Source organism: Pseudorca crassidens, chromosome 18 (assembly GCF_039906515.1).
Source record: "Pseudorca crassidens isolate mPseCra1 chromosome 18, mPseCra1.hap1, whole genome shotgun sequence".
Classification (NCBI taxonomy): domain Eukaryota; kingdom Metazoa; phylum Chordata; class Mammalia; order Artiodactyla; family Delphinidae; genus Pseudorca; species Pseudorca crassidens.
Genome location: NC_090313.1, coordinates 21,966,972 through 22,111,150, shown reverse-complemented (window position 1 = coordinate 22,111,150; position 144,179 = coordinate 21,966,972). Strand labels below are relative to the sequence as shown.

Sequence of the window (144,179 nt, the reverse complement as noted above, 5' to 3'; positions counted from 1 at the left end):
TCTGTGCACCTCCTTTCATAACACATGGGCTATATTCTGCTCTGCTTATTGTAAAATAAATCTAGATTTCTTAGGATACAGTGACAATAGCTAATAGTTAACTGAAAAATTACCTTTATATTGGGAAAAACACTTTATAAACATTGCCCAGTTGAAACTTTGGGGAAGAAATGTATGAAAGAGGTAAATATCATATTATTAATGAGAAATTGGAGATAAGAAAATTTAAATATGTGGGCAAATAGGAAAAATGATACAATGTAGGCCATGGCTGTAACCCAGTGCTACTGAATCCAAATTATCTGAACAACTATGTTGCAAATTTTATATATATATATATATATATATACATATATATATATATATATACTTAGTGTTAAACCCTACCTTCATGTTATCTATATGGTTTCCAATTAATTGTCATATATTAAGAATTTATAATGGTCACACATGTTGTTGAGAATAGTTATTGGTACCTACTATATATTAAGCATTTTCGTAACTTTGTAACATCAAAGGAGAACAAAGCAGACAAAAAGTTAATCTCAGTGAGCATATGGTTTAGCAAGGAGTAAAATCACAATGTTAATTTGTCAAGAGTCAGATACGTAGTGTAAAATATAATGAGTGTCTATATTACAGGTTTGGTATAGTCAATAAAGGGATACCCGAAGTAGTAAAATTTCAAGTGAAATTAAATAAGGAGTATAAGTAGATTGGTGAAAAAGAAAACGAAAAGCATTTTAAAGAGTGGGAAAATGTGCAATTATCAGGGCTGGAGAGAGCTTAACTTATAAGGAATCAGAGGTCCAGCTGAGAAATTGTACTGCTAGATTATACTGAGTGCACATTTTATTAAAAGGAACTGATTTAGGGTTTAGTACATAATACATTGAAAAATATTTGATTAAGAAACAATAAAAATTTTTTAAAGATATTATTTTGAAGGCAAAACATTTTAGATTTAAGTAATAGTATACTTTTTAAACTGGATCTCCTAGAAAGAGATTCATAGTGAAGCAGCAAAGATTTTGCCTAGGTGAAATTTTTAAAAATAACTAAGATGTGTGTGTGTTTTCAATAAATTTGTATCATCAGAGAAGAAAACAATGAGTAACTAGAAATTGCCATATGTATGTGCAAAGTCAGTACAGATAAACATAATTTTGTCATGAAAAATACCATCCTGTTCTGAAGGGTTCTGTGAGGTATAGAGTGATTCAAATGATTTTGCCTGGGGAGGAAAGGATTAAATTTTAATTTCACGCTTGTAGTTTCCTTCCTTGAATGATTTTGGCACGTCACTATAAATATATTTTGTCTCTGAATAACAAAATTCCTTTACAGAACACTGCAGATCTTCATCTCCATGAAATTGTGAAACACTAACCAAAAGTATAAAAAAGGAAAATGGAGAATTCTTTGTAACTACCAGGCTTGTGTTTAAACTGGGCAAACATGATTTTACAAAACATTTTAAGAAAGTTGGTTTTAAACAATTTACTTAATATATATAAGCATTAGATACTTCATCTGTAAAACCAGGTGCTAACAATACCCTCTCCATATGTATTCTACAAGAATAAAAGATGCTATATTCAAAAGCACACAGGCAGGCCTAATTCATACTGCCAGATAGGCAAATCCAAATCTGAATTAAAACTTTTTGTTAGAAAATGTTAATAAATAATATCAGAAAAATATATTTGAGAAATGAGTAAACCACCTTCAGAATTATTTTAAAAAATTCTTTAGTGTGTCAGCAACAAAAAAATAATCGAGTCGACTTAAGAAAGAAATGGAAAATTTTATTCAAGCCAACCTGTGATTTATAATCCAGAGACAGTCTTACAGAAGGTTCTGAAGACTGTCCCACCCATTAGAGGTAAAAGCACAGTTATATATGTTTCTGAAAGAAAGGGTTATACATCAGATGACGTATTGCCAGTTTATACAATCTAGATTTGCATGTACAAAGCAAGTAGTGGGTCATCCTGACCCTTTACAAGATTGAGAAGGAATGCTATCTCCTAAGAAGATCTGGTTAATGCAGGTGCAAAATACAAACTGAAGGGTAAGAAGGAGCCCCAAATGGGCAGATAAAAATGTATGTTTAAATTTTTCTTATTTTGCTATAGATTATGAATTTTATTTCATCAGTGAAATAACCATATGTATATGGCTATTTATATAACCATATGGCTATTTATATAGCCAAAAAATATATATACTATATACACAGTATATAGCGTATATATAGTATATATATAGTGTATATAGTATATATATATTTTTCTCTTTCATGCAGTGAAATAATGAGTGACAGCCAAAGAGAGACTGGAAAGGAGAACCATCTTTGATGAAGTGAACGTGATTATAGTCATTTCCCTTTTCCAAGGAGCTGACAGTAGAATTCATGAGACTGATTCCAGAGTAATGTCAGCATTTCTGATCCAATACTGGTACAGGACTCCTCTGTACCATCTTATTTTTCAAACCCTTACCATCTTCGCACGTGCAATTTGTCTCATCTGCTGTGTGGAGAATTAGGCCATGTTCTTTTTAAAACACATGGTATGACTGAAGAGGTATTGCCCATATTCTGGAGAAGAATGTTTTCCCAACTGTGATACCACCTATCCCCCCTGAAAAAGAGAAAAATCAAGGTGAGTTTGCATTACATAATTTGCTTTTCACAAAAGACTCTTGTTTTTATAAAAGGCCTCCCTTTCTGGAGGGCAGTGTAATACCTGAATTTAAAGCTCAGCTCCTCCATGATGCCATTCTATTCATTCTGCCACACAAATAGAAGGCCTTTGTCAAGTTATCCCTGTGTTCGTACATATCACTAATACATGAAGAGTAGAGCTAATAACATTTATGCTTGCTTGTAAGTGGCAGGAGTACCTATTAGCCTGTATGTAATGTGATGGATATCCTCTCTTCCCATAAACAGATGTATTTGCAATAACTACAAATGATTCTTCTTATACAATTAATTCTTAAAATTTATAAGTAGATGTATAAGCATATTTTTTTACAAATTTTATTTACATAAACTTCTATTTCTGTGACTCAACTTTTCTTATATTCTTTTAGAAAATCCTCAGAAATTTTCTCTTTTCTAAAAGCAAGAGCAAGTGGTTGAAGTTTATTACAAAATGTTGACCTGCCTTAGGTTAGAAAACACACACAAACTTAAAATTGTCCTCTATATTTTTTATTATAGTGGGAGTTTGAAGGCCGTCATGCGAAAACCACTTTAACTATATTGAGCAATATTTATTGGATTGTGAATACTTGATTTTTTCCTCCTAAACATCATTTAACTGTTTCCCACTTAATCCTAAATCTAGACAGAGACAGGTTATGCACATACCTTAGAAGTAAGGAGTTTGTAGTTTATTAGCCACAAAACAGTTTAGCTCAATGGAAGCCACATCATCTGCCACGGCATTAAAGTTAAATTGGCTGAGTGTCCCAGGCAGTAGCACACCACACATTGCCTATATTCAAGGTTTATTTCAAAATATATATTCCCAATTACAGATTTGGAAACCATAGTCACTATAATTATAGCAATAAAGTTATAAATCAGATTCCCAGAGATTCATTAACTTGCTCATGTATTTATTCTTTCATTCTTCAAATATTTGTGCATGATGCAAAGAAAAACAGGTTACAATGCATAGTAACAAATAAGGTGTGGTATAAGAATGGCAATAGTTAGACCATTTATAATAAAATGAGTGATTTGGGGGTTAATCATTTAAATTATTTATCATATCTTTACTTCTGAGATAAGAAAAAGACCATACACACACACACGAACACACACACACACACGAAAATTGCATTCTAAGCTCTAAATCTATGAGCAGATGGTATTTAATTTAATTAGTTTATAATTATTTTATCTACCAACATAAGGAGTAAATATAGATGTTGACAGTTTTAGGGAGAGGAGATGGCTAGTATTTAGGGCCTAGTATATTGGAATGTATTATAATTGAAAAGTTATATAGTCATTATACAGTCTATGGTATTATGCCTTTGTCACTTTACGGACATTAACCCGTCTCTGATAACAATCATATAATATTTTTAATGTATAATCTTACTTTTGGTTTGTTTCAAGCAATTTTTCCCATGGGCACCAATTCAACTGGGAAGGAGTTCGGTGTGTTGACCTTGTGTGAATTAAAAAGAAAAGGCCAAACACACTGGAAACTTACTTTAGCCATTGCCAAAGACTTTATGAGAACTGCCTCTCTCCTAACCTCACTGAAACATTCTTCTGCTCACTTTCTCTTTACTTCTTTCTTTAAATTTTTTATTGGAGTACTTTCTAAAAAATTTTTATTGAGTATTTTCTCAAAATTTGGTGTTGCCTGTGTGTGAAAACAGATAAATGGGCTCATACCTCAAATTATTTATTGAATAATGGCAGTCACGTATCTCTAGGAAAGGTTTCCTATCTCCTCTTCCTCAATTCTCATGACCTCAATGCACTGTGTACTAGTATCCATGCCCAACACTGTTGTGAAGGGACTCTTGCTAACATCACTAATTACTGCATACTGTTGAGTCTAATCATACTTCCCTCCTTGGTCCTCAATTACTTGAAATCCCATTACCTTCAAAAAGAATTGAGAACATCCACATCTGCAGAAAATCTCTTTCACTGACCTCAATGACAATCTCCTTTTTACTCCCTTTCAATTTTCTTTTTAAATCTCATTTGTGAGCACAGTTGACCCTTGAACAGCACAGGTTTGAACTGTGTGGGTCTGCTTACGTGAGGGTTTTTTTCAGTAAATATAAATGACAGTACTATATGAACCGTGTTGGTTGAATCTGTGGTTGCTGAACCACAGGTATGGAAGGCCAACTATGGTTATACTTGAGTTTTCCACTGCCTGGATGGTTGGCACTACTACCCACCCTGAGTTGTTCAAGAATCAACTGTACTTATATGTCACATGAAGTTTAACTTTGAAATTACTAGTGTCTCTCACTTGAGTGTTTCTCTTTAACGATAACTCTTTGGGGAAATAGTTTCTGTATGCTATATGCTTAAATAAAATAAAAATTTAGAAATAAAAATATAGAAAGAAACTGAAGATTCTTATGAAGTATGAAAGTGAATTATATGCTTTTGAGATTATACATTTTAAATGGACATACCACATTGAAATTGTGCAATTTTTAGTACATGCATATTTTACCATATTCATATATTTAAATTAAAATACAATGATAAAGCATGCTCTCAAGACATCCTAGTACTTTTCCATTCATCTCTCTAATATATCCATTATTCTATAGGTGCAATCATAAATATATGTATTTGTATTTTTTAAATGGTCAGTCATAAAAATGTATGATATTATGTATTTCATGTGGTTCAAATATTCCATAACTATCAAACTCTATAGATCATGAGGCAAATTGCTTCCTCCACTGAAAATATTAGTAAACTTTATTCATACTTAGACTTACATGATTTGTACATTAACTTCAATTGTTGTTTAATACTGCATTGTATTTGTAATCTACAACTTATCTACCCTCCTGCTGAGGAAATATTAAGTTGTTTCTGCCTTGGGGGGACAGATGTAGTGCTGTAATCTATACTTCTACAGATATATTCTAGTGCAAGGATTCCTCCAAGAACTGGGATTGTTGGAACCCAGGGTGTTTGCTCTCTCACTTTTTCCAGGTATTACCAAATTCCATTTTAAAGTAGAATTTACACTGCTCCCCCCCCACACAAAAAAAATAGTGAATCCATATAGTGTTAAATTTCATCTCCAGGAAGTTTTAATTTCTTGCTTAATAGTGAGATTGAACACTCGTTAATATATTTATTTTACAGACAAGTTTCCATATCTGTGAATTATACTTTATTTTAAAAGTACACTTTTAATTACACAGTTTTATACAATTAATTACGTAAGGTCCAAACTCTCCACCTAATGGCAAACCTCCTGACAAAAGCAAACTGTCTTGTTGGGGAATCCAGGGTCTAGCAACTAAGAGTCAATCTCTCTCTTCCTCTCTTTCTCTTCCTCTCACTCTCTCTCTGTCTCCCCTTGTATATGTTTATACACATATATTTATTACACAGATGTAAAATTAACAACTATGAACAAGTTAGATTAAAAATAAAGAGAAAATATACAGAGGTTTTGTACGATTTTAAAGATATATAAAAAATCAGAGATCATATATGTTTAATTAAATTGTTAGAAGTGAGCACTGAAAATACCCACCCTTAAATTGAGTCGAGTTCAGTCAATCAGTTGCTCAATTATATAACATGGTGTCATGCACACCAACAAGTAGTTTTTTGTTATACTGTGAGATTGAAAGATTTTATTGTGAAATTCTAAACCCAGAGATTTGACAGATATGTTAGTGTTACGGGATACAAATTTAATTTGAATCAATAAATGTTTAGTTAAATACATGGCTGGCTAGAAAGACATAAAATTCAATCAATAAAAAATATATAATACCAGCTGCAACAATAAAGTTACTACTGTCACTTTATTAATGTAGGAGCATATTTTTAACACAACTGAAAAAAGTACTTAGTATAATATTTGCATAAACATAATATAAATGACATTTTATATGGGAATATAATTTGTAAACCAAATACATAATAACAAAGTGAATATTATTAATAGTGATGAATGTATCATTGTAAGTTTGTGTTTGTGAAAATGTAGTTACTTTGGGCACATGATTTAAACTCTCTAAGAAACAAATTTCTCATATTTCAAAGGATTTACAAGGAGTAACAGGATTTGTGACAAGTTTAGAAATGGATATAGTGGAGAGAGGAACATTCTTGGGGATGACAATAAGAAAGCTATATAAGTGTTATTTTATTCAGCATCTATTTAATGGAGTTCAGACCATTAAGAAGAAATATTTATAAATTAAATCAGTTATCTCTGATTACCTAGCCTTCCTTTGATCCAACTATTTGTCTGCTTCATAGTTAATAAAATTCTGATTATTCAATAAAATACCTACAGTTTAAAATCCATTTTAGTGTAGCTCTATTGGAATAAAAAATAATATCTTCTGATATGAGTACTTTTTACTTCATTCACCCTTATCTGATCATATTGGCTAACAATATTTAAGCAAACTCTGACTACTAGCGTGAAGTGATAAAATAAGTAATGCCAGTTGCACTCTTGTTTCATTGTCCCATATCCTAAACCCTACAAGCAACTTACAATTATGGTTACTTCTTTATCAGTGAGACAGATATGTTTGCATTGCTCTCTACCACACAGAGTGTGAGGCATAACTAGGCTGAAGTGAAGAGTCAAGTATTCATTTGTTCTTCAAATGAGAAGGAAAATGTGTTTATTTAAACCTTAATTAACCTTTCCTTATTCATAACATCTTCATTTTCTATATATCAATTAACATTTTAACTATTAATTTTCATGATTTTGCATTTATCTGTATCCACCAAGAGACCATGAGCTTCATGAGAGAGCATGTATGATTTGTCCAAGACCACTCAGAAAATTACTCTGTATTTCTACAGTAGAATAAAATTAAGTGTTTATGTTGGATTTTCATAAACTTAAGGCTTAGAAATTTTAAAAAATAAACTAGAGTGTAGTAGGACCAGATGACTATTTCATCAGAAAATGTTTAAACATAGATTGTACTGAGATATCATGTTTTATATTATATTTTATATAATTATGTTTTAGCTTTATGAAGGCAAGAACTATCTAATATATCTTATTTTAAAAGTTAATTTTTATTTTATATTGGGTTACAGTTGATTTGCAATGTTGTGTTAGTTTCAGGTGTACAGCAAAGTGATCCAGTTATACATATATTTAATATATCTTAGATTTCGTTATTGTGTCAGGCAAGTAGATCTAGAGCACTTGCTTAAAATTATTTAGAATACTTATGTATTTCTGATATTTGCTATTTGCCTAGTATATAATTAGACCAATAGTAAACTTTCAGCTCTCATCCATATGCAACTGAAGTATGAAATATTCACAAAGTATGAAATTATTTAAATTTAATTAAGCTATTACCTATTTTATTTGTAATACTATTATTATATTGTTTTTCTTGATTTAAAAATGAGATAATTTTCAAGTTTTGTTGTATTTTATGTTCATTTGAAAATTGCCTCATTCTTAAATAGTAATTTTCTCAAGTGCAAACATGAAATTTATTACTTGATTTTATTAATGAGTAGAAGAAATTCTGATTTTTTTCACAAGAAGTTACTATTTCACTAGGTAGATAAAATCAGTTGTTTATTATTCAACAGCTGTTAATTATTGAATATAATTGTTTTTGTTGTTGTTGTTTTTGTTTTTTTTGCTGTACACGGGCCTCTCACTGTTGTGGCCTCTCCCGTTGCGGAGCACAGGCTCTGGATGCGCAGGCTCAGCGGCCATGGCTCACAGGCCCAGCTGCTCCGTGGCATGTGGGAGCTTCCTGGACTGGGGCACGAACCCGTGTCCCCTGCATTGGCAGGCAGACTCTCAACCACTGCGCCACCAGGGAAGCCCCAAAATATCGGATTTTTAAAGAAAATCACTTATCTGACTAAATCTCCTTGATTGTTTTAAGGCATTTGGATTGAAATAGTAACCTTTTAATCTCTTGCTTTTTATCTTTTTCTTTTAAATCTAACGAAACCTAAAATGATTGAAATAAGCACCTCACTCTCTCTCTTAATCTAAGTTGCAACAATATCTCACTAATTCCTTAAGGCTTAAACATTTTAGAGAAAATGTAGCCAGAGTGAAACAAATGCATAACGTGCAGTAAATAATGAATTTAGGGAATATGTATTTTTATGTATGGCAAAAAACCTTTTAATTCAGTGACTAATCTGGTGTAAACCTGTCATTTATAAAACTTGCAACATCAAATAAAATACAGTGCTTATTTATAGGTTTTAACAACGCCTATAGAATTTTACCCAGAGTATTAAATACATTAATGTGTGGTTGATATACTCAAAGTATAATATATATTTTATAGGAATTAATTAATGTATTTAGCAAACAATTTTCTGAATCCCAAATAGTGTCTATTATGCAACAAATTGTTGAGAAATATCTTTCAACTTCTTCAGCACTATCTCTTGCATTTAAGGCAGAAGGGCCAGATTAAGTTCTCTCATTTTCCCTATCTATATAATGAAATTGATAATGGTGCTTATCTGTGGGATCCGTTCTCCTGTTTCCACCATGTCTGGTTAACAGTGTTATTGGTTGTGATCCATAATTCTTAATTTTGAATATTCCAAAAACATTGTTAACACATTTATTTGAACACATATAAATTTATATAAATATACTTTGCATATTTTCAACATGTATCTATAATTGTTTAATGACATATAATATGTAAGAGGTAATACTACTCTTTTTCTCTACATTTTTCTCTCCTTTGATAAACTGAAAAAGAGGCTATGTGCTAGCATGCAAATCATACATCTAATTAGGACTTTTACTCAGAATATAGAAGGAACACTTTTAACTCAAAAAATAAAACAATTAAAATATGGAAATACTATGAATAGATAATTCTCCAAATAATTTATATAAATGGCCAAAAAGCACATAAAAATATACTCAATGTCTTTAGCCCATCAATGAAATTCAACTCAAAATTATAATAGAAGGTCTTCCCTGGTGGCGCAGTGGTTGGGAGTCCGCCTGCCGATGCAGGGGACACGGGTTCGTGCCCGGGTCCGGGAAGATCCCACGTGCTGCGGAGCGGCTGGGCCCGTGAGCCATGGCCACTGAGCCTGCACGTCTGGAGCCTGTGCTCCGCAACGGGAGAGGCCACAACAGTGAGAGGCCCACGTACCGCAAAAAACAAAAACAAAAACAACAACAAAAAAATCATCATCATAATGACAACAATAATATAAATGTGTTGGTGAGAATGTGGAGAAATCAGAATCCTCATACACTGCTGGCAAAAATGTAAACTGATGCAACCACTTTGTTAAATATTCTGGCTATTTCTCATAATTTTAAACATAGAGTTACCATGCAACCCAGCAATTTGACTTCCAGGTTATTTATCCAAGATAAATTTATCCAAGATAAATGAAAACTATATTTACACAAAAATCTGTTCATGAATGTTCAAAGCTGCATTATCCATAGCAGCCAAAATATGGAAACAACCCAAATGCTCATCAACTGATGAATGGATAAATCAAATGTGGCATATGCATATGATGAAATATTATTCAGCAATAAAAATAAATCAAATGGAGATATAGGCACCTACATGAATGAACCTTGAAAATATTATGCTGTGAAAAACATCATTCAAAAAAGGCTGCATATTATATAATTCCATTTCCATGAAATGTCAGGATAAGCAAATCTATGGAGACAGAGATTACTGTTTCCTAGGACTGGGGGTATAGTGGAAATGGGCATGGATTGCTAATGGGTATAGTGTTTCTGTTTGGGGAGATTGAAATGTTCTAATATTGATTGTATCCATGGTTGCATAACTCCGTAAATATACTGAAACCCATTGTCTTGTACACTTTAAATGGATGAATTGTATAGAATCTGACTTACATTTCAATAGACAATATCAATTTTTGAGCCATTTAATATACAGTTGTCAGATTCCATGCCTGAATTCAAAGTGGTAGAACATTAAATGAAAGAAAGTGAAAATGTCATATTAGGTAAGATTTTAACCCATAAATAATTAAATTTATTCACTTGCAAATACAAGATCATTCAGAATACAATAACTATTTGTTTAAAATAAATTCACATGTGTATATACACAGAGAACGCCTGTATACCTATGTTTGCCTTGGGGAAAATTGTTTGCAGTGACCCATAGAGAAAGTGAATAAACCGGTGTTAAAGCATCCATTTTATCCATTTCTAAATGCACACTTTTATATTTAACCAATTAACTGTTTAAAAATGTGTACATAAGCTAATGTAATTGTGATAATTAATTACTCAATTTTTTCAAGTGAAATCTGTGACTCGTATTTAGGTAGTATCTCAGAAGGTACAAAGCTAGTCAGAGGAAAGCTATGGTTAAACTTAGTTAAGTCTTATTCCTAATCCTATGAACTTTCTGGTTCTCTTAATTGCACAGATAAATTAATTCAGAAAAAAAAGATTTTTTTCATATATTAAGACTCAAGAAGAAACTCATTTAGATTATTAACATGACCTTCCTTCCATAAAAAATGGAAGAGTGAGATAAATGTTAGAATTTGCATAATGCTTCTTTCATTGAACATTTATAAATTTTGCATAAATCATATGCTCCTGCTTCACATTATTTATGTCATGTCATCTCAAAATCAAATAAATAAAGGCACTTATTTGCTCTCAATTTAATGTTCCCTCACTAAAATAAAAATTTTAAATACCTTAAATTTGTTATTTTAAAATCCTTCTCAATGATTAAAAGCAAACAAACAAACGTACAAAAATAAACTGTAAGCACTGTAATTTCTGAAGGATCAAATGTTCAAAATAGAAGTCATGATCGACTCAGTTTATCATTAGCTCCAAAGTTGCTCTTCTGAATTCCTCTTCAAAATCTTCAAGTTCTTGAATCTCAAAAGGGACTGTATTATTTTGATAATGTTTAACTTTATTTTGCAGAAGCAACAAACATTATTAATTTTTGAATATTCTGTAAAACTTGATTTATAAAGAAACAGAAAATATAAATTCCTCCCTACCTAATACATATTAACATTTCAGATTTTAAACTGTTTATTCCTCAAGTGATGACTTTAAATAACCAAATATAGCATGAAGAGACCTTCTAGCTGGACTTAAAATAATATTAATACTAAATTTATAGGTATGTCATTTCTTCAGGTTGAGCTAACCTGGGGTTAAATACACTGTCCAACCATTGTAAAATAATTTTTCAAAAATTGACATTTTAATTTTCATGAGTTCATTTTAATTTTCAAAATATTTTTCTGTGTGTCTAAGGTTTCAGTATCATGCACTTGATATTTGAATCAGCCTTAGTTTTGGCAGTATTTTGGTAATAATGACAGATAAATTCTATTTAATTTTTAATTAATTTAGTTTTAAATTTAATTATCTGTTTAATTTTTAGAGATACAGCAGTGTACAACGCAAAAGGTCTTATGTTCAGGAAGCTTATATTCCAACTGGGCAAGTCAACCTACAAAAAAGTAGATAATCCATGGACCATATTTCAACTAAGAAGAAAGTGACTGGCATTCAGGCCATTTCAGATAGTTTGAAAGAGGCATCTTCTCTAAGGATGTGACACAGGTCAGAGCCTTCAATAATATTTATTGAAAATGTATTACAAAAAAAGGGGAAATAGATATCATCAAAAAATTAGCATTATTACAGTTCCTGAAAGATTGCCAGAAAGCCTGTAATACTGGGACCAAAGCAAAAATGGTGAGAGGTAAAGGAGAAATTCACTGAGACTGGGTCATATGAGATCTTAAAGGTCATGGCTACAGGTAACTCTATGATCAATGGAAGCTGTGGCAAAGTTTTAAGGAGAGTAATGCCATGTATGGTCTGAAGTACATTTACTAATTGAACTTAGAGTGAAGTATGGTTGAAGGGGAAATTTGGAAGCATGAAAATCAGTGATTATATAAAATTCTAGGAGAGTCTTGTGGTCATTCAGAGCAGATTGATAAAGTGGCCTTGATAAAAATTGCTTCATATGTGCTGGCAGAATTAAGGAGAATAGCTGATGATAAAATACACAAGGGAAACAAAATGTAAGGTGAACTATGTTATTTAACGTGAATGAAATATATTTTCATTTACTAATATTGAGAATGCGAAAAATGGACAGTGAGTCTAAAATCCTTATTAGGTGTGTACGGAAAATTATAGTGATGTGGTATTGGAATATTATATGGTTGTCATTTAAATAAAAGTGTGAAATACAGGGAATTAAAGGCATACATAGTTTCATAAGATTAACAACACAAAAACCTCTTTTTGAAAATACTTAAGAAAAGTACTCCAGCAAGAATCAAGGAGAAAGTTGTATGATTTATAGGAAATAAGTCTAAAAATGACTCAGTAATGTTTACATTCTAAAAAAGTCTAAAATCAGAAAATTGCATAAAATATGTGCTGGACACACACATAACTAAATGTATGTACATATCTTTGTATATACAAGACACCAAAATAGACGAGGTTTTGGGTGTCTGTTTGAAATCATTTGTGGACATACAGGAGAAAATAAATACTTCAAAATAGTTGTTAATGTTAATCTTCAATTAAAAGAATAAAAATACAATGTTCCCAACCAAAATAAATCTCATAAATAATAAAAGAAAAATCATGGTAAATAAAAAACACAATAATAAGATGCCAGATTAAATCCTAAAATTTTGTGAGTGAATGATTGTATGAGTCAGTTTAATCTACTAGAGCAGGAAGAACACACTACATATTCAAATTCATCATAATCACATGATATATTTAGCAAAAGCAAGTAATTTGATGTGATTAGAAATAATCAGGTAGACAGAAGTATGGCTAATTAGTATAAAGTAGGTGCATTCTTAAGGATAAGCAAAAGTATTTTAAAGAGCAAACATTGGGAAAAAAAGGTGTTCACTTTTTCTTTCCATAGATATCAATATCTCTTTGGGGAAAATATGAACATTTCAATGAGGATATTGCAATTGTCCATGAATAAGATAATGTGCAAAGCATTTGAGATAGAGGCAAAATATTATATACTGAGGATAATTGAAGGAGGAATCAACACTGTGTGGAGACTGATTAAATGTTGGCAGTACAATGGCAGGAGATGATAAATTATTCGTGTTTCTTCTTTGGACTATATGATATGACCTTAAATAGATTAGGGGTTCCAGAAAACAACGCTAAAAATGGATGAGAGAGGCAGCAATGAGAAATTAGAATTCAGTTTGGGGCATGTTGTGAAGCAAACAAATATAGATATCCAATATAAATGTAATATTTATGTCTTGATCTCAGAAGAGAGATCACAGCTTGTGATTCAGATTTGAGAATTGTGGAAGTTAACATTTGTTTGCCCAGATGTTTTTTGTTCCTGTATCTTTGATAATACATCTTTATGGTGGGAAGTTTTCTCCGCTGAATGCACAGATCCACACCTTCACTCCACATATGTATATGACACATTCCACACCAATTTAATTATTTCTGCTAGAAACTAGGGCACAAGTGTGGTAAATCACTCCTTTAACCTCTTAGGAAGATAAATTAAAGTTTCTGTTGCTGAAATCTAAGAACTGCCATTCCCACAAATCTTATAAATGTCTTGTGGTTAAGGTCTTCCTTTAATTCTACAAACCATTTCCATTTCTTTTCGTTAGTTACCTTGGTTTCTGAAGCTGGCAAACAGAAAGCTCAATAAATTATTGAAATTGGTTCCAGAGAGCGAGCTATAGGTATTATTCCCTCTGGAATGATGTGTTTGGAATTAAATAATGAGCTGCATTTCAGTGAATGGTAATGAGCATCTGATTCATATTTCAAAATGGTAAAAAAAAAAAAAAAAAACCCAGCTTATTTCAGGAAGTTGAGAAACTGTTACTCAAACAATGGCTGTGGTCGTATAGGACCATGAGTTTATTGAAGGAGATGCTCTGAGCCACCAGATAGTTCCTGCTATAGAATAACTTAAAAGTTAGTCTAAGTATTGAAGCCATGCTTTAAGGAAGCTGATTTGACATTACTGAAAAACACAGTGAGAAATACACACACTCATATATCAAGTGGAAAGTCTGGCTCCAGGTTAAAAATCTATTTGGGATTTTTCAGGTCTGACAATAGGCAATGATAAGTGCTTTACCTGGCAGGCATTATGGGGGAAAGCTGCCCGCCTCACACCACATTTGGTGCACAGCCAGTGCATTACAGTGTATAAGGGGAATTGCTTTCAAGAACACAAGGTCCCTAGTCAGTCATTGTCTCAGCTTGTTTGCATTCCTAACCCAGCCACCTTCATTCCTAGGTCTCTTTTTGTGAGGTCTTAGGGGGCATCTTCTTCAAGCACCTCTTCTGAGGCCTTCTTATAAGGGAGGAGAGGGAGAAACCTTGAAGACCCATTTCCTCACTCTAAGTACACCTGGTTCTTTTCCACTCCTGGCTCTTCCTCTCACTCCAGAGTGCATTAACTTTCTGGAACCGTCAGTTCAGGGCTTCCTCAAGAGTGAGACAATCCCCACTTCTGTATCCTCAGTAATCTGTCTGACCCTCAACCAGTGCACTCTTCCATGGGGGAAAATGGAACAGGGATAGTTGGCTTTTTCTCCAGTTTTAGACTCTTGATCATACCATTTCAGTTAGTGATTAAATGCTTAAGTCTTTCATTTTTGGCTGCTTGCTTTAGTCATCTATTCCCACATCTGGCAGCTCAGCTCTTTCCCTCCAGCTCAGCTGAACTGCTGACATCAGGATACTCACCACAAGACACAGAATATAACCTAGTGTTTTTCACTATTCACACTGAAAGATTCTATTATTGATAGTGACTCTAAAAATGAGATCATTTATTGGCAACCTGGATGGCTGATTCTGTAGGTTGCTGCATTATAATGTTAGTTGAATTTACAACCTGCTGTGTCACTCTGCATGAACATGAAGGCACTGATCGATACTGAATGGGGTAAGAAGCATTACAAGATGGCTATCGTGATGGATATGAAAGGCTTGGGGAAATGTCCTCACTGTGGAAACCTGGTCTGACAAAGCCATGCTGACTTGCAAAAGAAAGCTAATAATGTTCAAAATCCCTTTCTAGTAATAATTTCATAAAGTTTACCTAGAAACCAGGATAAAAACTCTATAGTCCTTAGGGGCTTGGAGGTTAATAAATAAGAATAGCAAGGAGAGGATTTTACTTACAGAAAGTTTATAAATTCAGCATTTTAAAAGAGATTTTGTGAAGTTATGCATCTGCTTTGAAAAAGTAGATAAAATTATTTCTATGAGTTTGTTCATTAGGAGATTTACATATACAGTTCTAAGTTGCAGGATACATGCCCCTTAAAATAGTTTTGCTTGTTTTGGGATTTATATACTGGGTTCTAAAAAAGATTTAGAATAGGAAGAACCCTGGGTATAACATTCCAAAACTACATTCAATGGTTGTAGGATTATAGACATTTAGATTGGATCTGTGGATCATAGGAATGTGGTCAACGCTCTTCTTAATTTGTCTCTGTCAGATTCTGGTCAACTACTTTTTACTTCTTCATAATGTTGAAGAAAGTCAGAATTTTTAAAACATGACTTAGACTCAGAAAGCTAGGAATACTAGTATGACAGCTTGCAGTAAAAATTGAAAACTCAAATGTAGTGAAGATCAGAATAACACTGGATAACCATGTTCCAGTGGGTAAACATGATACACAGAATCATATGATAGGAAACATTTAATCAGACATCAAGAAGCAAACAAACAGGTCAATTATACGGCTTATAACCTACTATCTATGTCTACTTATTTGACTTATATCAAATATAAAAGTCAACAAATAAATTAAAACAACTCCCATCTTACCAACACTAGTGAAAATAAGCCATGTTGAGCCATCACATTAAAAATTCACAGCCTTGGGCTTCCCTGGTGGCACAGTGGTTGAGAGTCCGCCTGCCGATTCAGGGGACACGGGTTCGTGCCCTGGTCCGGAAAGATCCCACATGCCGCGGAGCGGCTGGGCCCGTGAGCCATGGCCACTGAGCCTGCGTGTCCGGAGCCTGTGCTCCACAACGGGAGAGGCCACAACAGTGAAAGGCCCGCGCACCGCCAAAAAAAAAAAAGTTCACAGCCTTTCACTGAATTAGAGATTTGTAGTCTTTCACCAGATCACATAGAGCCGGTGGTAGTAGTAGTACTAACAGTTATAGTAGTAGCAGCAGAAAGAACAGTAGTAGAAGTTAAAATATTATAGTACCCTCGAAGAAGCATGTTATGACATGCTGCATAATATTGCATTTCAAAGGAAGTTGCAGAGATTACCATCACCAGCAAACACATCAAGGATACAGGTTACTCCTAGCACATTACAATTTAACTTGCCATGTTGAAAAATAATAAAATGTGTTGATAAAAAATTTATTGTGTATTTATCCCAATTATATTTGCTTTTCCAGATGTGTTCTCCTTATTTGAGAAAATAAATATAATTCTTTACATTTGGAAAAGGCTACTGATTTTTCAAATGGATTTTCTCAATTCTATGAAAAGGAAAAGATGAAAAATAAAAAATTTTAAGATATAAAAATATCTACCATGACTTTTCTATGCATTTCTAAAAGAAAGAGGAGGCAAGACCAGGTTGTTTATTACAAGTAAACACACACTTAAAAATATAGTACCTCTTATAGCCATGCATATAATGTCCAAAGAATACTTACTGTCTTACAAACAACAGCAGGAAAATAATCTCTCTTCTGGGACCCATCTACTATATACACTGGTCTGCTGCATGGTTTCCCACCCTTTCAGGAATGAGACCCTTGTTTCCACAGGTTCTGGAACTGTAGAGAATGTTGACTCACAGCTGAGTCTGGGAGTCAAAGAGAGAGAGCTGCCTCATCTGATGTCATCCCTTTCCAGAATTGCCAACATCTAATGATTGGTCAGTAGGCAGTTAAATAGGCCCAACCTGATTGCCTCAAGGCAGGAGAATTCTGAAGGTTGTTCAGAGTTTACTGTGAGATTGTCTGAGGTCTCTGTTGCAACAGCATTGTAGTTTTCTCACTCTACCCAGTTCTACTTCCATCACTGCCAATTATTTCTAGATAGCCATGGACAACCCAAAAAACTTCCTAGATGCAAATCTTCATCCCAGAGTCTTCTTCACAGTGACACTAACCCAAGATTTTGGGGTGAGAATTAATCTGAGGAATCACTCTAAAGAATGGGATTTGGGAACTGAATCACTGACTGGCTAGCATGGAGAGCAGATGAAGTATGAAAAGTCCCCAGCATGTTGTAATGGCACAGTTTTTTTATTGGAACACGAAAGGAAGGGAATGTACTGACAGGTGCAGTATTCTAAGCATTTGAGAAGATTCGGGGAAAGTAAAAAGCATGAAATTGTATGATTGCCCCTGGGGAAAACTCACATACCGGAGAAAAACAATGAGATTCAATTCATCAACGATTGAAAGTGAAGAAAAAGAGTCAGACACCTTCCTTGACTCTTATCTTCTGTGATCAGAGAACAGAGCATCAGGTCCAGGACACATTTTAAAGAGTAGCAGAGCTTCAAAATAGGCTGAATTCTCAACCTTGAAAGCTTTGCTATGCCAAAGTCAGAGATTTGACTGGGGATAGATGGGTTCCTGAGACATGGGATACATAAGCAGACAAAGAGTGCAGTCCTCTCATTTACAAAATCATAACTTTTACTTATTTCTTACTTTGATGTAGTAGACATTTAAGTCTGCTTTTAATAGAATATGGTTAGTACAGCTTCAACATTTTCAAATATGAGAATAACCTGTATTTGCCTTCAGGCCATACACTCTACAAACTGCAGTGATTGTTACAGGAGAATTTATATTTTGTTAGAACAGTATTCAAATACCAGATTCATTAATTCCAAACTAAGATGCTTTGGGCAAAGTTTCATAAACTTTTCAACCACTGATATCATCCTTTCTTTTTTTAGTTTCACAGTTGAAATAGGAATAAAGTGATACTTATCTCCCTGGGCTACTTGTAGGATTAACAATGAAAAATGCAAATTATTAGTTACAGCGCCAGATACATAGTGAACATTGAACAGTATTGGATCCTAGTATTTTATACAACTATTTGCATAGATAAAATTAGTAGGCCATAATTGTTTTCTCTCAAATTTGCTGACGTTGCTCCATTGCTTTCTGTACAGTGTTTGATGACAATTCAACTTTTTTCTGTCTTATATTTTTCTTTCCGAATCTGAATAAGTATACAATTTTTAAATTTCTTTTTTCTGTGTTAAATGTAAGCATATTTCTCTTTTCACCATTTTCATGATGATTAATTAGTACTTTAAATATATGCCTCATTATATATTATGATACGTGTGTAAAAGAAAGGGAATTTGATATACCTAATTTGTAGCACAAGTTCTAGTATCTAGAATGTAATCAATAATATGCTGCCAATCTGCATTTGAAAAAGCAGTGTATGTAGAGTTTCCATCAGACACAGATTCTGTGACCCACACACTCCCCCTCCCCCAAATCTTTATATGCTAATTTATTTATTGGATTCATATTACATAGGATGCAATGTCCAATTCAATCTTCTTTCCATTTTATTTGTAGTCATTTATCTGCCCTTCCATTAATTCAATAAACAAGCATATTTGGGAATGCTTACTATATGCCAATCCTTATACTGTATGCAATCATTTTCTGGTAGTTGTAGGAACAGAATCAATAAAGCATAGAGGATGCTAAGATGAGGAAACAGTCTGAAATAACCCCAGCACCAGCGCAACAGAAAAACATCTTTCTAATTTTCCATTTATTGCAAATGTTAAGTTTCTGTTCTAGACAAGTACATTCAGTTCTATAATTGTGGTGGTTACAAATTAAAGCTAATGAGAACAATTCATTCATTTGCATATATCAAAGTATTTTTGAGGGGAGCCAATGGTCACAAAGAGGTCTATGTACCCTACAGACTATTTGCTTCCAGGGATTGTGACTTGTAAGTTAAAATATAAAGCAAAGATAGAATATAAATTACATTATTTAAACTCCTATTGTAATTTTATTCATCTAATGCACACATGACTGAAAACAAGGCAATTGTGTTGAAGTCTTCCTTTCCTTCTTTCTTTCTTCCTTCCTTTCTTTCTTTCTTCCTTTCTTCCTTTCTTTCTTCCTTTCTTTCTTTCTTCCTTTCTTTCTTTCTTTCTTTCTTTCTTTCTTTCTTTCTTTCTTTCTTTCTTTCTTTTTCTATTTTTCTACATTGTCTGAGATGGTCAAGCTCTAGAGTAACTAAAAATTGTTTTTTATTTATTCAGTTAAGTAAAAAATATATATTGATGATATGAATTACCAATCCATTGACTTCAGCCTTTTGACTCTAGTCTGTAAAACACAATCATAACAGCAAATTACTCCATATCTGATCTATGTTAACTAGGTTTCTTTTGGCACTAGCATTATATGATGCTCCTAAATCTTTTGATAAGTATTGACATGTCTCTGAGTTGTGTGTCAACTTCTATGAGCGTCCAGGGCTGTGCATCTCATTTTAATGATTGTTTAGCATTAATCTTTATGAGTGATAAAAAATGTGTGCCATTGGAAAGTAAATTGATTTGAGTGCATGCCAGTTATTAGGTACTACACAAAACACTTAAAATCCTCTTGCTGTGCCTTGAGATTTGGTATTATTATTTTCAGCATATATACTTTGCTGTTTTAAGACATTTTTAGTATTAATTAAACTAATATTAAATGACTTTATATTAACTTCTTAAGTGCAGGAGTGATACACTTTTTACAGGAAATAACACATTGCTATGTATGAATAAGTATTTGAGTAAACTTTGGAATTTTATTTTTGGCAGATTTTGAATTGAAGCCTACTCACTTTCACTTTTCATAATCGGAAAGACTCTAAGGAGAAAATGATAGGATTCATGATTATAATTAATTGGCCTTATATCCAAGTAAACATTGAAGATGAAATAAAATCATAATTGATAGAAATAAAAGTTTCTTAGCTTTTTTGTCTTCTAAAAATTAACTGAAAGATAATGGTGTATGAGATGTAAATTTTGTATGGGTGGAAACCAAAATTAAGGGTTAAAAAGGACAGACTTTATAAAAAATGATTTCCCATTAAGAAGAAAGTCATAGGAGTGAAATCTAGGGAAATTATTGCACTTTTTGATGATATTAAAGGCTCAGGATCCACCTATCTTTCTTCCCAGTCATCCTTTGTGTAGCTTATGGCCTCTCATAAGATTGCTACTGATTTGCAAGCATCAGGCTCCTGTTCCAAGCAAAAATAAGAGGAATATTAAAGGGCAAACAACACCAGGGATCCCACTAGCACTGTAAGAGTTTTACTAGAAACATCACCAAGCAAGGTGTAACTATCATTATCAGCAACTCAGGGAACTTGTGGAATGTAGAATTCCATATGGGAAATTTGTCAGTATACATAAACTGTAGATTTTGTAAATAAGGCAGAGACAGGTAACAGATACTAGGTAAGCAATACACAGTGCATGTCTTAAAATGTGAGAGATATGACATGGTACATCAAGTTTCATCAGAAACACCAAGGAGTCTGAAATGTTGCAATAAGCTTAATGGGAAGGGGACACAGTCAGGTAGCTTAAGTTCTACAGCTTCAAAATGTGTTCAAATTGAGGAACGTGGAATTATTTAAATGTATATTTGTGAAGTTGCATTACAGATATCTCTTCTTATTGTTCAAATGTCTTGAATTATTACATCTTTAGTTACAGTTATTTAACATAAAGAAATTATTGCTATTAGTTCTAATGTTGTTAAGCCTGTCTGTCTATGTATGCGTATATGTGTATATATACATATATGTATACACATATATACATATATGTCCCAAAGATTTTTTACAGACATATGATCTCATGGATTTGCTTAAAAATTTTAATAACCTAAAGCTAATTTTTTAAGTTAATAATACAGACCAAATATAGGAATTAGTAAAAATACAAGTATAGTAGAAAAGTATCTACTCAGAAATGTAATGATGCCTGTCTAGTAATTTTAATATTTTTTTCCTCATATCCTCTCTTGCCCTGTAAAATTTCATCTGCTTTCAGGATAGGGATCTGTCAGCAATGTTCCTTTGATTCCACTGGGTTTTCACTATTTGCAATCAGCAAATAACCCCAATTGACTCATGGCTTTGGTAGAATTATTTTTATCAATAGTATTTTGTATTAAATGGTACCTCTGATAAAGAAAGTAAAGAAGAAAGGAAGGCAGAAAAGAAGTGGGAGAGGAAGGAATATATATTCATTAATTCTTCTTTTTGTAAAATATATTTGAGCTCCCAGTACTGGCCAGGCACATATCTATGCAGCCTTGTTCTGGCTGTGAGAAAAACTTTAAAAAGAAAAATCCTTTGGATTAATGGAGTTAACATTCAAATGAAAGGTGAAAATAAATAAGCAAATAAATGTGTGAGATGTCAGAAGCTGACAAGTACTATAAGGAAAACTAATTCAGGGTGAGGGGATTGTGATAAGAAACTTGCTATTTTGTACAGAGGGAGCTGACAATTAGTATGTCTTGAAAGTTGACAATTAGTGGGAAGCAGAAAAAAGTGCTGGAGTAAAACAGTAGATATTTGGTGGAAGAGGAAGAGAAAGAAGAGCCCATGCAAAGTCTCTGGGGTGAGGGAATATTCATGTGCAACAAAGCTAGCAGGTTTGTGGAGGGGAAGGAAGCAAGAGAGAAGAGTTGGGAGGTTTAGTAGGGCAAGAGGCCAGAGGAAGGAGTTCACATGGCCATAGTAACATCTCTGGATTTTTTTTTTCCCAAAGGTCAAGTCTTGTATTTATTTATTTATTTTTGGCTGCGTTGGGTCTTCGTTGCTGTGTGCGGGGGCTACTCTTCGTTTCAGTGCGCGGGCCTCCCATTGTGGTGGCTTCTCTTTCTGTGGAGCACGGGCTCCAGGCACATGGACCCCAGCAGCTGTGGCTCGCCGGCTCTAGAGCGCAGGCTCAGTAGTTGTGACGCACGGGCCTAATTGTTCCGCGGCATGTGGGATCTTCCTGGACCAGGGCTCGAACCCGTGTGCCCTGCATTGGCAGGTGGATTCTTAACCACTGTGCCACCAGGGAAGTCCCACATCTCTGGATTTTAATCTGAGTAAATATGAAGTAAATCATGACATTTGAGCTGACGTAATCTGGCTCTTTTTCAGGTTGATTTATGGAGAAGAGAGTGAAGGGAATGATTCTGTTTTTATATTTGTTTCTGTCATTTTCCTGTGTGCTGTTTTTCACCCCAATTGACTTATTTCTTCCTTTGTACTCCTTCAGAGCCTGAAAATTAATTAGCAATATCCTGACTATATCCCAGAGTTTATAGCTTTGGTTGGCTGGAATCCTTAAAATTTGATTATGTATATTACAATACTTGTATACATCTTATTTGACTTTACCTTGAATTTTTTGTTTATATCTACTAAGAGGTAATAAACATTAAAATATAATTTCTTTTCACACATATGCACATATACACATTGATACTAACAATAAACACTATTCATAATCTTTATCCCCAATTATGACCCTTAAATTTTTATTCCCTTTTATTTTTTCATTACCTGATAATTCAAATAATCCAAACTCAGATAGTTAATTTAAGAGTTTGAAACAGCTGTGCTAAACTTCAGAGATACATTTAAAAAATTATTTAGTATCTCTACAGATTTTGTTGTTTTTGTTTCAAACTTCCTTTTATTCCATAGTATATCTTTTACTCTTTTGAAGTGTACATGAGCAGTGTGGTTTGTATCTTTGCTTACTTCTAAAATGCATTGTTAGTTATCTGTCTGTGAATGAACTACTAAATATATCTAATTTTGCTTAAATTACAGTTACAAATATTTTAACCTCAAATGGTGTTTTTTTTTTTTTTTTAATCAATGGAGACCAAGGACAAATATGTCTTGGATACTATGAATGTGAAATGTTTGTGAGACCACTTACAAAAAAATTACTGGATAAGTTATATAAATAATTGTTTGGCTCATTTCAATATAACTAAATTAGGCCTTCTGTAAACTTGTAATTTCAAAAAGATTCTTATATCTATCCAAATTATTTTTCAGCAATAACACTTACCAATATAAAATTTTTACTGACAACTACATACTTTTTATTTGATCTCTAATTTCTTAGGGTTGAAAAACACCTTTACCATGTCATTCAAAACAATTGCATACACCACAGACAGTAAACTCTAAATGAAATGGCATGACCTACTAGCCTTATCAAAAATCTGATATCTTAGACCAACATTAGTGGCAGTCACAATTTAACTAGGTCAGTTTCTAAGAGGAAAATAAAGTGGAAACAAAAGTTGTTCAATTGTTTTATGTCAATTGAAATGTTGAGTGTGATTGGCAGAAGCAGCAGATTCAGAGTAGTGATTCAATAAATAGAATTGTTTAACTTAACCCTGAGCACTCACTCTAGGTTATCTGAAAAATGAGTTACCTGGTACTGGAGGAAGAGCCCCACTCCCCGCCTTCCTCCAGAGGGGACTGCACTTAAGATAATATCTTCATTGGATTTTTGGTTAACCCCACACTGGAACTCTAACATCCCATGTTGCCTTAAATCCTCAAGGACAGAGCAGCTGGTATTGCCAGACAACTCTTAAACAATTGACTCCCCATAGTTAGACTGCTTGGTGTCACACAGTTCAATTTTTACTCCACTTAGCAAATTTGCTTTCACTCCTATGCCATAATGGGGGGGGGGTGCACTATGGCAACAGTAGTAGTTCCTTCACTGGGATATAGACCAAGTATACCTTCACTCTGGCTCCAAGATGTGGGGTAATAGGAAAATAGAGAAACCTGTGCCCTAACTCCTCTCCTTTCTGATCTTAAATTTATGAGTGTTCTTTTCCCAATAAAGCCTCTTCCTTAACCCATGCCATGTTGCAACTGAAGTCCATCCAAAACCTTAGTTCATAACAAATGAAGGCTCACACAGAGGATAACAGCACTCAGCACACAGATAACATACCATTAACAATATATAGTGCCATGATCCTTGACCTCTTTGATTGGGTTCAAAAATGACAATAAAGAATAATTTATTCATAAATATTGAACAGCAAAGAGTTTTCTACACACACACATATTAGATAATCACGTTTTGATGACTACACAAGGTAATTTGAGATATTTTCTTGAACTCAAAATAGTATAGAGCCATGATAAAAATAAACAAGTCATGAGGTTAGACTGTAGACATACAACTAAAAACAAAATAGATTTTCCCCACAGTTACTTCAGACAGTTCTCTAATTTGCTCTGGCTTCTTTCTTTCTCCTTTTCTTCCTTCCTTCCTTCCTTCCTTCCTTCCTTCCTTCCTTCCTTCCTTCCTTTCTTCCTCTCTTTCTTTCTTTCCTTCTTTCTTTCTATTTTCCTGTTTGCTGTGGCATAGGCAGAGGAGAAAATAAACACAAATATAGGTACCAATAAGTGATGAAAAATCAATAGCTTCATGGAAATACATAGATGGAAAAATAGAAGTTTGTTATTTTGAACTTTCCAAATATCTTTGAATCAGAATTTAAAGAAGATTAAAATGAGGATATGCATGTCTCTCTCTCTCCATCTATTATATACAAATAAACATTTATACATATATATTATTTATCATATATAACCTTTGAAAATATTACATTTATATTTTGTATATTTAAATATTTTTGATATGTATATACATTTATATGAAATATTTCTCATACTTCCATAAAACATTAATAAACAGAAACCTCAAATTAGAGTTGGGAGACCAGAAGGGGGAGCTCTCCTGCCCTATGAAGATAGCAGAGTTCAATAGGAAGAAGAAAGACTCCTCTTTTTTCCTGGTCAGGACTCAGCCAATGAAAGGGCATGGACTCTTTATTTACTATAGATCTCCCCTTCCCCCTCTATAAAAAAAGTTCTTCCCTTGTCCTGCAGGAACTTGCATGTGGCTCACTATGGTTGAAAACCCTGAATTGCAATTCTCTGCTGATCCTGAATAAACCCATATTTTCTGGAAAAATAACTGGCAGTCTATTTATTTTAGGTCAACACTTCCATATTATATTGAGTTTAATGTTGTAGTTCCTTTTGATTTATTATTTTCCACTGCTTATAATGTATAGCAATTTTAACAGAGTTGTATTATAGTAATATTAGACTTAAGCTTAATTTAGATTTGTCTTTGTATATTTTTTTCCTAACAGAATCTTTCACTGCAAAAATGTAGATACTCCTCATAGGACTTCTAAAGTAATTTTAACACTGATTTTTATATAGTTAACAAATAATAGATAAAAGAAATTTTTAAAAATCTTACAAAGTAACAGTAGTAGTAGTATTAATGTCAATAACTTAATAGCTATCTTTGTTGTATCTGAGCTTAAAATGATGACTTAAAGGCATTCAAAGTATAGATTTCAAATAAAATCTGAGATTTACATGTTATAGAAAACCAAACAAGGCACTGAAACAGGAGTTAACCTCTACTTCTGACAATATCAGAAATCTAGAAGTATTTCCTCAATTTACCTTTGATTGAAACATGCTGTAAAACTTTAGATATATTGAATTCAAGATTCCCAACAACCTATTATTTCTCAGAAACATGCATAGCATAATAACACTTGGTGAGACTAATGTTATTATCTGGCTGCTTCATCAGTCTCCAAACTTTTTAATAAAGGTTTCCTAGTTCATTTGGTTAAGAATTAACATTACATGTTTAATCTGAACTTCATGCCTCCAGCAAATGCTCTTAGATAAAACAAGTTTGAAATTGCAAAGTGTTGCTTGAATAACTTACAGTCAATTAGAGTAAATACTATTACTTTTTAAAATTAATAGAATCTAGTAGTACAAGTATCAATTGTATTGTGCTATTTTAAATATAAATTGGCATGATGTCAGACACAGGACTTAAACCCAGAGCTTTCACTTCCCTGAATTTTTAGTTCTAAAATAATAAAGTGATATGTCAAAATATCAGTGCCTTCAGTAATTAAATAAACATAACTACTTGTATAGGCTGTCTTATGTTTGATGGTTCATGAAAAGTTAAGAAATTGTAAGTGATCTGAATTTTTATTCATAGAGTGAGAGAAAAGTTCTTTCCTCCTTTCTACCTCCTAGACAAAGTTGAAGGTTCTCTAAGTTCTTATCAGACAAAAAAGGAAAAAAAAGGACATATTCCTAGGTAAAATGTCAAGTAATTTACATTATTTCAGTACAGAAAAGCAAATTGATGATAATATACTATATTCCTACTTACCAGACAGATGAGGAATTGTCCAATTTGAGGATATTTTGCAAGTCTAATATGAAGAAGCAAAGCTCAAAGCTTCCATATCAAATTTGGTGTGTGGGCCTAGTTATTTTAGAAATTTTGTGTTTTAGTTTTTAAGAATACTAGACCAGGTTGGTGATGTCAATCAAAATGCTAGAGTAAGGAATTCTGAAATTCTCTCTTAAATAAAATCAATGTGAAAACTGGCAAAATAATCAGAATCAATGCTTGCAAAACTTTGGAAATTAACCAAAGACTCAGGAATCTGGTGGCATTTATTCAAGAAAAAAAGTGCTGAACCTGGTAAGAACTGTGAGCTTTGTGGTATTTTAACTTGCCCCATTTTCATTCCTTTTTCTCTAGCTCTTATGGTAGCCTTTAAAAACAACAGTCTGCAAACATAACGAAAATCAGTAGCCTGGCAACCACAGAAGTATGATAAACAAAGTTGGATCTTCAAAGATATATTTTCAGAGAGAATTATATTTTACATGTTTGGTGATTCCCTGGAAAATCCCAATTTCAAGCTTGCCTTTATTTGCTCTGATTCAGAAGTTACCCAAGACAAAAGGCTTTTTATCCAGAGGCATTTATCAAAAATTGTTAGAGGCAGTGGTTTAATGTTCCAGCTTCCTGAAGATTTAGATAACAATTGGGGCAAATAGTAGGCTAACTAAAAAGATTAAAAGCAAAATCTGTAAGGTGAGATGTCTATATGGACTTTGAAAAATTCTGATATATTCCTGGGAATCTAGAAGGCCATATGCACGTACAGAATTTTGTGCAAGCCCAAGGCCCTGGACATGCTTAGGAAACACCTGAAAAAAAGCCCTAAACTCTCACATCTGGTTGACCTTGAGCCTCCATGCAAGCAGGAAGTGAAGGCTAAGGCAGAATTGTCAATCATCTGGTTGAGTGTTAAAGACATGCCATAAAACACACACAAAGCACCTTGGCAAAGACTGGAGATCTATTGGTTTCACATGTTCAACAAACTTTCTGTCCAATAGTTAAACTGCCATTAAGCTACTTAGCACAGATTTCAGTAATGACAAAGACTGTAGACTTTGCAGAATTAGTTCAGAAAAGTCACTAAACAAATAAATAATCGACATTTTTATGGAAATTAAGGAAGACCTAAAAAATGGAAAGACCTTCCATGTTGATGGATTGGAAGATTTAATATTGTTAAATTTCCCTTACTTACCTATAGGTTCATTGCAATCCATATCAAAATCCTAGGAGTCTTTTTTAAGAAATTGACAAACTGATTCTAAAGTTTATACAGGAAGGCAAAGGACACAAACAGTGAAATCAATTTTTTTTTTTTTTTTTTTTTTTGCGGTACGCGGGCTTCTCACTGTTGTGGCCTCTCCTGTTGCGGAGCACAGGCTCCGGACGCGTAGGCTCAGCGGCCATGGCTCACGGGCCCAGCCGCTCCGCGGCATGTGGGATCTTCCCAGACCGGGGCACAAACCTGCGTCCCCTGCATCGGCAGGCAGACTCTCAACCACTGCGCCACCAGGGAAGCCCAGTGAAATCAATTTTAAAAAAAGAACAAAGTTGGAGAACTCATACTTCCTGATTTCAAAAGTTACTACAGACTTAACAGTAATCAACATAGCGTACTTCTGGCATAAGGATAGACATATAGATCAATGGAAGAGAAATTAAAATCCAGAATAAATTCTGGATATTTATGAGAAATTGATTTTAGACAAGGGTGCCAAAACAGTTCAATAGGGAAAGTAGTCTTTTCAACAAATGGTTTGGGACAATTGGATGTCCCTTTACAAAAGAATGAAGTGGGACTTCTCACACTTTATATAAAAATTAACTCAAAATGCATCAAAGGCCTAAATATAACTCTTAAAACCAGAGAAATTGTAAAAGAAAACATAAAAGTCCATCTATATGATTTTGAATATACAATAGATACTTAAATATGACACATAAAGCAGGAGAAACAAAAGTAAATAAATAGGTAAAACAGACTTCATCAACATAAAAACCTTGTGCTTTAAAGGACACTATCAAGAACATGAAAATACAATCTACATAATGGGTGAAAACATTTTCAAATCTTATATTTGATGTAAGTCCGGTACCAGAATATTACAATCTTAGAATGATGAGTAACCCAGTGGAAATTTGAGCAAAGGGTTTGAATAAGCATTTCTTCAAAGAAACATGCAAATGGCCAATAAACACAAGAGAAAATGCTAACTATAATTAGCCACTAGGGAAAAGCAAATCAAAACCACAATGAGGTACCACTTTACACCCACTGGGATGGCTACAACAATAAACATATGAAACACAAGTGCTGAGGAGGATGTAGAGAAATTAAAACCCTCCATATATTATTGGTTACAATATAATTGGTACAGTTATTTGGAAAACAGTTTGGCAGTTCTACAAAGTTAAATAGTTACTACATGATCCAGCAATTCTACTACTAGCTACACTCCTCCCAAAATTGAAAATGCATGCTCAGGTGAAAATTTGTACATGAATATTTGTAGCAACATTATTCATTATAGCCAAAAGTTGAAGCAACTTAAATCCCATCAATGATAAATAAATAAACAAATTGTGGTATTTTCATGCTATGGGATATTATTTATCCATAAAAAAGGAATTAAATACTAATACATGCTGTGACACGAATGAACCTTAAAAATATTATGCAAAGAAGCCAGACACAAAAGGCCACATATTGTATGACTGCGTTTATATTAAATGTCCAGAATCCACCTAGAAAGTAGATTCATTTTGCCAGGGTCTGGGAGGAATGGTGAGTGGGGAGTGATTGAGAATGGGTGTTCTGTTTCTTTTGGGAGTGGTAGAGATGTTCTGAAATTAGAGAAAGGTGATGGTTGACCAGCTGTGAATATGCTAAAAAAACACTGAATTTTATACTTTAATTAGTATATTTTATGAAAATTGAATTATGCTTAATTTAACAAAAATACTGGTGCCAGAAAGCCTGGCTCTGCCATTTAAGATTCTGTGATATTGGCAACTATTCATCCTTTCTATCCCTAAAATTCTGCATCTGCAACATACCAGAACATTCCTTATAATATTGTCATTAGGAATATATGAGATAATGCACATACTTTTCACCATATAATAATTATGAAATACAATAGAATACAATAATTATGAACATTTATTGTCATTTTAACGTGTTCCATCCTTTCCACAACTGCATTACATGCATTAAGTAACGTTATACATGTAGTAACCTACTGAGAAAAGTGCTGTTATTAACCTCATTTAATGGATAGTAAAATGAGGGGCAGAGATTTTAAGAAAAGAGCCCAAGGTGACTCATGTGGGTGGAAGAACTAGGCTGTAAACTCAAGAAACCAAACCCCAGAGTAAGAGCCCTCATTGCCACAATACTCATTCCATACACAATGGGCGTTGCTTCCATGGAGAGGGTGAGGGGTTTTTTTCTTTAATTATTTTGTCACCACTCCTAGAGAGACACCAGACCAACGAAAAGTCTCTACCACTCTGTTTCCCCTAAAAGTGTTCTGATGTAGAAAACACAATGACAAGGCTGATAAAGTAGACTTAGGGGAAAAAAAGGCAGATGCAAAAAAAAACATGTCAATTGCCATTTCATGACTTGAAGGATGATATTATTTTTATTTGCTGTCATCATAGTATGCTATAATAACATCAAATTAGGAAATATATCATCTTTGATGTTTAATAGCAGAACTATGGGTAACTAAAGGGAATTGAAATCTTATCTTTTATCACTCCATTTGGTTTTTAAAGTTGTATTCATTAAATTATTAAAATAAAGTAGAAACTGAGTCAAAACCAATATGAATGAAATGTTTTAAATAGAAAGAAGAAAACTATAAACTTCCAAAATATATTGCAGTTTTCTGAATCACAAACATGACAATAAATAAATAAATAAATAAAATTGATGAAAGAAAATTCTTACACAATGGAGTACCATCTGTTTGAAATTGTGTTTGTTATTATTTTTTAAAAGGTCAATAAATTTATCTCTAGAAATGATATCAATAATAGTACAGACATTGTGGAGACTAATATAAGCATAGTCATTCTTGAACTTGAATTTCTTTAATAATTTGCAAAGCATATTTCACATACTGGTGCAACTATCCTCTTTCTTAATTAGAATGTAATGAAATAAAAATTATTTTAGAAAAGCTATTTGTAATAAATCAAAGTCAAACTACTAAACATTTTAAATCTCAGTTTTCAAATCTCTAAATTAGTGTCAATCATACTTCTTTTTCAGGTTGTAAGAACAGCTAAAAATGAATTCACACATGGCAAATAGTAAGTATGAAATGGGCAATTTTTAAAAAAACATTTCTATATTATTATAATATCTCAGTTTAAAGTATTAATTTTGCACCTCAATTTCATATATATATAATTATATTTTATATATAATTATATATACAATTTGATAAACTAAAGACATACAAATGAACCAAACATTCTTCTACCTTGAACTGAAACATTTAAATATACATTTAAATTAATTTGACTTTACAATATTTTTCCAATTCTACACTGATAATGTACAGAATAAAAGACTTTAAAACTAATAATTTAGTAATTTTACCAGCCATATAGGGTACCAAATGTATGCGTGGACCCAGAAGTAATGTTAGATGGGCAGATGTTTTACACTCACCTTTCACCTTTAGATGGAAAAAGTGAGAATGTGTTCAGTAATGCAAAAGTTGTTTCTTTTAGATGAAAATATTTAACAATGTTGCAAATATACTTTGCATGGGTGCTCAAAAGTAATTCTTTCAATTCTGTATAAAATAAAAACAAAATAAAAAAGAAATAAGAAATACATACTACTTAAAAGACACAATTTATCTCAATAAGAAAATTTCATGAAACTACCTGAGAGCAACCTGAATTTTATGCCCATCTGGGAAATTTACAAAGTTGATTAAGATCAAAATTAAAAGAAAGCAAAAACAAAAACATGAATTTAAGCTGTTGATCAATAATACAGAAGCCAAAAAAATAATAATAATAACCAAAGTTGTAATGAAAAAATACGACTCATTTATGAAGGTTAATAACCACTAACCACTGAAAAAAATTACGAACATAAAATTTAATCACAAGGCTTATTGAAGTTATCCATGGGAAATCTGACCTACAACAGGTCACAACAAAGTCATTAAATTAAACAAAGTTTAATGAAGCTTACAGGACTTTAGATTCATAGCTGTAGGTATTATGTGTCAGTCAGGCATTTAGCACCTGTATTAGAATGACCCCTGAGCAGAAAGGGGGGCTCTAGATGGACAATGAATAAGGCAGTTCAGAAACTTCACAACATCCTAGGGACAATAGGAGACCAAAGTAAAACTACTTTATGTTTCACTGTAGGTGAAGAAACTAACCTTTGTAATCACCTGTTCTTTAAATTTCCTCAACAACTCAACTATGAATGACAGTCCTAGGATATAAGTCACCATTTTGGCAAAGTGTTTATGAAAAGGAGCACAGGTGGTTTATAAATCAACATTTTTAACGAACTATTTAAAAACTATAAACAGGGACATAGCCATTGGAAATGAGCCAGCACTTTTTTTTTTTTCTTTAGCTGTCAGAGAAGGATGTGACTTAGGCAATTTTGTAGTTGCTGTGGTATCTTGAAGAATTTTTTCTTTTCTGACCAAACATATTGCAAGTATATGTTATCCCAGAGCCTCAGACGTATCATACTGATCTGTGTACATATACATGAGTGCCCATAAGTGTGTAAAATCACTTAATTGTTTAGAATTGTTATAATAAAACTAAACCTTACACTGATACATTGCATTCTTGATATACTAATCAATTTTTTATTGTGGTATCAGGTAACATTTCAAGCAGAAGAAATACTTTAGCATTATACTGTTAGTCATTTTTATAATTATAATTTCACGTTAGATACATATTTTATAACTATAATATTTTATAATTACTGAATAAAATGGTTGGATTTACTATTGTTTTTTAGTACTCACAACCTCAGCCTGATGATTACTCTAATTGGTGAAGTTTTCCTGATGCAATTTCTTATGTAGGGCAATAAGGTAAACATCGTTATATGCTCATTTTTAATACTCTGTATCTATGCCCAGACCTACACAAGGCTGTCTGCTTTTCAGGCTACCCTTTCTCTGAACTACTAAGTTTTAGAAAGCAAAAATTTGTGTGTGTGTGTGTGTGTGTGTGTGTGTGTATGTGAAAGTGTATCTGTATCTGTACATTTCTGTGTCTTTGATTATCCAAGACCTCTATAACAGCTCACTTGCATAACATCACGTGCCCTTGCAACAAGACAAGGAAGAAAGAACACTGTCTTTCCCAAGATGATGTAGGATGAGAAATCTTCCCAATTGCCTCTGACTCCTTAGCTTTGCTATGGACAATTGACTTTCGCTTTAAACACTGCAGATAACTCTTAGAAGAGTGGTCATCCATCTATGCTTGAAGGATTCACTGGAATCACATTCTTAGCCATGAATAGATAAACACGCTCAATGGAGTTTGCAGTGCTAATTAAAAACTCTTGATTGGGTTATTTTGGGGTTTTGGCTATAGAGTTGTAGGCGTTTCTTAAATATTTTGGAACTTAACTTTTTATCAGATACATAGTTTGTAAATATTTTCTTCAATTCTGTAGGCTGCCCTTGTGTGATTTCTCTTATATGTAGCTGATACTGACAAGCCCTGTGCTCCTTGTTCCTAGCCATCTACAGACATCTCAGCTAAGCCTATCTCCCCAGCAATCCTTTCTGTGATGTTACTCTCAGGTTTTTGCCCCACTACTGCAGTGGGTTCTCAGTTGGATTCTTGAGCCCTCCCAAGGCTATTTTCCTTCATGGAAAGCTGTCTGATTGCTCTTTTTCATGGGGAAATGAAGGCTGGTATCCCCCATTCTGTCATCTTGCTGACATTACTTCCTTGGGATCTAAGGTCTATTGACATATTTATGATTTTGTTAGTTACAAGATTGTATATGTTTGTCACAACTCATAGAACTGTACATGTAGCAAGTTGGATTTTTTTATGTAAATTATTTCTCATTAAATTTAATTTATGAGGTCCCTTGAATTTTACATCAATATTTATGGAATTTCATTTATCTAACCATTCACTGAGGTCCTAAATAGAAGTGATTTTTCTGACACAAGTAATAAAAGCTACATAAAACTTCATTGTATGATTGACAGAAGACTGCCGTGTAGTTGAATATGGTTTACTGGAGCAAAACAGATACATGCAAGGTTGCCAAAATGAGTATTCTCAAGACACATTGAAACTAATAGTGAAGTATCCTCACATAGAGAAAGATCAACTCAGAGATCTTATTTTATATATAGCTGGGAAATTTTTCCTTTGATGGTGACCCATTTTCTACATGAACCATTAACTTTGCTAATTTCTCTGTATTGGGGTGAGAAAGCAGTACTCTCTTTGGTGACTATGATTTACTCCCAAATGCTTCAGTACAGGAAAATGTAGCATGTTAATTAATTTCATAAATGCACATAATGTATATTTGATTTTATGCCACTTTTATTTCTCTTTCTATGCAAAACTCACTAGAAGAGAATAAAATATGATGGGTTTTTAAAAATCACTTTTTAAATGTTATATGACTTTTCCTTAAGAAAGAATTTTGATGGCATGCTAAAACAGTATAACTGCAAATAGAGATTTCAAGAATTGTTTGATATTCCTTATGAAATAGTTGAAAATAATATTGGAGGTTAAAGAGGAGAAAAATAAAGATAATTAGATTAAAAACTCTGTATTTTATTACTATGATGATTACTTTTTGTCAGGTATTTTAATCATTATTTGTTGTTTGCATTTAGAAAATTTCTATCCTTGCTTTCTAGTCTCACCAGTATCATGGCCACAAGTATAAGCATCTCTGAGAATGTCCAAATTTTAATAATTTCCCTGCATTTATGATCTTTCATAATGACATGTGTTAGACCAATATGTCCTTGATGTTCTGTACATTTGTAAAATAGGTAGTAAGAGGAATTAGGATTTTTCTGTTTTAGTGTCTGGTAACATTGCTTTCAGGACATTATCTATATACCTGTAGTCAACTTTGACGATCAAGAGTATTCAGTACTGATTATTTAAAATGTATATATCTTTTAGTAGGTAAGACCAATAAAATTGCTTTAGTAACAGGAAGAAATAATCAAATCAGAGTTGAAATAATAATGCACCAATGTTTTGTTGGAGGGTGAGACAGCTAATCTTGAGGATTTTATTTATATTTTAAGTATAAAAATCCTCATGTCTTAAAAAAGTTAAGAATAATTAAACAGGGGTAATGAATTTTCCTTTTTTTGCCTAGAGCCTAATACCCATATGTAAGAAGACTTAAACACTTTCCATTTATATACATTTATTCTTCCAAAAAAATTTATGGTCACTTTAATGCTTGTAAAAAAGAAAGTTGGTGCTGAGGTTTTTATTTTGTTTTGTTTTGTTTTGCGGTACGCGGGCCTGACACTGCTGTGGCCTCTCCCGTTGCGGAGCACAGGCTCTGGACGCGCAGGCTCAGCGGCCAAGGCTCACGGACCCAGCCGCTCCGCGGCATGTGGGAACTTCCTGGACTGGGGCACGAACCCACGTCCCCTGCATCGGCAGTCAGACTCTCAACCACTGCACCACTAGGGAAGCCCAAGTGCTGAGGTATTTTAATAAATGAGTTCAGTAATATTTGGGGCATTCCCTACATGAGCTTTCTGCGATTCTATGAGGTTGCCTTTTTTGTTTCTTTAGTAAAATAAAGTAGAAGGAGTCGGAAGAGAAAGAGGAGATGGAAGGAGAGGAGAGGCAGGAGTGAGAGGTTGTGTGGCATAATTTGTGGAAGATAGAACGTAAGAGGCAATCAGCTTCTACTCATGCTCATCAGTTATGAGGGAAAAATGGAGTTCAGACTTGCATTTACGTGTCTCTCCTTCCTTTGATTATTCTTCAAATACCAACTTCTTCACTGTGGTTTAAAGATTGCTCTATTTCCATATTATCTTGAACTTAATATTAAGCATACATATTTCTGTACACCAATTATTTACTTTGGTGAATATGCATTCTCAACATTTACTATAAATGATCTTTGCCCAATTTCTCCGGTATTAAGTGACTTCATTGTCAGCCTAGTTTGTATTTCCAGTGTCTTAAAGGGGTTGAGCCTCTATTCATGTGTTTGCTATTTATAATTTTTCTCTTAATTATCTGTACATATCTTTTTTTGGTTTGTATTGATTTGTGTACTATGAATTGTTATCTAGTAAATGGTAGTGATCTTTTATATATATATATATATATATACACAAAAAAAATAATTTACTCTCCTTGTATATTGTCATTCATTGCCTTTATCTGTATTTTGAGTAATATATGTTCTTCTTCTTTTTTTTTCTTAATCTTTATTGGAGTATAATTGCTTTACAATGGTGTGTTAGTTTCTGCTCTATAACGAAGTGAATCAGTTATACATATACATATGTTCCCATATCTCTTCCCTCTTGCATCTCCCTCCCTCCCACCCTCCCTATCCCACCCCTCCAGGCGGTCACAAAGCACCGAGCTGATCTCCCTGTGCTATGCGGCTGCTGCCCACTAGCTATCTACCTTACGTTTGGTAGTGTATATATGTCCATGCCTCTCTCTCGCTTTGTCACAGCTTACCCTTCCCCCTCCCCATATCCTCAAGTCCATTCTCTAGTAGGCCTGTGTCTTTATTCCTGTCTTACCCGTAGGTTTTTCATGACATTTTTTTTTCATAAATTCCATACATATGTGTTAGCATACAGTATTTGTCTTTCTCTTTCTGACTTACTTCACTCTGGATGACAGACTCTAGGTCTATCCACCTCATTACAAATAGCTCAATTTCGTTTCTTTTTATGGCTGAGTAATATTCCATTGTATATATGTGCCACATCTTCTTTATCCATTCATCTGATGATGGACACTTAGGTTGTTTCCATCTCTGGGCTATTGTAAATACAGCTTCAATGAACGTTTTGGTACATGACTCTTTTTGAATTATGGTTTTCTCAGGGTATATGCCCAGTAGTGGGATTGCTGGGTCATATGGTAGTTCTATTTGTAGTTTTTTAAGGAACCGCCATACTGTTCTCCACAGTGGCTGTATCAATTTATATTCCCACCAACAGTGCAAGAGTGTTCCCTTTTCTCCACACCCTCTCCAGCATTTGTTGTTTCTAGACTTTTTGATGATGGCCATTCAGACTGGTGTGAGAAGATATCTCATTATAGTTTTGATTTGCATTTCTCTAATGATTAATGATGTTGCGCATTCTTTCATGTGTTTGTTGGCAGACTGTATATCTTCTTTGGAGAAATGTCTATTTAGGTCTTCTGCCCATTTTTGGATTGGGTTGTTTGTTTTTTTGTTATTGAGCTGCAGGAGCTGCTTATAAATTTTGGAGATTAATCCTTTGTCAGTTGCTTCATTTGCAAATATTTTCTCCCATTCTGAGGGTTGTCTTTTGGTCTTGTTTATGGTTTCCTTTGCTGTGCAAAAGCTTTGAAGTTTCATTAGGTCCCATTTGTTTATTTTTGTTTTTATTTCCATTTCCCTAGGAGGTGGATCAAAAAGGATCTTGCTGTGATTTATGTCATAGAGTGTTCTGCCTATGTTTTCCTCTGAGTTTGATAGTTACTGGCCTTACATTTAGGTACTTAATCCATTTTGAACTTATTTTTTTGTATGGTGTTAGGGAGTGATCTAATCTCATACTTTTACATGTACCTGTCCAGTTTTCCTAGCACCATTTATTGAAGAGGCTGTCCTTTCTCCACTGTACATTCCTGCCTCCTTTATCAAAGATAAGGTGACCATATGTGCATGGGTTTATCTCTGAGCTTTCTATCCTGTTCCATTCATCTATCTTACTGTTTTTGTGCCAGTATCATACTGTCTTGATTACTGTAGCTTTGTAGTATAGTCTGAAGTCAGGGAACCTGATTCCTCCAGCTCCATTTTTCATTCTCAAGATTGCTTTGGCTATTCAGGGTCTTTTGTGTTTCTATAGAGATTGTGAAATTTTTTGTTCTAGTTCTGTGAAAAATGCCAGTGGTAGTTTGATAGGGATTGCATTGAATCTGTAGATTGCTTTGGGTAGTAGAGTCATTTTCACAATGTTGATTCTTCCAATCCAAGAACATGGTATATCTCTCCATCTATTTGTATCATCTTTAATTTCTTTCATCAGCGTCTTATAATTTTCTGAATACAGGTCTTTTGTGTCCTTAGGTAGGTTTATTCCTAGATATTTTATTCTTTTTTGTTGCAAAGGTAAAAGGGAGTGTTTTCATGATTTCATTTTCAGATTTTTCATCATTAGTGTATAGGAATGCCAGAGATTTCTGTGCATTAATTTTGTATCCTGCTACTTTACCAAATTCATTGATTAGCTCTAGTAGTTTACTGGTAGCATCTTTAGGATTCTCTATGTATAGTATCATGTCATCTGCAAACAGTGACAGCTTTACTTCTTCTTTTCTGATTTGGATTCCTTTTATTTCCTTTTCTTCTCTGACTGCTGTGGCTAAAACTTTCAAAACTATGGTGAATAAGAGTGGTGAGAGTGGGCAACCTTGTCTTTTTCCTGATCTTAGTGGAAATGCTTTCAATTTTTCACCACTGAGGATGATGTTGGCTGTGGGTTTATCATATATGGCCTTTATTATGTTGAGGAAAGTTCCCTCTATGCCTACTTTCTGCAGGGTTTTTATCATAAATGGGTGTTGAATTTTGTCGAAAGCTTTCTCTGCATCTATTGAGATGATCATATGGTTTTTCTCCTTCAGTTTGTTAATATGGTGTATCACGTTGATTGATTTGTGTATATTGAAGAATCCTTGCATTCCTGGAATAAACCCCACTTGATCATGGTGTATGATCTGTTTAATGTGCCATTGGATTCTGTTTGCTAGTATTTTGTTGAGGATTTTTGCATCTATGTTCATCAGTGATATTGGCCTGTAGTTTTCTTTCTTTATGACATCCTTGTCTGGTTTTGGTATCAGGGTGATGGTGGCCTCGTAGAATGAGTTTGCGAGTGTTCCTCCCGCTGCTATATTTTGGAAGAGTTTGAGAAGGATAGGTATTAGCTCTTCTCTAAATGTTTGATAGAATACACCTGTGAAGCCATCTGGTCCTGGACTTTTGTTTCTTCGAAGATTTTTAATCACAGTTTCAATTTCAGTGCTTGTGATTGGTCTGTTCATATTTTCTGTTTCTTCCTGATTCAGTCTTGGCAGGTTGTGCATTTCTAGGAATTTGTCCATTTCTTCCAGGTTGTCCATTTTATTGGCATAGAGTTGCTTGTAGTAATCTCTCATGATCTTTTGTATTTCTGCAGTGTTAGTTGTTACTTCTCCTTTTTCATTTCTAATTCTATTGATTTGAGTCTTCTCCCTTTTTTTCTTGATGAGTCTGGCTAATGGTTTATCACTTTTGTTTATCTTCTCAAAGAACCAGCTTTTAGTTTTATTGATCTTTGCTATCGTTTCCTTCATTTCTTTTTCATTTATTTCTGATCTGATTTTTGTGATTTCTTTCCTTCTGCTAACTTTGGGGTTTTTTTGTTCTTCTTTCTCTAATTGCTTTAGGTGCAAGGTTAGCTTGTCTATTCGAGATGTTTCCTGTTTCTTAAGGTAGGATTGTATTGCTATAAACTTCCCTCTTAGAACTGCTTTTACTGAATCCCATGGATTTTGGGTCGTTGTGTCTCCATTGTCATTTGTTTCTAGGTATTTTTTTATTTCCTCTTTGATTTCTTCAGTGATCACTTCGTTATTAAGTAGTGTATTGTTTAGCCTCCATGTGTTTGTATTTTTTACAGATCTTTTCCTGTACTTGATATCTAGTCTCATAGCATTGTGGTCGGCAAAGATACTTGATACAATTTCAATTTTCTTAAATTTACCAAGGCTTGATTTGTGACCCAACGTATGATCTATCCTGGAGAATGTTCCATGAGCACTTGAGAAAAATGTGTATTCTGTTGTTTTTGGATGGAATGTCCTATAAATATCAATTAAGTCCATCTTGTTTAATGTATCATTTAAAGCTTGTGTCTCCTTATTTATTTTCATTTTGAATGATCTGTCCATTGGTGAAAGTGGGGTGTAAAGTCCCCTACTATGAATGTGTTACTGTCGATTTCCCCTTTTATGGCTGTTAGTACTTGCCTTATGTATTGAGGTGCCCTATGTTGGGTGCATAAATATTTACACTTGTTATATCTTCTTCTTGGATCGATCCCTTGATCATTATGTAGTGTCCTTCTTTGTCTCTTCTAACAGTCTTTATTTTAAAGTCTATTTTGTCTGATATGAGAATTGCTACTCCAGCTTTCTTTTGGTTTCCATTTGCATGGAGTATCTTTTTCCATCCCCTTACTTTCAGTCTGTATGTGTCTCTAGGTCTGAAGTGGGTCTCTTGTAGACAGCAAATATATGGGTCTTGTTTTTGTATCCATTCAGCCAATCTGTGTCTTCTGGTGGGAGCATTTAGTCCATTTCCATTTAAGGTAATTATCAATATGTATGTTCCTATTCCCATTTTCTTAATTGTTTTGGGTTCGTTATTGTAGGTCTTTTCCTTCTCTTGTGTTTCTTGCCTAGAGAAGTTCCTTTAGCAGTTGTTGTAAAGCTGTTTTGGTGGTGATGAACTCTCTCAGCTTGTGCTCATCTGTAAAGGTTTTAATTACTCCATGAAATCTGAATGAGATCCTTGCTGGGTAGAGTAATCTAGGTTGCAGGTTTTTCTCGTTCATCACTTTAAATATGTCCTGCCAGTCCCTTCTGGCCTTGCAGAGTTTCTGCTGAAAGGTCAGCTGTTAACCTTATGGGGTTTCCCTTTTGTGTTATTTGTTGTTTTTCCCTTGCTGCTTTTAATCTGTTTTCTTTGTATTTAATTTTTGACCGTTTGATTAATATGTGTCTTGGCGTATTTCTCCTTGGATTTATCCTGTATGGGACTCTCTGTGCTTCCTGGACTTGATTAACTATTTCCTTTCCCATATTAGGGAAGTTTTCAACTATAATCTCTTCAAATATTTTCTCAGTCCCTTTCCTTTTCTCTTCTTCTTCTGGAACCCCTATAATTCGAATGTTGGTGCATTTAATGTTGTCCCAGAGGTCTCTGAGACTGTCCTCAGTTCTTTTCATACTTTTTTCTTTATTATGCTCTTCAGTTTTTATTTCCACTAATTTATCTTCCAGGTCACTTATCCGTTCTTCTGCCTCAGTTATTCTGCTATTGATCCCATCTAGAGTATTTTGCATTTCATTTATTGTGTTGTTCATTGTTGCTTGTTTCATCTTTAGTTCTTCTAGGTCCTTGTTAAATGTTTCTTGCATTTTGTCTCTTCTATTTGCAAGATTTCGGATCAACCTTACTATCATTATTCTGAATTCTTTTTCAGGTAGACTGCCTATTTCCTCTTCATTTGCTAGGTCTGGTGGGTTTTTATCTTGTTCCTTCATCTGCTGTGTGTTTTTCTGTCTTCTCATTTTGCTTATGTTACTGTGTTTGTGGGTCTTCTTTTTTGCAGGCTACAGGTTCGTAGTTCCCGTTGTTTTTGGTATCTGTCCTTAGTGGCTAAGGTTGGTTCAGTGGGTTGTGTAGGCTTCCTGGTGGAGGGGACTCGTGCCCATGTTCTGGTGGATTAGGCTGGATCCTGTCTTTCTGGTAGGCAGGTCCACGTCTGGTGGTGTGTTTTGGGGTGTCTGTGGACTTAGTATGATTTTAGGCAGCCTTTCTGCTAATGGGTGGGGTTGTGTTCCTGTCTTGCTAGTTGTTTGGCATAGCATGTCTAGCACTGTACCTTGCTGGTTGTTGAGTGAAGCTCGGTGCTGGTGTTGAGATGGAGATCTCTGGGTGATTTTCGCCATTTGATATTATGTGGAGCTGGGAGGTCTCTGTGGACCAGTGTCCTGAAGTTGGCTGTTCCACCTCAGAGGCACAGCACTGACTCCTGGCTGCAGCACCAAGAGCCTTACATCCACATGGCTCAGAATAAAAGGGAGAAAAAGTAGAAAGAAAGAATTAGCAGAAGAAGAAAGAAAGAAGATAAAGTAAAATAAAGTAAGATAAAATATAATAAAGTTATTAAAATAAAAAAATAATTATTAAGAGAAAAAAAGAAAAAAATTCAAAAAAAACAACAACAAAAAAAACAGACGGCTAGAACCCTAGGACAATTGGTGCAAGCAAAGCTATACAGACAAAATCTCACACAGAAGCATACACATACACACTCACAAAAAGAGGAGAAGGGGAGAAAATCATAAATCTTGCTCTCAAAATCCACCACCTCAATTTGGGATGATTTGTTGTCTAAAGGAGGGAAGGAAGGAAAGAAAGAAAAAAAAGACAAAGTAAAATAAAATTAATTTATTAAAATAAAAAATAATTATTAAGAAAAAAAAAAGGACGGTAGAACCCTAGGACAAATGGTGGAAGCAAAGCTATACAGACAATATCTCACACAGAAGCATACACATACACAGAAAAAGAGGAAAATGGGGGGCTTCCCTGGTGGCGCAGTGGTTGGGAGTCCGCCTGCCGATGCAGGGGACACAGGTTCGTGCCCCGGTCCGGGAAGATCCCACATGCCACGGAGCGGCTGGGTCCGTGAGCAATGGCCGCTGAGCCAGCGCGTCCGGAGCCTGTGCTCTGCAACGTGAGAGGCCACAGCAGTGAGAGGCCCGCATAACGCTAAAAAAAAAAAAAAAAAGAGGAAAAGGGGAAAATATCATAAATCTTGCTCTCAAATTCCACCTCCTTAATTTGGGATGATTCGTTGTTGATTCATGTATTCCACAGATGCAGGATACATCAAGTTGATTGTGGAGCTTTAATCTGCTGCTTCTGAGGCTGCTTGGAGAGATTTCCCTTTCTCTTCTTTGTTCACACAGCTCCCGGGGTTCAGCTTTGGATTTGGCCCCGCCTCTACATGTAGGTCGCCAGAGGGCATCTGTTCTTCGCTCAGACAGGACGGGGTTAAAAGAGCAGCTGACGGGGGTTCTGGCTCACTCAGGCCGGGGGGAGGGAGGGGCATGGAGTGTGGGGCAAGCCTGCGGCGGCAGAGCCTGGCGTGACATTGCACCAGCCTGAGGCACGCCGTGTGTTCTCCCGGGGGAGTTGTCCCTGGATCCCGAGACCCTGGCTGCACAGGCTCCCTGGAAGGTGAGTGTGGATAGTGACCTGTGCGCACACAGGCTTCTTGGTGGCGGCGGCAGCAGCCTTAGCGTTTCACGCCCGTCTCTGGGGTCCGGGCTTTTAGCCGCGGCTCGCGCTCGTCTCTGGAGCTCCTTTAAGCAGCGCTCTTAATCCCCTCTCCTTGCGCGCCAGGAAACGAAGAGGGAAGAAACAGTCTCTTGCCTCTTCCGCTGGTCCAGACTTTTCCCCGGACTCCCTCCCGGCTAGCCGTGGCGCACTAACCCCCTGCAGGCTGTGTTCACGCTGCGAACCCCAGTCCTCTCCCAGCGCTCTGACCAAAGCCCAAGCCTCAACTCCCAGCCCCGCCCGCCCCAGCGGGTGAGCCGACAAGCCTCTCGGCCTGGTGAATGCCGGTTGGCCCTGAACTTCTCTGCGGGAATCTCTCCGCTTTGCCCTCCGCACCCCTGTTGCTGTGCTCTCCTCTGTGGCCCCGAAGCTTTCCCCCTCCGCCACCCGCAGTCTCCGCCCGCGAAGGGGCTTCCTAGCGTGTGGAAACCTTTCCTCCTTCACAGCTCGCTCCCACTGGTGCGAGTCCAGTCCCTATCATTTTGTCTCTGTTTATTCTTTTTTCTTTTGCCCTACCCAGGTACGTGGGGGGTTTCTTGCCTTTTGGGAGGTCTGAGGTCTTCTGCCAGCGTTCAGTAGGTGTTCTGTAGGAGTTGTTCCACGTGTAGATGTATTTCTCGTGTATCTGTGGGGAGGAAGGTGATCTCCTCGTCTTACTCTTCTGCCATCTTCCCGGAAGCCCTCTATATGTTCTTAATGTTATATTTTTTGTTATAGTTATATTTTGTTGTGTTTTGATGCAATACCTCTTTTAGAAATCATTCCCTAACAGAATTATGACATTTCCTGCACTTCCTGTTCACAGTTTACATATATAATTTTTCATACTTCAGTCTTTAATCAATTAGAAATTTATTCTTGTGTATGGATAGATAGTAAGTTGTTTTTCTTTCCTGTATGAATAACTATTTCACACAGTATTATTTTCTAATTGTTGGTTTAATGACATTTTCCTATTGACCAATGATATGGATTACTTTTTCATGTGGTTTTTCATGTGGTTAACAGACATTTGTATGTTTTCCTTTGTGAAGATTTTCTTCAAGTAATTTGCTTTTTGAGGGGGCATTTGTCTATAGGAATTATTTATATACCCTGGTACAAATTCCAAGAAGTTATAAGTTCTGTAAATACAGTGTCATTAAGTGAACTTTTTTTAAGTGTATTTTTTTGGAATTTAATACAACAATGTTTTGATAATTATTGCTTACAGTATCTTGTATAAGAAATATTTAAATAATTTCCAGGTTGCAATGAGGTTTTTATACGTGTTCAACCAGAAGGTTTAAATTTAAAATTTTAAATCTTTACATTTAGTTCTCTAATGCATCTCAAAGTTTGCATAAGGTATGAGGCAGTTTTTTTTCCATATGAATATTCAGTTGTGCCATCATTATTTTATTAAAAATTTTTCTTTCTCTAATAAATTGTTTAGCACTTTAAAAAACATCTACTGACCTTTTAAGTATGTTTCTCTACATAGACTCTATATTCTGATCCATTGATCTCATTTTCTTCCTTTATTCCAATGCTATATTCTCTTGATTTCTATAAGTTTATAGTTAGATTTAATATTAATATTAACAAGTTCTTGAACTTTGTCCTTTCTTTTGTTTCTTTTTGACCTCCTAGATCTTTACATTTCTATGTACATTTTAGAGTCACCTTCTTAATATTTATATTAAAATTGCCTACTGGAATTTCAATGTATTTCTGCTGAAACTGCATGTCATTTTGGTGAATCATCTAATCTATAAACATTTTAATTAACTTGCTTGTGTTTATGACTTTTTATCTTTGAAAAATTTTAGCAATAATATAATTAATTTTTCTGCCAGTCTTCTCCTGTCTTTATCTCTCTTTCCTCTCTTTATGGACTGTAATTACTTGTTATCCTGCTGTACTAGAGTTCTCTGAAGAAATACAATCAATAGCATGTAATAGAGACAGAAAAAGATTTGTTATAAGGAATTGACTTATGTAATTATGGAGGCCGGTAAGTCCAAAACCTGCAGTGTAGGCCCACAGGCTAAAGACCCAAGAGAGCTGATGCTACAATTCCAGTCCAATGAAAGTCTGCTGAAGAGCTCTGTCTTGCTTATGGAAGCTGGATTTTTTTTTTTCCCTTTCAGGTCTTCAACTAATTAGATGAGGCCTGCCACATGAGCAATCTTCTTACTTTTTTTTTTCGGCTGTGCTGCTTGGCTTGTGGGATCTTAGTTCCCCCATCAGGGATTGAACCCAGGCCCTCGGCAGTGAAAGCACAGAGTCCTATCCACTGGACTGCCAGGGAATTCCCTCTGCTTACTTAAAGCTCACTGACTTAACTGTTAATCTCATCCAAGAACACCCTCCAAGTTGATACATGAAATTAACCATCACACCTGGTTTATCATTTGTTACAGATCACTGTGTCTTTCTTACTTTTTTCCAAACTTCATTCTTTCTTTGTTTCAGATAATCATTTGATTTATTCTCAAATGTACTAACATTTTATTCTGCTGGTCTAGAGTGGCATTTAGTTCAACCAGTGAAATTAAATATAATAAGATTTTCCATAATCAAATTCCTAAAAGTAAAATCCTTTTATATTTAAATTGCTGTAATGTAACAGCTAATCACTAATCTCTGTCTTTGAATCTGTTAGCATTATGCAGTTCCCCATTTTTTTCTTCACTTCATCATTTGGGAACCCTACACTTAGATGGAGAAATCAGATGGTCCTGATTTCAGGTTTTACTCACTAGGAAAAATGCTAACACATAAAATGTTCTCTTATTTAGTCATAGTTCACAAAATATATTATTAAGCCTTTTAAGTCTTAGATAATCTTTCCAAGAAAACATAATATTTCCCAAGGTACATACTATTTGAAAGGGTGTGCAATTCATCAGGCATCTTTTCAAATGGGAAATTAGACAAAATAAGCCATAACCAATATAGCAAAATAATCTCAGAACTTGTCTTCATTAAAATGATTATGTCAGGTGGATGGCAAAGTAGAAAATGGTAATTTACAAGTGGTACTACTAGTAAAGTTAAAGATTTGAGTATTGTAGCATGTTACAGCATAGAGAGTCCTGAGTACTGATAATCTCCATTCTTGTCACATTTCCACCACCAACCAAATCCAATACTTCATTCTCATTTAATAATTGGTTATTCAAAACTTCAGCCTTTGGTATTAGGGCCAATAGAGGAATCTTGCTAAAAACAGGATTAATTACAAAAACGAGACAAAGGTGCTGCTAATTTTACCTCCTTTGCCTACTCTAACCACTGGCAACCTATTTTCAGATTAATCTTGGAAAGATTTTGATTATAGAGCTCATATAGTTCTATTACTATCCTGAAACAAGCTTCTAAGAATGCCTTCACATTCTCCAATCCTCACTAAGAAATTGTTCCGCTAGATTTCTCAGAATAGCTAATATTTTTTTAAATTTAGGTGATTCATATTTTATTGGATTATATCAAAAAAGACCTTGGAAATTATTTAATTTTATTTAGTTAAGAATTTAATGAAAAACAAGTCAGACAAAGGAAGGATCTTTTCTTTTAATATCTTTTTAAAAAATATGGACACATGATTTTAATGCAAACAAAACTGAAATCATTAAGATGGCATGCTTAATATGAGTACAAGTAAGACAGTATGATACCAGATTCTTTTTTTTTTTTTTTTTTTTTTTGCGGTACGCGGGCCTCTCACTGTTGTAGCCTCTCCCGTTGCGGAGCACAGGCTCCGGATGTGCAGGCTCAGCGGCCATGACTCATGGGCCCAGCCGCTCCGTGGCATGTGGGATCTTCCCGGACCAGGGCACGAACCTGTGTCCCCTGCATCGGCAGGTGGACTCTCAACCACTGCGCCACCAGGGAAGCCCAGATTCTATTTTTAATAGGGTAAATTCATTCAAAATTGTAGTGGAGTATTAATAGGGTTTCTTAAGTCAAACCATGGGAGGTAATCAGGAAACTAATGATACTGGGAGGTATTATCTGATTTCTGCCTTTGTAATAATTAGGGGCATTTCAAAACTATTGCAACTTCATGCCGAAACTAAAATAATTCTGACTCTTACCTACCTGAGTCCTTAGTAATATGTCAAAATGTTGCTAAAATATTTATTCCCACCATCTATAATATGGAAGAAATGTTCTAACACTTACTGATAGTTTAGGGTTTTCAAAAAGATTATTTTGATGGTAGCTTATGATAAAAATTGTGTCAATACAATAGTCACTAAGGATAAAACGTCATATTAAAAGCAAATATTACAGTTTCTTATGTATGGAAAACATATTGTATGCATTTTAAAGAATTTATATGGAATGACATCAATTTAGAAACTATCAGGAAGGAGCCTATATGACTTTGAAGCTTGGGTTTTAAATTGCAAGTAAATCATACTGTAGTTAATGTAAAAATAGAAAGGAAATGATATGTTTGTATGAGTGTAAGATAATTTAAATGTTTTTCAGCTTTCTGCTCTGCCATTTAGATTTGCTCAAAAGTATTCATTATTATCATTGCATAAAGATGATGAAATTAAGTAATAAACTTAAAACACTGTAATTTTAAAATTATATTTATCCATAAATGTTTTAAAATATTCACGATTCCTTTATAACTTTTCCCCGGCTCAACATTGTGTTAATCTATAATATCAAGTAATTTATTTATTGGCTTTGCTTCAGAATATCTATATGGCTTTCTCCCAGAAAAGCACTCAGTGATTTTTTTCTTTTTGCTTTACCCACTGAATTCTTATAGGTTTATAAAAAATATTGAAAATTTGTCCTGAGAATTAGAAACTGTCTTTCTTAATTATGTCCTTGAATGACTAATACATAATATTAAATTGATGCAGAAAAAAAGGGAGAGCAATAAATAAAGGAGTATTGTGAGTAAAAAGGGACTTCATTAAACTACTAGGAGTAATTTGCCACTTACCGTAAAATTGCCTGGTGAACACTTCCAAAATTAATAGTGAGCAAAAATGTTATTGAAAGGTCTTTCTAAGTGTTCTTTACAATGACTAGATAGCAATAGAATGAAAATTACCCCAAAGAGTTATAACAATAAAGCATAAAAAGTGATTTAATTTGGATTTTCGTGAAACAGAACTATGTGGATGATACTGTCATTAAAAACTAGTTTGGAAAAACATATTTTCTAGAGGAGTCAAAATTATAATATATTTGGTGGTTTATAATTTCTCAGAAAACAGGAATGCATAAAAATTAGAGTAAATGACTGACAAATATTTTAACATGAAAAATCAACATGATACCTAAGCAAATGATTTCTTGAGAAATATGGATAATTTGTCTAGAAATCCTCCTTATAGGATATGTCATTTTTTTAAATAAGACATATATTTTGAAATAATAGTTAATGAGTATAAATTTACCTTTTAACATCAACCTGTAGTCCAAAGTATATTGATAATTATCATTGTAAATCACTGGCATAAAGTTAGGGAGAATATGGTGTATTAAAATTATATAGAAGCATTTATGTATGTATTATAAATGTATATATTTATGCAGGGTCAGCTGATACACGTTCTTTCAAAATTTAGACAATAGATCAACATTAGGAATGTTGGAATGCAACATTTGCTGGAAACTGATTAAAAATTTGATAGCTAGTCTAAAGTTTTATTCATACATTTTTTATTTGGAGCAATTTTATTTTAGAGAAATCAACTGTTTTATTTCAATTTAATAATATATTTTCAAATGAAAAAATAGCACTATTGCTAACCACAGCTATTTTTTTTTCATTTCCTCTGGCCAGATTGCAGAAGACCAATTAATCAGGTATATGTTAGAAGATCAAAGTGATTTAAAGGTAAGCAATCACTTTTTTTTACTTTAAAGACCTTGGCAAATGAGTGAAAGTTTATTATTTAGTGTAATTTGCATTCTGTTTGGAAGAGCAGAATGAAAGAATTTCACAGAGCATGCTGAAAGAATTTAGAATTTCAATATTTTATGATGATGGTATGAAAACTATTTTTTTGTCTTTCAAGAAAGCTATGTTGTTTGTTTAAATAAATATAATGCTAAGTTAAAGGTGGTGTGTATCGACTATTAGCTTGAAAAAACAAGGATAAAAGACGTATATCTCCAATTGTCATTGTTTTCTGGGTACATTATTAAAGAGAGAGAGTATAGGATAATTTAAAACAGTATAGCAAATTTGAAACGTCAAAATTAAGTTAGGTCAACATGGCAGTATGTTGAATAAGTGAAAATTATCTCATCAATCAGGAGAAATCAGAATATTTGAAAAATAATCTATGTGACTATGTATTTTAAAATCTAATAGTTAAATTTACCACACTATTTTTCATATATTTGCAAATGTAAGTTATATAAGTTTTATTCTGGGGCTACAAACAACATTAATAGATGAGTCTTTAAAACCAAAAACACTGAAAAATAGTTCAAAAATAAATATTTACAAATATAGAATCAGTATGTTAGTCTTTCATCCATTGAAGCTTAAAATTTTTTTTTGAGGCTCTACTTATTATGTTCCAGATATTATCTTAGTCATTGGACATATGGCAATATACAAGAAAAGAAAGTCTCTTCTATCATATACTCTACCATATGCAGGAAGATCCAGATGATGTCCAAACCTTTATTCAACGTAGCATCCATTATTAGTAAATTATATGTGTGTATATATATATATATATATATATGCATGCACATAATACATAATGTACATACATGTATTGTATACACACACACCATAGAGTATGTAAAATTGCAGAGAGACATATATATATATATAAAATATAGCACACATAATATATTATTTATATTATAATGTTAATGGAATTTGCTTTTGAGCTGTACAAATATCTATGAAGAATAGGGACAGCAAGCGCAAAACAATTTTAAGTTGAGAAGCTGTGTGGAATTCTTTTGGTACGCGGGCCTCTCACTGTTGTGGCCTCTCCTGTTGCGGAGCACAGGCTCCGGACGCACAGGCTCAGCGGCCATGGCTCACGGTCCCAGCCGCTCCGCGGCATGTGGTATCTTCCCGGACCGGGGCACAAACCAGTGTCGCCTGTCAGCAGGCGCACTCTCAACCACAGCGCCACCAGGGAAGCCCTGTGTGGAATTCTTAAAGAACACTAAGGAGGGCAGTAAGGCGCAGGAAAGCCGTTGCAGTTTTCTGATTAGGGAGTTCAGTGGCCTTGTTTGACTTAGAATTTTAAAGTACCGATTTGGCTGCTACATAGAATAGTCTTTGTGGGCTTGGTGGGCAGGGATGAAGGTAAGAAGATCACTTTGGAGCTATTGCAGTAATCCAGAATTAGTATTAAGTATGTAATAAGGGGAATGGTGATGGAGAATGAAATATGTATTTTAGATAGTTTTGAAATAGTTTGTGATGGATTACATGAAATATATATATTTAAAAAAGGAGTCAAGGATGACTTCAGTTTACTTAGCTTGAGCAAAACAAAGTAAATCATGGTATTAATTTTTGAGATATGTGAAAAATATGGAAGTAGCACATCACAGGCAGTATTCAAAGATTCAGTTTTAGACACTTTTATTTAGTATTGCTTATTTGGAAGGGTAATTAACAAATTGTGAGGAAAGCCCACACCTCTGAAAATCTGCATCAAGAGGAATGTCAATACCACACTTCTTTATTTGACATTTTCATAGTGATGACTCAATAAAGATCTTCAGAAAGGAAATATAATTTTTACACAAAGTATTTCATTTAGTATGATTGCTTAATTCATTTCACAAAATCCTTATAATTGAATGCTTTTCTCAGGTATTTTTGCTTTCAAAATATTTGTGTGAAGTGGTCTATGTAAGTACCAAAACTTATCAAATCAGAAATATGAAGCAAAATAATTTTGCATATAGCTTATATAGGCTACTTTGAAAATCAAAATGATCAAATGTGAATTTTATAGGCTATTTTCTATGTTAATCTATTATCACCATATTATTAGTTCAATCACAATATTGAAACATTAGTTGTGAAACCTATAGCCCAAACACTCATTACTTCAAGTTTTTGTAGAAAACAATGCTAAATTCCCAGCATCTCTACCCATTTTTCTTCTGAGGTATCCATGGACTTTGCTCAGGCAGCAACCTGGCCAGCCCTATGGGGGTAATGATGGTAAGGGAATAGGGGGATGGAGATTGGCAATAGAACATGGTAATGCTTCAGGAAACATAATGTCAGGGCTCTGCTCTTTACTCTGTAACCTTGAGATTCTTTAGAGAAGTCTCTCTGGATCCTTTGATCCATAAATTATCCTGAAGGATATCTAGTTTCTGGAATAGAGGCAGAGACCTTGGGATCTAACTCTACCTCTCAGAGACTTGAAATAGTCTACAAGTTCTTATCATTATTCCACACCCATGCTTTGTATCATTCAGTGAATCCAAATCTTGGGGTTTTCTTGAGTTTGAGGGTAAAAAATTATCAAGCTCCTGCTTGCCATTTCCTTTGGGAAGGAGCTTGATATTCTGTGTCTCCTGTTGGCTAATCCTTCATTCACTTTTCATCTTTCTGAAATTGGGTGCATGCCTTGCTGTATAGTTAACTCCCATTCAGTTTTACTTTCCCCATGATCTTTTAAAACTCTGTATTATGTACTTGTATTTTGATGTGGTTTGGGGAGGAAGAAAGGATTAAAAAATCCTTAGATTCAAAGTGAATATTTAATTAGAAATGCCTATTAAATGCTGTTCATGAAGTATTTAGTGGATGGGCAAAAAACTAATAATAAAACATTGTTACTGTAAATGGAAAGCTATTTCTTAAAGTTAGACGTTCTCAAAATAGTAAAGTTCAGACGGTCTTAATGGTGTAATTTAATCATGTACTACAGGTTACAAGCCATGGAAAATCATGTAATAAATCATTAATGGGATTTTATCTGTTTAACTGATTTCAATTTCCAGAACTCATTATGCATTTTTTTCATGATTTCTCTTTAAAGCAATAGGAAATAAAAGTGTCTGCCAGGAAAGGATATGAAATGTTGCATAGTGCTGCTAAGTCTAATTTCAGTTTTGAATACTTCATTGTGAGTATTTACGTGATTTGTGAACTGCAACTATATTGGATATTAAAATGGAACCACTTTGGCAAAAAGCCTTCATTATTTTTTATATATTTGCCCATATAGCTTAAATTAGTTTGGTGACCATGCCAAGACAGAATACAAAATGAGATTGTTTATGAACTTCAATTGAACCAAGTATGCTGATGTAAAAGGTCGATTAAAGTTATATAGAATTTGGAAAACTGGTGCTGTGAGAAAGCGGAAGTCAGATTCATTCTAGCTACAGTGGTAGTGAATACTTCCTCATTTTAGAAGAAAGATTGACAAAATTTCTAGTAACATCACATGCCAAGTATTTTTTGGTTTGGTTTGAGTGGTATTGTTTTTGGCTGCAATGGTTTTTCTCTTGGAAACAAGCAAGCAAACAAAAACATTAAAAGTTCACAATAAATGACTTGTACAAGACCTTCATGATAACTCATAATAAAGGGAAAAAATGTACAGATATCGTTGATGTCATTGTCACATACAGTCCCCTGTGACTGAGTTAGGATTTTAAGTTCTGTTTGTATTAAGAACAGAAGACAAGTAATGTTCTTCCATCTCACCCATCAGAACAAATCCATAGAAATCAGAAGTCTAGGATTGTCACTTTGAATCTTTATTTTTCTTTCTCCTCTTGGTTATCTTCTCCTTTCTCTAATGATTCAATATGAAACATTGTTAATGGGCAACTGGCCCTTTAATTTTTGTGCTCCTAAGATCCTTACACCTAAGAGTCATCAGATAGGGGACTAATATTTCAAATGCTGATGAAATTGAAATATTTACATGCAAATTAAGGGGGAAAACCCACTGTGTTTTCTAAAAAAGATTTTAAAAATAAATAATGGGATAGGTTTTCATGGAATATGACTTTGAAGTACCATGAAATACTTGTCTTGGTGATGTTAGTCAGATGTGATCTCCAAACTCGCAAAAAATACTATGCATTCTCTCTCCTATCAGAATAATGAAAAAATGATCAACAAATAGAACAAGAAAACTTGATGCTTGTAGGTATCTAAATGACTGCCACGTCAACTTCAGTGTTTGTTCTGGATACATACCATGATCCGAGGGGATGCAGATCGGGAATAATCTGGTTAATGTGTTGGTACAATAGTTTTTACTTCTCTACTGACTACCCTATTTTTTCAATCATATATCCTTTAATTTTTCTGAATATTTATAATAGCTGCCTTAAATTAATTGTCAGCTGAGTGCAACATTTAGGCCATCTTGGGACTGGTTTCTGTAGACTGCATTTGCATAGACTATAGGTCACATTTCCTGTTTCTTCACAAGTCTGGCAATTTGTATTGCTTACTCTTTGTTTCATGAAAAGTTTTAGACCTTTTGGATTCTGTTACATTTTTGTACATTGGTTTGATCTTTTATTCAGCTCTGTTGAGGTATAATAGGCAAATAAAACTGTAATATATTTGAAGTGGAGAGAGTGATGATGTGATACAGAATACATTGTGAAAGAATTCCCACAATCAAGTTAATTAACACATCTATCACCTCACATACTTATTTTATGAGAAGATTTAAGATCTACTTTCTTAGCAAATTTCAATTATACAACAGAGTATTATCAACTATAGATCCTCAGGACTTATTCATCTTATATCTCAAAGTTTGTACCCTTTTATCAGCCTCTCAAATAGACTCTCATTTCCGCTGGGGCCAGATCTCTAACTTCCTTCAGAATTGTTCAACCACAAGTATCCCTGTTCTCTCAACTGGCCCATTCTCTGAGGAGATTCAGGGAGGCTTTCCTTGGATCTAACCAGCCAAGCCCTCATTCAGGGACTCAGAGTGTACCCTTGCTTCCCCCGCTGCATAATTTCTTTTTTCAATGTCAAAATTTCTCAAATGCCAGTTGCTTCACTTCTCCTGAAAACTTTCCTCTGACCTCTCAGCTCCCTGGGAACAAGGCACTCTGCTTGGATTCCAGCTTGCTGTGCCACAGTTGGGGAATTGTTCCCAGTCAGAGAGGTAGATCTAATATAGGCTTACCTTGTGAGCTACCTTATTCTTAGGGATTCATCATCTAAACACATGTTTTTTTATATTTCACCCATTTTCACATATTTTTACAAAGTATTTTTAAAGAAAACACATTTTTATTTCTGGCAGATCACTTTAGCCCATCGAGAATATACCATTTCCCACTTGAATTTCTTCTTATAAGAGATGTTCTTTTTTGTTTGCTGATTTTCATGAGTATCAACCAAATCTGGATTGTTTACCATGGATCTCTCACTTGTCCACACCTAAGTTCTGATTTTTGCCTCCAAATTTTCATAAGAATTTGGGAAATTCTTCTAAATCCTCTGACTCATGACTGTAATCTAAGGTAGGGGACATCACAATGATCTGACTGGAAATTGAGCTGATTCAAAGCTGAGATTAACTCTTTGTGAAGGCTAGGTATTTGTTTAACCCTGCACCTCAGATGTACCTTCTCAGAGATTCCAAGCAAATATCGTGAGTGTTTGCTAGTTTCCTTCCACCTCACAAGGACCCAAGGTCCAGTTCAGTTTATTCTAACGTGTATGAAGACTGTGAACACATCTCCTCAGCACTTCTGCCTTTCCCTGGTTGCATTCAAATCAGCAAGTGGATCAGGGATAGTTGGAGCACAGAAGGTCGGGCTCAGGCCTTATGCCATGGTACTGACCCCTCAAGTTTTTGTTGCCTTGGTAACTCTTTAATGCCTTCAAACAGATTTTTAATATATATTCTATTTGATTTTCTTAGTTGTTTTCAGTAGGTTAATTGGTCTGTTTCAAGCTAATTTAACATAGCCAGAAGCATATATTGGGACATCTAACCCCTACTTCTTAAATCCTAAGAATTTAAAGTGCATTTTCTTAGTTGGCCTAAAAGAAATTCTAGGTAAGCCAGGATTTTCTTTTTTAATTTCACCTTCAGTGTTTCAAATGTTTTCTGAAATTGAACTGACATTCCAATTTGAGTATTTGAATATTAATTTGAATATTTATGAACTTGCTGATGTGCTAGTCTTATGGTTATGAAAAATACAGGATCTGGACACTGTTTGCAAGTGTCAAGATTCAGTCTTAAGAGACATTTTTCACCCACCTTCTTTGGGTTTTAGGGCATCAGTCAAATGAAACAAGTATCAGAAATACAGGTCTTGATAGGAAAATCTGGCAGCAATGGAAATAACTCTAAATCTAGGAGGTAATTATGAAGAGAAACTAAGAGATGGAAAATAGCATCAAAACTTCCAATAATGCATATAAATACACAAGTATAATTTTCTAATAAAGATAAAAGAGGCCCACAAAATATCTACTTTACAAAACATGCTATATGATGCCCTGCAAGAACTATAGAATCACATTGGACATTTATTTGAATGGAATGCTAGTTTGATTATAATTCATTCTTATTTTCTTTATATATTCATTCTTTCTGAGAAATTTTTATTGTTTCTCCAGAATTAAGAAAAAAAGAAAAACTCTACTGCAAACTAGTGTATTATTGACAATTTCCTATAACACAGCAGTAAACATGAGCTTCAAATATGTAAACAATAATTTGTGTTTTCCTATCATAACCCTAAATAGAAAATGTACTTTCATGAATTAAAAGAGACAATGTCAACCAAAGTCAGTTCATGGACCTTTAAGATGCACATAATTACTGTAAGTGATTCATTAAAAATGCATGAATTGCAAGAATAGTCTTCAGGTTGAACAAATATTATGTCATCACATCTATATCTATATATGATAAATTATTTTAAATATGCATATTTATTTGAAAATATAGAAGAACTCACAGTAGCCCTTTCCTTTATAGATTTTTATAAAAGAAAATTTAGAGATACTTAAATCAGGATATGGAAGGATATAGTCACCATCACAGTAATTACTTTACAATATTTAGCCTTTTTTTGTTGTTTTTAGCTTTAGGATTGTTTTCTTTCTTAATCCACCTTTCAAAGACTGATAAAACAAAAAGGGGAAAATTTGAGCTGTTAGGTCTTTTAACATTAACTTGGACTTAAGATATTTGTAACAGTGAAAGGCTAACAAATGGATGCCAGAAAATAAAATAGTCATCTCAAAAAAACAAGCAGTTTTCCACTCTAAATGAGGTTGAATACTGTATATACCAGAGTGTAGGTATTTTCTTGGATTATAAAAAAGCTGCATAAGTATAACTTATGTAAAATTTTTTGAAAAGCTACGATCAGAAGAGTATACTTTGTGGAACTGTAACAAATATCAACGATAATAAGGTAATGTAAAAGATTGTCTAAAATTTAGGTAGTGCTAAATCTTCCAAGATAATTTTTCTCTGAAAAATTTCTTTTTGAAAAATATATTAGATTACATTGAGTCTGCATGATATTTTATGTTCTATGGATATTTATGTTCGCCTAATTATAGGAATTGTTCACAGTATATGAGGAGCCATGCTTCTAACATTTATGAAAGTCATGTGGCCATTTTTTGTATCTCATTATGAACAAAAGAATGTAAAGAAGTAGAGACATGGCTCTGCTGCCTTAGCTCCATATTGATATTACTGTTGATGTCTTATATTAATTATTAATTATGTATGGTTGAGTAATTCAGAACTTGAGGGATAAACTGAAGTCAGACTCTGCTGAGACTATTTTGGGGTCTTTTGGGCAAGACCAAATTGAGTCTTGGTGGGAGGTTGTGGGGCTCCCCATGGTCAATCATACTTGTAAAGAGAAAATTCCAGGAGTGGTGATGCCAACACGTGGACAAAAATAAATTATATTAGGAATAAGGAAATTGTTTTATTACAAATTAAGCTGTTTGAATAGCTCTTGTAAAAATTTATGGAATAATTTATGAGCCAAAAAAGGATGTAGTTAAATCTAAACATGCACATAGAGCAGAAAAGCTACAGATTATTATTTGGAGTATTCCTGGGGCTATTTACAGAGATAATCTTTAGGATAAGTGGGGGGACAGAAGAAGAAGAAGAAAAATAACAAATAAAATAAAAAATAAAATAAAATAAAATAACAAATAAAATTAAAAAAAAATAACTTTATTCCCAGGGTTGGAACAAATAGCAAGACATGACACAGTAATCAGAATGTTAAGAGAAAAAATATATAAACTTATTACTACTGAAGTTGATTAGAGAATGTAAGTTTTGATATATTGTTAATGGGATTAATAATACAGAACTTTAATTTGAAGAGATTTATTTACTTAGTCACTTGCACAGCTATTTTACTCAGAGGTCAGAGGAGTCAGAAGGCAACCCCATAACAAGAAGCAGATACAAATGAAAGCAGACCCTTGAGAGGGTTCACTTTGGCTCCTGTCTTAATTGTAGAGGCAGAGAGAAAATTAAATTGTTCTAATAATCCCCATGTATGGCCACAGGAGAAAAGTTGTAATACTCTCCCCACAGCAAAAACGTATGCATGGGGGAGGGGTGAATAGGTGTCCACAGCAAAAAAAGTTTTTTTATATTACATAAGGATTTTTTGAGCCTGTTTCTGCCTATCAATAACTAATGCTGTGACTGGACCAGATCTTGTGGTTCTTATTATGATTGCAAGATGACCTCAGCAATGACCATCAGGAAACTCTGAAAGAGACAAAGTTTATTGCTTAGAAGTCCTGGGAATTGTATGGCACCACTGGAGCCATACAGAGAGGTTGCTGAGAGAGAGGAAGCCTGGGGTTCTGCTTTTATGGGGTTGAGGGTGGAGGCTTAGGGATTTTCAGGCTCACTTTTTATTGGTGAATTTAAAACATAAAAGCAGGCCTCGCTCTTAGTCATGTGGCAGGCAAAGTGTTTATTAGAGATAGCCATCTTTGAAGTGGATGCCTCTTTGAAGTAGATGCCTAGGCAATCAAAGCTTAAGTCAGACACTTGCAAAAAAAGAAAAAGAGAAAAAGGAGCTGTCAGAGCTTACACTACAGTGGTGTTTCAGCACAGCCTAAATGATTACTCATTTCCAGGTAAACAGCAACCAGTGGGTATCGGGGTTCCACTGACAGCTGAATTTTAGAAAGAGTATCACTGTCTTTAAATTTGGGGTTTGTTTCTTCTTTATTAATTGTTAGGTAATTGACCAATTCCTTTATATTTCAGTTGCAAGGAAATGAGTTATTGGAAAAGGAAATGGGTATATGCCTATTTAATTCAGCTGCTAAAAAAGGCATAATTGTTCAGTTTATCATCCATTAGCTGGACTTGCTACCATCCTTCCATTGTTGTCCTCTGGAATTCAAGGTCTGCAGAATTAAGGCCCATATATCCTCAAACTCCCCTTCTATAGCTCGTTTCTGCTTTTCTAACTGAAGTCTGGGTTTCGGGAAAAGTTATATTTTTCTTGAAGTCACTTGATGATAATTTTTTTCTTTACTCATGTACCAGAGGGACTGTAGAAAATGCAGTATTTTCTTCGTTGTCATTATAACTCTAAATATTTCCTTTTCCCTTTTACCTTTTCTGGAATCCTAGATCGTTTGAAACACATGCCCTCAAACTCTCTCTTCCCCAGAACGCTTTTTTGGTTTTACTCTAATCTGTTTCCCAAATTGCAATTAAGAACCCCAAATAAACTTAAAAAAAAAATTTGCAGCCCTCTGAGTTTTTTTGGTTGACACGGATGACACTGAAATCTTAGTAATGTCACCTTTTATACAGATTATCTATACAACACTTCAGTCTTTAAGTCCCTTAATCTCAATTTCCACAATTATGTCCGTCTACTACCCCATTTCAGCCACCCAGTTTCATGGCAGTGTCTTTAACCAGATCCTTTCCATAACTGCACCTCTTAAAATGTCTGATTTCAAAATTTCTAATTCTGTCCACAACCACTTATATTTTCATTCACTCATTTCCAATTTAGCAATTATTTAACACATTGTGTTTCCTTTAACTTGATGACCTCATTATTTTTCACTAAACTTCATGTCTACATATTCCTTTTTCCATACATATTCAACTTAAATTCCAAGTTCTGTTGCTAAATTTACTATCTTAAGCTGAAGGCAAAAGAGGGTGTTGGGATAACGGTTTGGAACCTCAAATGGGAGGAAGACAATTGACATGAAGATAGAAAAGCAAATGTTTGGTAAACAAATGTTTGCTGGGCCATACAGAGACAATGGAACACAGAGAGAAATTTTAATGAACAGACTTTGCTAGATTGCTCCCTGTCTACCACACCTACTTTATACTCTAGCTATCTATAATAATAGTTCTTTTCCTGAACAGGTCCTCTGTCTACATTCTTTTAGGCAGTTAGGGGAGAGTTCAAGGTTTCTCCTGGAGTCTTTTGGGCCTTAAAAATAATCAGTCTAAATTAATCCTCATGCCAAAGAGACACATTTTGAGGTGGCAAATTTTGCTCCCCTATACCATATTACTGTATCTGTTTCCAATGCGTTCTGTCTTCTCTGCTCTTACAAGAGATAAAAGTGATCTGTTCCAATCTAAATTCAATCCCTTTGCCAAGTCTTAGAGTCTTGCTATTGTGATGGAGATTAGAAGTGTTTACCATATTTTCTATGTGTTAGCTTTCTTTCACAATCCTCCTATACTTTGGAAGAAAACATACAACTAAATTGTGAATAAAAGTGATTTTGTGTCACATTTGGGCAAAGGCAGTTGAAAGTCAATATGCCCTCTCCATCTCTTTCTTTTCTTCCATAGTGATTTTAGGAGCCATGTTATCTAGATGGTATAGTTACAAGATCATGTAACCTCCATCAGCCTGAGTCCCTGAATAACTGTTTGGAGCAGAAAGCCTGTCAATGCCTGACAGGGAAAAATTATCATATGAACCTACTGAGATTCTGGAAGGGTGACTGTTGAGGCAGCAGGTGTTAATTACTTTGACCAATACATGAATGCTGCAGGCATTCTTGTACTTATTCTTGTGTTTATTTCATCTTCACTCCTCTATCAGCAATCTCCTCTTTTCTATGTCATTTTAAAAGGTTTACCGATACATTGTCTATAAAGTAAAATAAAAATTAAAAATGAGATAAATATTCCTACGATTTTACATTCTCTTTTGGGTGAAATATTCCTAAATTCATTGAAATATATTGATGTGTGGTAATAAATATTGGTTACTGAAATGAGTATAGTAGAGGAAAAAGTGTCAAAATGAACTATGACAATTATCTCCAACTTGTAAACTTCCAAAAGTACTGAAACTCTTATTTTATGTTATATTTGGTGCCTAAGAGAAAACAAACACCTTGGTAAAATCTGAAAGTAAACACACGTAATTAATTTCAATTTCTGTTGGATGTGTTGAAATATTTTTGTGTGTATAAAATACCACTAATGGAAATATTTAAATGTGGAAGAGGACTTGGAAATTGAAAATACAGTATGAAATGGACTCCTACATGTTGTACCCTTGATATACGCCAGTGTCCAGGAAAAGCACCATCCATTTCATTCTTAGAATGTTTTTGTATTTATGATCTCTGATATATGCTGCATAAACTGGAAATCATTCGTGGCTAATTCACTTCTGCAATTTCACATGACCTATAAGATGTTAATAATGAAATTTCAATCCCTGTTTACCTGTCTTCATATATCAGTGTTTGTTTTAGTTTATCACAGAGCCATAGATAAGCAATTGCTGCCCAAGTTCTTACTGTCTCTAACTAAATAGAGAATGTTTAGGGAATTTGATAATTAACTCAAATTATTGTATGCCTCAAATCTGATAAAAATAAGTCTTCATTCATTCACAAGTGATTATTGTCCAACAGTGCATAGGTCAGTCATTATAAAGAAATGAGCAAGAGATGAATTCTATACTTAAAAAACTGAAATCAAGTGGATCTAGATATCTTTATCTACTTCTGTCTGTCTATCTGTCTATAGAGAAACTATCAATCTATCTGAATGTACATATTCAGGAAAACAGAAACAGAAATGCGTAGGCCCTAAGGTGGCACTTTGCTTTTCCTCAGGCACAACATGTTAGGGAAGTATGCATAGCAAAATCAACAATGGGAGTATGGACACATGGGTATGGAAAAGTTGTGTAATATGTTATTGGTCACTTGCTTGCAGATAATTATGTCAGAATTTGAATTTAGCATCTCACACTTAACATAAGTCTCTTAAATAGAGGTCCATTCTTTTGAGGAATACTATGTCATTACCTCAATTTGAAAATTGTGTAGAATTTTCCAGATATTATTCTGAGAAATATCAAAGGTTTAACACATTTTGACATACTCACTGATGGTTTTGTTCCTTTTGGGCTCTTACAGTTCTGTGTTGAAAAGCAAACGGATATTAATGTTACTTTGCTGAATTAAAATTAAAAAATTAAGAGCCTTTTTCATCTATTTTACTAATATATAATTAAATGAGTTAGTTATTATTTCTATGTCATTTTTGATGATCCTAAGTTGCTAAACTTTTTTTTTCCTGTGTTTTAAAAATCCCAGTATAAGCAAAATATTTAACTTGTTGCCATAAATACCACTTAGCAAGTTTTCTGCCATAGTAATTAATTATTTTTCTTAAGGAGTCAAAAGCATTAGGAAACAACATTAGTACTAACTACAGTACTTGTTAGAAACTATATGAAATGCTATGGAACATCTTTTGTGTTGTGTAACATTTTTAATATAGGTACTTAATAAAAATAAGTGAGCATCTCTGAAATGCTATTGACTATCATGGGAAAGAATAGTCAGGAAATATATAATAGAAAGTTTATAGACTCATATGAGCACAGATATATTATTTTTATGCCAAATAATCACAAATTGTTATAATAATATTGAATTTAATAATAATAAAATCTCAGTAGTGTAGCTTTGCACAAAACATTTTTAATGTCTGTATTCTTTAGGAGCTTTATAAGTTGGAGAAATTGTCATGAATAATTTTTAAATGTCTAGATCTTATATCAAAATTAAATACTTAGTATTCATCGCAAACTTTACAGTCATTAATTGATAGTACAGAGTATGATAAGCAATATCACTACCAGTTTATAGAGAAGGAAATATATCAATCTGTGAACAAAAAATAGGTTAGTAACACTTGTTAATATTCTGTGCACTAACTGTTTTTGTTCTTTTCAATTACCCCTTAAGAATGAATTGCATGCAAACAAAAGGAGATTTATGCATATTCAGATAGAATTTTGGGATAAATAGAGACTAGGTAATAATTCATTCAAGGCAATGATAATATTGAATTAGAGACATATCTTCACAGTTCTTATCTCTGAAAACAATTCAAATCTACAAGGAGGGGGAAAAAAAGAACAAAAAGGAAATTCTTATGAAACCAAAAGTCACCTATAACTCTCAGCTTTAGTTCAGAGAACTGCTATTTGTGGAATGAACAGCAAAGCAGAAAACAATAAGGAAGTCAGGAATACTTGTAGGTCTACCAAGGTAATGCTCAATAGTCATGTGGAATCCTGAAAATGAGGCCAAATTCAGTGAGGAAATTCATATTTACCTCCTAAGAAATCCAACCAACTCAAACCGAACTAACTGACCAAATCAACAAAACAACCAACCAAACAAACAAACAAACAAAATACATAGGAAAGCACTTGTCTCCCTCTGTGACATACTGGGGAGAAAACAGTAGATGTTATTCAGCTTGCCAGCTAAATTTCCTAGTGAAAGGAATCGAAGTTAAGTACTAGAAAACCGTATTAAGGATCTGTAACATACTGACCTTCACTCTGATCCACACAAATGCCTTGCTGGATAGGAGAGAGATAATACACCCAAAGCAGAGAATCTGTGAGATGCTGTTCTGTGTTAACCTAGCAAAATTTAAATGATTTGCATCCCAGTTTACTCCGTGGGCTGGTCTTTTCTACACTATTACAAATGGATGACTCAGAAAAAATGTTACATACTCTAGGAAGAATGACAACTAAAAAGACTCCATCACGGGACCTACTCAATTGCACTAATAAAATGAGCACAAAGCAAAATGCAGATGGAAAATGAAACAAAATTTATTCCACAAACAAGTTAAATTTATAAACAAATAATTGTTTTGATATTTTAGAAATTCAAGGATGTATTCAAAGAAGAGATGGTAAGACTACAGAAGGCAATGAATATTAAGGCAGCAGTACTCTAGATATAAACAGATGAAAGAAAGGAAATGATTAAATAAAAACAAATTATAAGCAGACCTAAGAACTTGAGCCATTTCAAACAACACATATGGAAAATACACAATACTAAGAAATTTATAAAGATTAGATAAAATTAAGCAAGACTCAAATTATTAAACACAAGTGCATGTACACGTATATCTCACATGGAGAGATGACAATGAATGGATGAGAGAAAAAAAGAAATTATGTAATAGAAGATAAAGTTTCCTAAGTTAAAAAATAAGGGTATCGTATATCTGCAGATTAAGAAGACAACACTTCCAAGACAAAAAACAAACAGAAACCTTTCTATGGAAAAATTTCAACCTTCAATTAAACCATGATAACATTATTGGAATTCAGTGGTGAATATTTGTGTATATATTTACCTAGAAAAAAATCCAGGTTATTTAGTTATATAAAATGTTTGAAAATTACATGGTCTTCATATTTTTCTACAACCAAGTGTGGTCAAAATATTTTGTTTCCAACCATAATGCCATTAAAACTTGCAGGAAATAAATGAGAAATATTATCATGAACTATATCTAGAAACATAAACCTATATACCACATTTTTACCTAATCATTATCCTTAGAAGTTTCATAAGTAATGCCGAAAACTTGGGCTCTGTGCACCAGTGCCAAGTTGAATCTCGGAGACAAAGTTTTGGGTGAAGTAGAAAAGAGTAGCTTTAGCCTATGGTGAGGTGGGGCCGGGAGCCACTTGCCCCAGCCACTTGCCTGGGTGCTCAAGTCAGACTCTAGGGTCAGCAGAAATACTCATTTGAGGGTCCCACCAAGTTCCCCGGTGAGAGTGCTGCAGCTGAGCAGAGTGGCTGCTTAGGAGTACTGCTGGGGTGCTGCAGAAAGCCTTTTTGGAGTCTGACATGTTATCACTTTGGGACCATTGGCCATCTGCTCCTGACTTGGCCACATGAGGGCTCAGGCTGTCCCAGTCTCTGAACTGAAGAGAACCAAAAATGTTAGCATATGTCTCACCACGATGAATGCAAGGTATTTCATTGTAGAGTATGAGGAGGACATCTACAAATCACAGACTGGCATGTGCAAGTTCTGAGGAATGGTGGAATAACCCAATGTATCTGGGTGACCGTTGAAGACAGCTGAGACAGAACTACAACAGGGCAGTGGCTGACAGCAACTCATACCCCATCTTCTCCAGCCATGTGGCTGACAGGGTCTTGGTGCTCCAGCTGGCTGTCAGCCATGAGCCTCAAGGTGGGAGAGCCGAATTCAGGACACTGGTCCACCATAGACCTCCCAGCCCCACGTAATATCAACCTATGAGAGCTCTCCCAGAGATGGCTGTCTCAATGTTAAGACCCAGCTCCACTCAATGATAAGCAAGCTCCAGTGCTGGACATCCTATGCCAAACAACTAGCAAGACAGGAACACAACCCCACCCATTAGCAGAGAGTCTGCCTAACATCATACTAAGTTCACAGACACACCAAAACACACCACTAGACATGGTCCTGCCCACCAGAAAGACAAGATCCAGCCTAATCCACCAGAACACAGGTACCAGTCCCCTCCACCAGGAAGCCTACACAACCTACCGAACCAACCTTACCAACTGGGGGCAGACACCAAAAACAAGGGGAACTACAAATCTGCAGCCTGTGAAGAGGAGACCCCAAGCACAGTAAGTAAAGCAAAATGAGAAAACAGGGAAATACACAGCAGATGAAGCAGCAAGGTAAAAACCCATCAAACAAAACAAATGAAGTGGAAATAGGCAGTCTACTGAAAAAGAATTCAGAGTAATGATGATAAAGATGATACAAAATTTTGGAAATAGAATAGAGAAAATACAAGAAACGTTTAATAAGGACCTAGGAGAAGTAAGGAGCAAACAAACAATGATGAACAACACAATAAATGAAATTAAAAATTCTCTAGAAGGAATCAATAGCAGAAAAACTGAGGCAGAAGAACGGACAAGTGGTCTGGAAGATAAAATAGTGAAAATAACTACCACAGAGCAGAATAAAGAAAAAAGAATGAAAAGAACTGAGGACAGTCTCAGAGACCTCTGGGACAACATTAAACCACCAACATTTGAATTACAGGGATCCCAGAGAAGAAGAGTAAAAGAAAGGGACTGAGAAAATATTTGAAGAGATTATAGTTGAAAACTTCCCTAATATGGGAAAGGAAATAGTCAATCAATTCCAGGAAGCACTGAGAGACCCATAAAGATAAATCCAAGACACACACCAAGACAAATATTAATCAAACTATCAAAAATGAAATAAAATGAAAAAATATTAAAACCAGCAAGGGGAAAGCAAAAAAATAACATAAAAAGGAATCCCCATAAGGTTAACAGCTGATCTATCAGCAGAAACTCTGCAAGCCAGAAGGGTATAGCAGGACATACTTAAAGTGATGAAAGGGAAAAACCTACAACCAAGATTACTCTACCCAGCAAGGATCTCATTCAGAGTCAATGGAGAAATTAAAACCTTTACAGACAAACAAAAGCTAAGAGAATTCAGCACTACCAAACCAGCTTTACAACAAATGCTAAAGGAACTTCTCTAGGCAGGAAACACAAGAGAAGGAAAAGACCTACAATAATAAACCCAAGATAATTAAGAAAATGGTAAGAGGAACATACCAACTGATAATTACCTTAAATGTAAATGGATTAAATGCTCCAAACAAAAGACATAGACTGGCTGAATGGATGCAAAAACAAGACCAGTATATATGCTGTCTACAAGAGACCCACTTCAGACCTAGGGACACATACAGACTGAAAGTGAGGGGATGGAAAAAAGATATTCTATGCAAATGGAAATCAAAAGAAAGCTGGAGTAAAGTAGTAATTCTCATTTCAGACAAAAGAGACTAAAATAAAGACTATTACAAGAGACAAAGAAGGACACTACATAATGATCAAGGGATTAATCCAGGAAGAAGATATGAAATTGTAAATATTTATTCACCCAACATAGGAACACCTAAATACATAAGGCAAATGCTGGCAGCCATAAAAGGAGAAATCGACAGTAACACAGTCATAGTAGGGAACTTTAACACCCCACTTTCACCAATGGACAGATCATCCAAAATGAAAACAATTAAGGAAACACAAGCTTTAAATGACACATTAAACAAGATGGACTTAATTGATATTTATAGGACATTCCATACAAAAACAACAAAATACACTTTCTTCTGAAGTGCTCATGGAACATTCTCCAGGATAAATCACATCATGGGTCACAAATCAAGCCTTGGTAATTTAGGAAATTGAAATCGTGTCACGTATCTTTTCTGACCACAAAGCTATAAGACTAGACATCAATTACAGAAAAAAACACTGTAAAAAATACAAACACACAGAGGGTAAACAATACACTACTAAATAACCAAGAGATCACTGAAGAAATCAAAGAGGAAATCAAAAAATACCTAGAAACAAATGGCAATGAAAACATGATGACCCAAAACCTATGGGATGCAGCAAAAGCAGTTCTAAGAGGGAAGTTTATAGCAATACAATCCTACCTCAAGAAACAAGGAAAGTCTCAAATAAACAACCTAACTTTACACCTAAAGCAATTAGAGAAAGAAGAACAAAAAAAATGACCAAAGATAGCAGAAGGAAAGAAATCATACAGATCAGATCAGAAATAAATGAAAAAGAAATGAAGGAAACAAGAGCAAAGATCAATAAAACTAAAAGCTGGTTCTTTGAGAAGATAAACAAAGTTGATAAACCATTAGCCAGACTCATCAGGAAAAAAAAGGAGAAGACTCAAATCAACAGAAGTAGAAATGAAAAAGGAGAAGTAACAACTAACACTGCAGAAATATAAAGGATCATGAGAGATTACTACAAGCAACTATATGCCAATGCAATGGACAGCCTGGAAGAAATGAACAAATTCTTAGAAAAGCACAACCTTCCATGACTGAAATTTAAACTGAGATTAAAAATCTCCCAACAAACAAAAGCCCAGGACCAGATGGCTTCACAGGTGAATTCTATCAAACATTTAGAGGAGAGCTAACACCAATCCTTCTCAAACTCTTCCTAAATATAGCACAGGGAGGAACATTCCCAAACTCATTCTACGCGGCCAACATTACCCTGATACTAAAAACAGACAAAAATGCCACAAAAAAAGAAATCTACAGGCCAATATCACTGATGAACATAGATGCAAAAATCCTCAACAAAATACTAGCAAACAGAAGCCAGCAGCACATTAAAAGGATCACACACCATGATCAAGAGGGCTTTATCCCAGGAATGCATGGATTCTTCAATATATGCAAATCAATCAATGTGATACACCATATTAACAAATTGAAGGAGAAAAACCATATGATCATCTCAATAGATGCAGAACAAGCTTTTGACAAAATTCAACACCCATTTATGATAAAAACCTTCCAGAAGTAGGCATAGAGAGAACTTACCTCAACATAATAAAGGCCATATATGACAAGCCCACAGCCAACATCATTCTCAGTGGTGAAAAAATTAAACCATTTCCACTAAGATCAGAATAAGACAAGGTTACGCACTCACCACTGTTATTCAACATAATTTTGGAAGTTTTAGGCACAGCAATCAGAGAAGAAAAGGAATCCAAATCGGAAAAGAAGAAGTAAAACTGTCACTGTTTAGAGATGACATGATACAATACATAGAGAATCCTGAAGATGCTACCAGAAAACTACTAGAGCTAATCAATGAATTTGGTAAAGTAGCAGGATACAAAATTAATGCACAGAAATCTCTTGCATTCCTATAGACTAATGATGAAAATCTGAAAGAGAAATTAAGGAAGCACTCCCATTTACCACTGCAACAAAAAGAATAAAATATCTAGGAATAAACCTACCTAAGGAGACAAAAGACCTGTATGCAGAAAACTATAAGACACTGATGAAAGAAATTAAAGACAATACAAACAGATGGAGAGATATACCATGTTCTTGGACTGGAAGAATCAACACTGTGAAAATGACTATACTACCCAAAACAATCTACAGATTCAATGCAATCCCTATTAAACTATGACTGGCATTTTTCACAGAACTTGAACAACAAATTTCACAATTTGTATGGAAACACAAAAGACCCCGAATAGCCAAAGCAATATTGAGAACGAAAAATGGAGCTGAAGAAATCAGGCTACCTGACTTCAGACTATACTACAGAGCTACAGTAATCAAGACAGTACGGTACTGGCACAAAAACAGAAACATAGATCAATGGAACAGGATAGAAAGCCCAGAGATAAACCCACGCACATGTGGTCACCTTATCTTTGATAAGGAGGCAAGAAGATAAAATGGAGAAAAGACAGCCTCTTCAATAAGTTGTGCTGGGAAAGTGGGACAGCTACATGTAAAAGAATGAAATTAGAACACTCCGTAACACCATATACAAAAATAAATTCAAAATGGATTAAATATCGAAATGTAAGGCCAGACACTTTAAAACTCTTAGAGAAAACAGAGGCAGAACACTCCCTGACATAAATCATAGCAAGATCCTTTTTGACCCACCTCCTAGAGAAGTGGAAACAAAAGCAAAAATAAACAAATGGGACCTAATGAAACTTAAAAGCTTTTGCATAGCAAAGGAAAACATAAACAAGATGAAAAGAGAACACTCTGAATGGGAGAAAATACTTGCAAATGAAGCAACTGACAAAGGATTAATCTCCAAAATATACAAGCAGCTCATGCAGCTCAATATGAACAAAACAAACAACCCAATCCAAAAATGGGCAGAAGACCTAAATAGACATTTCTCCAATGAAGATATATAGATTGCCAACCAACACATGAAAGGATGCTCAACATCACTAATCATTAGAGAAATGCAAATCAAAACTACAATGAAGTATCACCTCACTCCAGTCAGAATGGCCATCATCAAAAAATCTACAAACAATAAATGCTGGAGAGGGTGGGGAAAAAAGGGAACCCTCTTGAACTGTTGGTGGGAATGTAAATTGATACAGCCAATATGGAGAACAGAATGGAGTTTCCTTAAAAAACTAAAAATAAACTACCATATGACCCAGCAATCCTGCTACTGGGCATATACCCTGAGAAAACCATAATTCAAAAATAGTCATATACCAAAATGTTCATTGCAGCACTATTTACAATAGCCAGGACATGGAAGCAACATAAGTTTCCACTGACAGAAGAATGGATAAAGAAGGTGTGGCACATATATACAATGGAATACTACTCTGCCACAAAAGAAAATGAAATTTTGTAATTTTCAGTGAGGTGGATGAACTTAACATCTGTCACACAGAGTGAAGTAAGTAAGAAAGAGAAAAACAAATACTGTATGCTAACATATATATATATGGACTCCAAAAAAAAAATGTTTCTGAAGAAACTAGGGGCAGTACAGGGATAAAGACGCAGACGTGGAGAGTGGACTTGAGGACACGGGGAGCAGGATGGGTGGGCTGGGACGAGCTGAGAGAGTGGCATTGACATATATACACTACCAAATGTAGAATGGATCTCTGGTGGGAAGCAACCTCATAGTACAGGGAGATCAGCTCAGTGCTTTGTGACCACCTAGAGGGGTGGGATAGGGAGGGTGGGAGGGAGATGCAAGAGAGGAGTGATATGGAGATATGTGTATACATATGGCTGATTCACTTTGTTATACAGCAGAAGCTAACGCACCATTGTAGAGAAATTATACTCCAATAAAGATGTTGAAAAAAAAATATTATGATGTGATGACAAAACAACTCTAGCTGAAGGATAAAATAGTAATTTAAACTACCATTCAAAGACCACCATTCATCATGTTTAAGAACATACGTTGGCCAGAAAAAATTACGATGGAATTTCATTCTTTTCTTAGTCATTGGCTTATAACTATAGGTAGACCAGTCTTCCAGGATTTTCCTCAGGGGGCTATTGAATGGAATTAAAGAAGTGCTTCTCATATTTGATCAACAGAACACTCATGCACGGACTAAGGATGAACCAAATCCTTGCAAGCAATGGAAGCCTCAAACCAAAAACCAAAACAAAATCAGCTTCAAAGTTCCAACTTAGACTGTGATTTCTGTTCAAACAGTGAGCCTTCCAAGTGAGATCCTCCAGAATGGAAAATCCCCTAAATGGGAACCAAGGATCTCCCAAACAGGGGCAAAAGGGTCTTTGGAGTGCTTGTCTACCACACACTAGACAATGTGTCATGACATCCTAGATGCTACTTTTCTGCTTCCCCAAAATAATTCCTCGGAGTAGCAAGTCCAGGGTAGTCCAGGTAGAGAGGAACGTACTTAAGGCAAAGATGGCCTCAGCAGCTGCTAGGGCAGTCCCTCTTCCCCTCTCTACTCCCGCCTTGGAGTTCCAGCTTCTGGGATGGTGGACAGGGTATGACTGTGGCTTGGCCTTTCCAGGCAAGTGTCCCAAGCTGTCTGCTCTCTAAAGGAATTCTCCAACCCTCTGCTCTCTTGAAAGAGGCCAGCATGGAGAAAACCTCAGAGCATCCGATCAAGCCAGGGGTCCCCCATGAGGGACTGTCCCCAAGTCAGCCCCATGTTGGATGCCAAATTTGATGCCAGAATCTTCGTTTTTGTGCACCAGTGTCAAATCAAATCTCTGAGGCAGTTTTGGGTGAAGTAGAAAAGAATAGCTTTATTACTTTGCCAGGCAAAGGGGGACACAGTGGGCTCTTGCCCTCAAAAACTTTGTGTCCCAACCTGAGAGGGTTTAGTGAGGAGTTTTATAGCAATCAGTTCAAGCCTGGAGTTGCTGATAAGATTAGGGTGTGTGCAGGGTCTGCACTTCTTTAATCCAGTCTCAGGTAATCTGATGAGTTTCTGTGGTTCCTTTAATCTGGCCTCAGGTGGTCTTCTTGAAGAGTTTCTCTGCTTCCTTTAATCTGCAATGAAGAATGCTGACATCTTTATTTGTTGGAGGTTTTAGTTCTATAAAGAGCTTGATATGTGTATCCCTGGAGGCAGAACCGGGACCCTGCTCCAAGGCTGCACTACTGTTTCTTGGCTGTTCCTCTGGTGCCTCTGCATCCCCTCTTTTCCCTATTAGCAACTGTTCAAATCTGCCCTTTGGAACTAGGGAAGGTCACAGAGGCTGGAGTCAAACAAGGAATGGGAGACAAGGAAAGGCTTCTGTGCCCTGGATCCCTGCAGGGTCCTGCTCAGTTTCATAAGTAGTCATTTTTTACATATGTTTTTATGAGTTGTTGACCTGAAAAGAATAGACTGCCAGATATTTTTCCAGCAAACATGGGTTTATTCAGAATCAGCAAAGAATTGTAATTCAGGCTTGTTGGGCTGTACCCCTCAGGCCTACAAAGCCTGTACTTGCCCAGCTTTAAGACCTAAGAAAGAGCCCTGAGTTAGCAACAAAGACATCAGTGGTTTAATGGATAGGAGGATCTTACACATCAGCAGCAAGTTTCTGGTGCGACACCCCACCCTGTACTGCAAATGGTGGGCAGGGCAAGGCGGCAGTCTTTGCTCTAGAAAAGGGGGAACGGGAGATTGCCAGGAATAGGGGGAATGATGTCAGGTTGGCTAGTTTACCAGGAAAACTAGCAGAGGGTTATGCCCCTCACTGCCCCTTTGATAAGAACAATCACTAGCTGGGGTCTGGGGCAAGTATATAGGTAGGTCAGTCTTGTGAGTAGGGTGTAGGTAAAGTAGGCACTGGTCGGGCAGAGGATGTACAGAGAGCAAGTGAACAGCTGCCTTGAGTGGCCTGACCATACAAGGGTCTGCGACATATACATGTATCTCTCTCTCTCCTCTTTTAAAGAGAGCATTAAAAGGTTGCATGTAATCATCAAGCGTATGTAAAAATGGAGTATTTTTTAACTTAATAATTGTTGACTATATGAATGTTCATTCAGCACTGCCTATTCAAAGTATGAAAAGCATTAAATCTAAGATTAGAATTGATCATTTCATGTTATGTATTATTTTCTTCTTTTAGTCAAAGGAATGTTTAAGATAAGCTGACCTTCAAGGAAATGCCATGTCTCAGTGAAAATTAGATAATTTATTTATGAAACATGTTTTAACAAAATCAATATAATGCCTATCTAAAAAATAACACGTAAAATCAGAGTAACATCTAATAAGCAGATTTTTAAGATATCTTCCATTGTGGACAGTTTTAACAACATGCTAATGATACTTCTCGTTAATGTTAAATGCATATATGCGGAAATAAAAAATCATCATCATGGAAGATAATTAAAAGTACCAAACAAAATCAAGACAATTCTTTAAATGTATTTTAAATCATTCTCATTAATCAGTTGTTTTTCAAATGTAAATCATCCGAGAAACATTTGATTGCTGTGTTCAAGACTGGTGACGTTATCCTGGTTCATTACTTCAGGTTTCACTGCAAGCAGAGCCTGAGACAAGATCTTAGTGCAGGTGGTTAATTGAGAAGTGATCACAAGAAGTAGGAGTATGTGTGTGTGACAAGAATGGGACAGGACAGGGTTAAAAGCCACAAATGATGATGTCCTATGAAGTTCATTGTGGTAGACTGCAGGAGTTATTTCTTCCCACATCTGAGAAAATTACAGAATGAAATCCACAAGTATCTCCCTGAAATATTGGTGGCTGGGATATTTATTTACTGGCTCCTGCACCCCATTTGAGGGCTGCCACTAGAGACACTATCTTCTACAGGGGTGTTAAGTTTGGTAGGCTTTAAGTGTGTAGTCGGTGTGTAATTTGTTCCAGGTGCCAGATAAGGCCCCAGGGCAAACGCAGAAAGATGAGCAACAACCACTCCGGGCGAGACACTGACAGTGCAAAATCAGTCTGAATCCACACAGAATTTTTCAGTACCTCTAGCTGAAATCAGGCATAAGCTAAAGAGATGTAATGCAGGCATTAGAAGGATCTGCCAGTCCTGGAGGCATTAAAAAAACCAAAGCGCAGTCACTGCAAGAACAAATTAGAGAAGATACTGGCTTTTAAATAAAGAATTACAAAAGGGGTGAGTTGTGTAAAATACAGTTATGTAATGAAGAGTAAAATAATTGGCTGGCTTGGTAGGAAGTTATTAGTTACTGGTTACCAAGTGTATTAGTTTCTTATTGCTACTGTAACAAATTACCACAAATTTAGTGACTTAAAACAAAACAAATGTATTATCCTACAATTCTGGAAGCTCAAAGTCCAAAATCAGTTTCACTTGGCTAAGGTCATGGTGTTCACAGGGATGGTTTCTTCACAGGCTTTAAGAGAATTTGTTTCCTTGCGTTTTCCAGTTTCTAGATTTTGCCTATGTTCCCTGGCTCATGCCCCACCCACCGACCTCCATCCTTCAGTCCAAACATTGTGGCATCTTCTTTCCTCTCTGACTTCTGATTCCATCTTCATATCTTCTCTCTCTGACCCTAACTTTATTGTCTCCCTCTCATAAAGACCCTTGTGATTACATTAGGCCCACCTGCATCATCCAAGATAATCTCCCAATTTTAAGATTATTGGTTTAATCACATCTGAAAAGTCCCTTCTTCCAAATAAGATAAAATACACACAAGTTCTTGGGATAAGGATACGGAGATCTTTGGGAGGCCATTATTCAACCTACAATAAATTAAATTTTGAAGCAAAAATATAATCTGAGGACTTTATCAGAAATCTAGCTACTTCTAAATACTCTGGTGCTTTATGAAACTTACATGTAATTCTACCTGTTTCTCCAAGTTCTTATTCAAGGCAAAGTTTTCATGAAGTACAAACATCTCAAAGACACAAATGAGAAACAGAATAGGGATGAATTACTCCAGATCCGCTAAATGATTCTCTCTGGGAAAAATAGTTTCTTGGTGTCCTTCAAATCTAAGTTTGGGCATAAAGAGTTAGGCTGAATATTCTTTAATAAACTCTCCAAAAAATATCATTATTTTTGTTTTGATATGGAACAACTGTTTAGGGTCACTTATACATTCCCCCATCCATTTAGGGTAAAATGTTTCATGTTTACTGTGATGAATACTAATGCCATTTATTTACCCCAAGTTCCCCACTGCCCCACTTGTGGTTGTTGGAAGATATTCATGAAGTAGAATATTTTCTACTTTATAGATATTCATAGATATTCATATAGTAGAAGATATTCATAAATGTCATAAAGTAGACATTTTGGAAAAGCTACTTTTCTCAGTAAGGGTAAAGCAGCCTTAGATGCCAGAAATGTATTTCAGTTCTATGCCTAATTACCATAGTAAATGTCAGGAAAGCGTGGCTTTAAGTGTATTTTCATAAAAAGCCTATAATGTGCAGTGGATCTCATTATCTTGACTAAAGGGGGCATTTCATAGTAGAGTTTCAATGACTCAAAGCCAAGCTACCTTTCAGTGATTTATAATTCCTATTACCAGGACATTCTGCATGATGAACCAGCCATTTCATCAGACAGAAAGTTCTCAGTTGTGCAATTCTCTATCAAACCTGTTTGTGGAAAGAAAGATTTAGGAAAGCATTACAAATTTTTCAAAAACATAACACTAAATCTATAGTTGCAACCTACTCTCTCAGCATATCTAAAGGTTACAATTAGAATTTGCTAAATGAAAGTGTTTATATCCTGTCCTTTACCAAACACATGCACCACATATACATACTCAAACACAAACACAATTATTCCTCTAACTGTTGAGTGATAGTTTACTGTTAAATATTATCCAGAAAATCCCCATAAAATTATTACTGAAAATAACCTGTACAATAGCTGATGAAAGAGCAAAAACAATGCATGATATAAAATCATGCAAATAAATAGTAATTAAAATATTTTAAGTAAAAAGCACTCTACCTCTGAAAAATCCAAAATTAAAAAATATGATTATTCATACATTTAAAATTTTATTAAGACAGAAAGGTACACATATCACAAGGATACATTATACTGATTTTTAGCAAACTGAACGCATCACCTAGAACATTACCAGCAACTTAGAAGTCTCTTGCTGCTCCCTTTCAGTCACTCGCCCCAAGGATAACCACTTCCAGACCTTTAACAGTATGAATAATTTTCCTCTTTTTGTCTTTTATTTAAATGAAATTCTATAAAGGGTACTCCTGTGACTGGCTTCATAGCCTTTAATTATTCCCTGATGAGTTGAAAAGTTCTGTCTTTTGTCTCTGTTGCAGAGGTTGTTACTATCTGATTCAAGGAATATTCCTTTTGTGATACAGAAAACAACAATTTAATCAAAGAAAGGTGCCTTCATAAGAATATTAAAAAAACTCCAAGGTAATCCAATTGTTGCAGGAAAGGCGACCCCTTCCAGGGCCGGAGAGTGAGCTCTTAGCTAACACTCTAAAATGCATTGTCCGAGGAGACACACATATTGACAAAGCAAAAGACTTTATTGGGAAGGGGCGCCCAGGTGGAGAGCAGTGGGGTAAGGGAATCCGGAAGAACTGCTCTGCCACCTGGCTCCCAGTCACAGGTTTTATGGTAATGGGGTTAGTTTCTGGGTTGTCTCTGGTCAGTTATCTTGGTTGGCCTGTATTTGGTCTGACTCAGGATTCTTCCTGGTGGCCCTGCCCATCTCTCAGCCAAGATGGATTCCAGCAAGAAGGATTCTGGAAGGTTGGTAGGACATATTATGGGCTGGTGTCTCCTCACTCTTTTCAACCCCTCCCGAATTCGCCTTGTTAGTTTTTGGTGGCAGCACCATGTTCCTTATTGTGACTTCCTGTTGTGAGACAGCTCATGCAAGTGGTCATCATTGTGCCTGGCCAAAGTGGGCTGTTCCGCTCAACAGTTTCCTAACAAAATTATATATATTTTATATATGCAAATGAATTTTTAAGATATAATCGGAACCTATAGAGTGTTGGGAATGTGATATAGATTACAAAGTTACAATCTCTAAAAATACATTTTGTAATCAAGAAGAAAAAGTGTGCACATGTTTTTAGTGATTTCAATATATTCAAAAAAGCTGGGCTTTTAGAGAACTACTCAATCTAATTTTAAGGAATTGTTAAAGAATAGTATTTTTTTCAATCTTGTCCTCAAAAAATTCCCAGGTAAAGTCCTAGGCATTAGATTAAAGCCAGTCAAAAGACCCCCACAACCACTTTAAGTGGGCCTGTCATAATTCCAAATTATTTTTTCAGGAATGCCAAATTAACCTATATTGAAGATATTTTTGGCATATTTTAATTAAGGAATGTTCATTGGGCATAACTTCTAATTGGTAAGAATTTTCTCTCCTAAAACACCATGTCAATATTGATACATGCAATTTTTCAGCACTTAGTCTTACAGGAACACACATAAGGTGTGTGTTATTATAGTTCATGGGTAAAGCTCTATGTAGTTGGAATCCATCAACCCCGGCTCTGGCTGCCTCAGGCATCACCCAGAAACACCGAGAGCAAAGGAGATCAATAATTTTGGCACAGCTGTCATCAACTGGGGGGCACTCCTGTGTCCTCTTGAATATCCATTGAGAAACTCTATGCTAAAGCCTTGCTATTCAGTATGGTCTGGAAAAAGGCCAGCTTTGAAAGCACTTGGGAACTTGTTAGAAATTTGGAAAACTCAGGTGCCACCCCACCCCTCCCATTTTAACAAGAGTTTGGGAGTTCCGTTTAAATATTGTAATTTTAGAAGTGTTGCTGTAAAGAAAGTAAGAGCGCTGATTGTAAGTTTTGGTGTGAAAGGAGAAAATTAGGATACACATATTTCTTTGGAAGAATGGAATGCTTACTATAAGAGGACATGGATGTTTTATTTGCATCTCCATACAAATATTTTTACCATGAAATAAATCACCTTTATTCAAACTGACCATTTCTCAGAAATGGTTTCTTCGTGGAACATATGCATCTCTTTTTTTCTCCTTTCTGATTTATCTGTGAACTAGTCATTAATTTAGTCATTGGAAAAGTCATTTATCTATTTTCCTATAAAAAACATATTTAAAGAGGGAGATTAGGTTTAAAAGTCATATTTGGTTATTCTGTGACTCTCTGTGATTTCAGATCAGGATTTTTTCCCTTTGTTTTTAGGTATCTATTTCTTTACAATTCACTGTCATGTTTCACAGTGTACCAAAGGCAAAGAGGAAACTCTATTATCTTTTGTCTTTGGAGAGATTCTTAGGTATAGTTGTGAAAGGAAATGTGCAAACAATGTAAGTTTGCCTATTTTATGAAAGTCAATATTTCAGACATATTTGCCAATATATCCTGGGGCACTGTTAGCAAAGCTGGGTTTGTCTCATGGAAGTTTTGCTCCCCACTGCTTCCAGTGAATCAGAAACATCTGATGCTCCCCTCTGGTTAGCAGATTTCTGCATTGAGATTCTGTTCTGTTTCTCCACAGAAGTACTCCTATGTTGCCTTTAACGTTTTAGCCAATCAATTCTTAAAAAATAACTTCAGCCACGTATGGTACCTAAACTCCTAATGAGTCTGCAAATATGGAGTTTTTAAATAAAATGACTCATTTTTATGTTATACCAACACAGGGCCATTATTTCTGGAGAAATAATGCTTATGTTAACTCTGAGTTACTCACAAATGTCCAAAACACGGAACTCTCTCTCTACTTTTATCTTGACTACTGGTATTTTCTTGAAATTACATACATTTGTTTCCAAAGTACGTATCATAAAGCAAAATTTCCACAAAACATATGGTTGGAAAAAATACGACAGTGATCTATTTCAGAAATAGGTATTTTATTTAAAATCTCTCTATCATATTTTTTCTAAGTGAAATTTTTCTGACAGATCAACAGCAATTGTCTTTATGTCCATATTTAACTATTGAAGTAACTATGTATTTGGTGAGATATCTCTTTAAAAAAATATTAAGTTATAAGGTACTTACTTTGTACCATGTGGCGCTTTTCATGCTACATTTTTTAATTTAGGTTTTAGAACGCTTCGACATTTTAATCCACGTGTAGAAAAACTATACATTTTTCCATTTATGCAAAGAGAAGGTATACAACAAACCTCAAAATAAGATATGCAGTTAGCTAGACACTGAGCTAAACACAACACACATACACGCAATCATATAATAATGCATATATATAATATGCATAATGATATATATGCATTCTTGCCAAACTTTTAGAAGTGATTAAAGAGGCAGAATCCTATTTGGCAACACATTTTCCTTATGTTCTCCACAATTTAGGTGGTCTAAATTTTTTTTTTTCTCATGGAAGTTTGGTATTCTGTTAGGAATAAGCCCAACTTGGGCACAATAATTCACATGATTTTATGATTTGCTTGGTTACTGGCACAGAGGAAGTAGATCTTCAAGGCAAAATGATTCAATATATGTTCAAATACTCATCAACTTGGATAATGGTTTGCTTGATTTTACTAAGATATTCTCTCATTATCTAAGATGGAAAAAATAAGGGTAACTGAGTTGATGTTCCTTGTTATCAGAAATGGGGCCAAGATGTATATTCTGACTTAGATATATCTTAATACATTTATTGGCCCAGAGAAAACATGAACTATTTTATTCAGTACACAAATAATTCATCTCAATGACCATACAGGATGTTGAAAGAATAATGTATATAACACTCACAGGCTATTATAAAATATTTTCATTAAAAGTCATGTTATATTCAAATGAAAGATTAAATATTTCATAAAAGCATAAGTATTAACATAAGAACTGATAATGAACATGAGATCCATTTACAAATAGGAATGATACAATATAGTATGTAGAATTATAGCTTCAGAATAAAAGGTAAGTAGTACATACACACACACACAAATCAACCTCAAAATATATATGGTTTTAATTTAAAGTTTTAAAAAATAGGATTTTCGCCATTTTTGAAAAGGAAAATCTACAGAGAGATATCTATATTTATTAGTACACAATCCATAAAAAGACTACAGAATAATCACATATATATAAAGTGTGATGTTATCATTTATAAACTTCTCAAAACCTATGTAATCTGTTGGCATTCTTTCACCATTTATTCTCTTCCTTAGACATAGATTGGCCATCAGCTAGTAACATAGCAGCATAATTTATACCCACACAAGACTGTGTTGGAGGGCATGGTCTCCATCTGTGTTTTCCCTCCATCTCTGAGCGCTATACTCTTTATATTTGCTGACATTTGAAAGCTACACATTATGTCTACAATTCACAACACTATACATTTTATCTTGGTACACATTTGCCTACCAGAAATTTCTTATTTGATTATCATACCTTAGAATCCCACATATATTTTTATTACATTTTAATATTATGCCTTCAGCTTTCTATGAAAGTCATTGTATAAAATGTCTCACAAAATATTTCAAAAATGTTTCTGAGTGTAATCCTTCTAAATATACCTACCTCCTGATTAAGTATTCATCCAGGAACTTTCTTTTGAAATTCAATGCTAAAAAAAAATGCTTTTTCTGTGAAAATAGACAGTCCTCCTTTCCATCAAGATAAATGGTACTATCAGTGGTGGTGATGTTCTATTGCCCTTTGGAAGCAAAGAAATCCACCTATATGAATTACCCTTTTCTTCCTAATCTCTTATACTTCTTCCTTAAACCTGAATTTGATTTTCTAATTTGATATCATTTTATGATTTTATCATGAAAAATAGAATCAACTACCTAAGTTTGTGCAGATAGATGAAAATCAACCAACATTTCATTTATTTTTATGGGATTAAAGAACACACACTTTAGGGCTTCCCTAGTGGCGCAGTGGTTGAGAGTCCGCTTGCCGATGCAGGGGACACGGGTTCGTGCCCCGGTCCAGGAAGATCCCACGTCGCGGAGTGGCTGGGCCCGTGAGCCATGGCCGCTGAGCCTGCACGTTCGGAGCCTGTGCTCCGCAACGGGGGAGGCCACAACAGTGAGAGGCCCGCGTACCACACACACACAAAAAAAGAACACACACTTTAATATATTTGTTTGGGGTTCTATCATTTTAAATGATTATGTCCAAAGTAGCAGTTTACCAGATTGCATTTCAATGTATTATGTAACTCCAATAAAGAGCAACAATAATTTAATTCTGATAAAATTTGAAAAAGAGATTGAGTTAAAGCGCATGATAAAATAAAATTTGTGAATTGTCTTTAAGAGGTAACTGTTGAGAATTAATAAAATATTAATTAGATTCAGTTGTTCACACAAAGAAAAAGATAAGTAAAAACTTAATCTTCATTTTATTTAAACCTTTTAATCCTCAATACAATAATTTTAATTTGAATCATTATATTCTAAATTTATTAATTTTAGGTGTTGTTAATAATGAGACAATGATAGGCATAGTTTCATTAACCATGATAAAGAACCTGAACATATTAAAAACCCTTTCAGCATTATTCTTGTGTCTGTTAATTGACTCAAGAGAAAATAATTTATGACCTCTTAATTTAACACACTGGCTTCCGAGAGTTTGCTAATAGACAAATGATGTATCCTTTTGATTAACTGAACACATTTTCAGGAGTGTTAATAGACTGCTTTACTGAACTTTAGTAATCTTGAATTTTTAATACCATAGTGATGTTTAAAGAGGCTGGAAATTACCGTTTCCTTTTATAGGTTGGTGTTTAATTAACCATTTATTCATTCCATCAGTCAGAGAGAGTTTTAATGTATACCTATGTGCCAAGAACTCTTCTAGATGTTGGGGATTCAGCACCCAACTAAAGAAATCACTAGATTAGATTATTAGAGAGTACTCAGAGGACATTTCCCTCATTTTGGCACCACTGATGAATGTGGTGTCAAAATTTTTGCAAACAGCATTGATGGCTAGGCTGTCAGGGTAATCTGTTTGGTATTGAGCTTCCTTATGAGCTTATAAGCTCATAAGGCTGGTGGGATGCTAGAATGGCAGAGCACAGCTAAAGCATTCAACAGTCAGAGACAACAGGAAGTTGATTAATGTGATGAGCTGTAATGCTGGGTTGAAATCACAGTCTCTTAACTCAGAGAAATCTATGGCAATGTATAAAAGCTCATTGTATGCATAGCACACAATAGTAATGCTGTTAATTTGTATATTTTATAAAAAGGATTAAAGGTCGGCCAGCAGAAGTTTGACCACAGTGGAAAAATTAAATTCCTCACTCAGTGTATTAATTTTCTATTTCTGCCACCACAAATCAAATATAACCACTTAAAGCACACCCATTTATTATCTCACAGCTCCATAGGTCATAAGTCCAGTCAGACTCAAACAGCTTCTCTGCTTAGGGCCTCACAAGATCAAAGTCAATGTTTCAGCCTGGTTAGGCTCCTATTGCAAGGATCTGGTGGAAAATCCACTTCCACACTCATTCAAGTTGTTGGTTCTCCCAGTTCTTTGTGGTTGTAGATCTGTGGTTCCACTTCCTTGCTGGCTGTCATCCAGGGGTTGCTTTCCTCCTAAGGCTGCACAAGTTCTTCACATGGCTCCTTCTATCTCAAAGCCAGCAAGAGTATATTGAGTTCTCACACTTCCATTTTCTCTGCCTTCCCCTCCTGCCATCAGCCAGGGAAAGCTCTCTGAGCTTAAGGTCTCATGTGATTAGACAAAGCCCACCTGGATAATTTCCCTATCTGAAGGTCAACTGCACCATACCACATAAACTAATCATGTGTGATGTTTCATTATATTCACAGATTCCGAGGGTTACAGTAAGACGTTTTGGGGATGGGGAGGGGAAGGGCACTTGAACATTTTTAACAGCCACATTCAGTTGCTAGATCTAAATCAACTCCTGAATTCAAAGACCTAAAGTTATTGCTGGATATACTTGAGGAAAGCCATTGCACTCTTAACTAGAAGTATATACAGTATCTTCCAGTCCTTCACCAAATGGACCTGCAGCCACAATCTGGAGTGTAATGTGCTCTGGTGTGCTGCCCAGATATCCCTTTCAGGACCAAAGTCCTTATTTCCCCAGGTGCCAAGAGAGTTGACATGTAATGGCTCATAGCTGAGAAATTCCCTGGAAACTGTTCCCAATTGCTTTTGGTCAAAGGAGCTGTATTTCCCAAAGTTCTGTGTCTTCTCTGGGAGCAGCTCATACCTAGTGACCAGTCAATGTGTTGTAGGTCCCTTTCCTATATTTCAGTTCACTGTGAAGGGCCATCCTCACATCAGAGCTATAGTAGGATCAGCTGAGGCCTCTGGTGCAACTGCATCAGAGCTCACCATAAAAATATAATCCTCTGCTTAATTCATTCCTGCTTCCCTCACCTTGTTTTGGATATATTCCTGAAAGTCCAAAACACATCCTACATGCAAGTCTCTACCTCGGAGTCTAATTCCCAGGAGGTTGATTTAAATAAAATGAAGTAAAATTTGCACTGGGAAAGGATAGTATCTAGACTTATTGGGGACTATTAGATACAGGGTCTGGGTTAACCTGGGTAACAGGTGATGCAAAACGCTGATTAATCTTAAACACGAAAAGGAGTACAATACATTCTATCCGTGCCAGTAGTTCTCTAAATCCTGGCTGTCAGTGGTGGAGAGGTGAGAAAGCTTTTTGCTTCATGGAGCATCACTGACCTATGTAATAAACTCCTATTGTATTAGACTTAGTGGCTAGACAACTGTCTCATACCACTGGCTCATATGAGCTTTCTGTCCACTGAAATGTTGCATTTTTTAATTGGACAATTATTAGTTCAAAAAACAACAAACAACACAAAATAAAAACTACATATATTGACATTCATAGAAATGTATTAATGTATTTCAGAATGCAAATCCACATGAACTGACATTTTCACCATAAAGATCACAGTTTAAAAATGTCTTACATCATGTATCCATTTTCTAATGCTGTGTAATATATTATGAAAAATTTAGCAGCTTAAAACCATACCCACTTATCAACTCACATTTCTGTAGGTCAGAATTCCTGGTGGGTTTGAGTGGGTTCTCTGCATATGGTTGCAAAAGTCCGAAGTTACATGTCAGCCAGAAATGACTCTTATCTAGGAACTTGTTTTGGATATATTCCTGAATATATCCAAAACAAGAATCCACTTCTAAGCACATTCAAGTTGTTGACCAAATTCAGTACCTTGAGGTGTAGGACTAAGGTTCCCATTTCTTTGTCACTGTCAGCCAGGGACTGCCCTTTATCATGTAGAAGATGCCTGCATTTCTTGGCATGTGGCCTCCTCTATCTGCAAAGACAGATGTGGAATGTCCATTCATTCCTCCCTAGGCTTCAAATCTTTCTTAATTCCTTTTTCTACCAATCAGGAAAATCTCTGCTTTTAAAGGCTTATGTGATCAGATTAGGTCCACCTAGATATTCCTCCTTTTGTCATATGAAGTAGCAGAATCATGAAACGATATCTTACAATATTCACTATCTCTACCCACACTTAAAGAGAAGTGAGTTATGCTAGGGCAAGGAACATTGGGGACTATTCTCAGAATCCTTCCTACCACACATCTCATGTGTGAAAACATGTATATTTGACCATATGCCCTCAAACAGAGGAAAAAGAGACGCTCAAAGAGAATTTGTTTTCAATTTTCACGTTGATAGAACAATACTACATAGTATATCTGATTGTTTAAAATTTATGGGATGAATAAATTTAGTTAATGTCTACAATCCTACTTGAACATAACTTTCTGAAAATACATAAAAATGAATAAATGACTAGAGTTCAGTTTTCTTTTCTTCCTTTCAATGATGAGAGCTCCTGAAAACCCCAAATCTCCTCCAAAAAGAAGAGAGTAGGAATAAAATTACACCTTTAGGTATTTCTTTCGTTATGATGTCAGTGTCAACTAGTATAAAAATAGTATGGGCAAGGTTCTACTCATTATTTTAATCCAGGAATTTAACAATTCCTGGTAAGCCCCCCCCACACACACACACAAAGCCCAACAAACAAACAAAAACTAAGGCAAATTATAGTGTAAACCAGGTACATTTTTTCTCTGATGCTCCATTAGTTCTAGCAGATTGAAATAATATATGTAACATGCTTTCTAAAAAAATACCTGTTGCTACCTGCCATCTTTTACCCATATGCACTGAACTATTTTTTATATTTGGTTGGTTTTCTACTGGGACACCGGTTTCTATAGAATGTTTCTGCTTCCTCTCCTTTTCCATCAGAAAATGCTGGTTGAAGTTCCTGCATCTGTTGTATCACACCTGAGTTTACTTGAGTTATGACTAAGAATATCTCTCCAAAGCTGTTCACATATGTTGTATTTTATAAATCTTCAGTTCCAGAAAACTGCAACTGTTTTCACCCCCTGGACTATAACATTTTATTATTAACTCTCTTACAATACTTGAAAACAATTTTGGGATAGTATCAACCTTGGATTTATCTTTGATTTTTATTATTATAAAATAATACATATTTATTTAAAGATTATTACATTTTTAAACACTTAGTTTGTCTCTGTATAATACAAACTCTTTTTTGTATAGTATATGCTCAATTAATTCCAGTGAGTTCATTTATCATTTATTTCTTCATTCTATGTTTATTCATTCTACAAAGATTAACTAAATTATCAATGGAACATTAAGAAAAATTCTTATCTATTTTAAACATTTTCAAGGTAATTTGACATCATACTAAAATATTCTTTAGAAATTAACTATAAATTATAATGTTTACTAAAAATTTGTATGTCAGGCTGTTTTATTTTTATTTTTTCCCCAAGGAAATTTTAATTTTATTAAATAGAACTGTCATGCAATCAGAGCACAATGTACTTACTGACAACTCAACAGCAAAATTGTCTAATGCTCTTCTGTATGACATACTATTATAGTTTTACAAGTTATAGTAATGGGTAACAGTCAGTGAGTAATTACTATGTGCCTAGCAATCTGCTTATTATTTTGCATAAGTTATCTCTAAACTTTGTTACATTTCTGCAAAGTAGGCATTATTGTTCCTAATTCATACCTGGGAAAAATGAAGCTCAGAGAAGTTAAGGAACTTGCCCAAAGTCAAAGATAGTAAGTGACAGAATCCACTGATTTCAAAGTCTGCTTTTTACACAATGTTACATTGCTAGGGCCTTTGTGAAGTAGCTGAGTGCTCTATCTCTGCAAGCAGAATGTCCTGGGTTTATTCATGGCTCTATCAGTCTGTGGCCAATGTATTTGGGCAAATAAATTACATCAGGCTGCTTTAAACTCTGTATGTCAGTAGCATATAATAGTAACATCCTTAGTCAGAAATCCTGGGTTCTAGTCCTAGTTAGCTTCTTTGTAGCTAATTAACACTAAGTAAGTAACTTATTCTAAAATGCAGTTTCATAATCAATTAAAAATAATTTTATAAAATGCTACATAAATGCAAGCTGTAATGATGACGATATAATGACGACAGCTTCCATTCTGCAATACCTGCGTGATCTGGAATTGATCAGCTCCATTCTTAGGAGAGCATTCTAACAAGAAACAAAATTTTTCCTGGAGTAATATACCTTGATAAAGCTTCAAATGATACAATCATTGAATACTCACAAATTCTGAACATCTGAGTTATTTTCTTTTTATATTGTTCTGCAAGCCTATTCATGTGAGGAAAATTGATGGCAATAAGATTCCAAAGCAACCTGTGTATGAGGAACTGAAGAAACCAGTTGTGCAAGAGATGGTCATAAGAAATCCTTTGAGAGCATGTTTGAAGCACAATTTGAATCAATATGATAGAGTTGTCAATATCAGAGAAGCCCAGACTTAACGTGCCTGTGCAGCAAAGTGTGAAGGGGTGTCTCAGTCAGAACAAAATGCTCTTAGGAGGCAAAGAGGCAGAACTGTAAACAACAAACTGTGCAAGTGGCAGCCAGTCATTAAGGCTGAGATAGTTTATACATATAATCAATGTTGTGGAAATTTCAGTTTATTCATTAAGGTATTTGACTCACTAGACCATGTTTTTACATTGGGTGCAGTTTGATGCCATCAAAGAAAATATGTATCCTTCATTCACTGTTTCAAAAAGGAGAAATTTTTAAGTCATTGGATATATGCCTGTTATCCCTCTGAATTCTTCGTATGCGGGGGGAATATTATGTTTGTATTGTTTTAATACTTAACACGTGTAAAATTCCTTACAGTTACTGTATGACTAAAAAGCAATATGAAATATTTCTGAAATTTATTTTCTCATTCAATAATATTTTTTGAGCAACTATCATTTACCAGACTATGGAGATAAAATAGTAAACAGGACACATACAGCATGTTCTCTATTGTTTTAATAGGATGACAGGAAAAAAGACAGACAATTACACTGATGTGTGACTAATTCTGTGTCAAAGTAAATCATAATATAGAACAAATACTGGAGGAATCTGATCCAGTCTACACAGTGTCTGGGTACTTTACCAGAAAACATCTCTCTTCCACCTTAGCTAGAAATCTCCCAAACTAGCATTGTTCCTTAGTTCATTGTTTCTCAAACTGTAGTAATAGCTTCCTTTAAAAAGAAATAAATCATTTCATGGGAGCTGAGCATTGTTATTTTTATTATAATATTATTTAAATATGCCCAATCATAAAACTTAGAACAAAGTTCTTGGGGTTTCGGTTCGTCTGCTATGTTAAAGTGTACTGTATAATGAATCATAAAGCAACACAAATCAAATGACTGGAATGGAAATGTTTGCCTACTGGTAAATTGCTACAATGTAGATTTTTGAATATGACCTGATTTACTGCTAAATGATTTCTAACACAAAGTTCATTTCATAACTATTAAAAAAAATAAAAAATCTAAAAACAACAGCTCTTTGCCAGGGTCTGCCTCAGCAAAGTCAACACACAGAAAACTGTGTTGGAAAATCAGTACACATTCAAGAACCAACAAACATTTGAATAAGGTTACTATCTTAAATGAGATATAAGGAATACAAGAAGACAGAATTACACAGAGGAAAAGAAAAAAGAGTATACTTAGAACTTTAAAATAAGTGTTTCTTTTCATTTCTCAGAGATATAAGTGAAGGATCTGTGTCCATTAAGCAGAGATCATCAGACAGTAATAAGCTATTGGAGATTCTGGAACTTAAAACTGTGATTGTTGAAATTAAAAATGAAAATAAAAACAAAAGTTCAGAATGTGGAAATAATTCCAGACTAAACAAAACTGAAGAGAAAATTACTATGGTTCAATGTTGAGCTACAAAATTATCAGAGAAAACAGAACCAAAAAATAAAGCACTGGATATACACTCATATGTGCTCACACCTACAAGTACACACTTACCACGCAGAATTGTTAAAAATTCTAAAGTAAAACCCAGTGGTTCTTAACAGTGTCTAGGAATGGAGCTAGAATAGGAGATTGTCCAGCCTTGTATGCAATGTTCTCCTTATTAAAGGAAAATGCATTCCTATGTGGTTTACGGATATAAAAGGTATTTAATTTTAAAAGGCATGAAATAGTGGGCTTATCTGGAAATAGAGGAGCAAAAAATAATATAATAATACTTACCTGGTATATATTTTAGTAACCAAGGCACTTAAATAATGTTAGTTGGAAGTCAAATTTAAAATGAAACATTAAGGTAGTCAATTATTCCTGTCTTATCTAACCAAACAGAGAAGAGTGAAAAGAGAAAGAAAGGAAAGGAGGAAGGAATTTTCTACTTAAGCTGCTCCAACAACTTACTACTAAAGTTACCCAGCTTCCTTAGTAAAAAGAGTCCCAAAAGTGGCATCATTTTTAAATGCGTTTCAATAACAACAAGAAAATAATGCAGTGAACCAATTTCTGAAATGATTAACTGCCACCAGTTAAAATACAATTTTGTTCTTGATAATAATGACATAACTGCACATTAATTATAAATGTCTACAAATAGCTTAACAAATGCACTTAGAAACCTAAACAGCATTTATAGTATAACTGAAATTCAGCTTTAGAACATAAACATTACATGTGCCTTGGTCTCTTTTTGAGAGGCTTGATGCCAGTTAAATGGATGGATTATGTGAGAAGTACTGTATAATCATAGTAAGTCATCAAGTGCTTTCTTATTAATATAAAACCTAGAACCTTTAATATTTGTAATCTATGTGATAATACTTTACTGTGTAAACAAAATAAATCCATATTTTTGGCATATTTCCCTGAAGACATAATTAAAAAGGAAAAAATGCAGTGAAATTACAGATTGGATTAACTTGCTTCTGCAAAAGAAATATTGTTTAGTATAAAAATTATTTTTCCCAAAATAAAACTAAGAAAGTAAAGAGGTCTTATATCCAGAAATATATTGAATTCACTTAGAAAACAGTCCAAATTCAAATACATGCACGCATTTATTGAGATTGGATGATTTTAAAAATTTTAATCTTTCAGATGGGATAATCCTGATTTATTTTTAATAAAAAATTTATTTTCTTACACATATAAGTATTGTATAAATAGTATTATACAAAAGTATAACGGCATTGTAAAAACTATAAGTTGCTCTTTGATTATATAGATTTATAACTTTTCCATATGGCTTTACTTATTGAAATCTCATAAGTACTCAACATTTAAGTCATTTTTCCAATTGAAGATGATGAAGAAAAGGCAAAGGAGGAAAAGAAACAGAACAGTAACATAAAAAATGAGGCCAGAGGGCTCCTGAGGTCAGCAAGAAATATGATGGAATGAAAACAGTTTTACTCTCATGCTTATGACAAGAACAAAGCTGGAGAAACAGCAAATTAATGACTTTTCTTGAACTCATCAGAAAACTGACTTTTCAGGGCAAACAACTAACCTGAAGTGGACAGAGAGATAGTCATCTGTCTTGAGAAACAGGATCCCATATTTAGACACCTGTCTTGAGAAACAGGATCCCGTATTTTCTTACCCAGGACAAAAGCTTCCAAATGCCACCTAAACAGGAAAGAAGATTCAGTTAATTAAAAAAAAAAAAGTTCAAGGCCAAGTGTAAGATAGAGTAAAAGTGAGAAGCCCCTTCAGATTTCAGACATGGGAGGAGGGTTGCACCTTCTTACAGGGTTTCCCTCCAAGATCTCCATGACGAACTCACAAGGAAGATCTGGGAGAACCTCAGAAATCTTTGCTGTGATGCTGGCTGAGGAAGAAGAACAGCCATTATACAAACTCCACTCAGCCCTACTTCTCCTATTTCTCCTAAAGAACAAGTCTTCATCTACCAAACATTTAAGGAAGAAATAACACCTGTTGTACAAAATCTCCTCTAGAAAATACAAGGGGAGGGAAAGGTGCCCAGCTCATTTATGAGACCAGCATTACCCTAACGCCAAAACCAGACAAAAACTTTATAAGGTATTGTAAGAAGAGTACAAACCAAACTCTACAGTGGGTAAACCTGGCAGATACCACCTTAATCCAAGGATCAAGGTTAACAGGAACAAGTCTTTGATGCCATGTTGATGTCATGTATCCGTTGGTATGATGCAATTGAAGAACACTTTCTCTCTGTGATATTCTTCCCTCAAATCCATAATCCCAATATAATTATGAGAAAACATCAGAAAAAAACTAGTTTTGGTTCTACGAAATTCTTGACCAATACTCTTCAAAAATGTAAAGGTTAGTTCAAAAAAAAAAAGGAAAGATGTAAAACCTGTCACAAATTTGCCAGGAGACCTGATGACTAAATGAAATATTTTAACAAGCATTAGAAATTTTAATGTCTGTACTATACTTTACTAGCATCACACCTTTGTTATGTCTTAATTTTGATATATGTGCCATGGTTATATGAAATATTAACATTAGGAGGAGCTTGGTGAGAGGTATACAGTAAAACTATCTGTATTATCTTTGCAACTCTATAATCTAAATCTAAAATTATTCAAAATAAAAAAATAAAAATATGGAAAATGAGTATACTCATCAAAATTAAAAACAAACAACTGTAAGACTTCTACATCCCAAAGGCGGGTAATAAATTATTACTAGAATTAAAACCCTGACATACGGGAGCTTGTGTCAGTTCAGTACCTCACATAGCAGTCCCTGAGATAAACTTAGGCGTTCAGAAAAGTTATTGTCCTTAATGTCTGCAAGAAAAAAAGGGAAAGGAAGCCAGAATACACAGGGGAAAACTTCAGAATGCATTGAGGATCTGCAACCCATTAAATGAAAGATGGGTGGGAACAGGATAGGCAGGTAGAGCCTGAGATTGGTATGCAGATCTGACAGTTTGCCAGCATGATGAGAAGTTCTGAAATAGCTACTGCCTAATAAAGGAGCCGTGCATTGGACAAAAATGACCAGCACTGGTAGCCTTGCTATGTTCACTCATTGGCTGGGACTGGGCAAAAAATGTGTAGTCTCAGCTCAAATGCTGGGACAGAAATTAAAGGTGCTACAATTATAGACTGTCAGCTACCCGCTATCTTCAGCGCTGAATGCAAGTTCTTTTCTGAAGGGAGATCTGAGCAGGGCAACTGAAGAATAGTCAATGTAGAACTAGATGATGACAGCTTGGAGTAATAATCATATAGCTTCACACAAATATTCATATGGAGATAATATAGATATATGAAAAATAATTTTACTTCACTTTAGTTTGCCCTTAACATTTGATAATGTTTCATAATTTTCTTCCAAATGCTTATGAATGGTATGAATAAAATACTTTGCTAAATTAAATATATAATACAATAGTATAAAATTTTGTGAAAAAGTGGAAATAAAATCTTACTTCACTGAAACAAGGAAAAGAATAATATTAAATTGCTAATGTTAAAAAAGTTGCATGTCATGATGGGTATTTTATGGGATTCATCATATGCATTTAAATTAATTGTGTAACCATTTTATATAGTATCCCAAATATACAATGTGCTGAAAATCATATTATTTTCAAGTTTTGGAGCTTACATGGAAAAACTATGATAATTTGAAAATGTACAAAATATCATTTCATTCTTCAAAATACATTCAAAGTTTGCAGGAGCAAAAAACATGGATTATTTCTGGCATATAGTTGGGTAATTTGAGTGGAAGGAAATGCTGGTAATGAATCAAAATGTGCTATCTCTGAAAAAAAATCAGCTTATTCTATTCCATAAAAGCTTTCATAACTTGTTACTCTTGGCAAATACGTTTATTTGATTAGAGTATACAATTCCACCTAAATAAAAAGGAAAATGCCATAAACTGAATTCTCTTACCATTACTAGTTTGCTCACAGATTCCACATATTGTATTTGGACATTATCTATCTATCTATCTATCTATCTATCTATCTATCTATCTATACATCTTCACCAGAAGACTGCATGTATTTTTTCCAAACTGAAAAATATTGACTTCTAAATGTTGGACTGAATATTGGGGATTAATTTTTTTTCTAATCAGATTCACGCTGGTGTGAAGAGAATCAGTACATGTGCTTATATGGAGAGTTATATCCTATTCTTTTCTTAAATTCTTTGTATATTTACTTATATAATTTGATGTAATGGGAAAAAATTAAATTAGTATGGGTACATTTTAAATATCCCAGGTAACTTAGAGTAAAAACCAATGCCGAAACAACCTTAAAACAACATTAGAGCCAGAAGGGTTACACAAGTAAGTTGCAAGTGATTGGATAAAACTTTTTCTGAATGAATGAAACTTTACTTCTACTGGAATCATCTAGAAATAATTTTAACTATTCCAAATTTTCAAATTTTCCATATTCCAAATTATTATTTTTTAAACTTTGTTCAACATATCATAAAAGAAATTAAATATAATATATTTTGTCTTGAATTAATAAATAATGAAATGGTATTGAACTTTTAAAATATGTAAATACGAAATACAAAATTAAGGATAGAAAATTAGTTTAAAAACTGTTTGTGGCCAGCTAGGAACAATCAGGTGATTGACAACTCAAAAAAACATCTTAGCATTACTAACTTTAAGACAGTTTATAAGGAAAATCATGATTCTGTATTGAGGTCCAAATTACAGGCAGAGTCAATCAGTATATGCTGGGGATTTTTCCCTACTGGATTTTAGAGTAAAAACTTAAAAGCATTCTTGATACCAAAAATTAGCGTTCATTATTTATCTGTTAAATTGGTGTGCTCTTCTAAACTTAAAAGTAAAGGCTTTCTTGAAGAAAAGAAATAAGGTACTGTGAATGAATGTTCACAAATATAACAAGCTGTCAAGGTTCACACAGAGGCAAGTAAAGCTATAAATGATAATAATGATAAAGAAGAGAAAGTATAATTGCATGTCTGAGGCTAATTAAATATGACAAACCATAAGAAATCCTGGCACATAGAAAGATATAGAAGTCAAACAAGACTGTCTGATGAAAATAATGTTTATTTCCTCCTCTTATTTGGTACATTCACTATTTTGCAAACTTATTAAATATACAAAGTTTAGGGCATAAAACTCCAAGTTCAGTCGATATTCCGTGTGGTACAAATTTTGGACTGTTATGTTAAAAGTAGAATATAAAATTTAAACAAGATTGATTTACATAGTGGCAAATTGAATCAAACCAATTAGCTAAAATAAGGAATTCTGTTATTTGAAAGAATCTGCTTATTGATATAGATAAATATGCTGCTATTAGGATATAACTGAATATATTTGAATACATTAACATTTCTCCTTGGAAACTCCATCTAACATTCTTGCCAAAATAGGTTGTGGTTTTATTTTGAAAGAACACAAGGCTGAGATTTTGTCTCTGATATATTTATGTATCATTGTTTTTTAAGGGAAAGAATATGAAATGTACTACAGTCACTTAAGGTAATTTCAAGCAATATTGTCCTCTGCATTAAGAAAAACATAGTTTATTTTACTTCTAGGTATTACTGACTACAGAAAAAGCCAAATTGCATTTTATCCCATTATATTTTGAGGTCTTTGATGGTACATTTTGGTATTATTATTTTTGTATTCATAATAGCTAGTCAAGAACTTGGTGTATTGTTTTTCTGTTTTTCAGTTCAATTAACACCAAGTTCTTAATGGCAAACATGTTTCATGGTCAACTGATATCTCATGTTGTGTCATTTAATATTTATAGGATCTGAGTCCTATATAAGTCACTATTTCTCAAAAGAACAGTTATTTGCTGAATAAAGTAAAAGTTTACATCAAAAGCCAAGAACCTTCTTCTATGATATTCTGCCCAAGAAAAGCTAAAGTTACCTTATATTATTCCAATCTGCCACAAATGCTTCAGGTATATTAACTTAAGTGATCCATATGCATCAAACAGAATAGCTTATTCTGCCACCAATTAAAATTAAACACTGGATTATGGTAGCTATTTTGTATGATTGAGAAAATGCCCAAGCTATTTGGATATAACCATTGCCTCCAAAATTCAAGACTACTTTAAAACCACTGTCCAACAATAATTGGTTGCATTGTAGTAAGTTAGTGAGATCTATTTTTGCAAGAACAAGAGGATTTTCTGATTATAAAGATCAAGTTGATGGGGTGCCTTCAAGATGGCAGAGGAGTAAGAAGTGGAGATCACCTTCCTCCACACAAATATATCAAAACTACATCTACATGTGGAACAACTCCTAAAGAACACATACTGAATGCTGGCATTCAGAAGACCTCAGACTTCCCAAAAGACACCCTCAGGTGACCTACACACAGAGGCAGGGCCAAATCCAAAGCTGAACCCCAGGAGCTGTGCAAACAAAGAAGAGAAAGGGAAATTTCTCCCAGTAGCCTCAGGAGCAGCAGATTAAATCTCCACAATCAACTTGATGTACACTGCAGCTGTGGAATATCTGAATAGACAACAAATCATTCCAAAATTGAGGCAGTGGACTTTGGGAGAAACTGTAGACTTGGGGTTAGCTTTCTGCATTGAATTTGTTTCTGTTTTTATGTTTATCTTAGTTTAGTATTTAGAGCTTATTATCATTCTTAGATTTGTTTATTTATTTGGTTGCTCTCTTTTATTATTTTTATATATATATATACATATTTTTTCTATTTTTTCCTTTTTCTCTTTTTGTGAGTGTGTATGCTTCGTTGTGTCATTTGTCTGTATAGCTTTGCTTTTGCCATTTTTCCTAGGGTTCTGACTGTCCGTTTTTTGTTTTATGTTTTTTTTTAGTTTTTAGTATAGATTTTAGTGCTTGTTATCATTGGAGGATTTGTTTTTTGGTTTAGTTGTTCTCTTCTTTCTTTTTCTTTTTTACTTTTTAACTTTTTTATTTTTAATAATTTTTTCTATTTTAATAACTATTTTATTTTTCATTCTTTCTTTCCTTCCTTTTTTTCTCCCTTTTCTTCTGAGCTGTGTGGCTGACAGGGTCTTGGTGCTGTGGCCGGGTGTCAGGACTGAGCCTCTGAGGTGGGAGAGCCGATTTCAGGACAATGGTCCACCAGAGTTCTCCGGTTCCACATAATATCAAACGGCGAAAGCTCCCCCAGAGCTCTCCATCTCAGTGCTAAGACCCAGGTCCACTCAACGAGCAGCAAGCTGCAGTGCTGGACACCCTATGCCAAACAACTAGCAAGACAGAAATACAAACCCACCCATTAGCAGAAGGTCTGCCTAAAATCATAAGGCTGGGCTTCCCTGGTGGCGCAGTGGTTGAGAGTCCGCCTGCCGATGCAGGGGACACGGGTTCATGCCCTGGTCCGGGAAGTTCCCACATGCCATGGAACGGCTAGGCCTGTGAACCATGGCCACTGAGCCTGCACATCCGGAGCCTGTGCTCCACAACAGGAGAGGCCACAACAGTGAGAGGCCCGCGTACCGCAAAAAAAAAAAAAAAAAAAAAAAATCATAATGAGGTCACAGACACCCCAAAACACCACTGGACACGGTCCTGTCCACCAGAAAGACAAGATCCAGCATCATCCACTAGAACACAGGCACTAGTGCCCTCCATCAGAAAGCCTACACAAGCCACCGAAGCAACCTTACCCACTGGGGGCAGACACAAAAACGATGGGAACTATGAACCTGCAGCCTGAAAAAAAGAGACCCCAAACACAGTAAGTTAAGCAAAATGAGAAAACAGAGAAATAAGCAGTAGATGAAGGAGCAAGATAAAAACCCACAAGACCAAACTAATGAAGAGGAAATAGGCAGTCTACCTGAAAAAGAATTCAGAGTAATTATAGTAAATGTGATCCAAAATCTTGGAAATAGAATGGAGAAAATATAAGAAACGTTTAACAAGGAACTAGAAGAACTAAAGAGCAAACAAACAATGATGATCAACACGAGATATGAGATTAAAAATTCTCTAGAAGGAATCAATAGCAGAATAACTGAGGAAGAAAAATGGATAAGTGACCTGGAAGATAAAATAGTGGAAATAACTACCATAGAGCAGAATAAAGGAAACAGAATGAAAAGAATAAAAGACAATCTCAGAGACCTCTGGGACAACAATAAATGCACCAACATTCGAATTATAGGGGTCCCAGAAGAAGAAGAGAAAAAAAAAAGGGACTAAGAAAATATTTGAAGAATTATAGTTGAAAACTTCCCTAATATGGGTAAGGAAATAGTCAATCAAGTCCAGGAAGCTCAAAGAGTCCCATACAGGATAAATCCAAGGAGAAACAGGCCAAGACACATATGAATCACACTATTAAAAATTAAATACAAATAAAAAATATTAAAAGCAAGAAGGGAAAAGCAACAATTAACACACAAGGGAGTCCCCATAAGTTTAACAGCTGATCTTTCAGCAGAAACTCTGTAAGCCAGAATGGAGTAGCAGGACATATTTAAAGTGATGAAAGGGAAAAACCTACAACCAAGATTACTCTACCCAGCAAGGATCACATTCAGATTCGGTGGAGAAATTAAAATCTTTACAGACAAGCAAAACCTAAGAGAATTCAGCACCACGAAACCAGCTCTACAACAAATGCTAAAGGAATTTCTCTAGGCAGGAAACAAAAGAGAAGGAAAAGAATTACAATAACAAACCCAAAACAATTAAGAAAATGGTAATAGGAATATACATCTTGAAAACTACCTTAAATGTAAATGGTTAAATGCTCCAACCAAACAGAACATATATGGATATCAAAGATGTCTATATACATAATAGTTATTTTTCAGATTCTCCATAGAAAATATTTTCAAAGTTATGAATGTTATTAATATAAAATTTGTTTAAAGCTTCTGGTAATTAAATACTTAATTGTCCCTATATGAGTGAGTTTGTATGACAGAAAGATGTTTCAAGTTACTTGGATTATAATCAGAGAGCTATTGAATAAATTCCCGATTCCTTTGAGAACATACTGGAATGCACAAGTTGATTTACCTAATTTTTTCACCATATTTGAAATCTTCATGTTCATTCAAAAGCTTTAGATTATTATCTCTCCAAGTAAGTATAATATATATATTAAAATTCATATACAAATATGCTTTTGCAAAACCTTCAGTGTACTATTTGCCCCTGTCTGCTAGTAGTCTTAGCAGATAGTAGAGGTGATTTAAATTAGTGCTGATTTAGAACCCTTTTTAGAATATTTGCCTGTCAGCTCAGTGCTTGACATGGAGCTAATTAGAGCTTTTTTGCCCACAAAAGATGATTGTTAAGTCCAGCAACAATACACACGGAATGATTAAACAGCCTCAGAAGCAGAAATAGAAAGGCAATTTTTATTAGAGTGTATTTTCTTTTCTACTTTTGACCTCATAGATTAGATTTTTGAAAGAATAATACCTCTTATTCAAAATACTGGATAGGGCAAAATGACTGGGTTGACTTCTCAAGCAAGGATAATAAGGAATTGTGTATTTCTCTGTTAAAGATGATATATTTTATAAAGCATATTCATTTAAACAAAATCATACATATTCATATTTTACTGTTAATTTATCACTGAAATTTTAAGGGGAATGAAATGATAACCACTTACTCTCTTTTTTTTACCACCTTGGATTTTTTAACTGAGATGAAATTCACATAACATACCATGAACCAACTTAAAGTGGACAATTCAGTGGCATGTTGCACATTCACAGTGTTATACAATCACCATGTATCTCTAGTTTCAAAACTTTTTTATTACTCCAGAAGAATATCCAGGACCCATTAAGTAATCTCCATTGAGAATTTCTACATCCTAAGCTGAAGCAGCTATCTCTTTTGCATCAATATTTGCAAGAAATGGGGAATACCATTTGTCAAGATGAGCTCGTTTTGTTTGTTTGCTAGCTTGGTTTTTAGTTTTTTGGGGGTCTTTTTGTTTGTCTGTTTGTTTTTGGTCCAGAATAAAGTACAAAGATATTCCTGGAGCTAAGGAAGAGCTTTGGCTTTTGACAATGGTGAATCCATAAATTTCTCATCTGTCTTGTGCTGCTTCTTTCTCTGCGCAGAAAGTGTTTAGTCATATGCAAAGGTTTTTTTCCCCTTGAATTAATTAATCCTTGAGGTTTTTGGAATTTTTATACTACTAAAGTTAATTTCAGTTAAGGAGAAATTCCAAATTGTGTTAGTTATGTTTAGAGGAACTAGGTTGAGATAAAGAGACATATCTAATAGAAGGGTAATAGCCACCCTTCTTATTCCCATTTTTGTGCCAGTTTGAAGAACTTTTTTTTCAGTGGGGGGGGCAATCCTGGATTTAGTTGCTATGTATTATGTCACTTACAAATAGCCTTCCTGGAATACACAGCAGATTGAAGCTGTCAGTTTCTCCCTGTAAAATAGGTTCCCACTTGCTATGCACATCCTTTCCTCTTTTTGTACTTTTTGACTTCATTTTCCCTTTCTTAAGCTTAGTCCTCGAATGAGTATTCTTGGCTTTGAACTTCTACTGAGTATACAGCGTCTCCATTTCTTATATATTATTTTATAAGATGGGGAATGGTATCTTTTAATAACTGAATGTTTTCAATTTTAGTTTAATCAAAATATGAATAACTTTTAAAGTTGGTGCTTTTCTTTGTTTTATGAAGATATTTATTTGAATGCAGTTGTTTAAAACAATACATTTCTAAAATATTTGTCTACTAATTGAGAGGCATTAGGAATGCTCACTAAAGAAGTGGATTTATGATTCATTTTCTCTCAAGATGGGCAGACCACATAACCTTTATTGGCCTCAGTTGACCCATTCGCAAGGCAGATATAACAATAGAATCAACTTATGAATTAATTGTGGATCTCTAGTAGTTTAATGCATGTAAAATGCTTAGAACAATGACTGGCACAGTATGTTCTCTCTGTTTTTACTAAAGTGATTCAACTTATTTGTCCTAACTGGGATGACCAACTGATTTTTTTAATGGCAGTTATTTGCATTGTGCATCTATTATATTTATTTAATTAATGCCTACCTTTAAAAGTTTATGTATATATTACTTATACTTAAATATCAATGTGTACCTTTATCTACCAAGATGCTTGTTTATGGTTTTATTCTTATAACACTCATACTTAATTTGCAAATAAAATTCAATAGTTTTATTTAATAACTACGGTGCCAGGCTATAGTTTCTTTTTCCTTCCTCTCCCTTATTATACATCTATTTAATGTAAGAAAATAGTTATTTTCTTATATTAGACTATAAGATACTTTATCATGATTAGATTATCAGTAAAAATATTCCTAGATTCATTGACTACTCCTATTTTTTCTCAATGCAATCTACATTGGCATGTCTGTTTGAATGTTGGCAGACTTTACTGAACTGTGGTGAAAGCCTCAGCCTCTAAGGCAAAGTGAATGGCTTAAAAACTATATTACATCCTGTGTTCCTGTGTCCTACATAGGTATTTGATTTCTTAAACTTTGTTATCCTCATTTGGAAATTAGTAATACTATTTTGTCCATATAATTCTTGTAAGAAATGAAATACATATTATATGCAAAAGACAGAACAGTGCTTGGTAAAATATACATAATAAGTGCTGAATATAATTATTATATAGTTCCAATATGATTTTCATGGAGCTTATCAATTATATAAGTATTTCTCTCAAATATATGTTGTATCTTTGAAATTTTTAACATCCAGCAAGTTTTGATTTTGCTGATTCATGAGCGATGGTGGTATACTGTACTTTTTCCTACTATAGATAGCCTATTACTGAGTAAAAAGAATTTGATACAACCTTTTAAAAAATAGTCTTCCCTTTTCTAGCTTATAATGTATAAGAAAAAAATATAATGCCTGTTTGGTTATGTTTCCATTGGTATTGACCTGTTCTTGAAATCTGGATTGTTTTTTGGTTTTCATGGGTTTATAATTGGTATTCAGAAAAGTTAGCAACACATACCTAGGTGTATGTCTTTATATAATATTTCATTTTATGCTTATGCTCAAACTATTTCTTTTCCACTCTTTTCATCAGGGACTCCTTTATTTTGTAATTAGTTTCTGGACTCAAACACTTCTTTGCATTTTTGTCATGGTAAGTGTTACTTCTTTCATTTGATGCTTTACATCATTATTAATTTGTTCCTGCATATTTTAATTCCTACCTTTATAATATTTCAATTGGAACTCCCTTTAAGCTATCCTATATTAAAAAAAATCAATTATTTATAACCACATTGACATATACATTGGAAATCTTGATCGGAAAGTCAGAATTCAACATTCAATAAATTTCAAAAAATATTCCTATTTCAGGTATAAATCTAACCAAGGGATTGCCATAGCTAAATAACTACTAAGTACTCTGCTAACTTTGAAAATCTTTAAATATATTCCTATTTTCTATTTTTTTCCAATTTTACTGTGTAATATTTCATGACAAGGATCATTGCTTCTGATGCATGTTTAATTCACTTATATTTTATCAGTACCAGGAACATGAGAAATGTAATCTATGCCATTTAAACTATTTTATATTATACATATTTATATACATATGTTTATAAATATCATATACATACATATGCACATATATATTATAGGTATGTAACATACATATGGAAGCAGGAGTGTTCAGCATAAAGCAAAAGTCTGTGTTACTTCTTTGATAAACAATGATCACAGCATAAGATTGTTTTGTGAGATACATTCTGCAGATTTGCTTCGTGACATGTAATAAAATGTTGATTGTGAGCCAAAATAAGAATACATGATATATTTTTAAACGACTTGATTAGATTTGAGATAACACCTTGATTCCCAATAATCTAGCAGTTAAAGCAATACATAGTGACTTATGTTCTATGAAATTTTGTTATAATCCAGAACACAGCTATATATTCTAACATTTTATTTCAGTTATCATTAAGCATATGTAATATGACATTAACTGTTGCATCTTACCAATGTGATATTTTTGTAAATACTTTTGAAAAAAGAAGTATTCTTCACTGAATAATTATTTCCATTTTATTTTTATCTTATTCCATAGTGTTTTTATTATAATATTTTATGATCTAATTAAATTAAAACCAATTGAATGACTGACAGGAAAAAATGAATTTTTATAAGTGATAGGGCATGACAGTTTTTCCATTAAAATATATTTTCAGAAGAAGAAGCACTATTGAAAAGATGTATTAAAGTTTATATGTATTAATTTATTCATCAGTGCAGATCATGCACTATACTTCTTGATTCCAGATGGCAATGTTAATGGAGTCATTATTTTATCAAACCCAACATCTATCCATTCTATAAATACTTATTGACTAACTTCTGTGAATGAAGACCTGGGCTTACATATTAGAAAACACAAACCTTAAGTTACTGAAAACCTAGTTGCATGTTGAAAAATACTCAGGGATGGTGGGGAAGTTGAAGAAAATAGGAAAAGAGGAAAAGGCAAATTAATGTGAGTGTGGCTATAATGTGTCTTTGGAAGAACATGGTACCTAAGCCACTTTTTATATAGTCAGCTAAGTCTTAAGCATTGACCAGTCTATAAACAAGGAGGAAGTACAGATAAGTGGATTGTGTATATGTGTGCATGTGTGTACATGTGTTGTCATTTTCACTGTTGTTCCTCTGGGTTTCTTTTAATTATTTGAACAAAGTACTTGGTACACTTGCAATCATTTTATCAGTAAATGATATAATTTACAGAAGGTGAGTATAATTCAGAAAAAGGGGTAAAGGGGTTTCTTCATTCTGTGATGGATGTTAAGATACAAAATTTGTTGATGTAAAAAGATAGCTGATTACAGTTGGAACAAGAAATTCAGTTTTACTGGACTCATTGGTACTACCAACTTATGAATTGCAAATGAATGCAAATTTTACTCTCATTCAGTATTTCTGTTTTAAATACTCCCATATATTTTTATGAGTTACAGTTTTATATTGGCTTGTTAAACATTTTTCTAAATTTTTCCTATTGCTAATCAAATTTATGAAAATATATGGGTCTTGCTAAGCCAATTCATCAGCGAATTAAGATTAATAGCAAAGGAGAGTGATGACAGTGGGTCCTATTTCAAGAAATATTTCATTTAATGTTGTTATTCTTGGCAGGCATGTACACTTAGCATAAATGATAGAGACTATTTTTAGTTTATAGCCTATTTTCATTTTGTCAGAAAATGATCTCAGGCATGAGCAGGAAATTATTTCCAATTCTGCCATCCCCTCTCTCCTCACCTCAAATTCAAAACTGAGTGTTAAACTTAACCATAGTCTTGTGCTTTGATTTTGGTTTATTTTTAAATTTTGATTTTATATTTTCAATTATTCTCAGACCTGTTTGACTATATTAACTGATTCATAGAATTGTTTTCTGATATGTAGTATATGTTGAACTCCAAGGGTGGTGATGAATAAGTTGGTGATGAAAAATATCATATTGATTGTATAACATAATTATTTTCCTAAATACAGTCTGTTATTTCTTGCCAAATATACAAGACTGGTAAAGTAGGGATAATATTGTGAATTTTAATTTTCATTATTCTTTGATTATCCCTCCATAAAAATGTGTCCCTTCATCAGATCATTTATGTCACTATTTTTTTCTTTTATTAATCATAGAAAATGAATTTGCTAGCTCATTTACACTCAATAAATAATTATGTTGATGGCCAACAGTATACAGATGTGAGATTCCAGGCAAGTTTTATGCTTTAGCTTCTAAAAAGCACATAAAATTGCTTTCTCCTGATATCACTGTAAAAATAAAAATAGAAGTAGCAAGCATATATAGAAAACTCACTCTTTTCTCAGTCTCTTTTGAAAATACTTTTCAAATATTCACTTATTAAATTTTCATAAATATTATGAAGTAAATAATACAGTAATATCTACTTTAAATGTGGCAAAATTGGAAGATAAAGGTTAAGTATGTTACCTAAAGCCACATAGTTAACAGCAGAATTGAAAGTTGAACCTTGAAAATTTGGCCAAAGAATTTGGGCTAGCGAGCACTAAGCTATTTACCTCCATGATGGTCACAATAACGATTGCCTCCTAGTGACAATATTATGTAGTTTTCTCCTACTCTGCACCAGGGTTGACTGTCCCTGCATGACCAGTGAAATGTTGAGGTTAGGTCATTCAAGTGTTACAACTTCCAGTTTGGTTGCTTGAATCTCTTGCTCTGATGTTTGCTAGTTTCCATGCTGAGACGACACTTAATTAGCCCCATAAAGAGGTCCACATATAGAAGTAAGGCTCCTAGACAACCACCAGCACCAACTTCCCATGTAGATGAAGTTACTTTTGTATGACTTTTGTGGAAATTAATTCTACAAATGTATGTATGATGTAAGAAGACTGAAGTCCAGTTGATACCTACTACAATCTTGTGGTGACCCCCTAGCCAGAACCTCCCAATCAACCAACACTGAAACTCCATACCCACAGAGACTGTATAAGACAATACATGATTCTTGGTGTTTTAAGCCAACTCATTTTGAGATTTGTTTTGTAACACTAAATACATAATATACTTACACTCACTTCTTCTGAACTTTTCTTCTAAAACTCATTAAAATAAGTCAAATAATAATTATGTTTCTATTGATACAATAAGTGTGAGAGGCTTGGAGACAAGGCTTTGTACAATTTCATTCCCTCCCAATGACACGTTTCATTCTAGTTAGCAATGTGTGAATAATTAGAACTTCTGAATAATTAGAACTCTGTGGATTTTAATTTGAAAATCTCATTTTAACCATTTTATTTAACCAGCTTTAATGAGTTGTAAAATAGAACAAGAATAAATCATACCAGATGAACAATATTGCATTAGCTTCACAGAAGTTACACAAAATATGATGGCTACCTATGATTTTTAAGAGGTTTAAAATGTAAATGCAAATTCAAGTATTGTATAGAAAATCCAAAATAAATTACAACAAATATTACTAGAAAATAAAATTTTATATATACTGCATTTAGCTTATATATACTGCATTTAGTAAGAGAAAAGAATTTTGCCATACTTGGACAATTTCTACCAAGTGTTTTTTTTTTTCTTTACTGTGATAAAATATAATAAAAATATTACATAATTACTTAAGTGGAAAAATATGATAAGTAATGGATAAAAATGCTATTGAAGTAGGACAGAAAGAAAGATATTTTTGGAACAATCAGGCTGCTCTACACAAAGTATACTTAATTAGGAAGATCTCTTAATTGGGATTTTCCCATCTTATCAAATAGAGCCTAGTAACAGGCATCTGTAAAGACAGGTGTTTAATTGGGATAGTAATTCTAGATAATTGGGGTGCCTGCAGGTGATCAAGAGTAGCCTAAATCAATCTGATTTCCAGATATTATGTCTTTGTAGGTATCTCCTGCTGTGCCTGTTTATTTGCTCTCTAAGAATGACCTCTGCACTGTTAAGAGAACAAATGTCTTTTTAGCACTAACTGCTGCAATTTTTGATTCCCGTCCCAGTTCTTAATCACATTATAATTCTTAAATATTCTTTCTTCTGTAAAATAACTACATTTTATATAGGATAACTTTAATATTATTTAATGTTTCCAATTGAATAGTAAAGCAAATAATTAGCACATTAAAACCGATGAAATCTAACATCACAAATCAAATATGCTCTAGCACACTAAACTATAAGAAATAATAATTATCACCTCTGAATGTAATAATTTATCATATGCAAATAAATTACTTTGCTTGAAAACCTTTTTCATTTTGTTCTTAAAGAACTACTTAGAAGTTGTCTGAATTTCAAAATATATATTTTATTATATTTAATTATATGATTCAAATGAAATTATCACAGCAATGCAACATGTAGCATTGCATTTTGTTCAGACATAATATAGAAGCATGCAAACTCATAGGATGAGATAGAATTTTCTGTACATGAACTTCTACTTAGAGAAAATTTATTTCTTTACATCTTGGATTCTTTGGAATATATTTTTCAGTGGAAGTAATGTTAATATACATGCTTTTTCTTTTAAATTAAGAGACATATTTTACAACTAAACTTGAAACTTTTTAAGACTCATAGTAAAGTTATACTGATTTATGGTACACAAAAATTCTGTACAATTAAAGTTCTAGGAATCTTTGCAGATAAATCTTTATTAGACTGTGTTTAAAGTAGAAATTTTAATAAATTTTCAAAGGAAAATTTTAGATAACCCATTTTCCTAAGCAAGAATCATAATTAAAATATAATAATACCTTCAGTAGCAGGCCAGGTTACCCAGCACCAAGTCCTCCTGTCTGCAGACCCCAGTACTAGGTCACCTGCCAGCAGACCTAGGAAACAGGTCTGTCCATAATCTCTAGCCAGGCCTACTGGTGAAAGACTTTTCCTGCTGAAGTCAGTCTGTAAAGACTAGAAATGTGAATACTTCATGAAACACACAGACACCAGTGCAAGACTGCAAGGATTATAAAGAATCAGGGAAACATGAAACTACTGAAGAAACAAAATAGAGCTCCAGTAACCGATCCTAAAGAAATGGAGATCTAATAATTGCCTGTCAAAGGTTTAATATAATCATATTAAAGAAGCTCAGTGAGGTACAAGAGAACACATGTGGACATGTAAACATAATCTGGAAAACAACACATAGATAAGATGAGAGAACCAAACAGAAATTCTGGAGCTGAAGAATACAACGACTGAACTAAAAAAATTTGATAGAAGCTTTAACAGCAGACTTTATAAGGCAGAATAATCAGTGAACTCAAATACAGGTCATCTGAAATTATCCAGTCAGAGGAACAAAAAGATAAAAGAATGAAAAAGAGTGAGGACACCTACAGAACTATGGGTAACCATTGAATGGACCAATATATTCATTTTGGTAGTCCCAGAAGGGGAGGAGAAAGGAACAGAAACCTTATTTAAAGAAAAATGGTGGAAAACTTCACAAATCAAAGGAGGGAAATGGACAACCAGATTCATGAAAGCCAAAGTAATCAAAATATGGTAAATCAAATGAAATCTACATCAAGATACATTATAATCAAATTGGTTATTTGAAAAGATAAGCAAAATTGATAAAGCATTAGCTAGACTAAGAAAAGCAAAAAGAAGACCCAAAAAATAACAAAAAAGAAATGGAAGAAGAGATATAACAGCTGATGTAACTGGAAATTTAAAAATTGTAAAAAAAATTATTATAAACAATTATATGCCAACAAATTGGACAACCTGGAATGAATTAAGAAATTCCTAGAAACATACAACCTACCAATACTGTTTGAAGAAGAAATAGAAGGCTGGAACAGACCAATAATGAATAAAGAGATTGAATTAGTAATCCAGTACCTCCCCACAGAGAAAAGCCCAGGACCAGATGGCCTCACAAGTCAATTCTAACAAACATTTAAAGAATAATTAATACCAGTTATTATTAAACTTTTCTAAAAAAACAGAAGAAACACTTCTAAATTTTTAGGAGGCTAGCATCACTCTGATACCAAAACTACCCTAAGACACCAAAATTACAAATCAATATCACTGATGAACATGGATGAAAAATTGTCAACAAAATATTAGCAAAATGGAAATGAATTCAACAGCACATTAAATGGAGCATAGGCCATGGCCAGGTGTCATCTCTGGGATGCAATGATGGTTCAACACATGCAAATAAAACAGTGTGATATACTACATTAATGTACTTAAGAATAAAAATCACACAATCATCTCAGTAGATACAGAAAAAGGAGCCATTGATCTTTTTGCTATTTTTAAATAAGAATTTATTGATTAGATAAATTCAATATCCTTTCATAATAAAATTCTTAACAAAGTAGGTATAGAAGGAATGTACCTCAACCTAATAAAGACCATATATGACAAGCTAACATCATACTCAAAGGTGATAAAAAGCTGAAAGCTCTTTGTCTAAGATCAGGAATAAGACAAGGATGCCCACTCTCATGATTTCTATTCAACATAATACTGAAAGTGCTAACTACAGCAATTAGGCAAGAAAAATGACTAAAAATCACCCACTTCAGTAAGGAAGAAGAACAATTATCTCTGTTTGTGGATGGTATAAGATATAAGTAGAAAATCCTACAGGTTCCAAACAAACACGCACAACACACACACACACACTATATATGTTAGAGCTAATAAGCAAATTCAGTAAAATTGCAGGTTACTATATTAATATACAAAAATTAGTTGCATTTTTATATACTAACAAAAACTATCCTTAAAAAATTAAAAAGAAAAAATCCATTCACAATTGGATAAAATACTGAGGAATAACCAAGGAGGTGAAAAACTTGTACACTGAACAGTGTAAAACACTGATGAAGGAAATTAAAACAAATACTAATAAATGGAAGACCATCCCATGTTCATATATTGACAGAATTAATATTGTTGCAGTGTCCATACTATGCAAATCTATGTATGGATTCAATGCAATCTCTAGCAAAATCTCAATGATAGTTTTTACAGAAATAGAAAAAAATAATAAAATTCATATGGAACTACAAGAAACCCAGAATATCAAAATGCAGTTTTGAGCAAGAAGAACAAAGCTGGAAGTGTCACATTTTTTTATGTGAAAATATATTACAAATTTACAGTAATTAAAAAAATAGTATGGTGCTAGCATAAGAACAAATATGTTGACCAATGGAACAAAATATAGAGGTAGGAAAAAAACCACATATATCAACTGATCCTTGGCAAGGATTCCAAGAGTACATAATAGGGAAAGGATAGTCTCTTTAATAAATGATATTAATAAACTGAATACCCATATGTAAAAGAATGAAATTAAATCCTTATCTTACACAATACATAAAAATTAACTCAAAAGGGATTAAAGACTTAAATGTGAGACTTCAAACCATAAAAATACTCAAAGTATAGGGGAAAAGCTTCTTGACATGGCCTAGGCTATGATTTCTTGGATATGATACCAAAAGCACAGGCAACAAAGACAAAAATAGGCAAGTAAGATTACACAAACCAAAAAGATTCTGAGTAGCAAAAGAAACAATCAACAAATTTAAAAGGCAACCTACAGAATGGGAGAAAATATTTAAATCCATATATTTGATAAGAGGTTAATATCCAAAATATATAAGGAACTCCTACAACTCAATAGGAAAAAAAATGGGCACAGCAACTGAATAAGCATTTCTCCAATGAAGACATACAAATGGCCAACAGGTTTATGAAAAGGTGCTTAATGTTAATAATTATCAGGGAAAAATAAATTAAAACCACAATGAGATACCACTTCATGCATGTTAGAATGACTATTATCAAAAAATCAAAAGATAACATACAATGGCAAGGATGTGAAGAAAAGATATCCTTGGACATTGTTCATGGAGATGCAACTTGGTATAGCCATGACAGAAAAATGTATGGCATTTCCTCAAAAATTAAAAAGAGAACTATTATCCAGTAATCCCATTTCTAAATATATATCTGAAGAAAACAAAATCATTACCTTGAAGAAATATCTGTACAGAAATATCTGTACAATGAAATATCTGTTCATTGCTGCATTATATACAATAGCCAAGGCATGGAAGAAACCTAAACGTCTATCTTTGAATTAATAGATAAAAAGTATATACATAAAATGGAATATTACTGTCTTAAAAAAAGAAGGAAATCCTGCCATTTACAATGACATGGATGAACCTGGAGGGCATTATGCTAAGTGAAACAAGCCAGACACAGAAGGGCAAATACTATACATGGTACCACTTACATAAGGAATCTAAAATAGTCAAACTCATAGAAGCAAAAAGTGGAATTGTGGTAGCTAGGAGCTGGAGGAAAAGAGAAATTGGTGAGGTATTAGTCAAAGGATACAAAGTTTTGGCTGAAGATGAATTGGTCCTAAAAACCAACTTCCAGCGTAGTACAGTAAAAATACTGTACTATATACTTAAAAATTTGCCAAGAGGTAGATCTTATGTTATGTGTTATTGTCACACACACACACAATGTAATAAAGAGAGCTGAAGAAAACTTTTGGAGGTGATAGATATGTTTATGGCATAGATTATGGTGATAGTTTCACTGTTATTAAAGACAAAATTATATATATATACACACAAATGTATACATATATATGCACATATATATACATATATACACATGTTTATATATACATGTATATATGCTAAAATTTAGCCTTACCAGATTCATTTGTGTTACCTATTGATGGATGTGTCATCCCCTTCAGAGTGAATTACTTAAACTCTAGCCCAGATGTTGAATACTTTATAAATATTTTTGACTGTCATTGTAATGGGCATGTAAAAAAAGAAGGAAAAAAATTAGGAAGGATAAAAAGATGGAAAAAGTGGGAAAGTAAGAAGTATTAAATCATATTGCTGATGTTTGAAGTGGTAAGATATTTATTACAAATCATTAGAAATTATTTGACATGTAAATAAGGACTTTAAGATTATTACATTAGATTATTAAAAAACTGAATATTAAATGTTAAATTGAAAAATATTGTTTCAAGAATTTAATATATAGAAATATATATCAAACAGAAAAAAATAGTAAACATACAACAAAGATAGGAAGGAAGGTAGGGAAGAAATGAACAATGGAAGGAAGAAAAAAAATATAGAATAATGGATGGGTATACACAATATTGAATGACATACTACAATTTTGTCTTAATAAAGTTGCATATAAGGAATATGGGCATATTTATTTAAACAAAGTATGTGTTTAGAACAAATGATATCTTCCATGAGGTCTTCTCATCACTGTTGACCGGATGACTATTAGAAATAACTGTCAGTATTTCTTTATCAATCTCAAAAATACCAGCTGAAGAAGCAAAGTTTCAGAATGAATGTTAGTAACCTGGAGAAGTTGTGAAGAAAGAGGGAAGAAGAGGTGAGGGAGGGGAGAAGAGGTAGGGGGAGAGAAAGAGAGAGAGAGAATGAATGGGAATGAGAGTAGTTTCTGGTCAGCTGCAACTGTTACACCAGGCCAGTGTGTGCACCAGATATTTGAATGAAGAAGGGATCTTGTGTATCAGACTGAATTGTACTTTCAGGTGGCTTTTGACTGTAAGTGTATGAGAGATCCTGAGAGGGAACTGTCCAGCTGTAAGTAGTCAATGATTTAAGCACTATGTTCTGTGGCAATTTTTTTCTTTCACATTAGACACCCAGAACGAGAGAAGGGATGCCTGAGAAGGGATGCCTGAGTTAGGAAAACTGTAATAGTGGAATCAGTCAGCAAATATTTGTAATTTTCTTTAGTAATGATCAGTAACCAGGGACAAAGAAAGCAGAAAGTATGATATACTCTTCCCATGAGATATACAAAAGGAAAAACACTAAGAAAAATATTTCAAAAGGAAATTTTAAAGTGGCTAATATACTAAACCTTTTCAGTGAAAGCCATTAATTTTGTTACTCAATGTAACAGGCAAGTGAAAAGTACATTAATCATATAAAATATTTGTAGTATATAAAATAATTCTGAATTGAAAATAAGGCTAGATAATTTTTAAATTATGCAATGTAAACACTGTAATGTAAACATTTTTACATGTTAAATGAATTGCTCAAAATTTAAAATATTTGCATATATTTCAGATGATATACACATTTTAGGGCTAATATCACAAATACTACAGATTTATATATTTCTAATACCCAGTTTAAGAAGATAATTGGGAATCAAAATATTTTACTTATAATTAAAGAATAATATAACTTCAAATCAAATATTTGGGCTTTAGAAATAAAGCACTGAGGTTCATTTTTATATATTTTGAATTTTAAAAGTTAGATTAAAATAGTTAACACTGAATGTTTTAATACTTAGTTTTTACAATGTTTGAACAATGTTCAAATACAATACTTAAGTGACATAATGTTTTTAAAGTAATATAATATTTTTGAATCACAGTGAAAAGCTGTGTGGAAATAAAATAGTCAACATTATAAAATATCTTATTAAGTGGATTTTTACTATTGTAAAAAGCCTTTTTATTGACAGCTTTCAGGATATTTTAAGTCTTTGAAATCTTGAAAATAGATTTAGCATTTCAACATACATATTCATATCTGTTTTAATAATCTACTATTTGGGTATTAGTGACTCACTTTCATGCCTTAATCAACTTTATTGGACTGAATCATGTGACTTGCAACATGTCAAATCTTATTCTCACTTTCCTCAAAAAAAAAAAGTAGCAGCTGCTAAGGATGAATTAATAATTCCCTGGGTAGGAGTTTAACAATCATATATGCAAAATCTGTTTTACTATGTTTGTGCATACTGGCTTGAAAAACTCCTTGAAACTTGAATTTTTCTGTTGACACCGAGTTACATGCACATAAAAATGATTACATACAAGAGTAGTAATTTTGATTTAGAAAGTACCTCCTAACGTTTAGAAGAAAGCCTGATATATCGTTTTACATCCCAGTAAACACTTCATTCTAACGCTCTGTATACCCATTGCATTTAATAATGGCAAAGGCATTAAAATGTTATGAATTAATGTATGGATTGCTGAATTAGAAGAAATAGTCTTATTGGTTTTTTTTCATCAAATTTCTACATTACCATGAAGTCAAATGTCTTGATCTGTATAATGCTTATTGTTAACACAGAATTTCCTTAGTATCTATTAGATGTATAAGTTATTCTTATTTAATGCTTACAATAAACATATTACATACTACTGGTACCAGGATAATCCCCACCAGCCCTTCCCTCTCTCATTTTTGCTCATACTTTTCCAAGATAAAATGTGCAAACATTGATCTTTCCTTTGCAAGTGATAACTCTGATTAGCCACACTACTTTCACAATGCCATTGGAGTCAGGAAATCTGCTTGTCCAAATTAGACAGCAAAATGAAAATTTTTATAAAGAATCTTAAGATATCTTCCTATTACGTCTAATTCTACAAAACTTCCATTATCATTAAAATACACATAAGCAAAAGACAAGAAGAGGTAGATTCAAATATTCTTGCTAGGGCTTCCCTGGTGGCGCAGTGGTTGAGAGTCCGTCTGCCGATTCAGGGGACATGGGTTCGTGCCCCGGTCCGGGAAAATCCCACATGCCGTGGAGCGGCTGGGCCCGTGAGCCATGGCCGCTGAGCTTGTGCGTCCGGAGCCTGTGCTCCGCAACGGGAGAGGCCACAACAGTGAGAGGCCCGCGTACCGCAAAAAAACACAAATATTCTTGCTAATCTGAATTCAAATTATTTTGAATATTAAACATACTTATAATTCATATTTGACTTCTGTAAGTTCAGGATGCAGAAATACAGATGTTATTTCTTACCAGTTCTAGGAATTAGTTTGAAAACTATAAAAAAGTAAAATGAGCATTCTTTTTTATTTTTACTTTTTTTTTTTTTTTTTTGCGGTACGCGGACCTCTCACTGCTGTGGCCTCTCCCCTTGCGGAGCACGGGCTCCGAACGCGCAGGCTCAGTGGCCATGGCTCACGGGCCCAGCCGCTCGGCAGCATGTGGGATCTTCCCGGACCGGGGCACAAACCCGCGTCCCCTGCATCGGCAGGCGGACTCTCAACCACTGCGCCACCAGGGAAGCCCTATTTTTACTTTTTAAACTCCTCTGTGTTCCTGTCACTGCAGTTTAAAAAAAAAAAAAACATGTAGTCATGTTGCTGAGCAACATTTATGTTAAACACGTACTTTGGATACTTAAAAAGACTAAAACTACATAAACTGACGCAAAAAAAACAAAATGCATGAGACTAGAAAAAGCACGAGACTAGTTTATGAGGTAGCAAATAGCAAGTAATGGTTATACAAGGGATATTTATGTAAATAGCAAGTTATATTTTGTACAAGACTCTGCATGTTGCAAACTTTAATTGAAGTAGTCTTTATAATTATTCATTTGAGAAAGAAAACAAGGAGTAAAAGAAGTGTAACTTTTCATACATTACACAATTCTAATCAGTGACAAAGTAGGGAAACACGAAGTGAATTTTATGATGTATACATTCACATGCTTCTTTTAACTAAACTTAGAAATAATTCATTGTTAAAATAATGCTGATAATGCTTATTACACACTATTAATCACTTTCATTTTAAGTTATAAAGTGTATAAGGCATGGGCCAAAAGAAATATTTGGAATATGTATTGATTCTAGAGGGCAGTTGTAGAAGTTATTATGTACAGTCCCTGACTTACCATTTTTCAGCTTTAAGATAGTGCAAAAGCAATATGCATTCAGAAGAAAACGTACTTTGAATTTTGATCTTATCCTGGGCTAGAGATATGTAATACGATAGCCTCTTGTGATACTGGGCAGCGACAGCTTGTCTCAGCTCCCACTCAACCACGGGATAAGGAGGGTAAACAATCAATACACTTACGACTATTCTGTACTCTTAAAACCATTCTGTTTTTCACTTTAAGTACAGTATTCAATAAATCCCATGAACTATTCAACATTTTATTATAAAATACGTTTTGTGTTAGATGATTTTGCCCAGCCACAGGCTAATGTAAGCATTCTGAGTACGTTTAAAGTGGGCTAGGCTTAGCTATGATGTTCGGTAGGGTGGTGTATTAAATGTATTTTTGACTGAACGATATTTTCAACTAACAATGAGTTTATTGAGATGTAACCCCATCATAAATTGAGGAGATGTGTATTCACTCAATCAACAACATACACTGAACACAGATTATATGGTCTGCTTTTGTGAATTTAATGTTAATGAAGACATGGACTGGTTTTAGAATGTTAAATTTCAGAGGCAGAGATAATTAAGTAGTTGAGTATGTTATATGCAAACAACAATGGGCGAGAATAATTCCCATTTGAATAAGTGTAATTATGCTACTGGAAGGTAGAGGAAGAAGAAATTATTGTCCTTGATTGGGGGCATTAAGAGATGGCTTGAACATAGCACAGGGAGATCAGCTCGGTGTTTGTGACCACCTAGAGGGGTAGGATAGGGATGGTGGGAGGGAGACGCATGAGGGAGGGGTTATGGGGATATATGTATATGTATGGCTGATTCACTTTGTTATAAAGCAGAAACTAACACACCATTGTAGAGCAATTATACTCCAATAAAGATGTTATAAAAAAAAAGAGATGCCTTTATAAACTTGGCTTTATTTGAACTTTAATGAAGTCTGCAGTTTTACTTTTTTTGTTTGTTTTTTTTTAATTTGTGCAAGAGGGATATTCTACAACTGCCTTTATTATATTATTTCATTTGAATACAGTTTACTTATTTCAATAGATGTATATGTATAAGTCCACAGATATTTATTAATGCATAAATTATTCTCCCAATATGCACTGAAAATCAAAACTGGCCTGCAAAAACTGGCCTTCAAATATCTATGTATTTAAATAACGAATGAACAATTATATTTTCTGATATGAAAAGTAGGCCATTTTTGCCAGTCAAAGCAAAATTATTGCACATGACCTGAGTGCTTGAATTATTTCACTTACTTTAGTTTGAAAACTGGCCCTTGTATACAGAAGGCTAAGAGAGACTAAAAAAAGAGGCAGACCACTCCATATTGGTAGCTGGCAGTTTTAATAAGCAAGGGAACTTACATGCAAGACTTGCCTTGGGAGGCCACAAGAGGAGTAGATTTCTGTGTCCACCTGCCAAAATCCTAAAAGTTTATACAGAGGCCTTAAATGGGTTCAGTCACATACTCAATCCACATGGTCTCAGTAGCACAATGCTGTTTCCAGGCTATGTCCTTGGAACAACTCCTACTGTGGAATTGGTAGGCAGAGTGTACATTCCAAAGACAGGGGAGGAGCCTCTAATTGACTGGGTCCATCTCACAGGTGAACTCGCAGTCACATCCTCTTGACAACCTCCTCCAACTTACCATGTCTCTTTCATAATATATGGGCATACATTCACAAAGCACACACATATATATTTTTTTCTTTTAAAGATAACACCTTCACAATTTCCTCTGTAGTTTACTTTTCAGAGTAAAATTAATCACTGCTTAAATAACATGTGGTATGTTTTCCAAAAGTAATTATTTTATCAATGTTTATTTTCAAGCTTCATAGTAACAATTATATGAGTTTCCTAGGGTGGCTTTAAAAAATTATAATGAATATTGTGGCATAAAACAACAGGAACTTATTGTCTCACCTGGAGGCTAGAATTCAGAAATCTAGTTGTCAGTACAGTCATGCTCTCTCTGGAGGTTCTAGTGGAGGATACTTTCTTGTCTTTTCCAGGCTTCTGGTGGTTGCTAGCAATCCTTGGTGTTCTTTGCTTGGTAACTGCAACTCAGCTCAAACCACTACAGTTGTCAAAAATGATATGAATACACGTGATAAAAAGTTATAATAATTTAAAATCATGTAAAAGAGCCAAAATCTCTGTAAAAATTTTACATATCATGGTAGTTTCTTCCAATATGTGTATATCTATATTGTTCTAACTATTATCTTCTATTGAAAATTATTTTTCTTAAGTACCAAATGTCATGGTAAATATAAAGTTGTGTTCAGTTGTATTACCTTTCTTCCATTTGATTTTATTTTTTATGCTTTTAGCCTCTCTGGGTTGCTGTTTGGATGAATTTTTTCTGTACATATTGAGTATTTCTGTGATACTATATTTATATGTAAAATATAATCTCTTAAAATATGCTATTTGGAAATTGAATTTTTTGGTAATTCTTTTAATAATATTCTATATATGAGATTAATACTTGACTTTGTAAAACCCACAAAATGATCACAAAGGGAACTCAGTGATCATAAAAATAACATAATTTTCTGGTGATCTAAAAAAAAAAGCTATAGCAACACCATGGCATATTTTTGGTGTCACAGTTTATTTCACATGAAAGCTGTTACCAGCAACCTAAAAAGAAAGTTAAGGAACAGTGAGGGCCTAAAATCACAGATTTTTGAGGATAGGGATTTTAGTGAAAAGAGATAGATCATCTCTTGACTGAGCATTTTGTTGCAAACTGAGCAATCCACAAAATGAAATAAATCAAAACTATAATGCAACTGGGTTGTTCAACCCTACTCATGATTGCATCATAGAAATGATTCTCTCTTTAGCCCCTGAAATTTATTATTTTATATTATAAATTATAGATAAGTGGATTAGTTTTGTCATCAAGTCTCAATTCTACAAAGAGAAAAGGCAAAACATGTTTCTCCCATCAAAAGGTCTTACAAATGTGTCAGAGGAAGGTTTCAAAACAAACTCCTTTCTCTCTGAATGTACTGTAACAACACTGGTAAAGCAAAGGACAAACATGCTTCTGTAAAATAAGATGTTTTATTTCCTATCTATTTATTTTTTGATAACAACAATCACTCTTCCCAGTGTATTTATGAATTGCACACACCCTTGTTGCACCAGAAATTCATTGCATCCATCTTCACTCTTTACCACTCTCTCCAAATTAAACCTAAAACCATTGATGCTGTGAAGTCACTTATAGATTATAATTGAAGCAGTGCTCTAAATGTCTGCATGTGCAAAACACCACCAATGTGCTTGAACTTATATTGTATTTGGAGAGCAGTTCTCCTATATTTAAAACATCTTATTTTGGAAAAAACATATGCTGAGCATATTTCCCCAACTTTTATCCTTTGTTAAACATCTCTGCTGACTCTGCCTACCAATTTTCCATCTCTCCTTTTAAGGACAATGACTTCCCTTTCCAACCCACATCTCTGTTCCAACCAGAAATTTTTAACAGTAGCTTTCCATTATATTACTAGGGACTTCTGTCTATCGTTGATCATCCCTGGAATAAACAATAAAGCCATTCCATCTACGAACTACTCAAGTCTATGTTCAAATCAGATGGAAATAGCTTGTCTGAAAAAAGTAAAACTAACACAGGAAGAAAAGTGAAATTGAAAGGTAGACTATTTGTAACATTCAATTGCTGGTGCCAGATGTTTCAGAAGCCCAGACACATATTACAAACTCGTAACTAAATAAACTTTACCATATATTTTACTCCTTGTCTAAGCTATCTTAGGATGAATTTCTTGTACTTCTTTCATTTTCTTACTAAGTTACCTCTATTTTTCTTACAAGAAAGGTAGAGAAATTTATCAGGAAAAGAACAAAATCAGGTCAACAAAATCATTATTAATAGTATCCTCTGTTGGAGCAAGGGGTTAATGTATTCTTAAAATAGTGCTTAGATTAACATGCATCAGATGACAAACATAATGAGAGGGATTTGAAAGTAATTAATTTTATTAGAAGTAATTTTCTGACTGTTACAACCTCTTTCCAAAAGCATATCAATGATTAAACCAATATTCCTTAATTCATAGTGTAAACATTTTGATGGGTTGGAGGATTTTAACATTATAAATATGAAAATAAATTACAAATTATTGGTTATTTATAAACAATTTGTTTTCCTTAAGTATATATTAATGTTTTTAACCAAAAGACTTTTAGAGAAAAATCAATGACTTAAGAACATTTTATAATATGCCTACATTTTTATTTACTTCATTAATCAGTACATAAAGTAGTTATTTAATGCTTATTTTGGAGGAAAGCCAGGGAAATCAATACACTGGTGTCTCTCTCCCCACCTCTTCTAATGCTCCCCAGCGACTTTCCATTGCTTGACAACAAGTGAAGTCAAAAGGTATGGGAATAAATCTATATGTGTCATAGAAATCATTCTTCCCAGGAAGAGAGTAGGAATGAGACAAGAGTAGATATGGAAAGTCAAATGGAAAATATTTGGTAAAAGCACTCTTTTTCCTTTATCATCACTTCTGTTTTTAGTTCAGGTAAATATAATGTGCTCCCAATGAGAAGAATTCACATAGATCCAGCATCATAAATCTTCTCATTAACATGTGGATAACAAACAAGTGTGGATAACAAACAAACACTTACTCCAGTGTAAAGCCTAGCATATTAGCCATCACTGTGTTCTTTCTAGGGTTGCAAACATAAATAAGTAACTAAATAAATGAATGAATAAATAGATAAGGGGATGCAGATCATTAACAGTGGTGTAAACCATAAATGTCACATACCCCTCTTAAAGCTTGTCACAACTCTATGCTGGTAATCTCCCCTGACTTCTACCATCCATGTTCTATTCTCCTGCCCTTCATCAGCACATCAGTTATAAGGGGAAAAAGCCAGTCACTTATTGCTTCAGGATCTGAGGGCTTACTAATGATATCTTGATCGTATCTCCCTAGTTTTCATTTCCCTGAATTACTGTCGTACTTAAAAGAAAAACCCGAGAAAATTTCATATTCCAAATATAGTCCTCCCTGTTCCAATTGTATCTCAGCAAAACAACATCAGTAAAAGGGATTAATCGTTCCATCTACAATAGCCACGCCGCTAGCTGCTTGATATCTCAGCTGCACGCTAAACCCAGGATATTCATGAACTAGTCTTGACTTCTAGCTCATCAGAACTCTAGTGATGTTTCTTAGTGGAAGCATTTGTCCTAAAATATCCAAATTCATTGAGCCTAAAGTATTGGCTATGAAAGGTAAAAATATTTTCCATAGATTATTTGGCAATGAATAAGGAATTTTGTCAGCCAAGGACTTGAAGTGCTAACAGAAACACTATAAACAAAGAAGGCAGTCCAAGACAATCAACCTGCCACTAATAAGGGAAATGATTATCCTTGAGATGGTGTCATATCAACAGCACAGGACTCATCTTTGTTGTTGATAGGTTGAACATACAGCTGTGACAAAAGCCCAGCTTGCTTTGTTGAGGGAAAAAGAAGTTTTATGAGTTCATGCCTTTCACTATGGCTATTTCTTGTTTGGGCCCAGTGATCAAGAATGGGGTGGCTAGGGAAGAAGTTTTTATAAACCCACAAGGGAGGTAATTTTGCCTGCCTATTTAGTACCTATGCTGACATGGATGAAAAATTTTGTTCATTTACTTTAAATTGATCTTTTTAACATCTTTATTGGAGTATAATTGCTTTACAGTGGTGTGTTAGTTTCTGCTTTATAACAAAGTGAATCAGCTATATTTCGTGCCCACTCTGACAGTCTCTTCCCCAAAACTTCTTGTAAAAAGTATTGAAGCTTTGTCCTTTTTAGGTCTCTGACAAGCCAGCTAACCCACCAACCAGACCCCGTAATCCCAGGTAGATTCTAAACTCAGATCATTTCTCCTATCACACAAAGTAGAGAATCAGAGAAGCAAGTCAAATATTTGCTAGCTGGGCAATTTCTCTTTAAGGCTCACTTCAGGAACATTATTGAGATGCGTGTTAGTTCAGTGGCTACTCACTAAAGACTTCTAACCAGGATACTCATTTGATCTACCTTGGGACCAGGATCATGAATTTTCTTCCTACTCTCCATATTTGTAGGGCCCTGCCCCTGAGGTGAAAGATTTTGATTAAGGGAAAGGTGGAGAATCAGTGGGAGAAACTAGTAAGGGACTCGATGCCAAGGTCAGAATCCTACTCAGGTGTCCTATTTCCAGGCCATTTCTAGTATTAGTAGCTGCATTGCTTAGGGTCCCAACAAAAAATAGATTGAATACTTGAAAAAAAAGGAAAGTTTAGCAGAGTTTATTTAAAATAAGTAGTGTACAAAAGTGTGGGTATAGGTATTTCAGAGATAGGACTGTAACCCCAGAGGTTAGTAGCTTGAGAGCTGTTATGACCTCTAGGCCCTGAAATGACAAGGGGAGGGAAATTTTGTGAAGCACCAGAGCAACTTATTTGGACTACTTGAGAAGAGCTGTGAGTTACAGCTCAATTGACACAAACATCTCAAATGTCCTTGCAGAGAGGGACCTGCTAGGTCCTGCTTTTATTCTTCCACTACCTTCTTCCACTACCTTCTAAATCCCTGCTAGGCCTCTCCACTATCAAGGAAAAGCACAGTGAACAGGAGATCACTGATTTGGTTTTATAAAGGCTGTCTTAAATGTCAATAATTTAAATATATATAGATATATCTACATACACAGAAACTTAGACAAACATGCATAAAATACCACACATACACACCATTAAAAACTTCATTTTATAGGGCTAATCCCCAAAATGAGATTGATAGTAAATTGTAATAAGTTTTAGTTCTAAGAAAACTTTTCAAATATCTCATTCACAACTTCTAAGAATCAAAACTTTTAGAGTAACAATGTTCTTTTGTCCCCCAAATTATATTTCAATTCTTCTACTCTTATCATTTTCTAAATAAATAGTTAATAGTTAATAGAATAAACTGAATAGACTTGAATCAATTAATTATGCCAAAAATAAAATTACAAAGTGTTTATATTTAGTGTCTATATTTTTATACTTTTTCTCGTCTTTAGAATTATGCATCTATCACTGTACACAATTGATTGTATACAATGACTATCAGTGCAGCTACACAATGATTTTATTATTGCAATGTTTTAGATATATATATTGAATCAATGAGCTCTTATAGTTTTAGTAATTCCAACCAGTTATCAGGAAGAGTATTACTAACTGAAACGCCTCCCCACCCCCATCAACATGTAAGTTTGGAAATAGAATTATTACAGTTAAAGTCACGTGTGTGTATGTGTGTAGCTGTGTGTGTGTGTGTGTGTGTGTGTGTGTGTGTGTGTGTAGGGGTGAATATTAACCACATATTTATGTTTGTTTTGAATTTCCTATATAGGAACATGTGATATCTCTCAATAGGTTCAGACTTCATTATGTTATTCACTCAGACTTCATTATGTTATTCACTCAATTATCTTTCAGTTTTTCACATTGTTCTTAGGTATACATTTTGAATGATGGATTATAGTTTTTCTAGTTGCGGTAATTGCATATTTCCATTATATTTTTATTGAAAAAACATGGATATTTTGTATTATTCTGTATTATTCTGCACATATTACTCCATATAGTTATTCAATGTGAATTTAAATAATTTTATTTAAATTTAAATAATTTTATAAAGTGATTTTTTCACATGAATTTTTTTCAATATACTTATTGAGTAATATACTGATTGAATAATGAATACATATTATGACATTGAATTTTATATTCAGAAATTTACCCTTCTGCTTCATAGAATATAAGGCTTTTAAAGCATTATTAGATTTGTGTGTAGTAATGTCAGTGTAAGATATTTTGTGTTATTTTTTTCTAGGTTATCCTTTTAATCCTAGAAAATTCTTTTCTTAAAATACGTACGTAGTGTGAATTTATTTGTCATCTTCTATTTTCTGTGATTATCTGAACCTTGATTTTCTGGAATTACTGAATCATCTGATATTGACACATTTCTGGTAATTTTATAAAATTTCCTTTTTTCTATATTTATTCTTATACTCACTTCTCTATTCAAAACTTTTTTCCCCTGGAAATCATCACCTCAACAATTTTATTTAATTAATTTGCCATGTAATTTTCTTTAGTTCATTCTTATAAATTTTGGTAATTATTTTCCTATCCATGCTTATATTATCACTAGACAATTGAGATTGAATCTAATGCTCTTAAAATTTTGAAGTCTAATTCAGAAAATATATTTTAATAAGACTTTTTAGACCATACATTCGTGACACTATGGACAAAGAATGTTGCCTGCCATTCCAGTAAACAACGAATGTTACCGGCCATCAACCATCAGCCACTAGAGCTGCCTCAGACAGGTGTGCCCTGAAGGGAATTCAGGGTGGAGAAAACAGGATACTAGCTCTAGAGAGTTTAAGATGCATACCTAAGGAATAATTTCAATAAACCCAGACCCTTGCATCTTCCCAGACATAGAAAACCACTAGAATGTCTGCTTTCTGTGATTAGCAGTATTTTTTGATATTCCACTACATGCTTATTTTTTCTTTTTTTCAGCAAAAATTCCTATATAACCTGGCTTCTCCTTTACTTTTTTGGAATGGTTCCTCCAAAGAGCTACCTGAGAGGCTGTCTCCCAGGTTATAGTCCTCAGTAAGGTCCCCAGATGAAATATAATTCACAACTTTTAGGTTGTGTGTTTTTCTTCAGTCAATAACAATATATTTTAGAGTATATTTCCTACTTGGAAGAGGGAATAGATAAGGCCATTGGAGAATTATTAGAGCCGAGTAGTTTTCTGTTCTGTACTACACTGAATTGCCCATGCCCTTAAAATTTGTAATTAATTAAAATTCATTTTGCACATTGTTTATTTTATAGTAAACGTGTTCAACAGAAGACTAAAATAAGTATAAACTTTGTTATTAATCCAAATTCCATCTTAACAATTACAACACCAGATATTTGTTCTGAGTACGAGAGATATTTTCAAGAGACAACAAAGGGTCTTAAAATACACTATATTTCTCTTTTAGACCTACCAGTCATATTTTTAAAGATATTCTCCTTTCATGTTTGTTCATTGACATGTAAAGCCCTTAATGAAAATATTTACAATTTCAATACAATTATATTTTTAACTTACTTTATAAAACATGTCTAGCAACTAAATTCATTTTTAACACATGAGAGCACAGATCCTGTCTACTGCATGTAACGAGTACTTTTCTGTATGAATATATGTATGAATTTGCCACTACTCAAGACTGAAATTTTTCTTTCGAATTATTGCTGGAAACTAGGAAACTATGTAAGAATTAAGAAATAAATGTGTTTGTTTTATTCATTTCCACATAAACTATAAGGTAATGTGCTCTTCCCAATGTGCTTATTTCCTACCTTATCTCTCACTTTTTAGTTCCATCTATATATATGCTTTTATTTTTACTGCAAATGTATAGTTACACAGGTAATAATGAGAAAAATGAGAAATAACATAGAAGTTATAAAAAGTGTTATTGAGAAGAATTAATAATTTTTCACAATAGGTAGGTTTTAATGTTATACAAAAATAAAAATTAGTTCAGAGTATTTTTATTTTACCATTATTAGGCTTTATATTTTAAAACTATTTCTGGAAGAAAAATATTAACTATCTCCTTTGCATAGGATCTGTAACATTTTATCAATAACCATATAAATCATGCCAGCATTTTCCAAATTGTCCACCATAGGGTACTAGTCCTCCTAAAAGATCTGTGAGCTAATATTTATATTAAGAAATAGACATTTGTAGCACAGGGAAATCAGCTCGGTGCTTTGTGACCACCTAGAGGGGTGGGATAGGGAAGGTGGGAGGGAGACACAAGAGGGAGGAGATATGGGGATATATGTATATGTATAGCTGATTCACTTTGTTATAAAGCAGAAACTAACACACCATTGTAAAGCAATTATACTCCAATAAAGATGTTAAATAAATAATAAAGAAAGAAAAAAAAAGAAATAGACATTTAGTCTGTAATAATTGCTTGCTTGAAATTGAATCTATACAAGGTATGCAATGACCAAGACAGCCGTAATGTTCCCTTCAGCTTAACTAAAGACAGTGTTCTTCCTGACTCTAGGCTCTTGACATCCCTTTTCTTATAGCATTTACTTCAGAAAACTTGTAATTTACCATTGTCCCTTTGGGTTTAAATCTTCTCTCAGCCTCTTGCCAGTTTTACACCCTAGGAATATCTTTCACAAGAATCTTGAAGCCCTCTCTTTGAATAAAGACAGGGCTCCTATTTCCCAGTCTCTGTGAGAAAACAAGGAGCCTAAATTGATTAGCCAATTACCAAAGACAGAAAGTCTTAACACACTGACAAACCCCTCCCTCCCTCCCTTGATGTAATTCATTACTTTTTCACTGTTCACCTCTGTTCTTCAAATCTTTCAGTGGTCCTTTTGTTTCAGAGGAGTGCAGTTCAGTCTCTCCCTCCTACTGCACTAGTTTGACCCCCACTGCAATAGATCTGAATACGGTTGTCTTTCCCTGTTTATCTGGTCCGCTACAATTTTTACTTGACATTAATATGATATTTGGAAAGAACTATAAAAAGTGCATCTGTTTAAAGTCATATTTCTCAAAACATAGCTTTGTTCAACTCAAGCTCTGTGAAGTATAATTTACAAAATGCAGATCAATGTAAAAATAAATTACATCTAATATGTAACTATATCACTAAATATTGAGCATTCTCTATGGGTAAAACCAAATTTATAGTATTGGAGTGATGCAAAACCAAACGTGATGCTGTATCTACCACAAATTATTGCACATGCTGGAAATGGAGATAAATATCTATATTGAAAATTATGAAGCAAGACATAAAAATATGCCTTCTAAAAACTATGAAACGTGTCCCAAATGAAATATTCTAATCATACTCCAGGAAAAAATCTGCAGAGGTTCTGGAAACACCATTTTGTCCCCTTATCCCCTCAGGTAATATGTCTTTGTCAAAGCTGAATGTACAAGAGCAATTCCCACACTGCTAAGTAGATATTCTGGAAAAGAGGTATCTTGTGAACACATGGAAGCACAATGACAGAATTTTGTTCTTGCAAAACCCATGTTCCCAATTCTTTGCATCACCTGACAAAAATGGATGCATAAAAATTTTTTAGTAACTGACGATTCTGAAGACAGAATTGGGAAAGGTCTGGCCAAAGTAGGCAATGAGTTACTGATGCTAATGGAGATAAAGGGCATTGTCAGCTTAGAAGGAAATGCATCGTGTTCACTTTCAGATCTGTACAACCATGGGACACATTATCTCCCTAGCTTTCCCCAAAAAGAATGTCTACCAAGCTTCATTTATTATTTCCTGTTTACGTAGCTGGTAGAAAGAGCATCTGATCACTGCGTGAAGACTTCAATTGTCCTTTTTAGTTGTTTTTTCCCTGATCTGAGCCGCCTTATCTCTACCAACTTTACTTGGATTCATTATTGGATTTGAGTTAGGTACTCCCTTTTTTCCAAGGACAGGGATAGTTTTCTGCTTAAGTCTGAGTGTTCAAAGTATACTGTGGCTTGGGAACTCCTAACCTAGAACCATCCACTATCACAGAAATCGATGAAATACAAAAAGAATATTAGGCACATCTATAGTTTCTCATTCTGAAAAGAGAATTTATTTAAAAAAAAATACCCTTGGGCCTGAGGCAAAGACTTCCTTCCCTCAATAATTATCAAACTGAGATGAATCAAGATGATGCTTTTGTTGTTTTATTTTTTATTTTTTTTTTTGGTAGAGGTAGGAGGAAGTTTACATAGCAAGGATATGGGAAACAGATTTAAGGGTAAAAGTGATAAAATAAAATTTAGGAATTTTTCTTTAAACCAGACTGTCAAAGTTGGTTGTGTCTAAGAATTCCTCAGTGACCTTTGTGTTGCTGCCCATTTTTAGAAGCCTGTTTTTGATCTTCCCATTCCCTTCCCCTATCTGCCATGTTCCCAAGTTGTCTTCAAGGCAGCCTAATTTACAAGCTTGCCTTTGAAATGTGAGAGAACACTGAACCAGCCTTTGGGACTTAAGTTCTCAAACCACCATTATAACAACTATCTTTATCTCCAAATAAAGTTATCCACTCCTGCCCCTACCCTGTGTGTGTGTGTGCACACGTGTGCATGTGTGTGTGTGTGTCTATAACTTCAGGAAACAGTAAAAGAATAGTAAAATATATCTTTGAAAATGGAGGAAAGACCTAATGAAGTTAAGAACATTTCCTTTCAAAGAAACACTCTTAACCCCTACTGTCTTTTGCAAAGTTTGCATGAATTTAATTGTAAAAACAAGCAAGGACAGTATATGTAAAAGGAGAATAGAAAATGAAAAAATTACACTATAGATATTTTTGTAAAAATGCTAAACATGTCTCAAAGCAAGCAAACCAAGTATTGTATTAAATTAAAATTCATCATGAAAAATTAATTCCAAATATTCATACATATTTTGACTTACATTTTCTATGAGATTATTCAACACTTTAAAATCTTCATTTAGCTTGTACATATTTAGTGTTGATTATATTCTAGGTATTGAAATGAGTTGAAAATTAATAGATTAACAGAGATTAACAAATTGCAGATAAAATAAATGATCATGTAAATATATATAAGAATGGTATTAAAAGACAATTAACACTTGTTCATGAAAAAACTCAGCAAACAAGAATAGAAAATAATTACACATTTCATTAAATGCAACTACCCCAATGGATAGCAATAATCAGAATAATCAATCAAAGTAGTTATATCTATGAAATCTTCAATATATTAAGTTTAATATAAAGTAATTTCATTGAGCAAATGGTAAATTATTTAAAATTAACCAAAATAAGGAAAATAAATATGTCATGGACTTAAAGAAATAAGAATATCATATAATGTTTCTACAGAAAATAAATACATATACAAAACGATGTAATATAATTGAGACCTGTTGGGCTGCACCCCACAGGCCTACAAGGCCTGTGCTTGCCCAGCTTCAAGACTGAAGAAAGAGCCCAGAGTCAGCAACAGAGACATCAATTGTTTAATGGATTGAGGAGCTTACATGTCTGAAGCAAGGTCCTGCAATGACACCTCACCATGTGCAGCAGTCAGTGGGCAGGACATGGTGGCAATCTTTGCTCCCCAGGGGAAGAGTAGATTGCCGGTTATAGGGGGATTTACAGCAGGTTGGCTCATTAGTTACCAGGGAAACAAGCAGAGAGACACTCCCCTTACCACCCCTTTGATAAGCTATCCAAACTGGGGCCCCGGGGCAAGTATGTAGGAAGGTCAGTCATCTGAGTAGGGTGTAGGTGAAGCAAGCACTGGTTGGGCCGGGGATGTATAGAGAGCAAGATAACAACCATCCTGAGTGGCGTTTCCATACAAGACCATGAAGAGACAAATTCTCATGAACTTCATTTTACAAAGCGAAGAGAAGAGACCCCAGCTCACAGAGTCTAACAGCTTACGATGAGAACTTTAATTCTAATTTAAGAGAAATTTAATTTTACAAACAAGAAGCAATAGCAGGTTGACTTTTGAAAGGAAAGAGGCTGAATTTGATCTAGAAAAACCATTCAGGCCACTTAAACATTCATCTGTTCTATAAAGCTCTATAATTTCTGATAACAGCATGTTTTATTATCTGTAGATCTTGAAGATATTACATTTGAAATACTCAGTGTTTTTATTATGTTTCATTCTTCCCCTTTATATAATCAGAAATTTCATTTTAACTATCTATTCAAAACTAGATAAGGTCCACTGTCCGATAATGCTAAACTACCACAACAATCAGATAAAACAAACAACATAAATCAGTACATTAGAGAGCTGATTACATATTTTTGTTTGTTAAATATATGACTCCAGGGATCTAAGCATAATGACTTGATGCATTAGTCATCTGAGGTGCCATGAGTTACAAAACAAAAATTTCCAGAGTTCATTTTTTTTTTTAACATCTTTATTGGAGTATAATTACTTTACAATGTTGTGTTAGTTTCTGCTGTATAACAAAGTGAATCAGCTATACATATACATATACACCCATATCCCCACACTCTGGTGTCCCCCTCCCACCCTCCTTATCCCACCCCTCTAGGTGGACACAAAGCACCGAGCTGATCTCCCTGTGCTATGCGGCTGCTTCCCACTAGCTATCTATTTTACATTTGGTAGTGTATATATGTCAATGCCACACTCTCACTTCGTCCCAGCTTACACAACCCCCTCCCTGTCTCCTCAAGTCCATTCTCTACGTCTGTGTCTTTCGTTCTGTCCTGCCCCTAGGTTCATCAGCCTTTTTTTTTTTTTTTTTTTAAGATTCCATATATATGTGTTAGCATACGATATTTGTTTTTCTCTTTCTGACTTATTTCATTCTGTATGACAGACTCTAGGTCTATACACCTCACTACAAATAACTCAATTTCATTTCTTTTTAGGGCTAATATTCCACTGTATGTATGTGCCACATTTTCTTTATCCACTCATCTGTCAATGGACACTTAGGTTGCTTCCATGCCCTGGATATTGTAAATAGAGCTGCAATGAATATTGTGGTACATGTCTCTTTTTGAATTATGGTTTTCTCAGGGTATATGCCCAATAGTGGGATTGCTGGGTTGTATGGTAGTTCTATTTTTAGTTTTTAAAGGAACCTCCATACTGTTCTCCATAGTGGCTATATCAATTTATATTCCCACCAACAGTGCAAGAGGGTTCCCTTTTCTCCACACCCTCTCCAGCATTTATTGTTTCTAGATTTTTTGATGATGGCCATTCTGACTGGAGTGAGGTGATACTTCATTGCAGTTTTGATTTGCATTTCTCTAATGATTAGTGATGTTGCGCCTCCTTTCATGTGTTTTTTGGCAATCTGTACATCTTCTTTGGAGAAATGTCTATTTAGGTCTTCTGCCCATTTTTGGATTGGGTTATTTGTTTTTTTGATATTGAGCTGCATGAGCTGCTTATATATTTTGGAGATTAATCCTTCATCAGTTGCTTCATTTGCAAATATTTTCTCCTCTTCTGAGCGTTGTCTTTTGGTCTTGTTTATGGTTTCCTTTGCTGTGCAAAAGCTTTTAAGTTTCATTTGTTTATTTTTGTTTTTATTTCCATTTCTCTAGGAGGTGGGTCAAAAAGGATCTTTCTGTGATTTATGTCCTAGAGTGTTCTGCCTGTGTTTTCCTCTAAGAGTTTTATAGTATCTGGCCTTCCATTTTGGTCTTTAATCCATTTTGAGTTTATTTTTGTACAGGGTGTTACGGAGTGTTCTAATTTCATTCTTTTACATGTAGCTGTCCAGTTTTCCCAGCACCACTTATTGAAGAGGCTGTCTTTTCTCCATTGTATATTCTTGCCTCTTTGTCAAAGATAGGGTGACCATATGTGTGTGGGTTTATCTCTGGGCTTTCTAGCCTGTTCCATTGATCTATATTTCTGTTTTTGTGTCAGTACCATACTGTCTTGATTGCTGTAGCTTTGTAGTATATCCTGAAGTCAGGGAGCCTGATTCCTCCAGCTCCATTTTTCTTTCTAAAGATTGCTTTGGCTATTTGGGGTATTTCCATACAAGTTGTAAACTTTTTTGTTCTAGTTATGTTAAAAATGCCATTGGTAGTTTGATAAGGATTGCATTGTATCTGTAGATTGTTTTGGGTAGTATAGTCATTTTCACAATATTGATTCTTCCAATCCAAGAACATGGTATATCTCTCCATCTGTTTGTATTGTCTTTAATTTCTTTCATCAGTGTCTTATAGTTTTCTGCATACAGGTGTTTTGTCTTCTTAGGTAGGTTTATTCCTAGGTATTTTATTCTTTTTGTTGCAGTGGTAAATGGGAGTGTTTCCTTAATTTCTCTTTCAGATTTTTCATTTTAGTGTATAGGAAAGCAAGAGATTTCTATTCATCAATTTTGTATTCTGCTACTTTACCAAATTCATTGATTAGCTCTAGTAGTTTTCTGCTAGCATCTTTAGGATTCTCCATGTATAGTATCATGTCATCTGCAAACAGTGACAGTTTTACTCCTTCTTTTCTGATTTGGATTCCTTTTATTTCTTTTTGTTCTCTGATTGCTGTGGCTAAAACTTCCAAAACTATGTTGAGTAATAGTGGTGAGAGTGGCAACCTTGTCTTTTTCCTGATCTTAGTGGAAATGGTTTCAGTTTTTCTCAGTTTTTCACTGAGAACGATGTTGGCTTTGGGTTTGCATATATGGCCTTTATTATGTTGAGGTAAGTTCCCTCTATGGCTACTTTCTGGACGGTTTTTATCATAAATGGGTGTTGAATTTTGTTGGAAGCTTTTTCTGCATCTATTGAGATTATCATATGGTTTTTACCCTTCAATTTGTTAACATGGTGCATCACGCTGATTGATTTGTGTATATTGAAGAATCCTTGCATTCCAGGGATAAACCCCATTTGATCATAGTGTATGATCCTTTTAATGTGCTGTTGAATTCTGTTTGCTAGTATTTTGTTAAGGATTTTTTGCCTGTATGTTCATCAGTGATATTGGCCTGTAGTTTTCTTTTTTTGTGACATCTTTGTCTGGTTTTGGTATCAGGGTGATGGTGGCCTGTAGAATGTGTTTGGGAGTGTTCCTCCCTTGCTATATTTTGGAAGAGTTTGATCCAGGGTTCATTTTATAAGCCTCAATAGTTTGGGAAGTCCTGTCATATTTTTATGGTTTTAACATTTATCACAATATACAATTATAATTATTTATTTATTCAGGCAGAGTAGAACCTTAGAAGAAATACAACAGCTGTGACCTGTATAATTAAGAAAAGAAGGGTGTTTTGAATAAATAGACATGAGAGTTTCATTTGCCCCAGTATCCACAGAGTATTCTTTAATCCATAAACAACTGAGAATATGCAAATTTTTTAATTGCTACCCAGAAAGAATAACAAAGACTAAGAACACATTAAAATCAAAATTAGATGAGTATAGTTAAATTTAAATATATTATATTATAATAATATATAATATTAATAACATATTTCATGTAAAATTTATAAGGTACATTTTCTTGTTATCTTTTTACAAGGCAGTGGAAAATGTAAATTCATATCAGATGAATATGACATGCAAAGCTATAGGGATAAAACGTTGAATCTCAATTTCTCTAAATCTCTCTCTCTCTCATCACTCCCTTTCCTTTCATCCTTCCCTCACTCTCTCTGTTGATTTGATAGTTTTAGTAAGATTTCTAGTTGAAGTTGAGATTTTAATACTTACAGAAACTAGTGCATTTATTTGGAGGAATAATCTGATAACTGGATTGGAAAAGAGAGTAAAGATTTTAAATGTATGATCAAGCCAGCAAGAATTATTAGTAAATCCTTCTAATGAGTATACAATTGTAGCAAACAACAGCAACAAACAAGAAGACATGTTGGATTTCTTTTAAGAGAGAGGAGGAAGTACAAGGAGAGAGATTTCGGGGAAAAAAATGAGAGAATGAGCTCCAGAAACATGACAGAAACCCTACATTTGGTGTGTTGTTATCCTCTCCTCACGTCTCTAAAAGCTTATGTGAATTTTAGTTACACATGAATAGTTGTGCAAATCAATATGCAATTTTGTATGTCAGTTTTTGAGGGTGTGTGTGTATGCTTAGCATTACTTCCATTTTAAATGTTTGCTGGATTTCAGCTGTAAAGCCATGGGGTCTGGTGATTAACTGGAAATATTTAACTACAAATTCAGTTTCTTAAAAACTGTAGGTCTATTCAGATTGCCTATGACTTTTGGGAGAACTTGGGTGACTTATTTTTTTCCAAGAAATTTGCCCATTTCAGCTAAGTTATTGAATTTCTTTGTACACATTTGTTAATATTACTTTTATAGTCTGTAGGATTAATAGTAGTTTCCCCTCATTCAGTCCTGATATTGGTAAAGTGTCTTTTGTTCTTCATAAGTCTGGCTAGAGTGCATAAAATTCATGAACTTTCTCTAAGTAGCAGCTTTTTGATTCACTGATTTTTTTGTATTAGTTTTTAAAAAAATATTCTATTCCATTTATTTATGTTCTTATTTTAATTATTCCTTTGTTTCTATGGATTTAATTTGATCTTCTCATGTTTCTTAAGGTGGGAGCCTATGTTATTGGCTTTAGATAGTTTTTCTTTTCTAATATAGGATTTTGCACTATAAGTTTCCTCTAAGCACTGTTTTAGGTGCATCACACAAATATTCATATGTGTTTGTCATTTTTATACAGTTAAAACTTTGTTCTATTTTTCATTTATTGTAATTTCCTTTATTTCTTTTTTGACCCATATATTATTTAGAAGTATGTTATATTGGTTTTAAATATTTGAGGATTTTCCACATACCTTCTGGTTATTGATTTCTAATTTAATTTCACTGTAGTTAAAAATAAACTATTATGATTTGAAACATTTTGTAATTATTGATATTTGACTAATGCCCAGAATATAGTATATCTGAGTAAATACTTTGTATAACTTTAAAAAGAATGCTTATTCTTCTGTTCTTGATTGGAGACATATTAATGTCAATTAGAACAATTTGGTTGATAGCATGGTTCATGTCTCCATTCTTACTGACTTTCTCCTGAATATTGAGCGAGGGATTTTTAAATCTTTGATTATAATTGTTGATTTAGGTACTTTCACTTCTACCATGTGTTGCTTAATGAAATATAAATCTGGAAGTATATTTCATGTTCATGAACTGGAATTATATTGTTAAAGTATCCATAGTACTCAAAGTAATCAAAAGATTTAAGGCAATCCTTATCAAAATTCTAATGGCATTTTTCATAGAAATAGAACAAATAACCTTAAAATCATAAAAGACCCTGAATAACCAAACCAACCTGAAGAAAGAAGAACAAAGCTGGAGCCATCACGGTCCCTGATTTCAAACTGTATTACAAAGCTATAGTTATCAAAATAGTATGGTATTAGCAGAAAAATAAAAACATAGATAATGGTACAGAATAGAGAGCCCAGAAATAAACCCATGAATATATGGTCAATAATTTATGACAAAGGAGCCAAGACTATACAATGGAGAAAGGGCAGCCTCTTCAATAAACAGTGTTGGAAAAACTGAATAGCCACATTACCCATAGGTGTAAATAATGCTAAAACTAATGTATAGAAAATGCATAGGTAAAGGGTATAATCAGTTTTTATTTTAAATATTTGAAGGAATTAAGGGGACAAAATGATAAGTTAGTTAAACCTATGAGAAAGACCAGATCCAAATGTACACTATGCGAGTTCTTTGAACAGAGACTGGAATGTTCTATGTTAGAAGGATTAAATTTGAAAGAGCAGATGGTTTACCAGTTTATAGAGACATTTATTTTTACCAAAACAAAAGTAAATAGTTAAAAACTAGAACAAAGTACTTGAATTCTCAACAATACTGAATGTATTAAATTTTGGAAAGTTTGGGTGAAAGTCTCTACTGTCATACTTTAAAGCATCCTTTAGATTAGTGGCTGATAATAATCAGATTATCCTTACTCAAAAATATAAGAATCAAAATGAATACATTGACTATATGAACAGATGTAATTTTTTCAATATATTACAAAAATGGTAGTCTTCTATTTAATTTAATTCTGGGAAAGATTCTAGATGCACTTGCTACAGCATTTTTTTTTCTTGCTATGCTGAGCTCTGTGTCAAAGACATATGCACTGTGACTTGTGTTCTCCATATGTGTAAAACTGAGACTCAATTTTAAAATGCCATTTAAAATGAGGAAGTGCGAATGTCATAATTTATTCTGTAAATCACAGTGTACCACCTTGTCAGCATTAGTAAATTAGTACCTTAATCATAACAAAACAAACGTCCTCAACAGTGCTAAATGAATAAAGTGCCAGCCCATTGCATGGGATACTCAATTTAGAAGAGTAATAAACTTTAAAATTGTCCAGTGTAGCAACTGCATGCAATCTTAAATAACATTATTCTGTTCTTTTAAGTGCTTATAAGTGAAAATGACTCTTGAGGTGCTTGAGAGTCAAGTGTTCAAAGACAGTGTAGTTGTCATGTTTGGGAGACTGGGCACTAGAGTCCAATCAGTGGTTTTAACCAGCTCTACTTTATACAAACTATTTCATTTTGGAGAAGTAAAATGATAATTACTAGGCTTTGCTTTTCTCATTTATATAATAAAGGAAATTACATATACCTTAGAATTTAGTGTAGTGAGTATTAAATGTAAAAACAAATAAACATTTTAACAAATTTTTGGATTATCTGAATCCCAGTTTCAAGTTCTTTACATAAAGAGCTCAAAGTCTTTACATTCATTCTTCTAACAAGAAAAGGCTGAACACGCTGAAAATCAATGAATTTCTTAGACCCTTGAGAGAATTGAGGTAACAGGGTAAACTCACATCCCCAGATCAGGAAAATAGGCACATCTAGAAAGTCACAGCTTAGATCTATTTACCTGGAGAGGAATCCTTTGGAACCATAGACTGGGAGGAACATTTAAATGGTGATTTGGACAAAATGCGGCAGGGTAGTTGTGGGATAAGTTGAGAATGAGAAACCCCTGAAGGCTGCAGTCTTACGAGGGCCCCCAGACTTTTGTGGGTTTTACCTCCTGTTCTGCACCAGGTTCACTCAGCAAAGGGCCCATAAAATTTTCATTATGTCTCTAAGGGGGATTGAGGAGAGAGTAATCCTTGTGAAATACTACCAGAACATTCTCCATAAAGTGACGGACTCTCCAGCTAAACACACTCTACCTGAATATTATTTGACTTGAAGGTAGGATATTCTGTCACACTAGGGCCCTCTAGCTTTTGTGTACCACCTGAAAAGGAAACCAAATGTTAACACTGAAGGTCACAGCTGAAAGGCTAAAGCTCAGTGAATAATGGAGATTTCATCATAAGAGTATAGAGTGTTTTTCTTCCTCCCACCTTACCGCCTCATCAATAAGACTCAAATATAACAGTGAATTACAGTGAAAGAGGTGTAAGAAGATACAGGAATACCTAAGGAAGCCCTAAGTCAACAGAAGAGAGAAAAAGAGTGGAGGAGTTTGAGGCCTTGGGCATCTATCTCTACAGCAAATATTAAACACAGTCCAGCTCTGAGCTAAATGAACATAAAATCTTCTACTAAAAGTCTATTTACCTGGACTTCTCTTATCTAATGTGTTATTCTAGCTTTCAACAAAAATTTAAGGTATTGTAAAAGGGAGGACAAAATAAGAGCTTGAAGAGACAAAGTATGGATTAGAACCAGACTCTGATATGACACAGGGGATGGAATTATAAGACAGAAAATTTAAAATAACTATGATTAATATGTTAAAGACCCTAACAGAAAAAAATATATACAATAAGTGGATAATGTAAAGCAAAGAGATAGAAATCTGTAAGAAAGAATCAAAAGGAAATGCTAGAAAGAAAATGCAAAATGACTGAGACAGAAATGAAGAATGTCTTTGTAGGCAGACATTTGTAATTAGATCTGCAAAGGAAAAAGGAGTTTGGAGATTCATCTATAGAAACGTTTCAAATTGAAATGCAAAAGGAAAGAAAAGAATGGGAAAAATATCTAAGAACTGTGGAAAAGATTTGAAGTGTCCAACAGACATGTAATGGGAAGACTAGGACAAGGAGGAAGTGTCCAAGAAATATTTAAAGGAATAATTGCTGAGAAGCCCATAATTAATGGCAGTCATAAAACCATAGATTAAGAAGCCAATAAAACCTCAAGAATAAATGTTAAGAAACCTAAATCTAGCCATATTATATTCAAAATGCAGAAAAACAAAGATAAAGAGCAAATTTTGAATGAAGCCAGAGGTGAAGAAAAAACCTTGTCTATATGAAAATAAGCATAAGAATTACAGTGAACTTCTCATGAGAAACAATGCAAGCAAGAAGAGACGGGAGTGAAATATATGTGTGATATATTATATCCAGTGAAATAGTTCAAAAGTGAAGGAGAAACTAAGACTTTTTCAGTCAAACACAAGCGCAGTGAATTCATTACCATCTAACCTGTCATGGTGGGAAAAAAAATAATGGGACAGCCATATTGGAAGTCAGTTTTATAGTTTCTTGTATAGCTACCTATAGTCTTACCATATGATCCAACTGTTGTGTTATGTCTTCGTAAAAGCCTATTTAGGGATGTTTAAATCCACTTTAGTCGTAAGTGCCAAAAATTGGAAGCAACCAAGATACCCTACGATAGGTGAATGGATAAACACATTGTAGTATATCCATACTATGAATATTATTCAACAATAAAAATAACCTATCAAACCACAAAAAGACATAAAGCATTCTTAAATGCATGTTGCTCATTGAAAGAAACAAGTCTGAAAAGAATTCAAGACTATAGTATAATTCCAATTATATGACATTATGGAAAAGGCATAACTATAGTGATGTTAAAAAGATGAGTGGTTGCAGGGTTATGGGGTGAGTGGGTGAGGGTTGAATAGGTGAAACACAGCAGATGTTTTAATTCTGCCAGTAGTTCTATTCTACATGATACTGTTAACGGTGGCTCATGACACTGCACATTTGTCAAAAGCCCTTGACCTTTACAGCACAGAATGGAGCCTGGTGTATGAAATTAGGAGGTTGGGGGATCTCAGGAATGAATGAAAACTAGAAGATAACCTATATTACAAATTTAAGAAATAGCCTCACTGAAGGGGGTAGGGAAACTGTACTGATGTCAGTAACTTTGAATATGAGTGGAGACTAAGATTAAAAACAGAAGAATTGTATGTAACTACTGTAACCTAGTTGATACAGATGTTTTCTACAGGGGTGTAAGGTAATAATTTTGATACCACCATACATGCACACTGGAAATAAACGATTTTGTAAATGGATGACAGTTGGTAAGAGCCAGGTTTCTCACTGTTGGTGTCAAGGAGTGGAGGCCAGAATAATCCATGTAATCATGAATTAAAGTTTGGTACATTTTATACACCACATGCTTATTCCAGCACTGTGCCATCTGAGAGTCTAAGAAGCAAACTCAATAGCAAAGAGCACACACAGTACCCAGATTTTAGGTTTTAATGCCATTCCCCTTTCAGCCAACTGAAAAGGGCCATAGAACAGAGGCCACACTGAAGTGACAAGGTTAATAAGTATTGGATTCTATCCCAAAGTTTAAAATATACACCAAAGTAGAAAATAAAAACCACGGTATCACTCATATTGATATATCAGATGCATGTCTCACATTCCACTAGTGATTTTTTTTCCTTTATTTTAAATAAATGTGTATTTGTGAGGAAAAAGTTAATACAATTAAGATTAACCCTAACAAAGGTGAAATAGAACTATGAAGACTGGAAAGTAAAAGAAATAATCAAATAGCTTCATATTTTCTAAGTAATAAGACCATTTAAAAATAATTTGATATCAATAAGCTTTTGAAATAAAATTTATTCTCACAATTTTCTTCATATTATATGTAATACACTTGCTGAAATGGAGTCCTCAAAGCTGCTATAAACAAATTATGTTAATTTTAAACATTCTTCCAGGTGTTATAAGACATTAAATAGTTATATCAAATTAACAATTGTTATGAATATTTCTGATAGTATAATTGAAAGCATTAGAGAATTAGAAGAATTTTATTGTTTTTTACAAGTGGACAAAGAAGAGAATACATGGTTAACTTCTTATTAATTCAGTGTAGTACTTTAAGCATTTAGCTTTAAGCATTTAGAAAGATTTTATCTGAATAAAATGCATATATAAATTTCAGCTTTGTTTTCAAAAGCTGTGGCATTCTTATTTGATAAGATTAAAATGCTGACAGAAAAGTTACTACAAAGTAATATCTTTGAAGAAACATAAGAAAATACTACGCTTTGGAAAATTTTTCCTTGCTGAATACCTACTCCACTACGACAGCTAGATCTTGCTGAAAATTGTAAAAAAAATTGAAAGCTCGAAAACACTTAAGTTTCAAAGCAACAGATTGTCACAAAGAAAATACAATTTGCACTTGTCTAGGATTTAAGAGCTGAAGTAGTATCAAATATTTATATCTGAGAAAACACCACAATAAGACCACAAATGCTATCTGTAAATATTTTAGAGTATAGAAATTGTAGCATCCAGCAAATATCCACTCCTATTCCCACCTTTTGTTTTGTTTTTCTTGAGGATATGTTGAAATGTTAGATAGTATTTTTTTAATTTATTAATTGAAGTATAGTTGATTTACAATATTGTATTAATTTCTGCTGCACAGCAAAGTGCTTTAGTTATACATATATACGTACATATGTGTGTGTATATATATATATATATACACATACATTCTTTTTTACTGTGATTTATCGCAGGATATTGAATATAGTTCCCTGTGCTATACAGTAGGACTTGTTATTTATCTATTCTATATATAATAGTTTGCATCTTTTAATCTCAAATTCCCAATCCATCTCTCTCCCACCTCCCTCCCCCTTGGCAACAACAAGTCTGTTCTCTACATCTGTGAGTCTCTACATCTGTTTGTTTCATGGATAAGTTCATTTGTGTCACATTTTAGATTCCACATATAAGTGATATCATATGGTATTTGTTTTTCTCTTTCTGACTTACCTCAGTATGATAATCTCTAGGTCCATCCATGTTGCTGCAAATGGAATTATTTCATTCTTATTTATGGCTGAGTAGTATTCCATTGTATATATGTTGAGTTTTCATTTTATCTTCATCATTTTCAAGTTTAAATGTAGTAAAGGAAGAGATTAATCATGATGAAATGAGACTAGGAAAAAGAGAAATAATTACGTATTAGATTTAAGTCATTGGTTCTCACGATAATATAGATTCTAGTTTCTGAGTAAAGTTGGTGCAGATTTAAACTACGAAACAAAATAAATGCTTGAATACTATAGGAGATTGAGTTTGTGCTTTACTTGAGCAATTTGAAATATCTGATCAGTGTGGTTTCATTACCAACAAGGCATATGCATTGTACTATTAAAAATAACTATTCAATAAAATATTCAAAGTGGTGAAGCAGGCTTAACTTCACTAAAAAGGACAGTATGAAATGTATAAAAATGTTTGGAATAACCTCTTTCAATGTTATTCTCCTTTTACCTTCTTGCTAAATTTAACATCCCAAATCCTCTAAATATCCACACCAGGTTATGCTGTTAAATAAATAAGGTGGATTGATTTCTATAATATGTTTCTGTACAGTCAGATATGAGATTTCTTTGATAATAGTTAATATCACAAGTAATTTTCAGTGAATTCTCAGAAATAATACAAATTTTTGCTTTTCCTTTCTCTTTCCACTTCATACACCATAGCAATACCAAAAGTAGGAAAAGAAAAGAGGAGAAAGATTTATAGTGAGTATTTGGAAACACGTTATAATTATTGCCAGATCTTAATGTGTAAACAGTAAATAGGAGAACATTGAGAAATGTTCACAGTACTAGATCAAGATGGTGGGGAAAGTAAACACCTCTACCAGCTCTTTAACTTAGAATTGATTATAATATCAAACAGCAAACTATAAATTAACCCATCAATCCAGGAATATAACCATTTAAACAAGAATGTCAGAGAGGCTAAAATGTTAGGAATTCATAAAACATATTTTAAAACCAGACCAAATTTACATAAACTAAAACAAGATTTGAGAGAATAACAATGTCTCAGAAGAGTTTTATAGGCGGGAGCCCAGATAAGTCACTCAAAAACCTAAATAAGGATGACTTAAGAAGGAGCAACTATTTGAACATACAACCCCTGTTGTTCTTGATAGTATGAATCGAGCTGAGGTTTTTCCCCATCAACTGTATAGTTTTTAAAAATGTGATCTAATCATTCAATGGAAAGCTATAGAGCAATGAATATGAACAAACAGCAACTTCAAATAAACAAAAAGATGTTATCTCCATACATTCTACTAAAAAAAATCATATAGGAAACATTACTTGCCATATAACTTCATCTATAACAAACACAAATATGCATTTATTTAAGAAAACTACATGCAAAATAGTCATAGGAGCAATAGTGTTAATAACCCTAAACTGTAAAAATGCTAATGCACCCCAGACAGATTTTTAGAATATCTGTTAACCCAATCCAGTTCTCAGAAATGTTTGTGGAAAATGGAAGAGCCAGTCCAATACTTATGTGAAAATGCAAAGAAACATTGTTAGCCATAAATATTACCAAGTTGAAGAATAATTTAGAATATTTTATACCAACATATTATTTCAGGGGAAAAAAAGCTTAGTTATGATATAGAAATTAAGACTGTGATATTGTACAAAGATTGGCAAATTAACCAATGGAAATGTTGCAAGGATAAAAGAACTCTTCAAGTTGGCCCTGGAAAATGGTGAGGAAATAAATAACTATCAAATAAATTGTGTTGGGTCAACTGGGTTATCAATATCAGGAAAAAGGGCAACATGACTACTGTCATCCATAAACAAAATTAATTCCAGGTAAATTGTAGATCAAATGTTGAAGGTAAAACAATAAAAACTCTGGAAGTTCATATAGGAAAATAACTTCCTCATCTTGTTATTTGGTGATATTGCCTAAATCGGTCATATAAATAGTAACTATAAAAGATAATGCCTGTTCATTAACAGATGCCATTAAGATAGTGACAATGCAACCTATAATGTGGCTGAGATAGTTTCAACATATGTGAATAACTATTAATAGCAAAGGGCTTATATTAAGAAAATATAAGGTAATCCTAAAATAATAAAAATACAAACTTGTAGAAAAATGAAAAGGATCTTGAAGCGGTACTAAAATTTAAAATATTAACTCAAAGTGGTTTGTAGACCTAAATGTAACTGCTGAAACTACAAAATTCTTAGCAGAAAATTTAGGAGGAAATCTTTGTAAACTTGATTTGGCAAAGCCTTACTAATTTTGACTCTAAAGCACATGGTACAAGTGAAAAAAAATACGGTGGACTTCAATAATTTTTGTTAAAGGTTTTTGCTTTAAAGGATATTATCAAGGAAGTAAAAAAGACAGCTAACAATAAGAGAAAATAGTTTTAAATTATGTATTAAGCAACTTTTATGTTGACTATATGAAGAACTCTTAGAACTGAATAATAAAAAGACAACCAATAGTTAATAATGGGCAAAGTATCTGAATTGATATTTCTACAAAGAAGATACACAAGTCAGTAAGCATATGAAAAGATATTCAACATCTTTGGCTGTGAGAGAAATGCATATCAAAATTACGACATATTAAAAAAAATCACGCCATATCACACCGACTAGAATAGCTGTAAGTAAACATAGATAATAACAAGTATTGGCAAAGATGTGGAGAAACTGGAACTCAGGTTTGTGAGAATATAAAAGGTTGTGAGGTTGTGAGAATACACAGGTTGTGAGAATATAAAATGATATGTCAGCTTTGAAACCATTCTGGAATTTCTCCAAAATGTTTAAGCGTAGCATTACCATTAGCTCAACATTCTGCTTCTAGGTATATACCCAACAAAATGAAAATAGACATCCACATAAAAATCATAGAATGAAGTTTATGACAGTACTATTCATAAGTCAAAAAGTGGAAACAACACAAATGTTCGTCAAGTGATAAATGTATAAATGTATTATATCCATACAATGGGATCCTTTTTAGGGAATAATATACTGATATATACTATAATATGAATAAACCTTGGAAACACTATGCTAAGTGAAAGAAGCCTTTCACAATAAAGCATGTAGTGTATTATTCTATTCGTATGAAATTTCCAGAATAGACAAATCTATAGAGACAGAAAGTAGGTTAGTGCTTTCCTAGTCCTGTGAGTGTTGCTGGAAAATGCGAAATGACTGCTAATAGGTATGGGGTTTCTTTTTGAGGTGATAAGTGTTCTAAAATTGATTGTGGTGATAATTGCACAACTCTGTATATACTAAAAAAACTGGAATGGTATGATATGTGAATTATATCTCACTAAAGCTTGTGACAAATGTTCCAGTATTGTAAGAATGAATGAAATATAACAAACAGAATCCAAACCACCTTAAGAAAATTAAACATAAATGAAAGTAATTTCAGAAATCCAAGGTTGATTAATAACTGTAAGTCCATAATTAATATGCATTAGGCATCTACTCCTCCAGGCCAGGAGGAGAAGGCCTCTAGATCCATTACAATTTGGAATGTAAAACAGTGGCTCCATGGGACATACATATGCAAATCTCTCATGCATGAGGTCTGTATTTAACTTCCAAAGCTTGTTTATCATTTAAATATCCTTAAGTTACCAACAGTCTGTGCTTAGGAAGTCCTGACTGTACAGAAACAAAAATGTTAATGAAACTTTGTCTCCTGACAACTCACACACACACACACACTCACAGATAACATAAAATAAAGCAGATATATGGAGAAAAATATGCCATTACACACATATAAGAGTACCTAAATTAAAAACAGAAAGAAGCAAATGGTGGGAGTAGAAAATTATGTAGAACATTGGAAACTCTTATACACTACTAGAATGATTTTTTGGCCCAAAATCATTGCAAAAATTGTAATATTATATATTAATTTGAAAATATGCAAGGTGTACACAATTTCACTTTTGGGTATATACTTAAATAGATGGATGAACTGGAGCATCTAGAAACTTATCAAAGAATGTTCTTAGCATTTCAGTCATAATAGATAGTAACTGGAACAGAAATCCGAATGTCCATTAAGTACAAAATGTACATATAATTGTGATATATTTACACACTAGAGTAGGAAAGAACAATGACATTGAATGTGCTTCATTCACATGAGACAACCCTGAATTATTCTCACAAACAAGGTATGTCTTATAAAAGGCCAGACAGAACACAATTAATCCTAAATAACTATATTCACATGAAACTTAAATTAGGAAAAGCTAATATTTGGGGTTAAATTCAGGGTAGTGGTTAACTCTGGTAAAAGGGCAGGGGTAGTGATTCAGAAAACACATGAGGGCACTTCTGAGTGGTAGCATAATTCTGTTTATTGGGCAGTTTGAAGGTACATGGTTATGATTAATTTTGATGTTTTATTGAGCTTTATATTTAAGATTTGTTCATATATATGAAAAATATAAAAAGTATATAACACAGGTAAGTAAAAAGTTTAAAATGAAAAGGTCACCATAGAGGATTAGTACTGCCTATATCAGTAGCTAGTTTCAAAAGGAATGGTGGAGGGGTGCTTATTAAAGAGGGGTTAAATTTTGTGTTTTTGTGATGATTTGTAATCCTATCATAATTTATGATTACTGACATAGCTAGAAATAAATTTCTTAAGCTCATAGCTTTAATGCCAATAAAACATAATGTTTGTTTACAAAAAAATCCCACATAAACATAACAAATAACAATAAAATTAACATTACTTTAGTGTGACAGATGTTTTGCTTAAATTAATCACATCCCAAAAGTAAAATATTTTTCTATTGGTGACTTTCAATTGCAAATTATAGATCCAAAGAAGAGTTCTGTTTTCCTAAATGGTAAAATATTTCATCCTGACAACAGTAGCAGACGCTTTTAATAGTGATCAGTTCACATTCCAGCTTAATTCTGCCGAACATATATGTTTCCAAACATGAGCACTATATTGTTTTCTTTCTTTCTTTTTTTTTTTTTTTTTGCCACACCTTGCAGTCTGTGGCATCTTAGCTCCAGGAGACCAGGGATTCAACCGGGGCCCTCGGCAGTGAGACGGTGGAGTCCTAACCACTGGACCACCCTGCAATTCCCAGCACTATATTCTTATACCTTTTTTATTACTCACTAACAAATCAAACAATTCAAAGTAGAGATGGACACATCACAAGTCACAACTTCAACATGTTTGTCTTTTAGATATTTAAATATGTTTGTATAGGGGTTTTTTCTTGACCAGAATTTAAAAATATGTATATCAAAAAGAAACTTAAAAACTTATCAGTATCCAGTGGTTATTGGAAAATATCAACCTAAAACAAGGAAATGAAGGGTTGGTTTAGTCTTATAATACTAAGCTGACTAGACAGTTATTTGGGACCTCATAGGAACTTAAATTTCCTAGTACTGGGACCCCCTGCTGAAAAGGACTTCTCCCATTGCTGAGGGTTTCCAGCCTAGTTCATGTCAATGCCCTCATTCCGGAAAACATTGGCCATGCACACCCTGCACTTCTGAGTTCAACAGTCAACCTGGCTCAGGAATTGCTCTTTCAAGATTTTCACAATCAACCTTCATTTGTAATAGACAAAAATAAATATACAATAATTCTCTATAAACAATGAATAGACAAGTTTGCTATAACATTAATTATGGATTCTCAGGTCCTCTGGGGTAAGAGTTGATTTAGCAGATTGTTGTAAATTTTTCTTTGCAATTCTTCTTCTGTAATTAATTACTTTAACATCAATTCTATTTCAGATTTTTGTTTGTATATCTGTTTTCAGCTAGGACTTTAAGACTTGGAGTGTATGATTTCAAAAGGGGCTGCTATAAGGTCTCTGTGGACAAGAATTACAAATAAGAACTACTAAGCAGCAAAATTATACACATGGGAACCCCTTTTAGATATTTCCCCCTCCTTATAATGCCATTTTAAGCTGTTTCCCAATCCTACTAATTGATCACATCTGGTCTTCTCTGAGTTCTCTTAGCTATTATTT

At 34.0% G+C, this 144,179-nt stretch overlaps 1 long non-coding RNA gene across 1 annotated transcript; it reads left to right on the top strand.

Annotated features, from left to right (window-relative positions):
- Positions 1–31,422: 31,422 nt before the first annotated feature.
- Positions 31,423–100,166, top strand: LOC137210894 (uncharacterized). Its single transcript, XR_010936772.1, has 3 exons — positions 31,423–31,450; positions 49,306–49,359; positions 100,107–100,166. It is a non-coding gene; the product is annotated as an uncharacterized lncRNA (long non-coding RNA).
- The last annotated feature ends 44,013 nt before the right edge of the window (positions 100,167–144,179 follow it).